The sequence below is a fragment of the Lemur catta genome, chromosome 3 (assembly GCF_020740605.2).
Source record: "Lemur catta isolate mLemCat1 chromosome 3, mLemCat1.pri, whole genome shotgun sequence".
In the NCBI taxonomy this organism is placed as follows: Eukaryota; Metazoa; Chordata; class Mammalia; order Primates; family Lemuridae; genus Lemur; species Lemur catta.
Window position 1 is genome coordinate 52,602,490 of NC_059130.1, and position 144,179 is coordinate 52,746,668.

General features: G+C 37.1%; 1 protein-coding gene across 3 annotated transcripts; it reads right to left on the minus strand.

Moving 5' to 3' along the window:
- Positions 1-345: 345 nt before the first annotated feature.
- On the minus strand, positions 346-102,528 carry FNBP1L (formin binding protein 1 like). 3 transcript variants are annotated; one of them, XM_045547512.1, is made up of 16 exons: positions 102,297-102,528; positions 50,533-50,648; positions 33,148-33,201; positions 31,746-31,893; positions 30,829-30,891; positions 25,729-25,833; positions 24,692-24,820; positions 22,436-22,582; positions 20,479-20,682; positions 18,875-19,033; positions 14,237-14,251; positions 11,542-11,651; positions 8,521-8,653; positions 8,045-8,139; positions 5,630-5,778; positions 346-4,058 (listed from the first exon to the last, which is right to left on the minus strand). In XM_045547512.1, exons 1-16 carry the CDS (start codon positions 102,318-102,320, stop codon positions 3,880-3,882), a joined length of 1,830 nt encoding a protein of 609 aa, XP_045403468.1. In that variant the 5' UTR covers positions 102,321-102,528; the 3' UTR covers positions 346-3,879. The 3 variants fall into 3 exon arrangements, with proteins under 3 accessions (XP_045403468.1, XP_045403467.1, XP_045403466.1); XM_045547511.1 differs by lacking the exons at positions 14,237-14,251; positions 18,875-19,033 and having other exon boundaries at positions 346-2,613; positions 3,900-4,058; XM_045547510.1 differs by lacking the exons at positions 14,237-14,251; positions 18,875-19,033.
- Between the last annotated feature and the right edge of the window lie 41,651 nt (positions 102,529-144,179).

Below are 144,179 nucleotides of genomic sequence, written 5' to 3' on the forward strand. Positions count from 1 at the left end.
TCAGGATGTGTGGTACAGGGACGGTTCTTACGGATGCAAAGAATAAGACGGTGTAAAAGGAAAGTCAATGTAACACAGCTACTGTAGACAAAGATAAATCCAAATTATTACATGCAATTTAAATTCACTCTAAAGAAATTGTTAACATTTTTTTCCTTTAGCAAAGCTTGACAGAAACCAAACTAGAATAAAATTTCCAAAAGCTGCTTTGCAAAAAAGGTTGCCTCATTTACGGAACTTGTCATCTACTTTGTATTATCTGAAATTTAGCATATTCAAGAAAAAAAATCATTACATCTCTTTGGGTCACATAGCAGTAAGAGATAACACACTATACACCTTAACTGGCCATGAAAAGATTGTTTTATTCCATGAAAATATTCTCAACAGAGAACACTATCTTAAACAAAGCATTTACCATTAGGAAATCAACATGTGCACAAAGAGTAAAAATTACTGAAAAATTAAACATTTCTTTTGGACAATTCACATGTTCAAAATTTAAGGATGATTTAAGGATGATCTAAACTGTGCAAGTACAAATGTCTTTCCTAGTTTAATAACCCATATACAGGTTGCACTATTCCACGTGAAGGAACTTGCCTCCTACGGAAGCAAATCCTGCTTTTAGAAAAACAAACAGTAGCTTGAAAAGAACAGTTAGTCCTTACAAGAATGCCTTAAACTTTGCCCTCTGTGACTGTTAGCCAAAAAAACATAAGCACTTCAGGCTTTGTACAGAAGACAAACACAACCAGATCACATTTCCTCCTCATTGCTAACCTTTAAAATAAAAATAGCACTAGATTTTAAAACTACTTCATGTAGTCTGTCAGTACTGAATAATGTCACATTATATAAATAACCCTGTAATGAGATTCAATATCTAAACTTTATAGTTTACTAGCATCAAAGGTAATATGCTATATTTCAGCTGTGTAACAGTGGTGTACTTGATCTTATGAAGGCATTAACTTTTGCACAATTGTCATTCAGCTTTAGTATAACTGGTAGTATGATTCAAACAACACTGGGAAACATTATTAAAGCAGTCACACAGCTTCTAAAATATTGCTTAAAATCCAACAGTACACAAACCATTTCACGTTCTCTTTCTCCCCTCAAAACAGTAAAGAACCAAATTAATGAAGCTTCAGTGGTACAAATAGCCCCCCACCCCCACCCATCTCCCTATTACAACATCACTAAGAAATTAGTTAAGATTATAAGTCATTAAACAGAATCACAAATGCAAAGCAGGACAACATGAGCAACGGGGCACTGACAACAATTATATTTACAAGTATAAACATACAGAAATTTCCATTTTACAAGTAAAAGTGCACATAGATCATTACAAAGTTACACTAAATTTTATTGGATTCAAACAAAAGCATCACTTGAAACAGACTATCATTGTAATAATCAAATGAGATCGTCATAACCCCAAATAAAAACATAATGGGTAGAGGTCTACAAAACTTCTCATAAAAACACTGAGTACAGTAAAATGGACTGGGACATGTCTTTAGTTTGACGCATAAATTTGAAGATGCACCATCGTACATGGTGGCGCTCTAATAGCCACCTACCTACCGAGGCTGCATCGGCAGCTGCAGCGGTGCAGCAGAGTTAAAGGAGTCGCACTGAGCTGACACATAAAGCCCTTTGTGGGATACTGTAGTGGTAGTGTTGGCAATCAACAGATTTAGGCACTCTAGTTTAAGGCAGCATTTGAATGGAAGCAGCTGACTTTTGACAATAGTCCTTTGTCTTGAGGTGGTGAGTATCTTCTGTGTTTATTATGCCAAGATTTCAGTGCTGACTATAGATTCTTCCCAGACTGAGGTGCTGAAGATGTATCACATTTCAAAGAGTTCTTTCAATTGGGCTGTAGGCTAGAGCAGAGATGTTTTCTTTTTCTCATCATAAATACTTCAGGTTTACAGACTACTTCATAATGCGAAAAGTGGAATGTTTGCAGTGGGGAAGTTATAGCAGCATACACAAATACTAGGATGGCAACATTAGTGCTGGAGATGTTTGACAAAGAGATTTACACTACAAATGTAAAACACAACAAAGGCTTTGACAAGAACAAGGGATTATAAAGACATGCCTGAAAAATCTAGCCCGATCACTCTAGACATGCAACAGGATGTTAAGCAAGCACGGAGGTGGCACAGGCAGACACTGACAAATGGCAAGGAACTAACAGACAATGGGTCTAAAAAACAATTAAAACAGAGCTGGGATAGAGACAGTCCTACTGGGACAGTCAAATGTATGACAAATTTTATGATAGCTCTGCATTCTTTACTGATTGGACATCAGTAAAATAAATGGGAAAAAAGTCAGCCATTGTTGGCTGTTTTCTTGTGTGAATAATCGTGAACTAGGAATTTAAGAATTGGCATTACAATGATTTTTTAAAACAATGTATGAAAATGCTAATGAAGTTAGTAAAAAATAATCATGTCTGCATGCATTCATGCAACTTGCTTTTCTCACTCTCTTTTGAGCCTGACAACTCTAATACCCTCCCCCCAAAAGCAGCTGCATGTAACCTCCTTCAACATCTTGCCCATTTCCTCAGAAACCCTCTTCAGGAACCTGCAGTCCAGGAGGAAAAAGAAAAGAACAATTACTGAAGACCTTTGGTAAGACCAAAAGGGGTGTTCAGTTTAAAGTGTCTATCCAAAATGTCTCTAAAATCTTTTATAGTTACTGAAAACTCTAGAAAATTTTGAAATATGAGCAAAATGTTACTGCTTTCTCACTTTACTTCCCCACACAAGTAACTCAGAGTGTGATCACACAACTAGGACTGCACAATCCTTGATTGTACAGTGTGTCCAACAAATGCTTGTTGAAATTAACTGGAAAAAATGATCTATCCTAGTAACTGGTGATCCAACTAAAATAATGAAATGCTCTAAAATGGTGGTACAGATATCTTCCTCCAACCTAGTCAAAAAAGTTGTTTCTCTTTTAAAAAAGTAAAATTTCCCTTCCATTCAAGATTTCCTCTATCTTCAAATGTGTATTTTTCCCATATATAACCAGTTATTTTCCTATGTATAACTGCTAAATGCTAAATAATCTTTAAAGTGATATTTCCCAAAAGACATTTTCAAGATGAAAAATAGAAACATAAATTAATTTGGAAGGAAGCTTGTACATTATTGAAAATTACCAGCAAATCTCAAAATATTTCCACATCTCAAAAGAAAACTTTTATTCACCTAAAAGCTAGACCAGGTGATTTATTTTGCTAATCTCTTGAGTAGCCTACTACTTAAATAGATTATATGTTAGGTGCTTATTTTCTTCCTTTAGGAAATCAAAGTTAAAATAGGGAAGAAAATGAAAATGATATTATTATTTTACCCAATTACCCAACTATTACTTTCTTCCTAGAAACTGTAGCTATGAATTTAAATTCCTAGAACAAAGCACTCTTTGGGGAGTCAACTTTCCATAGCATTCAGAGCAGTTTTACTTATTTGAATTCACTACAGTCACTGTGTTTTCTGAAGGAAAGGAGGCAAAGAAGCATACTATTTATGGATTCCTGCCCAAGAAATCAAATTATATTACTTGTAAGGCAGAAAAACACAAATCCTTCACAAGGACTTAAGCAGGACATAAAGCAAAAGGCATCAATTAAGCTTCACAACAACATTAAACAGTAAAGTGCCACAAAAACAGTTCTTGTGGTAATAGTTACATCTCTTAGATTAAGCCTACACAGCTCACATAGTGAACAATAAATCTTAGATGCCCTTTAAGTTTTCTTATTTTTTCCAATCAGCTGAATGTGTTTTCATTTATGTTATCATTCCTGTGCCATACATGGCACAAAGCCGCCTGGTTAGTTTAGATATAAGTTACTGCACCTTTACTGTTTTTCTCTAGAGTTACATCTATGTACGATGTGGGAACGTAGCCTTCTTCACCATTCTGTCTCCGAGCTCTTGTCCATCCATCACCTTTGTCCTCCTCAATAATGTATAGAACTTCACCTTCTTTCATTGCCAGAGTACCTTCATTATGTCCTAGATAAGAGTTTTCATAGCACAAACATAAATTAAGCACAGCAATAATTTGTAATAAAATTTACAAATACAACACACAAAATAGTAATAACATATAACCTTACTAGATTTCAACATACCTGGAAACATGAGCCCACTGACTCATTAGCAACAACATCTCTAGTATGCTTTGTAGTATGCCCAACACTTTCATATTCATCTCTCATTTAAGCTGCACAATAACCATGTAAAACTGGATTAATATCATCCCCAAGTATTATAACAGATGAAGTAACCGAGCCACAGTGACATTCTGTGATTTGACAGTGTATTCTAACTCCATTTCACTATTCCAACTCCTTTCCCAAATTTGAGTAGTGTAGCTATCTGAAGATTTCATGAGGTACGGATCAGGAAAATAGTAAAAAGACAGTGAGAGGCTGGGAAGAGGATGGGAAGAATACAGTTGAAGAGACAGCAGAGAAAAATATAGGTTTGACTCTGGAGATGTTAGATGCATAATGGCTGCAAAGCATAACCACCTTCGTTCAATCCCTCACCAGCCTCAGGACTCCCTTTCTTCCCATCCCCAACCACACTCCCAACCTGCTTAGCAGTAACAATTTTCCCAATTCAGTGTTCATTTAACATATACTAAATTTCCTCCCTAGTTTCTAGATTACATTATAGCAAGATCTCAATTTTTCACTTTTTTTTAGAGATAAGGTCTCACTGTGTTCAGACTGGTCTAGAACCTGAGCTCAAGCAATCCTCCCACCTCAGTTTCCTGAGTAGCTGGGTCTACAGGAGTGAACCACTGCACTCAGCTATAAGATCTTAAATTTAATGTTTTCTCACAATGAGGATTAATTAAAGACTTTACTCAATTTTAAAACCAAAAAAACAGGGGAGAAAGACCTTATATCATATACCATTTTACAATAATTTTTTACAAGCAGTTTACTCTGCTCTTCTTTAGCTGAGGAAAGAGATTGTTTAGAGTCCAAGAGAAGAAGGGTCTACCTAAAAATCTGCAGGACAGGGCCTCAGTGCCATACTCCCCTCACAAAGTTTGTTCTCCAACTTTCATAGGGGAAAACCTGGCATAGTCAGAAGCTACCCCATTCTCTCCCATTCTCATCTAAAAAGGTGGTCTACAGAATCAGGATATGATGATGGCATTCAGCTATGCCTTTTACCTGTCTCTCAATGTTAGTAAGCTGCAAGGAAGAACACAAAGTGACATCTTCCAGCCATGCATTTCCTGGGTTGGGCTATATGCTCAAGCTGCTTCAACTTTGTTGAGTACATGTAAGCATTAGTAAGAACTCTGGGGGAAATTCTGTATTGATCGAAGTTGATAATTAAATAATAATCTATATTAAGATGCCAATAACATGGGTAATTTTAATTTCACATATGGAAGAAAAATATCTATATTTGTAATTCAGTTAAAACAAAAGTATGCACACTAAATGTACTATTCTAATTTTCTAACAATGTATTATTAAGCTAAGAACACTAAAGTGAATGACAATGTATTTAGACTTTCAGGAATCAATTTTATCAAATACATATTAAGAAAGTCATACCATCAAAAGGGTAGATGGCTTTGCAGTGTCCAATAGCAGGCAAGGGGTCATCATCCTCAAATTCATCATCAAACTCATTGTGGTGACCATGCTGTTGGGGTGGCCCACGGACTTCTTGGTTTGCATCATCAGTGTAACTTCCCTCAGGACTATAAAATATAAAATTATCTCTGATCAAGTATCATAAACATGAGAAATCTATATATTACCTATAGGGTTGATCTCTTCAGGATCAATTTGGAAAATAAATATCAAAGACATGGTTCCAAATTAAGCCCTATTTTCTTAAATGTTGAGTATACAAATTACTTCTAATATAAAATGCTTCCTTGCTGAATTTCCTGAAACAAAAAAATTAAAAAATTAAAAGATTACAATGTTCTATGCACATAGCAGTATTCAGTAAATACGTTTCACTATCACTGGGTCTAGAGACAAAATGGAAAAATGTAGTAAACAATTGTCTTTCATCACCACATATTTATCACCCCCTATTTTGTCAAGAGAACCCTAAAATTCCTTAGGGGACCCACCCAGACCCATGTTCAGTTCACAGGCTTCAGGTGGAGTTGTTTCTATTCTGGATCTGGAGGGGCCATCAGAGCACGGCATTTGTATGGCTGGAGTGAATACTTCACAAGTAGTCCTGTAACCTAATCAGATATAAGAGATGCAAAGAGATTTTTGCTTGGGACTACTGCAAGAGAAGCTCACTCCCTTTTCCACTGGACTTGAACCTGAAAGAATACTCGCCTAGAGCTTTGGAAGATCACCATATAGAGCCTTCAAATGAAGCCAACACAGAAGGCAGAGATGTGAGGTGGAAAGAAACTGAGTCCTGAGGATATCATCTGAGCTCCTAGATCAAGCTTTCACTAAAGTAAGCCAATGAAGTCCATTTTTAGTTTAAGCCAGTATAGGTAAAGTATTCATTCTGTCACTGAAAACCAAAAGACTCCTAACTAAAATAAGAAATAAAGTTAATTTCCAATTTAATCATGGTAACAAGACAGTAACTTAGAAAATCCAAAAAAGGCATTTCATTTTTCTTAAAAATTTTTTAAATCAAAGAGAAAAAATGTTTGCTGAAGAATCAAATGACTACAATTTTAATAATGGAAAAATTTGTAAGATTAGATTTAATAGCACTTTCAGTAAGTCTGGAAGCCATGTTCTTAACACATGCCAGAGAAATTAGATCCTTTTAATCTGGGTTTTACCTAATAACAAAAAACAGTTATTTGTGGATATCTCTTGATATATTGAAGATATGTACTCTTTCAAGAAGCAATAAGGGGCCAGGCGTGGTGGTTCACACCTGTAATCCTAACACTCTAGGAGGCCGAGGCGGGTGGATTGTTTGAGCTCAGGAGTTCAAGACCAGCCTGAGCAAGAGTGAGACCCCGTCTCTACTAAAAATAGAAAGAAATTATATGGACACCTAAAAATATATATAGAAAAATTAGCCGGGCATGGTGGCACATGCCTGTAGTCCCAGCTACTCGGGACGCTGAGGCAGGAAGATTGCTTGAGCCTAGGAGTTTGAGGTTGCTGTGAGCTAGGCTGATGCCACGGCACTCTAGAACAGGGAACGGAGTGAGACTCTGTCTCAAACAAAAAAAAAAAAAAAAAAAAAGTAATAAGGGAGACAAAGAGGAGAGAAGAGGGAGAAACTAACATTTGTGAAGCACACATACTATTTACCAGATATTTTACTGCTTGGTGCTTTATGTGCGTTATTTCCTTTTTTACTAACCGCCCCGAAGGATGGGTATTTTAACCTCCATTTTATATTTCAGCAAACTGAGACTCAGGGAACATTAAAATAGAACTTGCACAAAGTTTTTACTTTGAGTAATATACTGTACTTAAGTAGAAAACCAAGATTTGATACTAGACCTCTCAAATTCTTCTCTAGGGTGAATCCTAATTTGTGGACTTTTACTATTGGGGGAAGGTGGGGGGAGATACATTACAACAAGGGAAAAATGTCACAAGTGGTATGGAAACTTAGCAAAATGCCTTTTGGAAGCTCTGGTCCAAACTAACCATCTCTTTTTACTTTACAAAACTTTGAGCAATTTGACAACAAAATTTTTCTTTGGCATAAGCTACCTCAAACTCCATCTAAACCCTAAAGGAACCTTCCCCGTGCCTGAGTAGCTTATGTCCCCAGACTGCCGCTCCAAGAATTTTCTATGTTCCTAGCTCTGTTTCTGGATGCACAACAAACTAGAATTGCATAGCAAAATAAAAATTCCTACTTCACCTGCAAACATTGCTAAGGGAACAGAGTTCAAAAGACTGAAGTTATTAAATTTGGGAGGAAAAAAAAGAATTGTATAAAGTTTAGGACAAAAGGGTGAGAAAAGTTTGAGGGAAAAGAAGGAATACAAAAAAAATGCAAAAAATGACCTTTCTCGTCCCTGTGTTACAAGATGATTTATGTCACTGCTATGTCTTCTGTCTCCTCTCCCACCTGTTTTGCCTTCAACTTCAGAGAGCCAAGCCTTAGGGAAAAAATAAGCAAACAACTGAGCTCAATAAATATGTTTAAAAGCTCATAAGATATTCTACATTTAAAATGTGCTTGGAGTTTTATAATTATGTAATTCTTAGAGATGGGAAACTTTTATTCCAATTTGGTCAATGATCAACTTTACAGCTGACTTAAAAAACTTAAATGTTTAATTTTATATAAAGGTTTAAATAAAAAACTTTAGTGAGGGATTAATTTAAAGATTATATACCATAATGATAGTTTACTTTTAGATCATAAACCCTAAAATTAAATATAGATATTTGAAGATAATTACAGTAAAAACCACTCTATCAATATGAAGTTTATAAAAATAATTTATCTCAGACAACTGCTGAATAACAAAATCTACCTCATTCTTGTGGATTTCCATTCGTAGGCGGTCAATGTTATTCATGGTCTCTGCTAATTTAGGCTGCAAACTCCCTGGATCTCCCATTTGTGGATTTTTCTCATACACATCTTTCATTTTGTTGAGTGCATCTCTGAAAGAGAAGAAAACCGCAGAATTAAATATTCACTTCATGTGCTTCCAGATAAGAGTTTTGACTTTGGGGACTTGCTTAATCTTACAGAGTCGTATCTCTTTAAATTTAGTCTAACATTACCTGATTAAAGACAATTTGCATAAAGCTGATAACATGTACAGAGTTAGCAATTTATTGAGATAATCTGTGAAAACACTTAGAATACCAAAAAAGTAACAGATTTCATTTCTCACTTTCTAAACAAGGAGATTTATTTACATATATATGTATGTATGTATGTACGTATGTGTGTGTGTATGTTTAATCAAAGGCTGGAAGAATATTCCTCAATATTCTTAAACTTATCATTATCCCAAATTGAACTCATTATATTCCCACCCAGCCACACTATTCCACCAGTGTTCCTTATCAAAGCTCACACAGCATCATCATCCTCCCACTCATCTGTGCTAGAAATAGGAATGGCAGCTTTAACTTGCCCTCTCCCTCTAAATTCAGTCATTTGCCAATGTCTTTTAGCCTATCACCTCTTCTCTAATCATATTACAATAGGTTTGCCTCAATCAGCTCCTCTTGACTCTAACATCTGACACTATTGACCAACACTCTTTAATACTCTTTTCCTTCTTGACCTCATGAAGATTACATTTTCTTTTTCCTCCTTACCTCTGCTTTCTCACAATCTCTCTCACTTGCTCCTTTCTCCTTCTTTGTTTAACCTTTACATGCACGTTACATAAAATGATAAGAAATGTTTCTTCTCATCTAATCCTACACTCCCCTTTTTGAGGATAACCTCCTCCTGTTTTATTAATAATATCACCTATCTTCAGATGATTCTCAAATGTGTATCTCTAGCCCTCTTTCTCTCCCAAGTTCTAGATTCATATTTCTAAACCCAACTGGACACTTCCAATATGAATTTTTCACATATTTCAAAAATCAACACAAACAAAACCATTATCTTTGCCCAAAATTTACTTTTTCTTAGTGTTTAAATTAATTCAATAGCTACTCTCCTGAGCTACAAGTCTTTTTCTTTTAAACCTCCTTCATGTTTCTCTTCTCAGGCATCTAATCAAGTGAAAAGTCCAACCTACTCTGGCTTTGAAATGACTGTTATCTATTCCTCCTTTCTAGTCTCATGGCTGTGCCTTTATTTAGGCTCTCAGCATCTCTCACCTGGATTGTTAAAAAGTCCCCTAACTAGTCTCCCTGCATTCAATCTCCTTCCTATACCATCTAATCTTCATATAGCTTTCAATTACCTTTCTTAAGAATATAGAGTTGATAATGTCACCCCCCTTCTCTCTCAACAACTTTTGGCAATTCTAATACCTACAGAACTCCACAGAAATGCATTTAATCAAGGACTGGAAAGCATTCAAGACTTTTCATAATTTATTCTATACCTTTCCATCCTCAACTTTTGTTATTATACTCCACATAATTTTTAATCAAGTCTTTCTGGATTAGAGCTAATAGCAGGCCATGGCAAAAACATTCCCTTTTCTGTGCCTCTATTCTTGTTTTGGACATGGACACAGAAAAATTTGAGTCACCAGACACACATTCAGAGTTCCCAGCTGAGGTCAAACAAGGTGATACCCTGGGCTTCATGTTTGTGCTCTCATATTCTAAACAATGTGTCCTTTTTGTAATCTATTTATTTAGTGCCATGTTTTTTGCATTTTTGTGCATTTTGTTGATGATGTTGGTGTCCCTAAACACACTGCTGAAGTGCTTTCTAGTGTTCCTAAGCATAAGAAGGCTGTAATGTTACTTATGGAGAAAACATGTTTTAGATAAGCTTTGTTCAAACATGAGTTACAGTGCTGTTGGCAGAGTTCAAAGTTAACAAATCAGCAATATAAATTAAATAAGGTGTATTTACACAAAAACATACATAAAACAAGATTATATATTAATCAGTTGATGAAAACATTGTGACCAGTGGCTACTTGGATCCTAACTTGGATTCCCCTATGAGCTATGTTTCAGTATTCAATAATTCAGTGTTCACAGTCAATTTACAGAACATAGCTACCGTTAGTAGTTAGAATCAACTGTGTTGCAGTATTTCATTTATGATTAAACACCACATCGTACCTCATACACAATTCTTAACATCAAAACTTCAATCTCACATGCTACAATTTTAAGCCCCAATGTTATCTTCAGTATAGATTAAGTCACCAATCCATTATAATAACTCTTTATTCATCATAAATAACTCTTCTGTGTCTATTTTATGAAAATTGATCTAAAGGAAACTTTTCATAACAATTTTTAAAAAATTAAAGCTAAGCACAAACAAATATGAAGCTGTAAGTAATAAAGCATTGTTTGCCAACATGTTTTACTGCAAACAAATAATTACAGCCTCGGGTTTCTATTGAACTCAATTTATATGTAAATGCAAAATGAAAATGTGCTTGGAGGTGGTTAATGTTGGTGAAACTACTCTTTTTTTAATCTTAATTTTTAGTAATCAGGGTCCCCATGTGTTGTCCAGGCTGGTCTCAAACTCCTGGCCTCGAGCAATACTCCTACCTCAGCCTCCCAGAGTGCTGGGATTACAGGCATGAGCCACCACACCCAGCCAGAAACTACACTTGATAATGAATCATCGAGTAATTTTTTAAATTTATGGCAGGCATAAACATATTCTAAAACTCTATAACCAAAGAAATTCTAATATTTTATTTTTATTTATGACATAGCAACCATAAAATTTTTCAGTTTAAGAGTGTATTTTTCTCTCAAAAGATATTTCAATTAGGATACATGATTTTTAAACTTTCTGTACATCACATTTAAATGTACCATAGAAAGTAAATGCTCAAAGAAGTAATAATGATACAGAAGACTTAAAAGAAAAATACTTTTGGTCTGATTCCTTTTGTAGTTCTCTGTTAAGTTCATCAATGCGCTGCTGTAGTTTTTTACGTCTCTGTTCTGGTGGCAGATGACTGAAATCTTCTAGTGCTGGGCCCTGAAAAGAGAATCTAAATCATTATAAAAGACCTTTCCAGGAAATTTTATTTTTAAAATGTACCTGCCATAAAATAAGAATATATACCAAAGTTTAATTTCAAATCTGCTTCAAGCAACCCCTTAAAAAAAAAAAGAAATCTATATAGATGTGTCTGAGTATTTATGTGTATATATTAATCAAAACAACTGTTTTGAAAGAGCTCAAATTTCAGTCATTGTATAAAACCATGAAACAGAACAGGTAAACATATCACCAGATATAGATAATTGGTAATGACCAGTACCACATTATTCTCAATTCTTGGCAGAGTAAAAATGAATACATATAAACCTTCTTACAGCAACAACAACAAAATGGAAACATATAACATTTCTTGTCTATACAGGTTATTATTTTATTTATAACATACTACCACATTCCCAAATGAAACCGATTGCCATGATATTCACAGAATGTTACAAATGCTCAAACTAAAAATATGAACATAATTGAGTTAAATAGGCAACTTACCTTATATAATCTAATTAATGAAATACACTTTAAATGTGTTCTATATATATAGTCTTTGAATGATTACATTTATTAAACCATTCCTCAGAATCAAAACATACCTGATCATTAAAAAAACAAAAGATAGAATATTCCCACAAGTATATTTTCAATTGAAATTTTACCTGTTTTGTAAATCACAAGTATAATTTCAATTTCTTTTCTAAAACCAAATGACATACCTCTGTTATTCCTGAAAGATGTAATCTTTCTTTAAAACAGATGCTTGATGTTTGAAAAATTTTTAATGCTTTGATAATCAAGAAACTATGTAATTTAAGAAAAAGTGCTAGTATTTAGATACAAATTTCTGATGGAAATGACATCTTTTTCCTCTTAAATGTCAACCACTGTTTCTTTATAGCCATGTTATTAGAGATTACAACAGAACCAGTATTAGCAGCTATTGAATCCATTTAACATAAACCTACATTTACTTGTCTTTCTTTACTCTAAAAATTGAAGATGACTATAATTATTTATTTTTCTTTTCAAAATGGTTATTTTAAGAACCTGAATATGACTCAATTTTTTAAAGTGATGCTAAAATGAGCACCCCAAACAAATGCATTTTTGCTCTTTAGGCCAGTTATGCCTATAACATATGCTAAATAGCTTTATTTCACTATCTATAAGAATGCTTCACTTACTTAAAAAAGAGAAAACTCACTTTTAGGATGAGCCATGATCAAATGTAATATTTAATTAATAACAGAATGCCCAGAATCTTTCCCCAGTGGCCTACACATTATGGACATTCAACAAGCCCACCTACAAAACGTAGGGCATCCTAAATGGCTTTTGTTTTTTCATCTACGAGTCACCAGATAAGAAGGCCAATTGACCAAATCCGACCTAAATAAATCAATGGCAAAATTTTCTATATGAAGTTCCTTTAATTTTACTGGTTAATTCTCAACATAAATTGTCATATTTAATCTAATCTGGAGTACAGGTTTTGAAAACTATTATATATATGACAAAGGTAAATTTTTTATTTATATTTTTTAAAATGTTTCTAAAAATCTTGAAAAATTATTTCATGAACTGAAGAAATATATTTCAATGTAGTATGGGTTTTTTGTTAAAATTATAACTCACAATTGCCCAAAAGTGAATGTGCCAGAGTTCCACTTACCCCTGATCAAAACTTGGTCTCAAATTTATTAACAATAAACACCTAGGCACTTGCAATTCTAATATCCCATTTGACAGTAGAACCTATTCTTAGAATAAGAGAACTAAACTCACTCTATTTCCTATAGATTAAGAAGTCCTCTGAGGCATTTAACAACCTCTTTTACTGAGAAGGAATTTATAAAAGGCTGAGTGCAACAATCTAAAAAAGTGGTCTATTTTCCAAAAGCTATTTTGTATAGCTTCTTATATAATAATTTCTGCATAGTTCTTCATAATGTAGCTCCATTAATTTGTTTCAAATAAATGAACAAAGGAACACCCCAAACACACACACACACACACACACACACACACACGCACACATGCACACACACTATTTAGATCATTTGTGCTTCTATTCCCCTTCAATAGTACAGAAGAACAGAGCAGTGATTCCATAATGATACTAACAGGAAATTTTTCTTTCTTTCTTCTTGGAAAAATTTAATGATTCTTGCGATAATCTACAAATCAAATTTACATAATCTTTTAAAGGGTGTTAAAAATAATTTTTGCTAAATTTTCTTCTGCATGAAACATGAACTTTTGCTCTACCATGTAACTTTAAAAATAATGTTTAACCATAATTTCATATTCCTCTATAACAGGACAAGGACTCCATCCAAGAACACTTAAGAACTTAATGGGTTGATGACAGTTAACCACATTACTTCTAATCTTATAACACAGAGAAGTACTAGTATATGCTGGACTATGTATTAAATTATAAAAGAAAAAACACACACAAGGTGAAAATGTGAGATGTACTTTACCACTTGTTTTGAATTAAACAAAACAATGTTTTGAAATTACTTAATGTTGGCACAGTATATAGATCAGCACATAAGGCTTACCATCTTCACCGACCACTGAATAGTTCAATGGAAAACAGAAAGAAATGGTAAATTATTCACATGAAACCATAATACAGAAGATGCAATAACCTATACGATTTTACAATATTAAAAGAAATCATCTACATTTCACAACCCAAACAATTATGCCAGAAAAACAATTTTAAGCACATTTTAGGAAAGTAAACTACTTGCCAAAAAAGCATACACTGATGATAATGGGCAGATATTTTCCAAAATTAACTAAAGCTCAAAAGTAAATAGTAATCATTCTATCAGTAATCATGCATTTTCCTTTAAAGAGAATATTTACATAAGTAGATTTTACTTATATAGCTCTTCATTCTCAAATTACTAATATTTGAAAAGCTGAATACAAAAGATCTAATATTAGCCATTTAAAAAGAAATCTTATATGAAATATTAAAAAATAGAATGCTCCTCCCAATGCATTAAAGAAAACACAATTATCTGGATTTTTATAGTTCAAAATACTGTTTTGAATTTAAATTTGTCAAGTTAGGTGAGGGTAACATTTTTATTATAGTTTTTATTTATGTACAGATACATTAAAAACCCATTATCAAAATAACGAGTTACCCAGATTCAAGTGTCCCACACGTATTTCCTACATAAATACCATATATACATGCATGCATACACACACGCATAGACACACACACACACACACACACACACACACACACACACATCTATCCTACATTCTGTGGGTTAGTAGGATTCTGCAACTGGCATGGCATCCATCTAGCATCCCAACTAAACACAGACACATACATACACACACACACACACACACACACACAGACCCAGCATATGTAACAGAGCTTTACAAAATTAATCTTCACATTGATTCCAATTAGTTAGCTGTCTCTAAAATTTTTATTTTTCCCTGTTTTCTAAATCATGAGGTTTTGAGAAAAGGTGGTGGGGAGATAACAGGTAGAATTTCACATAAAAATATGAATAAATTTTAACAAATATCTGACAAAAATATCTACCCCTTATCTCTTTATGAGTTGGTCATATATATTAATGGTTATGACAAGAAAAGATGACATTTGCTATCCATTATCTTTCTAAATTAAGCTTAACATTCTTTAGACTATCAGTAGTTTCGAAAAACAAAAGGTGTAACTTATTCTTGGTGAGGAAATAAGAAGGTTTAAGTGAAAGAAAGATATTCTGGTCTTTTTAAAATGTTATTAAACAAAATTATATACACGACAAGGAACAAAATATTTATTTAAAGTATTTGAATTTGACTTATCTTTTAAAATAATTTTCACCAGCTAAATTTCTAAGTGATACAACTTATTTTCTAATTTCTATATTAGCATCTTTTAGAGAAAAATTAAGCTAATTATAACTAAAATATCAAACATTTCAGTTTTTAGTCAATCTAGTTTTACTAAACTATAAGTTAGAAAATAAATTTACAGTTCATTACCTTAGATTTCAGGACATATAAAACTTAAGTTCTTTGTAAAAATATTAGAAATATATTGTGTACTTTTGAAAGTATTACATGTTTACAATAAAAATATCTTACTCTCACATATAATTATCATATACCTATAAACTAGAAAACTTCACATACCCACTATACTTAATAAATATAAAAGAGAGCTAAAAAGAAAATCAGTTAGGCAATTAAAATTACTAGGTGTATTTCATTTTAAGATAGGCCAAAATCCTGTGAGAACTGTACTCTGGAGAGATGAATGCTTAGAACAATGACTCTGGAAGTCTATAAAGTCATGAATAATTTAGACAGAAAATACAGACTTAATGCTAGATAAATCTATTAGTTAAAAAAGGAATATCCAAAAAAGCTCAAATGAAGTAGTTATAGAGTAAAAATTATTAGTTTGTATATTAAATAGTTTAGTTTGGTTGTATCCCCAAATATCCATTAACAATTTGAACTTGATGCCACACAAGGAAATTATAGACCCTTGTCCCTCAGAAAAGGTCCACTGGTACCACTGTCAAACTCAAAAACATTGGTCTAATACAACATTTCTCCTATCCTTACCAATACTGGGATCTGTATAAACCAGTTCTTATTAAGAAAAAAAAAAAAGGGATGGTAATTTTTTAGAAAAGGTATTTAGGAAAAGCAATGTCCAACAAGTGTAGCTCAAAAGAAGAGTTTCTGAATTGAGTGGTACTACTCATCAGCTTTATTTTGTAAGCTTAATGGACTGAAAAACCCATGTAAACCCACGTAAAAACATATAAACTGGTTTATTAAAGTTCACCTTCTTTTTGAATTTTTCTATATTGAAAAAATTCTTAAGTGAAAGGAAAACATCTAAGTAGGTTAATTTTGAAATATTATCTAGTAAACTATCAAATGCCAATCAAAACAGAAAGAAATTTCTCAACCCCAAGGTTGAAATACACTTTCCTCCTATTCCATCCTCCAAACCCGTTGGTTTGTCTGTCATATTTTCTATCTTGCGCATTGCCTTATTCTTTGAAGTGGTAACTAATACTAAACTGAGAGGGGATTTCTGCCTTCTAAAATTAGGCCCATGTAAAAATAACATATGAGTATTTAAAATTAAACCAATTTGTGAAAAACAAGTAACGGGCAAATAAAGTTTTACAGTTGTAAAATTCTAACCATAAATTTATTCAATAGGAATAAAGATGTCAAATATTTTAAGCTTCTCTCTCTCCAGGGCTCACAGTTCTAACTGCCTAAATTATTTTTATACTTTTTTCATATCTCTATGACTATACTGTGTAGAGTACTTCAACTGAGCCTGGTAGATTCAATATGTCGAATACACAAAAATTGCAAAAACATGGCTACTAACCAGTAATTTCTCATGATTTACAGGAAAAGATACTAATATTTAGCGTAATCTAAATCACCATAGGGAAGGAATTAATTCCACCCTCATAATTCAGGCAATAGAAATCCCAAATATGATTTCTTAAAGTCTTTCAAATAAGTGTTAAGAGCTTTAAAAAGTGATTATAGACATGCATGTAGGTATAATAGACTCATCCACAGGGACTTTTCAAAATGTCATTAATTACCCGTATCATCTGCAAACAGAATTAGGTAAGACAGATGCAAAGTTCATATCATTGGAGAAAAAAAGACCAAAAAAAGTCACAACATACTAGAATATTTCTGCTTAATTACTGACACCAATTAAGTTTCTAATATTATTTTAATAGAAATGTAGATAATAATGTAATCTTGCCCTAAACTAATATCTCTTGTTCTACAGGAAGCCAAAATGAAATTTAAAGACAGAAAAGACTACAAAAAGAAAAACAGAGAGGGAAGGAAAAAGAAGAAATAAAAGAGAAGGAAAGAAAAGGAAAAGAGGAAAAGAATTTTAGCATTATTACTGTTAAACTTCTTAAGACACTGATAGACTGATTTCTCAACTATGAGTTAGCACACATATATTTCTCAAATGTTCAAACAAATCTTATAAATGAATCTAATAGCCTATGAATATTAAAAGTACATCCTCAGCCAGTTGCAGTGGCTCACACCTGTAATCTGAAAACTTTGTGAGGCTGAGGCAGGAGGATTAACTGAGGCCAGGAGTTCAAGACCAGCCTGAGCAACACAGCAAGACCCTGTCTCTAAAAAAAAATTTTTTTTTAAATTAGCCAGGCATGGTGGTGCACACCCATAGTTCCAGCTACTTGGGAAGCTGAGGCAGGAGGATCACTTGAGCCCAGGAGTTGAAGGCTGCAGTGAACTATGATTGCATCACTGCACTACAGCCTGGGCAACAGAACAAGACTCTGTTTCCTCTTTAAAAACAAAAAATCCTTAAAATCAAACATAGCCTTACATAATAGAGTAATACTAATTTATTTATCAGTAGTATAACAGTTGTTGCTAAGAAAGTTTAATATTTCCTTTTTATTATTCTATAAATTTTCATTTGCAGAGTATTCTTTGGAATAAGTAAATGCCAAAGGCTAGCCAATTTAAAAAAAAAAAAGAAATGGAAAATTCTGGTAAAATAAAACTTTTCTTTAGTTCAAAAAAACAAATTCCATGTAAATATTACTCAGTAATACCTAATATTTTTATATGCTTTACAACTTACAAAATACCTTCTATTATCTTAATTTGATCTACAATCTTGATATTTAACATGACTGTCTTTAATTTTTTTAACTATTAGAAATTGTGCTTTACCCTTCTAAAAGTTAAATAGGGCAATTAAAATTGAACTTGACATTTTATTGTCAATAAAATACTTTATAAAATTGGCAAGTGAAGTCAGCATTAGTGACAAATTATTACAAGAGTAACTCCAGTGACAAATTACTGAAAGTCTTAAAAATGTAAATACAAGACAATGGTGAACATATGGTTTCACATAAACAAAAAAATTGCTAAAATATGATTGTACCCAGCACCCTCTTTATAATACCATTCTTTTATGGTTGAGCATTTCAAATGTTATAAAGAGGAGTTGTTTTTAACTTGAGGGCAGCTATACTTAATTCTGTGATGTTTTTAAACTATGTATTTATAGGAGAGAGCCTTATAATGAGGGTGGAGAGTATTAAAAGCCACACTACACACACAATAGGCCATCATGCATTTTAACCCATTATTAAACTTACCCCTCTTTTGAGGCTTCTGAAAGAAGGAATTCTGGGCTTCCCTGTTTTTATTTCATTCATACAATAATGCACGGGCTCAATGGAGAATGTGAGAAACTGGGACCCATTAGGAGTACTGGATGTGAATAAACTAGTAGGGGTTAAGGGTGGGGACTGTGGCTAATATGGAAATAAAGAAAGGAATCAATAAGCCAAATGTGCATAGTCTTTTCCTAAATGAAAATTCTATTTTTGGCAACATACTTTTCACAAACTATATCTCAAATAAAGTTTTCTATAAAAATAAGAAATTAAACATAGTTTTGCCAAAAATTATCATTATTTAAATCAAATTCACTTTTTAAAATGTACCATTTCACTTGATCACTTTTTACAAGCTGACAGATTAAAAATATAGAGTACACAAACTATAGAGGAAGCAATATGATATAGATAAAAAAATTCTCTTCTGATTTCTAGAATGTTAGCATCACCATGGATTCCTAGTTATACTTAACATGTACTCATCAAGAGATAAAGGCAGTAGCTACAGCTAAAGTTATCTAAATATAGGTAATGTCACATATAAAATATTAAAATTATAACTGATTATCAGAGATAGGCAAAAAATTTTCAGTACATTCATGGCTTTCCTCTCAGACTGTTTCTATTCCATCCTATTTCACCTCTTTTTTAAAAAAATTTCAGTATTCCTTGTATTCCTAAGCTCTTCTAACTACTCTGATATGACTAAAAAAGGTCTGACCTCTCAACTTCTTTACTGGACAATATTATTAAAAACATGAATAAAGTGTGAGTTAATTATAATTGTGCTTTTAAAGACACTTATATAGGTAAACTATAATTTCAGTTGAATTTTAATTTTATCCACAGTCATATGCCAAGATCAAAAAAAAGTAAAATAATCAAGTATACTTTAATAAATATAGCACAGATTAAGAGTATCTATTTTCCTTACTGATATGACACTATTACAATCACTTAATTGATAAGAAAGACAAAGCACTCATCTATTCCATCTGCTCACCTGCTAAGCTAGATTTATCTAAAATAAACAGCACATCAAAAGGTGAGTTCTAACAAGAGTTGAGATTATCTTAGCAAACTAGACATTTTTAAAATTTCAATTAACCAAAAACATTGAGCCATTCCCATTAAAAACTCATATGAATGATAAAAATAATTTCAGTAGTATGATCTATAAGACCTAATTTGACATTTATTATTACTGTGTCAATCATTCATTCCAATTGACAATTGCAATTTTACTGGTCTTTTAGTTAGATCATGTCCCTTTAGAAATTCTGATGGAAACTATACACAAAATAGATTTTCAAAAGCAAATATTTAACTAGATAGTAACAACTGAGTTAATATTCCTAGTCATTATTAAGCAGTGGTCAAATGTTAAATCCAGAAATAATTTTTACCATTAAAGTATAAAACTCTATGTTTCCTACTAAGTGAAAGGTTACTGGAATCATTAAAATTAAAAATATTTATCCTCCATTAATAGTAAATCATTATCCATTCAATACCTACATTGATTTAATTCACACACTAAAAAAAAACTGATTAGCATACAGGAATTTTAAGACTTTTACCTTTGGCTTCTTTCCAAAGAGCCACAATTTGCCCTTGGCCTTTCCTACTGTGGTTTTGGCATCCACTTTCCCACTCTCCTGTTTGGATGCACTGATAGTCCCATCAGAAATGGTTCTATATATGTGCTGACTATAATCTTCAAATGGAAAGTCTCCTGGAGGTTCAAAACCAGACTTGAAGGAGTCTACCACCATTTGAGAGTCCTATACACAAGAAACATTAAGTTTTTAAAACCATATCATTTGTTCATAATGCATTAGCTTTCAAAACTTTAATCAGTACAAGAAAACAACAAATAAAAGTTTAAAGAAATAATTCTACAGTAATCATTAAAGGTTTAAAATGAATAATTTCTTCCTGTGAATGTGTAATAAACCCTAAATATTTTAATCCCAATTGAAAAATACAGTAACTTAAAAATTACCACTTAATTTATAATATTCATGAAATGTTTTTGCAAAGTGATTCAACCCCCTGAAATTCATATGAAGACTAGTTATAGCTGGTAAGAAAAATCTAACTGACAAAATGAATACAGAAAGAGGTTATTATCAAGTAGAAATTCTGAGAAGTTTCAAAGGTAAAAGGTTTTTTGCTTTAAGGAATGTCTACAAAGAAGTTGATCTGCTGACCGAGGAAAGAGCTTCTGATCATGAAAGAGTAAGAGATGGAGTAGAAGGGCTTTCATTCATCCAACAGGGGAAAATATAAAAAAATATAGTGAATACATGCTATAGAATGTTAACAGAGCAACAGGGAAAGATCTCATAAACAGCACTAAACTTGCAAAAAGCAAGTTTAAAAATGTAAAGTTTAACATGATTTACCTATAACTAAAAAAACTCACATAAATATTATATATTGCTTTTAGACATACATACCTCTATCTAAATGTTTTACTGATGTCTTAACCTCATCATTTTAAAACAGAATACTTTATTCCCACAAACTCTTCCCCACCCCTACCTACCTCTCCTCTTGTTCCGCATTTCTGTTAATAGTATATGTTTTGCCCATCATTTTAGTCAAAAGTCATCCTTAAGTCATGCTTACTTTTATCACTAATGCTACCCTCAGCAATCATTTGCTAAAAGATAAGAAGAATAAGAAAAGAGGAAGAACCCAACTATATTGTATACACTTGGATACAGCCGTACTAAAATATTATATGCACTTTGGAAGTCCCAATTAAAGAAGCCAAAAATCTTTTCTTTTCTAAATTTAAGTGAGGATTCTCCTAGTTACTGGAAGGATCCTCACTAATATATCTATTTAATGGGCTTCTTGTGAAGACTAAAATATGTGGTACATATTTGACACTCCCCAAATGCCCTTTTCTCTTGCTCTTCAATCATATCCTCAGTTTCTGCCAAGCATACTTTTTGATCACTCAATCAACATTTACTGAGAAATGACCAGATACATGACTCTGCTACATCTTAATCAAGGTACAATGTGATTAGATATATTAATATTTCTTCAAGGGCAGGAGGACTATGCTGTTTCCTCTACCATAATGCCCTCCTTCTTCCTCATTATCATTCTATACAGTACTCATGTTTCTTGATCCAACTCAAGTGCCGACTCTTGTGTTAAAGGGAACTCTGACAATTCTAGATCTGCCTGTTCTTCTCTAACTTTCTAAGACTAATAGTATATAACACAATTTGTAACATCTAATTCACAGGTTCTTTATACTCTTGGGTTGAAACTGAAAAATTAGTGGGAGAAAGAGAAAGTTAGAAAAAAAATTTTTTTTAAAGAATCAGGATTTTAGCATTTAGAATGGTTGCTTAGATCCCAAAGGAGTCTAACAATATTGCAAAACTTTCTTCTACAGAATTTAGAACCAACTACACATCAGATTACTTTACCCCTTTCCCAGCTCATTTCACTAACTTAAACTGCACAGCTAAACCACATAAACTTATTCAAAGATAATTATGTAGCACTTACTCGTCTTTCATCAACTGATTTTGCTGCAAGAATCATTCCTTCCAAACACTTTGAAATGATAGGAATAACTTTTCGTTCTGAGTCTGCAAAGCCTCTGTAACACTCACTGAGTTTAATAGTCCTTCGTTCATCCATTTCTTGCAGTTGCTAATAATCAGGAATTTAAAAAAGAAAAGGAAAATTGAATTTTCCAATTATTTTAAAGGAATTAGTGATCCCCCCAAATTAAAGATTTCTACTCTAATAGTTACAGTGTTGTTAATACCTTTTAACAAGTGCTATTGATTCACAATACTTAGAAACCGAGGCATGCCAAACAGCAAAAGGAAAAAAAAAAATCAAGCCCTTTAGTACCATCCTAAAACCAGATGACACTGGTGTTCTGGCCTTCTAAAAGGACCCTTGGCCAGGAGCAATGGTTCACACCTGTAATCCCAACACTTTGGGAGGCCAAGGTGGGAGGACTGCTTGAGGCCAGGAGTTCGAGATCATCCCGGGCAATAATGTGAGACCCAACCCTCACCCCCACAACTCTACAAAAAGATAAAAAATGAGCCAGGCATGGTGGTGCATGCCTGTAGTCCCAGTAACTCAAGAGGCTGAAGCAAGCCCAGGAGTTCAAGGTTACAGTGAGCTATGATCATGCCAGTAAACTCCAACCTGAGTGACAGAGCATGACCCTGTCTCAAAAAAAATAAATAAATAAAAATAAAAAATAAAAAAATAAAATGACCCCTTACTGGTTACCAGCTCCTTGTCCCATACTACCTTTTACTCTTCAACTTGAGTGGTTCTTGTTTATGTTTCCAGGAAAAGTTTCATTTTAAGACAAAATCCTGGCACTAATTTTTTTTTTAAGCAATTGGCCTCTAACGTATGCAAATCTGAGATTTCTAACCCCTTAAGTTAGTTCAAAATACTTTAGTAAGACCTGACTGAAGCAAGAGTCCACAGTTGATTGCATACCAAAAGGTATCTAGACCTACTAGTCTACAGCTGAGAGTTGGGGACACAAAAGGAAAAACAAGAAACCACAAGGTCAAAGCAGCACATATACAGAATCTCCACAATTGAAAATTCACTGGCACACGCCACCAGGAAATATGCTGGAACACATGAAGTCCAATAACTTAAAGGCATTTTTGACACTTCCTATTTGCCAACACTGACCTTTCTCTTTCCTAGAAAGCAGCCACATAGCTCAAGTCCCCAAATTCCCACAGCTTTATACCACTTTTCCTCTTTAATTACTTCCCAAAGCAGGGGAGTTTAAGACCTCAATTTTCACAGAAGAACTGCTCCCAGCATCACAAAATGGCAATACTACTCCATAGAAAGGTCCAACCACAGGATCAGGCCCCAAAACACAAAAGGCAGCTGATCTCCAAATTGAGGGCTCCCCAGAATATGAAGACTTAGCTAGTGAGCCTAGAAAAACACCACAGAATAAGGACTGGCAGGTTTGACTCTCTGGATTAAATGACCAGAATCTGATACCAACTCTAGTCCACCAGCTCTCAATACAATTCCTTTGTACCTCTGACATGCTTTACAAAGAAAAAAAAAGTATACTTGGACTGACATTCTCTCCACATAAACTCTGTTCTCTGAGATACTATTTCATTCAACACTGTTTTACTAAATCCCTTTTCTCTAATTTCCCTTCTTTCTAAAAAAAGGCAGTAACATAATTTAATCTTCATGTAAATTCTGCAGTCTTTACCTGAGGCTATTTGACAACTGTTATCATCAAGTGATGATGGACAGGATTTATAAGCAAGCTCAAAGCCTGAATTACATTTATGATCTAACAGAGTCAGCAAGATAAACAGGCAAAAACCAGGCTAACAAACATTTTATAAGATTTATTTCTGCCACCTGGGCTAATGCCAAGGATTCTGGTTTGGTTTCAAAAAGCTACATCCCATTCTAGGTGAGCAGATTACATTATACAATTTTAATGAATTCCCCTTATCATATCAAAATACTTAAGGATACAGTACTTAAATTTATCTAAAAAATTTCGTTTTGTTAGTGGACTGTTTATAACACTAATAATAAATGTGTAGGAAAATTTGTGATTTAAAAGTTAGGAAAAATATACTTTTCAAATTTACAATGAGAAAGAAATCTCTTATCACCAATCTTGATGACTAGAATCTAGAAAGATTCTGATGTCTAAGATTTAAGTTAAGTTCTACATTTAAGGACTAGGTCTTCCAATTCTAAAACCAACTTCATATATCTAAAACTTACCTTGTAAATCTGAGGAATCACTACATAGAAATGTTTGTGTTGTTCTCCATTAAAGTTTTGTAATTGTGCAGCATATTCATTTTTATTCTCATCAGCCATATGTGTACGCAGATTCAACTGCTGTTTGGCCTATGGGCAAATTGGTCCAAATCATTACCAAGAACAATAACAAAATCATAGCAAATCACTGTTCTAAAAATTATACTAAAACTAGATCTTATCAATGGAGACGTCAACACCTGACATCAAGAGAATGATGAAGTGGTTTGCCTTTTCCAAACTATTGATATCATTTAAAATTTAAGGAGACACTTGCAGACCTAACGGTCAGAGTGGTCTCCTTATTATAATATTCCCCTTCCCCCATTACCACAGTACTCCCCCATACAACTAATCTGTTCAAATAAATTATCTCTTTATCAAATCCAGGTTAAAAATAAATAAATGACAGCATTATAGCTTGAAACAGTGTGCTTTTAATTGAAAGAGAAAAGCACATACGTTCAGGTACATTTCAGATTGTTAAAAAAGTTAGTAGTAAAACATTTATCCTCTCATATCCAACTGAAATAAGAAACTAAAATCACAGTGAAACTAAATAATGATAAAAATGTGATTTTTGAATAATGTAATATTCAACAATTTTCCATCTCTTTATATAACCAAAAGTACTTTAAGCGAGGCTTTAGTTAGAATATCGTTCTCTTCCTCTTGATCTCTTTTAGAAAGTCAAATTAGTTATTATCTAACTAATTAGTTATTACCCCATCAACACACATAGGACAGGAAATCAATCTCAATAGCAACCATGTCTTTACTCTGAATTTGAATGCAGCTAACATACTGTAACAAATGAACACATATTAATTACTTTCTTAGACCAGTATGTGTAATTTAAAGTAGGCAGATATTTGTGTATTTTAGACTTAAAAATAATGTATCTCTTGAGGAAATTCTAATACTGATACAAATGTGACTCCTTTCCATATCTAAGTAATAATATTTTGTTATCAATGTTGGTTTGGAGTATTTCTTACCTTTTCAACATCTGCCTTGGTTGCATTAGTATCGTTATCCAATCTTTCATAACTTTGTTGTGCCTTTTCTGCCTCTCTACATTCTCTTTCAAATTTCTTTTTACTCTGTTTAAAAAATCAAAATACCACACTGAGAAAATAAAATTAGGTTATCTAAGAAATAACTTTAAAATGTTGGCACTTTGTATTATGTAGAAATGAACTGCACATGAAAAGTAAAATTTATCCTTTCTAAATCAGAAAATAAATTTTACTATTATAATGAATCCATGTGCTTTATAAATATCAAGCATTAATCATGGACTACAAAAAACAACATAGATATGTCTGAGTTAATGTTTAATATTTATTATACATCTCATCTCTCAATTAAAAATGTGTACTTTGTAATTTTTTATTATAAGTTCATCTTCAGCAGGACTTTTTTGGTTTGGTGTTTTTGTTTAATTTTTGGTGACTGTAAGAGGTGTACATAGTTCCAGGGTACGTATAATTTAACACATTCATATAATTTGTAAATGTCAAATTTGTGTACTTGGGATATCCATCACCTTAAATATCTGTCTCTTCTTTAGGCTAGAAACATCTGAATTATTCCCTTCTAGCTATTCTGATATATACAATAGATTATCATAAACTATAATCACCCTACTGATCTAACAAACACTATGTCTTATTTCTTCTATGAAACTATATTATTTGTACACTCAGGATGATATGTCTTGATGTGGATCCACTGTTCTGGGCACCTGGGGGAAATCCTTTCCATCTGAAACTCAGGTCTTTTGGTTCTGGGAAAATCTTCTTGACTTATTTTTGTCCATTTTCTGTGCTTTCTTTTTTCTAGGATTATTATTTTGAAAATGAACCTACTACATGAGTCCCCTAATTTTCTCATATTTTCAATTTCTGTCATTTTGCTCTACTTTTTGAGAGATTTCTTCTACTTTATCTCTCATTCTTTCTAGTGCATTTTTTCATTTCTGCTATCAAAAAGTTCTTTTTTGTTCTTTATATGTATCTTTTTTAATAGTAACTTAGTTCGTGGACATATTTTCTCTATTCCCTTTGAGAATATTAATAACAGTTTTGAGTGCTTTGTATTTGCTCTTTAATTCTCATTTCCTTTCATAGTCACTGCTTCTTCTACATTGCTTTTTCTCCTATGTACTAGTTTTGATCTCTGATGTGCATAATAGATGTTTTCTTTAAATATCCAGGGATCCTTGGCTATCTGCTCTTATTTAAAAAGCCAATTGAAAGCTCCACAGGTGGTGTTTGTGTATTATGATATTTCCCTCTAGGGCCAGGTAGCTAGTTTCCTTGGAAAAACCTCAAGTGTCAGTAAGATTTTTCTCTAACTGATTAGATTCCCCAGGGAAGCCTCTTACAATTTCTCACCTGGAAAATACATGCCTTGTGACCTGTATTTTGAGAACTGCTCACAAGAAGAAAGCAGGGGAACTCAGCATTTCATATTTATCCAGTCTCCTTTTTAGAACCAGTTATAATATCAATTTCTTATCTTAGGGATTACCAAACCATAAAAATAGCGCGAATTTGGATCCCAAACCTTATGACTATAAGATCTAAGGGTTTAAATTTCTCATAGAATACCTCTCTTCCTTTGACCTTCAGACAAAGTTTCTTTGATGCCTCTCTTGGCCAATGGGCAGAATTATTATAATCCAACTTTCCCTAAAGATTCAGTCCTCCAGAGTTTCAAATTTTATACAAGGGTTGCAGTTCCAACTCCCCTAAAGCATACGGAGCTAAAACCTAACCTCTGTTCCTGTGTGAGTATTAAAACCCAAGCCCTTAGAGCAAGTACCAGGTCCAGTAAATCACCATACCCCAACAACTCTTGCCCTCATTTTTCCAAATACCACTGTATCAGCTCATACACCTATTGCTCTGGCTTTATTTACCCTTACATTCCTAGCAGTTAGAGATTTCCCTTTCTTTTGGGTAACTAAGAGTTTAAAACGTGATTTTAAAAAATGCAATAGCTATTATATCTAAAGTATTTGTAACCAAAAGGTTTCTAAGTCAGTTCAGTTTGTCATACAGTTAGAACCAGATATACCTATAACTTATATGAAATAAATGTGCTTCAAAATTTTTTACAAATTTCTTTAAATGTAGGCCTTATACTTAGTACAGGTATTTTGATTAGTATGAGACACCAAATGAGATACTAACAATTTATTCAAAGCACATAAAATATCTGAATACATTCCTTGGGATCACATGTTAAAAAAAAAACCTGAAGATATATACATAGATATATAGATATAGATATGTAATGTCACTTTCCTATGAAAATTAAGGTTAAATTTTCACTTAAATGTGAACTCAGCTCTGAGCTGAGTTTTCAAATTGAGTAGCTATAGGCTAATAATTTTGGTGCAAATTGAGGCTGTTTATATATACAAAAATATTTTTATATTAGGTGTCTTATTTATAGAAAAACACCTATAATAACTTCCTTGCAACAGTAAAAGTACCAGTACAATATTAAAAATACACATTCTCTGAATAATATATTACACAATATAGAAATATACCCAGAAAAGATTCTTTTCTTCTTCACCCTGTGTATGCCAGACTAATAACAGCCACTTCTACTCACCCACCCTTGCTAAGCAGAGGCTGCCTCCCAGTATAGAGGCTGAAAATAGCTGATACTTGCTTTCCCAGACTCCCCACAGCTGGGGCAAGTAATCTAATCCTGTCAAAGGCATTAGGATTAGACAGGAAGTCTGCTGGGGGCTTCCTGGGAAAATTTTCCTTCCCTGATAAAAAGGGACAGTTAGAAGAGAAATACCCCCTTTTTACTGCCTTTGGAGGCAGCTGAATGAGGATATGGTATTTGGCTGCTTAAGCCAACAACTGACCATAAGGAGACAAGGCTGACAAAAAAAGCCAACATGGTCAAATGGTAAAGTGGACAAATGGAAAGGAGATAGAGCCTTGGTAACATCACTGAGCTTCTGAACTGCTCCCATTTCTGAGCTCTGTTCTTAGAAGCTTGTATGCCCTGTTACTTGGAGCCTCCTAACTGATGGACCTGGCGTCTCTGATGCTTCCATCTTCTACTCTCTGACCATTCCTTCAAGATCTCCTTTACAAGTTCTTCTGTCCTCTCCTAAATGCCAGTGCTGCCTATTTTATTTATTCTGGGGTTAATAACTGTCTTTTAATTTTTTTCTCAATTTTTAATACTCTGTCACTAATTCAACCTGATTCCACCAGAGTTCTTTATATCTCTTCTCAGTTATTTCAAACATGTTAGGAATTCTACAATTTCATTTTTTTTACTAAACAGGAAGACATGGAACTAGGAAATGGGATCCTACACTTGCTTCTACATATTAAATAGAAATTATATGTCAGTCTCCCCCACTGGACTGCAAGCTCTATAAAAACAAGAACCACGTCAATATTCATTTTTGTATTTCCAGGGTACAAAAGGATACTTTAGATAAACAGGAGTGGAACTCACCTTTTTCTCATAGTATTGTTAATGCCTAAAGGAAATCTCTCCTACATTTTTTATGCTTCTTATGACCTCTATAACTTTTGCTTAATAACTGTTAATTATTCTAAAAACAAGTCAGCACATATTAACAAGAATGATTTGTGCCAACACCAATTTTCAAAGGAACCAATAACTCATGAATGTAGGAGTCTGTTATTTTGTGCAAATGAAAACACACATATTGCACACATCATTAGGAGGCAGATACTAAAGATTCTAGTTAAGGCAATGTAAAATTTAACCAACATAAATACTCCCTAAAAATCTGGCTAAAACCAATTAGAAAGAAAATCAAAACAAAAATAAAAACAGACTATTAATATACCTAAGAATTCTCAATGGTGATCAGAAACTTACATCAATGACAGTTAAACAGAACTTTAATCTAAGCTTTGAATATGTACTTTTAAAGGGGAAAGAAAGGCTGAAAACAGTGGAAGCATATGCATGAGATTTTTTTAAATCTCAAAGTCCTTTTTCTAAGGACTAAATTGATTAATTTAACATGAAAAACTCCCTTCAGTATAACTTTCAAGGAATTCAGTGTCCACCAGAGAAATATGCTGGTAAAGAACAAATTGTTTGATAACCTAAGGGTTCAAAAAGAATATCTTATACTACAGAACATCATCTAATAGAACATTTTAAATAAAGGTAACTACAATGTAGACATCTTATTTTTCAAATTACTATACACCAGAACATTTAAAAAAAAAAAACATTAGCAAGTTATCTTGGAAAATTTTTTAAATAAATAATTATTACATTTTTATAATTTTGCCCTATAAAATATTTAATTTCCTAAAATGGGATGGTCTCTGATTAGAAGGCCAATATTAGGAGCATTTACAGAATTATAGAATCCCAGCCTGCTCAAGAGTGAGACCCCGTCTCTACAAAACATAGAAAAATTAGCCAGGTGTGGTGGTGTGCGCCTGTAGTCCCAGCCACTCAGGAGGCCGAGGCAGGAGGATCCCTTGAGCCCAGGAATTTAAGGTTGCAGTGAGCTATGATGACACCATTGCACTCTAGCCCAGGCTACAGAGCAAGACCCTGTCTTAAAAAAAAAAAAAAAAAACTATAGAATCACTGAACTGGGAGAACCATTTCATATAATCTAGTACACTCTCTTCATTTTTCACATGCTAAAAATGAAGTCAAGAAAAATTAAGTGCTAAGGAAAAGGTAGAAGTAGAATCTTGGTTCTCTCATTTTCAGTCAGGGGTCTTCTAAGATTTATCACTGTTGCCCTATTATTTCTCTCCTCTATTTATACTTCATAGTAACTTTCATAAAGTCAAAAAGAATCTCTCTAAATGTTCACAATGATATAAAGATTACAGAGTTCATTTAAGTACATACTTTTATACAGAGAAAAATGACAAAATGGTCTCACATCCTCCATTTATACTTTATTGACTACTATGCAACAAAACCCATGTCAAATTATAAATAATACACCAAGAAACATTAAACTCAAACAGATGTGAAGCATAACAGAATTGAGGGGTAACCTAGTCAACAAAATTTATGTCAGCCATGAAAACATCATAACTCACATTATCCATCTGTTTCCAGCACATGTCAAGGTATTGTTGAGCTTTTCGTCCTTCTTGGAGATGCTAAAGATTATAATCACCAAAAAAAACAAAATAAGACAAAGCAAACAAAAGTAACTACATTTAAATATGAAACAAAGGCTAAAGTCCCAAAAAGGCTATTTATTTTTTCAAGACACTAATTATATAACTTTACCAAGCTCTAACAAGACCTAGCAAGAAAATGCAGAACTAGAACTCTCTAAAATGCATTTTATAGGATATTATTTTAATACTTTAAGTACAGCCTTTAAAAATAGATATAACGTCTGGAAAAATTACTGTTTTGAACAAGGGTTATTTTCTATAAGAGGTCAGATGATAAATATTTTAGGTTTTGCAAGCCACACTGCCTCTGTCATAAACACTCAACTCTGCTGATATGTGTGTGTGTGTGTGTGTGTGTGTGTGTGTGTGTGTGTGTATATATATATGTATGTGTGTATATATATATATAAATAATGCAAAAGCAGACACAGGCAATATGTAAGTCAGCGAATATGGGTCTGTTCCATTAAATTTTAATTACGGACACTGAAATTTGAATTTCACATAATTTTCACATGCCATGAAATGTTATTCTTTTGATTTTTTTTCAACCATCTAAAAATATAAAAGCCATTTGTAGTTTGTGGAAACTAGGAAACAAAAACAGGCAGTAGTCTGGATATGGCCCATGGGCTATAGTTTGCCAAACCCTGATCTTAAATCCAAAAGGATTATAAATTAGCAAGTGCATCTTGTGATAATTTTTAGCCAGAAGAAACTTAGTGAAATAGAAAACCAGTTTATGCTAAACACACTTTTTAAAAAAACAAATTATTTCTGTGACAATATTTCATATACCATTGTAACTGGATAAAAATTATAAGAATTACCATTTTTCTTTCAGTTTTCAGATCATGAGCATATCTCATTAATTCACCATATACTCTGTGCGCCATTTCTTCTGCTACTACTTCTCGCTGTCCTGCATAGTCATTTAACTCATTAAGGATGTTAAAAAAGGCTATACACGAGGTAAACCTGGCAAAAACATATTTTAAAATGGTGAGATTTATTTTTATCTTCATTACAAATGTTTTTGGTAAGGTATGGATTGAACCTAACACTTGATGAATTTTAACATACTCAACCTAAATCTTAGCTACTAGTTCTATAACTTCATATGGAAAGAATCCTGCATTAAGTTCAAGCTGTACATATCTGTATATCTTCAAGTAGTCTTTAATTTATTAGTAAAGGGATATTTGGGGTCAAAAAATAATAAGAATACTACCTGCAGGCTCTTTTGGCATACTGGAATCTCTTAAGTTGACAACTGACTGGCCTGAGCTTGGGAATGAACTTGGTTGCATTCCTACGCTTGGCAGCTGAACCTGTTGCAGAGATGATGCGCTTGCTCTCGAGGACAGAACCTGCCAATCATACCACTCAAATGCATCTCGATGGCTGATCTATAGAACAACTTTGCTATCAGCTCTGGACACAGCTGCCTGTATGCCTGCCCACATCCTGAATGGAAGTGAGTGAAGTGCCATTATGGTTGGCACCAAAGGGGGAAAGAAGGGTCAAAAATAAGGGTAAAAATGTGTGTGGAGGGAAGGAAAGAAACAAAGAGAATCACTGTATTAAAATGTATATATCTACTTTGAACACACTGTGGAACACTCTCTTACAGCTAAAGACTGACAGCTCAGATAGGACTCCATTAACACTAACCCAAAGAATCCTAACAACTGACAATTATATGCAAAGTTGTTTGCTTGTTTAAGTCCAGTCTCTCTCTGTTTCTGCATTTTATAGTCATCCACATATTCCTGTTTAAGACTGCCAAAAAGTTCATAGGCAATTCCTAACCTTTTCTTCAGGGTTCAAAAATTACCATAAAAATCTCAGTCCTTTTCATTATCCCTTTAATCCAATCAGCCAAATTGTTTTACTACCTATAAAAGTAAAAACAAGACTCTAACAAGCTGACAACTACAAAATAAAGTATGAAAAAAATACCCTTTTCTTCTGGAGACAAATAACTCAAGTGGAGTCCTAATCTACATTTTACTCAAAAATCCACACTCCACTATTCTAGAAAACTGTTGAGCAAGGCCAATAAAATATTTCTCCTCATAAAAGACAAACAGTAATTCGCACTTTCATAAACAGTAATTTTTTTAAATTAAAAATCTTAATAAAAAAGCTAACAGCATATTTTACTAAATAATAAAAATATAAGTATTTTAAATTATTTAATATGTAATAATAAACAGGCATATAATTTACCGTGGCTCTTCATCTTTGGATGAACGTTTGGGACAGTACTTCTTAACCAGATTTCTATAGGAAGAAGATTTTTAAAAATTTGTAAAATTTTGTTGTTGCAATTGAAATATTCTTATAGTTTCCAACTTCATTAAATGAAGAATTTCATGATGGAAAACAATTAAGACACCAATATGATCATCTATTCTATTAACATTGTAATATGATCATTACTTACATTTCGTTCTTAAAATACTGATGCCTGTAGAAAGAAAGGTCATTTCTGTATTTATATGAGAATAATCATAACAATTTAGTTGATTATACTTGATTATGCTATGAAATAAGAAAAGAAATAAGAGGAAGAACAGGAGAAACGAAGTACAGTTGGCCTTCCGTTATCCCAGAGTTCCACATCCACAGATTCAACCAACCACAGGTCAAAAATTTTCAAATAAACAAAAATACAACAACAAAAACAATACAAATTAAAAAAAAGTATAGCAACTATTTATATAATTTACATTGCATTAGGTATTATAAGTAATCTAGAGATGATTTAAAGTATACAGGAGGATGTGTGTAGGTTATATGCAAATACGATGCCATTTTATATCAAGGGCTTGGGCGGCCATGGATTTTGGTATCCACAGAGGTCCTGGAACCAATCCCCCTTGGATACAGAAAGATAAATGTGAAACTCAGCATGTGAAACTGAGTCATGGCAAAAAGACACATTTCAAAGAAATACCAAAACTCTTGTTTTTGCAAATCAGGGATTTTAATGCTAACTAAGGTAAAATGTAAGCAGATGCTGACTCACTAAGGAGATAAAAGAACATTTGGTCACCATCCTCTGTAACTCCACTTTTATATGGAAATCATTACATGGTCCCTTATCTTCTCTTTTCTAGTCAAATGAATTACATTCTGACTTATATTAATAACTGCCTTTGTCTACATCCCTAACATCTTAACATCCTTAAAATAGAATGTTACCTTATTTCACCTTGGCAAAATCAAAAGTAGACTAGCACATGGACTTTGGAGCCAGACTATCCTACCTAAGTTTGAATCCTGGCTGTTTTGTATAGTACCTATGCGACCTTGGACAATTTATTTCTCTGTGCCCCAGTTTCCTATAAATGGTGCCAGCAACACCTACCACATACAGTGCTTTACACCATGCTTCTCAAAGCACTGGCACATGGACCAGCAAAGGTCCATAGACTCTTTGTTACAAATCCACAACATGTTAAGTACAGAAATTGAGAGTAATTTTATGTTTGTTGACTCTAATAATAAAAAAAATTACGGCCTGTATTTCATATGTCTCTTTTTATGTCATTTGTCTAGTATTTAATTTTTATTGTATTTTACAAAAGCATCAGTATACAATAGATTAGAAACTAAAAACAAACTAGTGCATCACAAGTAATTTGAGAGTACTGCTTTAAACTATAAACATTTTTAAAATAAATGGCCCTACTATGCTTTAAATAAATTCTATAAAAGAATGACTGTCTTATTCGCAGACTAAGAACAATTCATGCCACTTAATTCACTTGATACATTTTACAAACAATTGTCTACTATATGCTAGGCACTACTAGGTGCTGTGCAAGCTACTGGAAGCATCAAAGAGTACCCATGCTCAAGAGATTCACACTCTATTGAAAGGATACAAGTATATACCAATAATTACAACATATAGTATGGTAAGTGCTATGATAAAGATATACAAAGACAGCAAAGACCTAAAGCCCAATAAGCGGTGGATTAAGAACAGGCAAGACACTGAAAAAAGTTCAGATCAACATTGGTTGCGTTCCTGCCATCAAGAAATTCATAGTTTGCTGGGCACGGTGGCTCAAGCTAGTGTAATCCTAGCACTCCAGGAGGCCAAGCCAAGAGGATCGCTTGAGGTCAGGAGTTCAAGACTAGCCTGAGGAAGAACAAGACCTCCTTTCTACAAAAAATAGAAAAAATTAGCCAAGCATGGTGGCGCACACCTGTAGTCCCACCTACTCAGGAGGCTGAGGCAGGAGGATCGCTTCAGCCCAGGAGTGTGCGGCTATAGTGAGCTATAATGATGATGACGCCATTGCACTCTACCCAGTGGGACAGAGTGAGACCCTGTCTCAGTTAAAAAAAAAAAAAAAAAAAGAAACTCATAGTTATCACTGGTTGTAAAATAAGGTGCAGGATGAAAGCATTATGCCTGACATTTATATATTTTTTATCAAAAGCTTTATTAATATTTCATACACCACTATACTATTACATGCACATAATTTATAAATAACTGGGCAGGTATATGTGAAAACATTTTTTTTACAGATGATCAATAAAAAGTTCAAAGATCCCTTGACTAGAGAAATCAAATACATAGATACTTTTATGAAACATAACATGGTAAGAATAGGCGGCTCTATAGAGGGGTTTCCCCAGGGCAAGTGGGTATGGTGACATTTCTGATTCCCTGACTGAGCCTAAAGAAGTAAACAAGAATTAAGCAATTTACCAGGTGCAGTGACTCACGCCTGTAATCCTAGCACTTTGAGAGGCCAAGGAGGGAGGATTGCTCGAGCTCAGGAGTTCCAGGCCAGCCTGAGCAAAAGCAAGGCCCCATCTCTACTAAAAATAGAAAAATTAGACAGGCATGGTGGCAAGCACCTGCAGACTCAGTTACTCATGAGGCTGAGGCAAAAGGATCGCTTTAAGTCCAGGAGTTTGAGGTTGTAGTGAGCTATGAAGCCACTGAAAAAAACACAGGGTGACAGAGTGAGACTCTGTCTCAGAAAAACAAAAGAAAAGAAAAAAGAATTAAGCAACTGGAAAACCCTGGGAGCGGGGTTCCAAATAGAGAAGATCTAATGAGCAAACGCAAAGAAGGGAAAAAAACAGCATTTATGAAGAACTAGGAATGGGTTCGATGTTGCTGGAACATCAAATGTGAGCCAGAGAAGTCAGGTTAAGGAATTCTAAAATACTCTTAACCAGTGGTTCTTAATCATGGTTACCTGAAACACTACCCAAACTCAATGCTATGAACGAATTAATTTATTAATTCACCCAAATATCGCAAAGCTACTATGGGCTACACATTAATTCAGGTAGTAGACTGACAGAAAGAAAGGGATGAGTCATAGCTAGCGAAGTAGTAATTGTGCATGACCTTACAGTTCTTTCTAAAAGAGAACTCTAAAAGGAAGATGGGAAAAAGATGATGAATAGAAGAGTTAATTAGAATAGGCAAATTCACAGACACAAAAAATAGATTAGTGGTTGCCAGTGCACGGGGAAGGAGGAAATGACTACAAATGGGTACAGGGTTTCTTTTGGGGCTGATGAAAATGTTCTAAAATTGATAGTGTTGATGGTTGTGCAAGTCTATAAATATACTAAAAATCACCGTTTTTAAAGAGAATTTTATGGTTTGTGAATTATACCTCAATAAAGCTGCTATAAGAGAAGGAATGGCTTTTGGGTAGGCAGTCCATCTGCCAAAAGCACCTCAAATTCAACAAGTCCAAATTGGAATTTATCTTCTACAAGCTTTATTTTTTTCTTCACATTAATGGTGCCACTATCCATTGAGAGTCTAGACACTTAAAGCAAAAATTTGCCAATCACCCTACACTTTTTCAAGTTTGTCCCACCTTAACATGTGCAAGTCCTATAAATTCTATTTCCTAATTAGCTTTTTCTTAAATGATAACTTCTATAATAAAAAGGAAAACATCACACAAACGTAAGACCCTTCTTCTTGCCACTTTTTTACTGCTTTGGATACAGATCTGTGAGGTCAGGATGCCCAAAGCCACTGCAATATCTTGCGAGCATGAGGGAGAAGACCAAGAGATTCATGAAAATACCACTAAGCTCTAGAATTCCATGCTTCCAAACTTCTTGGTATGTAAGAAAACTGTTACTTGCAGCTGAATTCTTCATAACTGACACTATAAAACAGCTAAATAAAAATGTCCAATAGAGACATGTGGTAAAAACTGGAACTCAAAAGAAACTTCTGGGATCAAGACACAGATGTGAGAGTCAACATGTGTGAAGATGATTAACAAAAACAGGAGCTACTGTTTGTCACCATGTATTATTTGCCAATCTTTATGCTAGACTCTTTACATATAATCATATGCTTACAACAATTGCAAGCAAGTACTATTAGCCTTAATTTACAGAACTCGGAAATATTCATTAAGTAACCCGCTATGGTCACAGAGCGAATAACAAGCAAAGCCAAAACCCACTTCAAATCTGATTCCAACACTTCGGATAGTTAAAATAATGAATGTGAATGAGGCTACTCAAGAAATTTAAAATGAAAACGTGGCTAAAAATAATGTATGTATTGTCTACGGCTGCTTTTGCACTACAACAGAGTTGAAAGACAGCAGAGTTGAGAAATTGTGACATATGGCCCACAAAGCCTAAACTATTTATTATGTGGCATTTTATTTTAAAAAGTTTGCCAACCACTGATATAGATAACTCAGAAAACCCAAGAGGGTCTTTCACCCAAGAAATAATAAAACAGGTACCTAAAATATCCATGGGATTTAGCTATTAGCAGATAACTGGTTAACCTAACACTGTGGTTATGGTAACCATAGTCTCCAACCTGTAAGGGGGTTATATTCTAGAAATTACTTTTAAAGTCAGCAATTTTCCAACACAAACTCATGAATTACTTTAAGCAAAAACAAGTCAAACTCAGGCAAAAAACATTTCAGGCAAAAAACTCTGGTTGCATTTTTGTATATTAACATTTTAAACAGTTTAGAGTCCCAGGATGTAGCAGACATTTGCTTTATCTACCTGCATCACTATTCTTCTTTATAACAGCTTGTGGCAGACACATTTGTGCTCATTAAAAACCATGTTATTTCACACACTTCCCAGGCCCCTAGCAGTATGGCAAGATCACATAGTCAATTCTATATAATGGGCTGTGAGCTCTGTGTAACTAGCAGGCTAAAGCATTTAGAGCCTGTGTACAACCCTCTGCTGAAGCAACTGTGAAAGCGTCTTAATGAGATGAAGATGGGAACAGAACAGATTGTTGAGTTACCACATGGGCTGCCCTACAGAGTCAGTCACCTGAGACTTTGCATTAGTGAGAAATAAACTTTTAGTCATATAAAGTTTACCTGGAATTTATTATTCTAGTATAGCCTAGTATATCCTAAAATACAGCTTCTCCATTGTCATGTCTATATACCTGTGGTGGGGCTGGCCACAAATTAAAGTCCAGGAGTATATATTTGATCCAGGCTCATTCATCCAGGCCAATGAAAGTCAATCCTAAAATTTCTATTATAATTCTTGGGAAGATGTTCTCTTTCTGCTGATGTTGTTAAATTGACAGGACATAATCCTAGAGCCATGGGGGAAGAGTCTATTTGGGAATTAAACTGACAGAGAGAAAAGCAAAACTAAGAGAACAAAGATCCTTAACACTTCTCTTGAATATGTAGGTCCCTGAACTTTTCAGTCATATAAACCAATAAATTCCTTTCTTTGCTTAAATCAATCTGAGTTGAGATTCTGACACTTAAAAGAATTCTGATTATTACAAAGGTTAACCACAAAAGTCATAACATACCTTAAACATAGCCTAACACTAATTTGAACTGTAGCTTCTGAAAGGAAGAACACATATAAACACAAGAAGGAAGAAGAAGAGAAAAAAGTAACCTTACCTTTACCTTTTTAAGCATGCAGGGTTAGTCCTAAGCAATTTTTTAAATAAATCCCTCTTGCCTCCCTGTATGTAAACTAACCCATCTATAGGCAACTCTTCCCAAACTCTAAATTTCCAGAGCCCTCAGATCCCACACACAAGTCGCTAAAGACTCCATTCAAGTCAACCCTGCAACTTGAAAATCTGCAGCATGGTCTACAATTGTTCTAGATTTCCACCACATCAAAACTTGTAGGAAAATATATGTTCTGAAAGAAGACATTCCAAATTATATTAATAATAGTACTCACTTCTAGGCAAAGGAATTGGGAAGGGATTCGAATTAAATGTGCCACAATGATCCTATACTGTTTTCATATGTTTTTAAAAAAACTAATAAAAACTCACAAGAAGAATTTATTCCCCCAAAACAGCTGATCTCAGTTGGGCCTTCTAAGAAAACAGTCTAAAGTCACCAAAAAGTTATACCAAAGAGTGAATGGTTAACTAAGTCCCACAAATCCCTGCTTTACAGTTTTAACATAACATGTTTATTAGCTAAAATATCTCAAAGTAGTTTATCTTAAATATGTATGTGTAGAGCATTCAGGTTGTTCCTAAACTAAAAATATTTTATGCAATTCATGTCTTTCAGGAAATTTTCCCTTAATGTCACTTCCCCTAGGCTATTATTTTTTCAAAATTTTCTCTTCTCTTCTAAATCCACAGATTCTCTAAGTGACCAATTACGAAAGCAGTTTATATGTAAGACATGTTTTTAGTAGAGTATTATAAATCAGCAATTGAAACAAAGTTTTATATGCACACAGTACATATTACAGAAGTTATAATAGGTTTCATAGATATGCTGCTACTTGGTGGGGGGGGGCAGTGAAGGCTCGTCCATGTTTTGTAAGTACCCTGGGATCATGTACTCTAGATACAAAGAAATTAACACTGCTCCTTCAGTAGTCTGAGAAGGCTTTTAAATTTAATAGGTATCTCCAAAGATTATATAATAGCAGTCTATACATTTTAATTATATATGTGATATTAAATATATCACCCTACTTTATATATTTAAATTATTGATTCTAATCTTTTTATCCATTCTAGTTGTATCATGTTTATATTCACTTTTGGGTTTTACTAAAAATTAGAAAATATTCCAAATAATTTCTTAAAACTTTAATTCACTTTTACTAAAAATACATTTGCAGTTAAATGCTGGAACATAAAATATCTACAAGATCTTAAAAGCCTGAGAATCACCTCTACACATTTTCATCCTCTCAACATTTGAGAGGGTGAGTTCTAATTATTGTTTAACAGGTGATCAATAACCTATTTATCTATAAAATGGGATATAAATCATACTGTTTCTTCTGGCAAAGGGTAATATTAGAGACCTAAGACTAACTGACTAGCATCCAAGCCTTATATTAACCTATTTAAGAGCTGCCAGATTAACACAAATGGCCCTATTTGTGTGCTCAGTTAAGTGACCCAAAGGTAGAAAACTAAATCTAGCTGGACCAATGAGTTCCCTTTCTGGAATTTTTATGACTTTGGAGCTGACAAAGCTTTGAGGCCAGTATAGGAGCTCAATTTCCGACATAAAACTGGCACTATTAGTGTCTGTATTTCCTGTCATGTGGAAAGAGCCAGACTGCACCAAAAGAATTAAAAAAAAAAAAAGACAAAGAGCTCTGGCTGCATTTCAGATACTGTCTTTATTTTTTCTGGGACCTAAGCTGTATGCCAAGCCTACTAGCAGCTTGACTATTCAACTTCTTCAATAAGAAATTAAAATCAATAAAAAGCAATCAATAAATTTCCCATTATGCTTAAATTAGCACAAGCTGGAGTTTCCATCACTTACAAAATCTTCTCATACAGTGGAAAATGTTTTAACATAAAAGATATCCATATGCAAAAGAATAAAGGTGGACCCTTACCTTAAACCACATACAAAAATTACCTCAAAATACATCAAAGATCTAAAACTATGATATTCTTAGAAGAACATGACAAAAGCTTCATGACATTGGATTTGTCAATGATTTCTTGGATCTGACACCAAAACACAGGCAAAATAAAAATAAATTAGACTACATCAAAATTTAAAACTTTAGTGCATCAAAGGACATAATCAACATAGTGAAAAGGCAAACACTACAGAATGGGAGAAAGAATTTGCAAGTCATATATCTGACTAAGGGTTAATATCCAGAATATGTAAAGAACTTCTAAAAGTCAACAACCACCCAAAAAAAACCAATTTAAAAATGAGTAAAGGACTTGAATAGACATTTCTCCAAAGATATACAAATGGCCAATAAATATACAGAATATGCTTAACATCATTAGTCATTAGGGAAATGCAAATCAGAACCACAATGAAGTATCACCTCATACCCATTAGGATGGTTACTAGCAAAACAACCAAAAATAGGCTGGGCACGGTAGCTCACGCCTGTAATCCTAGCACTCTGGGAGGCCGAGGCGGGTGGATCGTTTGAGCTCAGGAGTTCGAGACCAGCCTGAGCAAGAGCGAGACCCCCGTCTCTACTAAACATAGAAAGAAAATTATACAGACAGCTAAAAATATATATAGAAAAATTAGCTGGGCATGGTGGCACATGCCTGTAGTCCCAGCTACTCGGGAGGCTGAGGCAGGAGGATTGCCTGAGCCCAGGAGTCTGACGTTGCTGTGAGCAAGGCTGACGCCACGGCACTACAGCCCGGGCAACAGAGTAAGACTCTGTCTCAAAAAAAATAAAAAATAAAAAATAACAAATATTGGCAAGGACGTGGAGAAATTGGAATCTTCATGCATTGCTGATGGAAATGTAAAATCTTTCACCCACTGTCAAAAACAGTAAGGCACTTCCTTCAAAAAAGTCAAACATTGAATTACTATATGATCCAGCAATACATACAATGGAATATCATTCAGCCTTAAAAAGGGAGTTCTGATACATACTACAACATGAACAAACTTTAAGGACATTATAAAATAAACTAGTCACAAAAATACTGTATGATTCCACTTATATGAGGTACCTAGACGAATAAATTCTGGAGATTAGTTGCACAACAATGTGAAAATACTTAACACTACTGAACTATATACTTAAAAATAGTTATGGTAAATTTCATGTTACGTGTAGTTTACCACAATTTTTAGAACATTAAACTAAGTCATGACCCCATAAATTATTATATGACATTGGAACAAATTCTGAATATATTTGTTTTTTAAAAGGACATGCTTCATTCTCAATTTTTATACCTCTACCAGTGGCAGATGCTAAATAGACAGATGACATGAAAAAATAAGAGGGCTTAAGTACGTATGCCTAAGAAACCTAAAGAAAGAAAACCAAACAAGCTTCTATCTTTATGAAAAAATATATAATTAGACCTAAATTTATGAGGTACATAATTTAATTCATATTTTATGTTTTAATCAAATTTCTGTAATTATTACATTAAAAACAGATGCATTCACTGGAAAATATACGTTATGCAGGTTTTAGATAATTTGTTTTTGTCTACAGTAAAATTCTTTACAGACCCAAAGATGTACTAGGTATTGGTGATAAAAAAAAATTCTCAATAAATTACTCATTCTCCCCATGCTGAGAAGCAGTATAATACAATAGCAGCATAATGCAAAACTCTGCAGCCAGATTTGAATCCAGCTACCTCTTTCTCAACCTCTCTGTACCTGTTTCCTAATCTGTGAAATAGTACTGATATCTCATTAGGTTTTTAGGAAAATGAAATGTGTCGATATATGTAAAGCACTCAGAATAGTGCTGATACATTAAGTGTTAAGTAAATACCAATAAAGTCCTTGCTTTGTGCCAGGCACTGTTCTAGGAACTAGAATAAGCAGTGAATGGAATAAACAAAATTTCCCTCCCTTGGTGGAGTTTATATTTTTTTTTGTTTCAGAATATTATGGTAACATTTTGGTTACATAAATTGCTTTTGTACCATTTGAGTCAAAGTTATATGTGCCCATCCCCCAGATAGTGTGCACTGTACCCAATAGGTGTGAATTTACCCATCCCCTCCTCCCCCTCCCACCTGGCTTGATGTCCAATGAATGTTATTTCCATATGTGCACGTAAGTGTTGATTGATAAGTACCACTTTAATGGTGAGTACATGTAGTGTTTGTTTTTCCATTCTTGTGATACTTCACTTAAAACCATGGTTTCCGGTTTCATCCAGGTTAATACATTAGGTATTGGTTCACCTCTTTTTTTCGTGGCTAAGTGGTACTTCATGGTATACATTTACCACATTTTATTTAATCCATTCATGTACTGATGGGCACTTGGGTTGTTTCCACATCTTTGCAATTGTGAATTGTGCTGTTATAAACATTCAACTGCAGGTGTCTTTTTTATAGAATGTCTTTTTTTCCCTTTGGGTAAATACCCAATAGTGAGATTGCCAGATGGATCAAATGGTAGTTCTACTTTTAGTTCTTTGAGGTATGTCCATACTACTTTCCATAAAGGTTGTACTATTAATAGTTTTCAGTCCCACCAGGAGTGTATGAGTGTTCCTATCTCTCTGCATCCACATCAGCATTTGTTGTTTTGAGACTTTTTGATAAAAGCCACTCTCACTGGAGTTAAGTGACATCTCACTGTGGTTTTGATTTGCATTTCCCTGATGATGGAGTTTACGTTTTAGTGACAAGATTATATTCTAAAATTAAGAGACAAAAATTATTTAGGGAATAAATCATCTGATACAGGTACAGACATGTACTCAAGCAGACTGAGTAACTACTGAGAACTTACAAGAATAAAAGAGTTCCCACAGGTTCCAATTCTACAAAGAAAGGTAACCTAAACTTCAAAATATGAGGAAGAGTTCCTTCTGCCTGTATCATGGTGCCACTTTTAGGGTTTACTACAGTAAGCAGTTGATCAAAAACTCAGGGGAGGCCAAAGCAGTCAAGAGTTAAATAGCACACCAAAGAATGAAAGTAATCTCTATGTTCAGAAAGTCAGTACAAAGATGGGCTCCCTGGGTTCTTCTGAGACTAAATAAAGTTACATAGAAAGCAAATTCTGATAAAGAGGCACAAGAAAGTAAAAAGTAAGAATAAAATAGAGACCAGTTATATTTGGATTATTCTATATCTAAGCCTACCCTAAATATTTGGAACAGTTCTTGGTAGACTAACAACTTTATCACAAGGATGTACCTGACACCAAACTCCAGTATTAATAGAATGCACGGTCAAAGTTTCAGCATATGGTCAGAGATCCTAATTTCTAAACTAAACCAAAATACAGATCATTCAATCATTTATTCATTCAACTTATATTCATTCACTCAGCTCTAGAGTTACCAGCTATGTTGTCAGGTTTGGCATGGGTACAGAAATACACATAGTCTATGATCAAAAGGAATTCAGAGAGATTTCTGCTCTGGCTGAGATAAGGTTTCCTGTCTTCCAGTCTATTTCTCTTTCACTATACCACACTGCCACATTTGAAAAAAAATGTGTGCTCTGGAGTGGAAGTTTGGGAATATAATTTCATACAGCAATACCTCTGTGACAGAACTTAATAGTATAATTATTTTTACTAGAAAAAAACAAAATGATACATACCTATATAGGGCTTCTTTTTCTACTTAGAAATTTTAGTTACTCTCTGCCATACAACAGTGTAAGTTTATCAAAAGAATAACTGATTTCAATTGTTTATACCTGTGCAACCAAAACCATTCTACCAAGTGATCTGAAGTCACATTTAGCAGGAATCAAAATGGACATGCTTCAATTATCTATGTATCCAAACATGATTAGATGCTTTACTTTCTATTTATTCCCATCCTCAAACCAATAACAAACATCAATCAAAACCAAAAACCAAAATAAAGGTAAGCCAAAGCCATCAAAACATAAGAACAGAAGAATAAAGGAAGAAAAGAAGAAAACAATCTGGGGGTACCAAAGATTAACAGAAAAATTTCAATCTTATATTTAAAATGTAAATGTCTAACATCCTTTTTTTTTTTTATTTTTGAGGCAGAGTCCCGCTCTTTCACCCTGCCTAGAGTGCTGTGGCATCAGCCTAGCTCACAGCAACCTCAAACTCCTGGACTCAAGCGATCCTTCTGCCTCAGCCTCCCAAGTAGCTGGGACTACAGGTATGTACCACCATGCCTGGCTAATTTTTTCTATATATTTTTAGTTGTCCAGATAATTTCTTTCTATTTTTTAGTAAAGACGGGGTCTCGCTCTTGCTCAGGCTGGTTTCAAACTCCTGAGCTCAAACAATCTGCCCGTCTCGGCCTCCCAGAGTGCTAGGATTACAAGCATGAGCCACCGCACCTGGCCTTAACATCCTGAATATAATTATTATTTGGGAGGAAAACAGTGTTGCCTCACTATGAAAGAAATTATCCTCTGCAGTAGCAAAAATAGGGGGAGTGAACCAAAAGAATTTTTCCCATTAAAGAAGAGAAAATAAGGTAAACCTTTTCCCTTTGGACAAAACACATACTATAAACAGCAGCTGATAATTAATGCATTTACTAAGTATTTATCCAAAGCAGCAAATCTCAATGTAGGGCGAGGGGAGGAGTAGATAGTTTCAAATTAAACATGCCTCCTCCCAACTCTTCCTTATTCCTCATAGCTCTGTCCAATAATCCTGCCCTTGTTGAGAATCACTGCTGTCAAGAGCCATTGTAAGAATGGAAATGTGCCAAATTCCTTAAGTGTGCTGCATTCCTTAAAAGATGCAAATCATTGATCTAGAGCATCTGTGCATAATAAAACCCACTTTCTCACTACAAAATTCTATTTTTCATATCATGTAATTGTGGGTTCTAGCCACCCTTGCTTCAGTGAAGTGGTATTCAAATTCCTGTTTTGCAAGTACATGAAAATGGTATGATAAATGTTAATGATAATACCCAATGGTTATTATCAGTCTTGGAACAGACAGAAAGGCAAACAAGTCTGCCATTTGATTAGGTGAGTCTTGTTACTCTAGCAAAACATTAGCCACTCAGAAACATTTCAAGTCTGGGTTATCCTGGATAGTTTAATATTCTAGACTTCTGAAGTTTTATCTTATAAATTGTCGATGTTATAATTTATGATAGGATTCTCTTTTGAAGTATACCATATTCACTTAAGAACAAATATTTTAAGTTACAAAAGTAATACACAACCACTGAAAACATATCAACAATCCAAAAGCATATGAAATAAAACATTCCTTCCTTTTCATCTTCCCACTCCCATTCCACAGGGGTAACCACAGTAAAACAATTTAGGATGTATCCTTCTAGACCAGTGGTCCCCAAACTTTTTGGCACCAGGGACCAATTTCATGGAAGATAATTTTTCCACAGACCAGTAGAGGATGGTTTCAGGATGATTCGAGTGCATTACATTTATTGTGTACTTTATTTCTATTATTATTATATTGTAATATATAATGAAATAACTATACAATTCACCATAATGCCGTAAAACAGGAAAAAGAGCAGGAGTGACTCCATGACAGGCTGGACCTCCTGGAATAGGCCTAAGTTTCGGTTTCCCCAACGCGGGTCCTCCCCTTCCCCGAAATGACGCTGATAACAACTAAAAGGTCCCAAGACTTGGAACCAACCAATCAGTAGCCAACACGATCAGCCACTCTTGAAGGAGCAAATGAACTAAGGGAGGGAGGGGGATGGTGTGCCCAGCGTATGTAACCTACTGAAAAGTATAAAAGCTTAATTTTTACCCCAGGGCGGGGTCCTGGTTCGTAGAGAGGCCACTGCGTTGGTGCTCTGGGACTTGGACCCTAGCTCGAGCTAGCCAATAAACTCCTTTGCCATTTGCAGCCTCGGTGACTCTGCCTCTCTGTTCCTGGGGCCGAGGGAAACCAGTTCTAACAATGCAAAATCAGTAGGAGCCCTGAGCTTGTCTTCCTATAACTAGATGGTCCCATCCAGGGTTGATGGGAAACAGTGACTGATCTGACAGGAGGCAGAGCTCAGGCAGTGATGCAAGTGGTGGAGAGCAGCTGTAAAGGCAGATGAAGCTTCACTTGCTCCCCCATCGCCCACCACTCACAGCACACTAGTCCACAGGCCTGGCCTCAGGGGCTGGGGACCACAGTTCTAGACCTCTTCAGAATGCACACAAATTTTATACATAACTGTATGCACAAACTCAAATAAGCAATAAGATTCTACTGTACATTCAAGTTCTGCAAATTGATTTTTATATTGAAGGGCTGAATAGCCTTTTAAGTTTAAATATGCTGGTATTCATATATCTGATTTGTTTTTAAACTGCATATACCACAGTATTTTTTCATCATTCTTTTACAGACAGGCACTTTTAGGCTGGAATCTTTTTTTCCTGCAATAAACAACTTTGTACATATATCTTTTGCACACTTGTGTTTTTCTGTAGGAAAGTTTAGAAACAAAAATGTTGGATTAAAGGATGGACACTTTTTTTATTTTAAGATATACTGTTAAATTCCCTGCCTTCTTTAAAATAATCTGATTAATTCTTTTGTTGAGGACCAGGCTCATTCTTACCAACATTCATTTTGTTACTCTGCTATAATACAGTGAAACCCTTGGGGCTACAAAAGTAGATGGCTCTATTCACTCCTTGCTATGGTTCTCCACCAAAACTCAGGTTGAAATTTGATCCCTAATGTGGTAATGTTGAGAGGTGGGGCCTAATTAATGGGAGGTGTTCGGGTTATAAGGGCTCTGCCCTAGAGGGTGGTGGCTTGGTGCCCTTCTTATGGTAGTAAGTAAATTCTCACTCTGGTGAGACTGGATTAGTCTTTAAGGGAATGGATTAGTTTCCAAGAGAGTGGGTTGTTACAAAGCCAGGACACCCTCAGGTTTTCTCTCTTCACACGTGCCCGCTTTCCCTTTGATCTTCTCCTCCATGTTATCATGCAGCATGAAAGTCCTCATCAGAAGCCAAGGCCATGCCCCTGAACTTCCCAGCCTGTAGAACCATGAGCTAAATAAAACTCTTTTCTTTATAAATTATCCAGTCTTGAGTATTCATATTATAGCAAAACAAAATGAAGAGACACCTATATTAAATTTCATCTCTTCTTGTAATTTTTTTTTTTTTTTTGAGACAGAGTCTCACTTTGTTGCCCGGGCTAAAGTGAGTGCCGTGGCATCAGCCTAGCTCACAGCAACCTCAAACTCCTGGACTTAAGCGATTCTACTGCCTCGGCCTCCCGAGCAGCTGGGACTACAGGCATGTGCCACCATGCCTGGCTAATTTTTTCTATATATATTGTTAGTTGTCCAGATAATTTTTATTTCTATTTTTAGTAGAGATGGGGTCTCGCTCAGGCTGGTCTCGAACTCCTGACCTCGAGCAATCCACCTACCTCGGCCTCCCAGAGGGCTAGGATTACAGGCGTGAGCCACCGCACCCGGCCTCTTCTTGTAATTTTTTAACCTTTTCCTTTATTGTTTGTCACATCACAATGCCATCACTATATTGCCTATTGCATTTCATCCTCACTTTTATTGGAAAACTTGGAAACTAGAGAACTTAACATGCTAAAACTGAGATCAAATTTTTTTTAATATCTGAAAATGTTTGCAACCAGCACACACTTAATAATTTAATTGGAAGAAAACATAAGCTGGAAGAATCAATTGCTTCTAGAACCCTGTGGGTCCTGGGTCCCAAGGCAAAGAGCTGGGCTCTGACGCACACAATTTTCCTACTTTGTTTCCTACTTTGTAATTATTGTAACGCATCTTATTTTCTTTCTAGAAGTGATTTTAGAACAAAGACCTAGAGTGCTCACCATCGGAATGAATCTGACAAACAGCGTTCTACTCTCTTGACAACTGCAATACACAACAAATACACATCGAGTGAGTGAGTAGTGGTGAAATCACTGCCAAAGCCAGAAATCTATAAAAGACCGCATGGGCCAAGATGCTGAAGGGCCGGGACTTGTACCACTGGCGGTGACCAGTGGCAGGAGACAAGAGGAGCACGCACCTTGGGTGAAGGGCCTGGCAGGGCAAGACTGCGGCAGTATGGATACAGTCCAGATTCAGCTTCCAGAGAAGGGGGAACCTGACGCCCCAGGGCTAGCACCTCAGGCCCACCTCAGCCCCTGCCCCTGGCAGCCCATCCCTAGCAAGGTTCGAGAACAAATTAAAAATGAAATTTTTAACTATCCACACATGAGTAGATATGGTAAATGCTATTTTAACCTCTCAGAGGCCCTTTCATGCTTTCAGATTCTAGAGGAGTAAGGTTCCCAGATCGTAAGTTTTAGACAGGTGAAATGTCATTGCTATTATTGTTAATATACTCATATTTTCATATGGAAAGTATCTAGTTTAAAAAAACAAAAGGCAAATGGATTAGAATAGCATGGATATCATTATAAAATTATATGTAATCTATTTGTTATACTAGTCTATTCCATCCCTACACACAGATAGTTGGTTCCATAGACTACTGCAGAGGACATATGTGGCTTATCATTCAATACCTCCCCTTTCATTCTGGAACCACTATCTTGAGTAACCATCCTTTCCCCTTCATTATCTATGAATCAATATTACCATCTCAGTAAATTGTTCAGGATAAGCATATAACCCAACTAGAGTCAGCACAACAAAAGGAGACCTTTGCTAGGATTTCTGAAGAAAATAATCTTGGTACAGGCTTGTATTCTCCGCCTTCCTTCTACCCTCCTTTCCCTTCTTCCACTTCCTTCTCTGTCTCTTCCTTTCTCCTTCCCCAAAGGTACATTAGAGAAGGCCATCATTCTTCTCCAGGATGTTGGGGTATGATGATATAGAATCTAGAGCTAAGGGAGTAGAGATGATGTTATAGAACGAAACCTGAGAGCAAAGGCAAAAAGAGGCTGCAGAGCGAAAAGATGGGACCTGGTGATATTTGACCCCTGAATCAAAATACAACTGGACTTTTAAGTCATGTGTGCTTGTTTAACCTGGATTTTTGTCACTTGCAATATAAAGAGTCCTAAGCCCTACAGCTAGAACCTTATACTGGTATCTAGTCTTCAGACTTCAAGTACCATCTTTATTGAAAAAGTTCCCACAAAACTACTTGTCAAGTTTTGATCTAACAATAATGATTTTCCTGTTTGAGCAAAATCTAACATTAATTCTATCAGTTTTAAGGCTAAAATTTTTCCTTTAAAACTTTTATCTTCTAACATATATTCTAAAAATCACTTGCATCAGTAATATATATCTGAATATTGACAGAAACTCAGCTCAGCACACAGTTTCCAAGTCTTACAAACTCTGAAGAGAAATGCTGAAGAAATGTTCAATAAGATTGCTAAAATAAAAAGTTATAGAAGAATAAAAGAGTAAAACACGGAATAACACCTAGGTATTTCTTTTTCCTGTCATTTTGCTCCCTGACTTTAGGATTTTTAAGTGTCTTTCTGGAATGAAAGCTACTCAAGATCTAGCTAGCCAATGTTCCTTGTGGTGTTACATTTGGCAATGATTTCATTAAATCAATCATTAAAACAGACCGGTTACCTAATTCCATCTAATTCTGATGAACAACATACAATTTAACTTCTGGAATACCACATTTATCTACTATTCATTCAACTGTTTAAACATGTAATTTCATTTCTAAGAACTGAAAAAAATTTAACTTACCTCAATTGTTTCGCATAATTCTGTTCGATTTCTATCCTCTCTTTAACAAATTTGGCATATCTTTCCAAGAAGTCAATTCCCCACTGTGTATGCTTGTCTAAGCTGTCGAACTGATCCTAGAAAAAGAAGATTAAAACATATTTTTAAAGCCTCAAATTTTATCCACACATATTTTAATCAGCTTCTGATTTTTATACAGAGAAGTAATGGGGTATAAAGAAAAAAAACCTAGGCTAATATGCTGGTCCCCATTCACCTCACCCTTTAAGACCCAGAAACAGGCTTCTAAGCATAAATCATACTACTTTATGCCTAAATGCCTTTACCCACATGGTTCCCCCTGGTTGCAACATCCTCCCTTGGTCACCTTTCTGCAATCAATTCTAATTCCCCCTTTGAGAGATCACTGATTCCTAACCACTGGACCACCAGGGATCTTATTCCCCCTCTGAGATTCAGTTCAGGCATTATCTCTTCCAGAAAATGCTCCTAAACCCTCAGAGTAGGATAAATGGCCTTTCTCTAAGTACCCAAGTTTCCCTAAAATTACTATCTTACTCACTTACCATACTATACTGAGGGCAAAAATAATGTATTATTTATTCAACTCTGAAATGCCAAGGCCTAATAACAATGCTTGGCACCACAGTAGGCACTGAATGAAGAACTGTTTAGCTGAACAAAATTGAATATACCCGAGTTCAAATTCTGGGATCTGCCATTAACTGGATGTCTGACCACTGAGCAAGTTATAAGGCTCTTTGAACTTTTTTCCATCTTAAAATGGGAGCCCCATCACCCAACTCATAGGACTGTGGTGATGTTATTTAAAATGTTCTGTAATGCAGTAAACATGGCACTAACATATAATAGTATTATTGGCGTGCAAGGCTCTCTCAATCCTTAAAGATACTCTCTTCTACCTGCTGCTAGAGAAATGATTAATATCATTTCCCTTTAAGAATAATCTCCAAATAGACTAATAACTAATAACTGTTCTCTCCCTCTCACATATCAAAAGTCTACAGTACTAAAAAATATTCAAATATCATCCCTTTCTATACTTCCAGTTTTTTTTTAAATCACCCATGGTTTAATCACATTTGTTATTTTCAAATGAAATCCCTCCCTTAACCTTTAATCTCTGTTCCACCTTAAAACATTTTATTATAAAATTTTATCCTGAAGGCAAATTCTCTCTAAACAGAGACAGAATTCATCAGGTCAGTTTGCTATTATTACTCTAATTCTATTCCTCTAAGCAACTTTCTGATTATCATTTGAATGCACCAAGAAAATGCACTGCTCAGTAAACTTAACCTGCGTAATATGTCCTATTACAAATTGAAATTCTCTTTCAAATTGAAAAACTCTCAACCAAAAACAATTCCAAAAAGGACAGTCTGAAGCTGAAACAATCTTCATTCATTTTCCCAAATTGCTTCAAAGGCTTGTCTTCCCACAAGAAGTCTTCTTCATCAAATAAATATTACACTTCTTTATCCTCTAGATGAAGTCTCTGAACTTTTTTTTTTTTTTTTTTTTTGGCTGGCCTGAATTTTATCATCACAAACCCCATCACTAAAAAATCTGAACAAATACCTCTACTATAACTGTTACTTATTTATATATTAAATATTACACTACTAAATTGTATAGTTATTAAATCTATAACAATAGAAAGTTTAAAACTATAGAAATGAAATAAACTTCACTGATTTTTTTTTTTTTTTTACTAATTTAACAAAAGCCTTTGGGCCATGACTTTTAAAATATTACCAATAATTTTAGTGAGAGCAATGAATCAAATATGCTTCATTATTTTTAAAATCCAGGTTTAACACTTAATGGGAAAATAATCTGAAGGTCTTGATCCTAAACTGTAGTATCTAGTTTTTAGTGGTTGTCATAGGTAGGAAAACAAAAGACACCTCATAAAGATACAAAGATCTCAATGCAAAAAAAAATCACTGTTGACTATACTTTCTAATTCATTTTTCAACCCCATCCACCAATATGCGAAGGTTTATGTTAAAATTTTGCTAAGTTTCCTTGATGTCAGTTTGTTATTTTTACAAACTGATCAGAAAATACTTCATCTTTATGTTTTTTAACAAATAGGTTCAAATCCCACTGAAACTGACTATGATGGTTAATTTTATGTGTCATCTTGACTGAGCTACAGTGCCCAAATATTTACTTGACCAAACATTATTCTGGATTTTTTTTCTGTAAAGGTATTTTTTAGATGAAATTAACATTTAAATAGGGGAATTATGAGTGAAGCAGATTATCCTCCAAAATATGGGCAAGCGTCATCCAATCAGTTGAAGGCTTTTATAGAACAAACACTGACCTTCCCCCAGCATGAGGCATTCTGCCAGTAGACTGCTTTTGCTTTTGGTTCCTACAACTGTTCCCTGGGCCTTAGTAGATTTTGGACTTTCAAGACTCCACAATCACATAAGACAATTCCTTATAAGAAATGTCCCAATATATGTATATACATTCTATTGATAATGTTTCTCTGGAGAACCCTGACTGATGCAATGACTTCAAAACAAGAAATTTCTGTTTCCAAGAGTTTTAAGTGTGCAGATATAATAATATTAGTAGATGACACAGATCATTTTCAGCTACAAAATTATATAATAGATACATTTCCAAACCTTCATCAAAATGCTTTCTCTATAGTTCAAATTTCTTCAGAAATTCACTCACCATTAAAACTTCCCTTTAATCTTAAAAAGAAAGATTAAATTTTCTCAAAAATACCTAGTAGGTAAACACATTACTAACAGCCACTTATTTTTATTTTTTATGAATAAATGACTTTAATTTTTTAAAATCAAGTTGCATGATTTAAATGCACCTTGCTATTTCTCATTTTTTGTTAGATTCGTTACATTTCTTTTTTTTTTTTCTCCCATTCTATGGGTTGTCTTTTCTCTTTTCTTTTTTTTTTTTTTTTAATTTCAGCTTATTATGGGGGTACAAAAGCTCAGGTTATATATATTGCCCATGTCCCGCCCATCCCCCTGAGTCAGAGCCTCAAGCGAGTCCATTCCCCAGACAGTACGCCTGGTACTCACCATGTAGTCATACCTCCATCCCCTCCCCCCACCCCCCACCTCCCCGAGTCAGCACCTTCAAACATGGCCATTCCCCAGACAGTGCGCAAGGCACTTATCATGTAGGCATACACCCATCCCCTCCCCCCACCCCCTGCCTCAGTCTGACATCCAGTTGGTATCCATTCCCCAATGTGCATTTAGGTGATGATCAGGGAAACCAATTTTCTGGTGAGTACATGTGATGCTTGTTTTTCCATTCTTGGGATACTTCACTTAATATAATGGGTTCCAACTCTCTCCAGGAGAACCAAAGAGATGTCGTATCACCATTATTTCTTATAGCTGAGTAAATACTCCATGGTGTACATATACCACAATTTACCAATCCATTCGTGAATTGATGGGCATTTGGGTTGTTTCCACATCTTTGCAATTGTGAATTGTGCTGCTATGAACATCGGGTGCAGGTGTCTTTTTTATAGAATGACTTTTGTTCATCTGGGTAGATGCCCAATAATGGGATTGCTGGATCGAATGGTACGTCTACTTGAATCTGTTTAAGGTATCTCCATATTGTTTTCCATAGGGGTTGCACTAGTTTACAGTCCCACCAGCAGTGTATGAGTGTTCCTGTCTCTCCGCATCCACGCCAACATGTATTGTTTAGGGACTTTTTGATAAAGGCCACTCACTGGGGTTAAGTAGTATCTCATTGTGGTTTTGATTTGCATTTCCCTGATGATTAGAGATGTTGAACATTTTTTTGTATGTTTGTTAGCCATTTTTATATCTTCTTTTGAAAAATTTCTATTCATGTCCTTTGCCCACTTTTTGATAGGGCTGTTCGATTTTTTCTTACTGATTTTCCTGAGTTCTAAATAGATTCTTGTTATCAGTCCTTTGTCTAATGTGTAGTATGTGAAAATTTTTTCCCATTCTGTAGGTTGTCTGTTTACTCTCATGACTCTATAACAGTCACTTATTAAAGAAAGGTCAACAAATTTCAGCCAGCCAGGAGATAAACAGCAAACTTGTGTGAAACAGATTCTTTTTTTATTTTTTAATTTTTAATTATTATAGATGCATAATAATTGCAGGTCTTTATAGGGTACATGTCATGTTTTGATACAGGCATACAATGTGAATTAATCAAATCAGGACAATTGGGCTATCCATCAGGCATTTAACATTTGTGTTAGGAATATTCCAGTTCCACTCTTTTAGTTATTTTAAAGCATACCCTGACTTGTTGATTATACTCACTTTGTTGTTGTGCTATCAAATGTTGTTCATTCTAACTAACTATATTTTTACACCCACTTTATGCTCCCCTCCCTACTACCCCTTCCCAGCCTCTGGTAACTGTCATTCTACTCCGTCTCCATGAGATTGTTTTTAATATTTGGCTCCCACATATGAATGAGAACATATGAGATTTGTCTATCTTTCTGTGCCTATTTCACTTAACATAGTGTTCTCCAGTTCCATCCATATTGTTTCAAATGGCGGGATTTCATTCTTTTTGTGGCTACATAATATTCCATTGTGTAGATTTACCACAATTTCTTTATCCATTCATCCATTGATGAACACTTGGGTTGATTCCACATCTTGGCTATTGTGAATAGTACTACAATAAACATGGGAATGTAGATATCTTTTTGATATACTGAATTCCCATCCTTTGGATACATACACAGCAGTGTGATTGCTGGATCCTATGGTAGCTCTATTTTTAGTTTTTGAGGAACCTCCATACTGTTCTCCATAGTAGTTGCACAAATTTACATTCCCACCAACAGTGTAGAGGGTTCCCCATTCTCCACATACTCACCACCATTCCTTATTCCTTTTTGATAAAAGCCATTTTAACTGGGGTGAGATATCTCATTGTAGTTTTCACTTGCATTTCCCTGATGACTAATGATGTTGAGCATTTTTTCACATACCTGTTGGCCATTTGTGTGTCTTCTTTTGAGAAATGTCTATTACTTTGCCCATTTTTAAATTGGATTATATGGATTTTTTTCCTATCAAATTATTGGGGCTTCTTATATATTCTAGATATTAATCCCTTGTCAGACAGGTAGTTTGCAAATATTTTCTCCCACTCTGTGGGCTGTCTCTTCACTTTGTTGTTTCCTTTGCTGTGCAGAAACTTTTTAGCTTGATGTGATCCCACTTGTCTAATTTTGCTTTGGTTGCCTGCGCTTTGCAGGTGTTACTCAAGAAATTCTTGCCCAGACCAATGTCCTGAAGCACTTCCCCAATGTTTTCTTTTAGTGTTTCATAGTTTCAGGTCTTAGATTTAAGTCTTTAATCTACTGTGACTGGATGTTTGTATATGGCAGGGTCTAGTTTCATTCTACTGGATATGGATACCCAGTTTTCACAGCACCATTTATTGAAGAGACTGTCCTTTCCCCACTGTATGTTCTTGGCATCTCTGTCAAAGATAAGTTCACTATAGATGTATGGATTTATTTCTGGGTTTTCCATTCTGTTCCATTGATCTATGTGTCTGTTTTTATGCCAGTGCCATGCTGTTTTGGTTACTACAGCTCTGTAGTATAATCTGAAGTCAGCTTATGTTATTCCTCCAGTTTTATTCCTTTTGCTCAGGATGGCTTTGGCTATTCCGGGTTTTTTGTGGTTCTGTATAAATTTTAGGATTATTTTTTCTATTTCTGTGAAGAGCATCATTGGTATTTTAATGAGCATTACATTCGATCTGTAGATTGCTTTGGGTGGTATAGACATTTTAACAATATTCATTCTTCTAATCCATGAGCATAGATTATCTTTCCATTTTTTTGTGTTGTCTTCAAATTCCTTCATAAAGTTTTATGGTTTTCATTATAGAGATCTTTCATTCCTTTGGTTAAGTTTATTCCTAGGTATTTTGTTTTATTTGTAGTTATTGTGAATGGGTTCACTTTCTCGGATTCTTTTTCAGATTGTTTACTGTTGGCACATAGAAATGCTACTGATTTTTGTATGTTGATTTTGTATCCTGTAACTTTACTAAATTTGTTTATCAGTTCTAACAGTTTTTGGGTAGAGTCCTTATGTTTCTCTAGATACAATATTATATAGTCTGCAAACAAGGCTAATTTGACTTCTTCCTTTCCAATTTGGATGCCCTTCATTTCTTTCCCTTGTCTGAGTGCTCTAGCTAGAACTTCCAGTACTATGTTGAATAACAGTGGTGAAACTGGGCATTCTTGTCTTGTTCCAGATGTTAGAGGAAAGGCTTTCAGTTCTTCCCCATTCAGCCTGATACTAGCTGTGGGTATGTTACATATGGCTTTTACCACGTTGAGGTAAGTTCCTTCTATAAAGTTTTTTGAGAGTTTTTATCATGAAGGCATGTTGAATTTTATCAAATGCTTTTTCAGCATCAGTTGAAATGATCATATGGTTTTTGTTTGTGGGTCTATTAATGTGATGTATCATGTTTACTGATTTGCATATGTTGAATCATCATTGCTTCCCTGGGATGAATCCCACTTGATCATGGTGAATTATCTTTTTAATGTGTTGAATTCAGTTTGCTAGTATTTTGTTGAAGATTTTTGACAGAGTCTCTCTCTTTTGCCTAGGCTAGAGCGCAGTGGCGTCATCATAGCTCACCACAACCTTAAACCCCTGGGCTGACGCAATCCTCCTGCCTCACCCTCCCAAGTACCTGGGACTACAGGTGCACGCCACTACACCCAGATAGTTTTTTTTATTTTTTTGTAGAGATGGAATCTCGATACTGCCCACACTGGTCTCGAACTCCTGGCCTCAAGTGTTCCTCCTGCCTCAGCCTTCCAAAGTGCTAGGATTACAAGCATGATCCATCACCCTCACCCTGAAACAAGGATTTTCAATTGTCCTTCCCCATTCCATTTGGAAACACTGTAAATCGTCTATATCCTGTATTTTAAAAGCATTATTTTTATAAAATTAATCATAATAAAGTTATTCCTGAATACTCTGTGTACTTCCTGCTTTAATTTCCTTTGCTTACCTATAAATGATAAAGTGAATAAACTGCAACCTTATTCCAATTTCCTTTTGAAAATTCCAGTCAATGCATTACTTTATCAGTGGTTGTTATGTGCTTTTCTCATAAAACACTGTTTTTGCTAAGTCATTTTCTGTTGAGAATAAACCTTCAACACATCTTCCCTTCAGTAGTTCACAACAAAGCAGTTCTACCTGTACTTCATTATTGAAACAAAATCTAGCAAACATTACAAGCTGAGAAGTGTTAGAAAACACCTGTACTTTAATTAAACTGTATGACAAACTTTCAGTGTTTAATTTTTCCTAAAAACTATTTCTGTAGGTGTGTTTTCTATATGCCTCATAACGCATTTGCTGAAATAATTTAGTCTGTCACCATGGTATTTTACACATACTATATCACCATTTTACCACAAAAGGAAGAGTAAGTGTGGCATAAAAAGAAATACATATTTGAGGCTGGGTGCAGTGGTTCACACTGCCTGGAGGCCAAGGCAGCAGGATCCCTTGAAGTCAGAAGTTTGAGACCAGCCTAAGCAACAGCAAGACCCCCATCTCTACCAAAAGATAGAAGAGAATTAGCCAGGCATGGTAGCGAACGTCTGTAGTCCCAGCTATTTGAGAGGCAGGCAGGAGGATCACTTGAGCCCAGGAGTTTGAGGCTGCAGTGAGTTATGCTGATGTCACTGCACTCTAGCCAGGGTGACAGTAAGACTGTCTCAATAATAATAATTATTATTATTTTATATATATATATATATATATATATATATATATATATATATATATATACATGCACACACACATTTGGTCTCTGCTCTTGGATCCTGGCATAGAGCTTCTAAAACCCTTGGAATTCCCTCAGTGATAGGGGTGAGAGAAGCATCTTTTGTTATTTATAATAAGACCCCTTTCAACTATATCTAAATTTATGCTAATGAGGCAACTTTGAAGGATATGGGTTGGCAGCCATGTGATTAGAGGGTTGGAACTTTCAGCCCCCACCTCCAACCTCCTGAGAGAGAAGAATGGGTGGAGATGGAATTCAATCACCAATAACCAATGATTTAATGAATCGTGCCTACCTGATGAAACCTCCACAAAAATCCTAAACAAGTTTGGAGAGATTCCAAGTTGGTTCACATATCCACAGGCTGAAAGGGTGGGGCACCTCAACTCCACAGGACAGAAGAGCCTGTGCTCTAGACCTTTCTAAACCTTACCCTACCCACCTCTTCATCTGGCTGTTTATCTGTATCCTTTATAATATCCTGTATAATAAATTGGTAGCAGTAAATAGTGTTCCCCTGAGTTCTATGAGGCATTATGGAACCTGAGAAGGTGGTCTTACGAACTCTTGATTTGTAGCCAAGTCAGTCAGAAGTACCAGAGGCCCAGGACTTGCAATTGATACCTGAACTGGGAACAGTCTTGTGTGGTCTGCATGAACTCCAGGTAGATAGTGACAGAATTGAAATGAATTGTAAAACACCAAATTGGTGTCCAGAGAGTTGGAGAATCAGCTGTTATAGTGGAAAAGACCCAACCCATTTGGTGTCAGAAGGAATAGTTTTCCCTCTGAGCAAGTATATCTATAATTGTGTGCCATCGTTCAGCATTGCACATTAGTGTTTTCTTTCAGATTGAAGAATTTCCTTTAGCATTTCTTATAAGACAGGGCTGGTGGTGGTGAATTCTCTAACGTTTTCTTTGTCTGGGAAAGACTATATCACTCCTTAATAGTCAATGGATAATTTTGCTGGATATAACAGTCTGCAATGGCAGAATTTTTTTCTTTGAGCACTTTGAAAATGTTATTCCACTCCCTCCTGGCCTGTATGGTTTTTTCCATTGAGAAGTCTGTTGCCAGACAAATCAGAGCTCCTTTATATGTTATCTGCTTCATTTCTCCTGCTACTTTTAGAATCCTCTCTTGTTCCTGACCTTTGAAAGTTTGATTAACATATGCCTTGGGGTAGTCTTATTTGGCTTGAATCTATTTTTGGTGTTCTCAGACCTTCCTGTACTTGGATATTTACACCTTTCTCAAGTTTTGGAAAGCTTTCTATTACTATTTCTTTGAATAGTACCCCTTGCCCTTGTTCAGCTAACTCTTGAACACCAATAATTCTTAGATTTGATATTTTGAGGTAATTTTTTATATCTTGTAGGTGGTTTTTTGGTCTTTTCATTCTTTTCTTTTTTATCCTCTGACAGTGTATTTTCAAACTGTGTTTTCAAATAGTTCCTCACTTTAGCAAATGTATTTCTCAGTTCCAAGATTTGTTTTTTCAATTATTTCAATTTCTTTATTAAATTTTTCTGGTAAATTTTTTAATTGCTTTTCTGTTATCTTAGAGATCACTAAATTTCCTTAAAATTGCTATTTTGGTTTGTTTTTATTTTTTAGACATGATGTCTTGCTCTATTGCCCAGGCTGGAGTACAATGACGTGATCACAGCTCATTGCAGCCTCCAACTCCTAGGCTCAAGTTATCCTCCTGCCTCAGCTTCCTGAGGAGCTGTGACTACAAGCGTGCACCACCAATGTGGCTAATTTTTTAAATTTTTGTAGAAACGGGGTCTCACTATTTTGCCTAGGCTTGTCTCAAACTCCTTGCCGCAAGTGATCCTCCTGCCTTGGCCTCCCAAAGTGCTGGGATTATAGGCATGAGCCACCATGCCCTGCCAAAATTGCTATTTTGAATTCTTTGTCAGAAAGCTCACAAATTGCCATCTCAGGGTCAGTCACTGGATTCTTGCTTTGGCCTTTTGGGGAGGTCGTGGTTCCCTGTTTGCTCTTCTTTCTTGTGGGTATACATCTATGTCTTTGCACTGAAGGATGAGTTATTTATTCCAGTCTTCTCTGGCTTGTTTTGTTTTTTATTGGATATAATTGCTTAGCAAATCTTTAGTGTTAGGTCACCACCTGCTTTTCAGCTCTAGTGGTGTCTTAATCCCAGGTTCACCACAGCTCTAGTAAATGATCAGAGCACTGCCTATCCCAAATGGGGGAGGGTCCCAAAGGGATTATGCCGGCAGTGTAGCAAGGCTTGCTAGGGGGTTGTGCCTGTGGAACGGACCTCCTACAGTGTGGTGTTGCTGAACAGCACTCTGATTTGGCATCTCCTTTCTTTGATCAAGTTACAAAGCAGAGTTTCGAGGGCTAGAGATGTTAGTCCACCCTTCCCTCTTTGTCTCTGCTTGTCCTCAGTGGTATTTCTTCCTTCAGGCAGGCACGATGCTTCCTATGGGTTAAAGATAGGTCTCTTACCAGGGAACTCAAGATAGTGGGGAAGCTGGCTGAACACCTAAATGTCACTCTTTGCAGCGTAGAAAATGTGAGTTAGGGGAGATTTTCCAGATGCTTGGTGCCAAACAAAATGGAGGCAAGGGGCTTTGCAGATGTGGAAGTCCTATTTTCTTACCCTCTGCTCAGAGTTTTTTTACTTCCCTGTGGCCACAGGAACTGTTTCATCCTCATATTTTGGTTCTGGGTGGTTGTTGGTGAAAATGTCAGCACAATACATTTGTTTTTGGCTTTCTGTAGGGGGCAGTGAAGCCAGCTTGCTTCTACACCACCACTTTGGAACTGGCAGTCTGTCTTTCATTATAAAGTTAGAAATTTCAAAAGAAACTCCCAGTAACCCATGTTCATAGCATTATTCACAACAGTCATAAGGTGAAAGCAACCCACTTATCCATCAACAGGTAAATGGAAAGACAAAATGTTATATGTACATACAATGATTATTCAGCCTTAAAAAGGAAATTCTGACAAGTGCTATAAAACATGGATGAACCTTAAGGACATTACACTAAGTGAAATAAGACAGTCACAAAAGGACAGATACTTTATGATTCCACTTATAAGAGATACCTGGAGTAGTCAAAATTAGAGAGAAGGAAGTACAGTGGTGGTTGGGGGAGTTACAGTTTAATGGGTAGAAAGTTTCAGTTTTACAAGGAAAAGAGTTCTGGAGAAAGATGATGGTGATGGTTGTATAACAATATGAATGTACTTAATGCCAGAAAACTATAATTTAAATATGGTTAAGATGGTAAGTTTTACGTTATGTGTATTTTACCACAATAAAAAAATTACTCCCCTCCCCTAGAAAAATCCCTTGTGATTCACCTATTCATTGCCCTTCTCCTCAAAACAAATTGATCTTTTGACTGTGACTTTTCATCACCCCAGAAAAAATGTCAGTACCTATTAGAAGTTACTCCCAATTTCCCCCTCTCCGCCAACCATTTTAGGAAACTGTTCATCTTTCTGTCTCTACAGATTTATCTATTTTGGACATTTCATATAAATGGAATCTTATAATACGTGGTATTAGTGACTGGCATGTTTAAATTAGCATAATGAAAGTAGTAGAATGGTGGTTACCAGGAGTTGGAGGGAGGAGGGAATGGGGAATTATTGCTTAATGGGTAGAGTTTCAGTTTGGGATCATGAAAAAGTTCTAGAGATGGATGATACTGATGGTTGCACAACCATGTGAATGTATTATATTTAATGCCAGTGAACTGAACACTTAAAATGGTTTAAACAGTAAATGTTATCTATATTTTAGCTTACCAAATTTTTTAAACAGAAGCTTCTAAATATTATCAATAAATTTAGTGAAATTTGGTATGGTCTTGACTGGTCACATGACTTTTAACATCACTAAAAAACTGCAGAGGTCACGGACTAGATTCTTATTTTTTTTAATCTTTTGGTAATTATGATGGCCTCACATGATTATCTAATTAAAAAGTCACAAAATACACTCAGGGTAAGCTTCATTACTAACAGTAACAGATCAACGGGCATATTTCAAATAATCCTCAATAATTTCCTGGCAAGAGGGAGCAAAGAGGGCGAAGTGAGAGGCAACCTCTAATCCATATGATTACATAGCCATTGCATTTCTTTTTTGTTGTTGTTGTTAATAAATATTGCTTCTGGTTTTTTTCTCAGATATTAATATATTAAGATGAGAAGCATCAGCCAGGCCATTTCTTATTCCTTTGCTCACATTAAAGTATTCTGTGTAATCCATGGTTTCTTTACAGGAAACTAGCTTTTTGGGTTTTTTGTTTGCTTGGTTGGTTTTTTTTAAGAGAGGGGGTTTCGCTTCTGTTGCCCAGGCTGGATGGGATTCAGTGGTATGAAAATAGCACACTGCAGCCTCAAACTCCTGGGCCCAAGCAATCCTCCCACCTAAGTAAGTATCCCAAGTAGCTGGGATTACAGATGCAAACCACCACATCCACTTTATAGGAATCTTTTTAAGTCCAAGAAAAGACACCACGGTCAACTCATATTTTAAATACTGGTAAAGCATCGTATTTCTTATTGATTATATAACAAAAATAAGTAGAAGTTCTAAGCCCTTTTCTACTTATCTCAGTAGATGATCTTGTGTGCTCTTCTTTGATGACACATGCTTTAAACAATGCATTATCCTTTATCTAATCTATATCCAGTAATTTCTACCCTACTGATACGGTCTTATTGGGTTTTTTTTCCTTGTTGTTGTTATCTCTCCCAACTATGGCACCCATACACAATTCCTGTTTTCCATTCTTATCACTCCCCAAATAAAATTAAGACCACATTGCTCCAAACTTACATATTCCCCTATGTCTATTTAAAGTTCTTTCAGGATTGCCAAAGAAAAGTTATAACATCTACAAGACCTGTATAAGACTGTTTTAAAAAATTAAAATGTCAACCAGGCATGGTGGCTCATGCCTGTAATCCTAGCACTCTGGGAGGCCCAGGTGGGTGAATCATTTGAGCTCAGGAGTTCGAGACCTGAGCAAAAGCGAGACCCCATCTCTACTAAAAAAAATAGAAAGAAATTATATGGACAACTAAAAATACATATAGAAAAATTAGCCAGGCATGGTGGTGCATGCCTGTAATCCAGCTACCTGGGAAGCTGAGGCAGGAGGATTGCTTGAGCCCAGGAGTTTGAGGTTGCTGTGAGCTAGGCTGATGCCACGGCACTCTAGCCCAGGCAACAGAGCGAGACTCTGTCTCAAAAAAAAAAAAAAAAAAAAAAAATTTTTTTTTTTTTTTCCAGTAAACCATACTGTAGTCATCCAGGCTTTTTTGCTTCATGGATAGAGCAGATGCAGAGTAGGTCTAGGATAATTCTTAAGGGCCACAGGGGCCAGGCACAGTGGGTGGCTCACGGCTATAATATCAGCACTTTGGGAGGCCAAGGTGGGAAGATCACTTAAGGCCAGGAATTCAAGACCAGTTGGGCAACACAGCAAGACTCTTGCCTCTACAAAAATTTTTTAAAATTAGCTGGGTATGGTGCCACACACCTGTAGTCCCAGCTACTCGGGAGGCTTAGGCAGGAGGATCTCCTGAGCCCAAGAGCTCAAGGCTTCAGTGAGCTATGATCACAGCACAACACTCCAGCCTGGGCAACAGAGTGAGATGCTGTCTCTAAAAACCAAAAAAAAAAATTTTAAAAGGGAAGCCATGGGATTTTCAGAATGATAAATTAGCACTGGTTTCAACTTACAGTCATCATCAGCATTAGCCCCTAATAAAAGAGTCAGCCTAGCCTTTGAAACTTTAAAGCCAGGCATTGACTTCTCCTAGATGACATCTTCTTCCAACAGAAGGCTATTTCGTCTATATCGAAAATCTGTTGTTTAGAGTAGCCACCTTCATCAATTATCTTAGCTAGATCTTCTAGATAACCTGCTGCAGATTCAACATCAGCACTGCTGCTTCACCTTGCATTTTTATGTTATAGAGATGAATTCTTTGCTTAAACCTCATGAACCAACCTCTGCCAGCTTCAATTTTTTTCTTCTTGCAGCTTGCTCACCTCTCTCAGCCTTTATAGAATTAAAGAGTCACAGTCATGCTATGGACTAGGTTTTTTCACTTAAGGGAATGTTGTAGCTGGTTTGATCTATACAGACCACTCAAATTTTCTTTGTATGAGCAATAAGGCTGTTTTTGCTTTCTTATTCGTATGTTCACTGGAGTAGCACTTTTAATTTCCTTCAAGAACTTTTCCTTTGCACTTACAATGTGGCTAACCGCTTGGGTACAAGAGGCCTAGCCTTTGGCTTATGTCAACTTTTGGCATGACTTCCTCACTAAGCTAAATCATTTCAAGTTTTCTATTTAATATGAGACTTGTGACTCTTCCTTTCACTTGAACACTTAGAAGAGGCAACTGTAAGGTTTTGTTTTGTTGTTATTGTTGTTGTTTTGTGAGACAGAGTCTTGCTCTGTCACCCAGGCTAGAGTTCAGTGGCATTATCATAGCTCACTGCAACATCAAATTCCTGAGCTCAGCTGGGCACAGTGGCTCACGCCTATAATCCTACCACTCTGGGAGGCCAAGGAGAGAGGATCGCTCGAGGTCAGGAGTTTGAGATCAGCCTGAGCAAGAGCAAGACCCCATCTCTACTAAAAATAGAAATAATCTGGAAAGCTAAAAATATATAGAAAAAATTAGCCAGGGATGGTGGCGTGTGCCTGTAGTCCCAGCTACTTGGGAGGCTGAGGCAGAAGGATTGCTTGAGCTCAGGAGTTTGAGGTTGCTGTGAGCTAGGCTGACGCCATGGCACTCTAGCTCAGGCAACAGAGCCAGACTCTGTCAAAAAAAAAAAAAAATTCCTGGACTCAAGTGATCCTCCTGCCTCAGCCTCCTGAGTACAGGCCCATGACACCACAACAGCTAATTTTTCTATTTTTTATAGAGACAAGGGTTTCACTGTTGCTCAGAATGGTCACAAACTCCTGGCTTCAAGCAATCTTCCCACCTCAGCCCCAAAGTGCTAAGATTACAGACGTGAGCCACCACACCAGCCTATTAAGATTATTAATTGACCTAATTTCAATATTGTTGCGTCTAAGGGAATAGAGAAGCGCAAGGGAAGAGAGAGAGAAAGGAAGGGTAAACAGCCAGTCAGTGGAGCAGTCAGAACATACACAACATTTATTAAGTTCACCCTCTTATATGCATATAATTTGTGGGGCACAAAACAATTACAATAGTAACATCAAAGATCACTGATTACAGATCACCATCCGTCTCTTTAAAAAATATACAGATAGCTAGATAGATGGATAGATTTAATGTTATTTAAAATACAAAAGAAGCATTTTTAAAGTAAATGTTATTTATTCCATTAAATAATACATCTGGATTTTCAACTAGATATATTAACTGCAATATAGTAAGAAACAGTATAAATATCACAAACTCTAAACATTAAAGGCTAAATGACTCAAATTTTGAAAGGAAGAGAGCAGAGAAAATAATTATCAACACTGATATAAATAAAAAAGCAAAGTAAATAGAAAGAGATCGAAACAAGATTCATGCTTAGTTAAAATATTCAGTGAACAAATGTTTATTTTAAATTGTTATTTTACTACATATTTTACTTGAGTCACCTATAAGTAGAACTCAACATAAATGGATCAACTTTGAAGAGCAAAATACCACCAATTATAAAATTGGTCTCACTACTCTGGATCCAGAGACATTAGATCCCAAAGCACAAGTTTACTGTTCATTGTTACATACCAGTTTCCAAATAACCAACAAAATAGCTTCATTTGTTCATAATGATTTAAGTATATTTATGGGATTTAAAGACAATAAATGTTAAAACCAGAAAGGAGATAACAAAACTCCATCTGATAGTCCAGCACATAAAAGCCACTTAATTACTGAACGCATAGTCATTCTATTTGTATAGTACTTTGGGACTAACAAAGTGTTTTCACATATATTAACCAGATATCATCTACAAAACTTTATTGACAGAGAGGACATTTTACTAATGTAGAAACCAAGCTTCTGAAATTAAGAAATTCCCCCATTTTCACTCTAATTCTCATTTTCTTTCTACTACAACACACCATTATTTGGTAAACAAGTTTAGTGATCATGTTACCCAGAATATTTAAGTGATTTGCCCAGATCTGGCTAGTAACCAAAATCAGATGGGGCTAGATTACCTCTTTAAGTCATTGCCAGTTTTATACTCCAAGTATCCAAATGATTAACTGCTGTGAATAATTATTTATAATGATGCACTTCTTTTATTAAGAGAGAAATATAAGGCAGAAAAAAATCTGAGAGTCACCAGAGAGCTTTAATGAAAGGAAGAAATTAAAAATCTCGAAGTTAGAAATTGCCTAAATACATACTCAATGCTTAAACTCTGTTTACAACATTCCTGATAAGTCATTCAACTTTTCTTTAGTGGTCATACCATTAGTCATCAAAACAATTCCATAAGCATGACAGAAGATGGCTGAAAAAAGAAGAATGATTTTAATCACCACAATATAAAGTAAAAAGTTCTCAAAATTTAAGAATTAAAGGCACAAAGTCTTAGAATACCCTCTAGACTCTTTAGTTTCAAAGCCTGAGATCATACATCTTCCTACTCCTGCCAGCAAACACTTTGGGCTATGGAAAAGGTCAGGGAAAGGATCAAGACAAATAAAGAAAAGAAAAGAAGCAATATTCTGAAACTACCTATGAATTAGAAATAAAGGATATTAAGTCACAAAACAGGCAATTTATCATCACTTTCCTATTCTACTTTTAGCACTGCTCTTATTCCTATGGATTTACTCCAGATTACTAGCTCAGTCCAACTTCTTCATTTCCTCATCTTTATATTATGCTCTCATTTCCTTTTCTTACACATTCACTCTTACCACAGCTTCTGTGAAATGAATCTCTAGATCAGCAGTGTGCCCTAAACTTAAATCTTATCATCTTATATTTAAACTCAAGGAAACTCTTATTTTCTGTTTCCTTCAGACATTCCTTTTTAACTTTGTAAACAGTTTAAAGTTATTTTACCTTGTTTACAATGGAACACAACTTTAAATTAAAGCTGGCATTAGCACCTACAAAAATGTCCACACTAGAGTTATGTCTATACATAACTCAAATGAATTCTATGTTACTTGAAGGTTCTACTGTACAGTAATTTGTGGTAATAAATATTACATTTACTCAATCTTCTTACTTTTAGAAAACTATATGATATCTTTAATGTAATTTAATTTAAAATAACTTATGTATCACAAAATGTTATAATTGTTTTAGAAGTCACTACTTAATAGTCAATCCTTATTTTTCTAATTACTTTGATACAGACTTGCATCCAAACGAAGTCCCAATAAAGTACTTTTGGTAAAGCACCAAGGGTCGCTACTATTTAAAAAAGATTTTCTTGACTAAGCAGAATAATGCCTTTGCTGTCCTACTCTGGGCTTACTCTATGCCTCTGATTTTTCTGCCAATATTTCTTCAGCACTTCTGAATACCAAACTACTACCAGAAAACATTGTAAAGATCTAAACACAATTGACTTTTCTCCCTCTTTAACTCACATGAACCAAAAAAACTTTTTGTTTCTTTCTTAGCTTCTCATGGAGCTAAGAAACCAACTTACAATTCAGGATCAACAATTTATCTCCAAAGTAAACGTAGAATACTGTAAAGTTTTTAAAAAAATTATTTTTGTTTTCTCATGGTGTTGTTTTATTTGTTTTTTAAAAGACTGATGAAAACGTGTATCATTTAGGAAACTCTTTTAATATCTTTTCACTTGAATTTTTAATAAAATTTTAAATTAAGCTCTTAGTGACTTCAAAATCTATCCCAATGATCCTACTGCATTTTTTGACTTCTCTATGACTTTCATCTCCACTGTACCTCAGCAACTCACTCCCATGGTCATCTCCATTGTCATTAGCAACAACTGCAGTATGTCTCTCCTACCCTAGTCCAGTGCAATTAATTTCAAGAATCTCATTCTTTTTTTTTTTTTTTTGAGACAGAGTCTCTCTGTCACCCCAGGTGGAGTACAGTAGTGTCATGATAGCTCACTACAATCTCAAATTCCTGGGCTCAAGTGACCCTCTTGCCTCAGCCTCCCAAGTAGCTGAGACTACAGGCTCGCAGACCACACCTAGCTAATTTTTCTATTTTCAGTAGAGGTGGGGTCTCACTCTTGCTCAGGCTGGTCTCAAACTCCTGAGGTCAAGCAATCCTGCTGCCTTGGCCTCCCAGAGTGCTAGGACTACAGGCATGAGTCACCACACCAGCCAAGAATCTCATTCTCAAATGGCTAGCCCTGTCAACTCACTCCCTCCAATTCCCCAAGTCCAATAATTTTGGACCCCACACAGACTGCAATCCACTTATCCTGACACGTATTACCATCCCTCATCCCTTGCCTGTCTTCATTTCCATCTTTACACAGCCTGGATTCCATGAGCCATCATTATAATCATTCTTTGCAAATACACTCACTGTCTTTGCCCTCTCTTGTTTTACCAAATTTCAACCCTGATTTTATATTCAAATTTTCACTAACCCTTCCTCCTCACGCTGCTGAAGAAAGTTGAAGAATAAAGAACCTTGCTGACTGGTCATACTTTGGAATTCACATCTATTAACCTAAAGAGACGTTAATGCTACTTAGCCCAAACCCATTTAATATCCCATTATCCTAGCTATCTCATATCTTCTTCTTTTCCTTTAAATTTATACCAGCTCCTATGCATCTCACTCTCAGTTAATAACCTTGCTTCCTAATTCACTAAAAAAGAAGTAATCAGAAGAAAATTCCTCATTCTCCAACTCTATTTTTACCTCAAAAAACTACATGCTTTTATTCAGCCTTTTTGCCTATTATTTGGATAAACTATCCACACTCCTAAGCACTTTTACTTACCTTGAGAACTAGTATAGTTACAAGTTCAGTGGTTAAAACTTTTAAGATCCTGGGCCTGCATATGCTTGACATATTCCAGGAAGAGCAAGAAGCAGCTGAATAAGCAAGCTACAGCTTAATGAGGAGGAGGGAAGAGCAGAAGTTGAAATGGAGGTGTGTGGGGGCCAGAATGCCAATCATATATGCCTTATCTCCCACCAAAAAGACCTTGGCTTTAACACAGAGTGAGATGGAAATACATCAGAGGTTTTTAAGCATAAACCTGAGGTAACCTGACATAGCTTTTCAAATAAATCACTCTGGCTTTTATGTTGATACAAAATTGACTCGGGGCAAGGAAGACCTTTTCAGGAGGCTACTGCAATACTCCAGACAAAAGATGAGTCTGGCTTGGTCCAGAGTAGAAGCAGCAAAATGGTAACAAGTGGTAAGATTTTGGATATATTCTGAAGGCAATGTCCACAAAATTGTCTGATGTTTTGAGCATGGATTGTAAAAGAAAGACATCAGTTTTGAACCCCATGAACTAGAAGGATGAAATTGCTTTTAACTAAAAAGGGGGCTCAAGTTTGGGCAGGGGGAAGAAAAAAATTTGCTTGTAGACAGTTAAGTTTCAGATGTCCTTAAGACGTCCAGGTGGATATGCTGAGTAGATAGCTAAATACATGTCTGGAATTAACAGGAGTGGTCCTGCTGAAGATATATGGTATAGTTATGACCATCGGCCAGGCACAGTGGCTCATGCCTGTAATCATAGCACTCTGGGAGGCCGAGGAGGGAAGATTGCTTGAGCTTAGGAGTTCAAGAACAGCCTGAGCAAGAGCAAGACCCATCTCTACTCAAAATAGAAAAAATTAGCTGGGCATAGTGGTACATGCTTGTAGTCCCAGCTACCCAGGAAGGTGAGACAGGAGGATCACTTGAGCCCAGGAGTTTTAGACTGCAGTGCGCTATGATGATACCACTGCACTCTAGCCAGGGTGACAGAGTGAGACTCTGTCTCAAAAAAAAAAGATACGAACCTGAATGTGATCTCAATTAAGCCTTGTTGCACACCAATATTAAGAGGTCAAGGAATTGAGGCGGAAGTAGCAAAGGACATTAAGCAGAAGTGACCAGTGAGGTACAAGTAAAACCAGAAAAGTGTGGTGTAATTTATAAGAAGCCAAATGAATAATAACATATTATTTCAAAGAGGAGGAAATGATCTACTTTGTCAAGTGCTACTGAAAGTAATGTGAAGACTGAAAACTGACCACTGGATTTAGCAACATGCAAATCACTGACAGACTTAACAAGAGCAGTTTTGTTGAAATAAAGAGGGCAAAAGCCTGACTGAAGTGGGTTCAAAAAAGATTAGGAAGAGAGAAGTTGAAGACTGAGTATAGGCATCACTTTCAAGGAATCTTACTTGAAAAGAGGTAAGAGACATAGATGATAGCTAACAAGAGTAGGGTCCAGTGAGGATGGTTTTTAGGATGGGAGAAATAATATGATTTCATGCTAATAGAAATGATCCAAAAGAAAGGGAAACACTGATAATGTAGAAGAAAGGGTAGAACTGCTAGAACAATGATCACTGAGCCTTTGCTAAGGCAAAATAATTGGGCACAGTTCTAGATAACTTGGTAGGTGTGGTGGTGGGAGCAGGTAGAAATTCTCTTGTGACTGTTTATTTTCAGTAAAATAGGAGGCAAGGTCTACAGTAGAGATTAAGTTAAGATTTACTTATTCAGAAAGTCTTTGAATTAAATTAAGAATTATTCTGCTACAGAGCTACACTTTACCAATTATTATCTCCTTTCTCTTGAAAATTATGGAATTTTGTAAGAGTGATCTTTCTATCTGAAATTCTAATAACTAGCTGGACACATCTCAAGATGCAAATGATCCACATTTTCTTAAATTCCAAAATAACTGTATTATACCAACAAAAATAGTGGTACATCAGTGCATTAAAATAGCACATGGTATATTAGACCAAACATAAATACTGTAATAAGTATATGTGAATATTAACAATTTCCATGTTTATTTGAAGCATATATTCAGCTTTTAGTAGACTATAAACTCTAAGTACAGAATCTATTTTTAATTCTTCTTTGTATTTCCCTCCTAACCTAGGATCATTTACTATCTCTTGATCTCTGAGCCTCACATTCCACATCTGTAAAGCTGGAGTAATTATACAACTCTAAACTGAGAAGATTAAATGAAATATAAATAAAGCACTCAACACAGTAGTTGGTAGTGGTAGCTATTATTATTCATTCATTTCATTCAACAAATGAATGAGTGCTAAGCTTGACACTAGGGATGTGAGTAAAAATACACTTAGTGGGAAAGAGTTATTAATCAAATAATCACAACTCCTCTTTCATTTCATTGGCTAGTACCTCCAGAATAACGTTAAATATATTAGTAACAGTTAAGAATTTTTAGTGGTCAGATTTGTATATTTGAAGCTCATACAATACACAGGTTTTACATCTTGTAGCAAACTCAATATGTAAATGTTATATTTATAAAAAATTAAATTACAGAATAATTATTCTTTATAAGAGTCCTTTAAAATAGCATGTATTCTGAGCACAATTAAAATGATTTGATTAATTTAAAATAAATTTACAAACTATCAGAATACATCCATGAAGGTCTATACCTGTGTATCATATATCTTATTTAGTTCTATAATTTAAAAAAATTAACCCATTGCCAGCAGAAAAACATAATTCTATAACTTCTTTTTTTTTTTTTTTTTTTTTGAGACAGAGTCTCACTTTGTTGCCCGGGCTAGAGTGAGTGCCGTGGCGTCAGCCTAGCTCACAGCAACCTCCAACTAACTCCTGGGCTTAAGCGATCCTACTGCTTCAGCCTCCCGAGTACCTGGGACTACAGGCATGCGCCACCATGCCCGGCTAATTTTTTCTACATATATTTTTAGTTGTCCAGATAATTTTTATTTGTATTTTTAGTAGAGACGGGGTCTCGCTCAGGCTGGTCTCGAACTGCTGACCTCTAGCGATCCACCCGCCTCGGCCTCCTAGAGGGCTAGGATTACAGGCGTGAGCCACCGCGCCCGGCCTATAACTTCTGACAATACCACAGCATCCACGTAAATGGTCCATCTTCCCACCTGGTCCTCTCATTCCACAATTCTTTGTAATTTGGGGATCCTACCGCCTTTCATTTCTGTTTCATATTAAACTCTCTATTGTTCACACTGCTCTACTTCTCAAGATCTCAAACTTTAGGGGAGGGTCATTCAATAGTTAGGGATAAAGTGGCCACTAGAGGTTAGGAGTAACTACTTTAAACCTATTTTTCTTTATGTTATACTATACTCTTTAACCCTTGTCTCAGATTCTCTGGTCATTTGCTTTCAATTGTTCTTATTACCTACCATCCTGGACCACTTCCTGCCACAAGTTCCCCAGCCCTTACACCAATTAGCAACATAGTATCATCCTCCTGTGCTGACACTTTATCCTGAAACCAGAGAACATACTTAGCAAAAAAAAAAAAAAAAACGAGAGTCAAGAGCAGAGCTAGTCTTTATGTATATGCATTCATATTTTTAACATGAAAAATCTCGAGAACAGTGGTAAGTATCCCTTTGCAGACCCTTGCTTTGATTTCTTGGCTTGCTTCTCCACTGGGCTCATTTTCCTTTTTACTCTTGTTTGCCTTTCCCTTTCCCCTTTTTGAGACTCTTAGTCTACCTGATGAGTGTTGTATCAGCCTTTAGGGCTACAAGGGACTTCAAAAATCAGTTTCTCTATTTACAAATGAGGAAACTGAAGCCTGGCGGTTAAACTATTTGCCCAAGGTAACAGAGCTGAGTAACACAGCTGAATCAAGGATCCAGACAGTAGTCTTAATTAGTTTTTCCTGTTTTGCTACTTCAAATCAGTTCACTTAGTTAAGTAAATGCTCTTAGACTGTATTTATTATTTAGAAAGCAAATAGGCTTCCTGGTTCTAATCTAATCTAAAGGGATACTTAGGTGTTGGTATATTCATGAGAATAACTCCAAGAAGTGACTTCATACTATTTTCTTAGCATATGATTATGGTTAAATGTTGGGATAATCTAGTTTTATCTGTCAATCTTATGTTTGTTTTGATAATTTTTCCTTAAAAACTAACTACATAAATTACTGCCTCCACTTACCATCATTTTATAAAAGAAATAATTTAACACAAAGTACCCCCTCCCCATGGAAAAGGGAGCTTTAAAAATAATGAATCCTGTTACTCATCCCAGACCTACTGAATGAATCTCTGGAGTTAGGTGCCCAGTAATTTTTATATACTGTTGGGTTTAAGGATCTTGGTCCACAGCGTAATATCAGCTTAGGTAGTGATTTAAGCAGTTTTTGGTAACAGTAATGTCCAATCTGGTCCATCTGGGCAACAAAAGTTCCGATTAGAAGCCCTTTTGGGAATCAAGTGGAATGGCACTTGAAATTCAGATATCTGCTTACCTGGCAAGGACTCCAACCAAAGGGTGAGGTTAAGAACAGTAGTATGCCAGGAGCTAGAAGGTTGGCAGGAATTAGGCAAGGGTACTGGGGGCATAGTTCTCCAGGGAGATTAAAATACTAGACACAAGCAAGATAATCAGGAAGAAACTAAGGCAACAACCTCGGTTTTTAACTGGGACCACCATGACATTCAGAAAATGCCATTAACTTAGAGTTACCAACTACCATAGCAAGTATGGTATAAAGTATATTATTTATTTTAAGCCCTAGAATTTTAAAGCTCTGTAAGGATTAGCTAAGAAAATGCCTTGCACAGTATTGATGTGTAATAAATGTTCAATAAATATGTGTTGAATAAATAGTCTGTTTCTGCCTTAAAACATTTTTTAAAACTATTTTTTTTCTTCCATGCTTGGATAAGGTTTTGGGATTCTGGGAAAAATACATAATTAAAAATAGGATAGAGTAATAGGTTTAATGTATCACATACATTATTTCAGCACAGGAACCTTTTCTTTGTTCAAGGAAACATTCAGAAGAAAACTAAGTAATATGGCTAGGCATGGTGGCTCACATCTGTAATCCCAGCACTTTGGGAGGCTGAGGCGGGAGGATTGCTTGATGCCAGGAGTTTGAGGCCAGCCTGAGCAAGAGTGAAACCCCATCTCTACAAAAAAATAGAAAAATGAGCCAGGCGTGGGGGCATGCACCTACAGTTCCACCTACTTGGGAAGCTAAGGCAGGAGGATCTTTTGAGCCCAGGAGTTTGAGGGTTTCAGTGAGCTATGATTATGCCACTCTAGCCCAGGCAACAAAGCAAGACTCTGTCTCAAAAAACAAAAAAAGTAAATAGTCTTTCTCAATCATCAAGAGTTATAAAAGAGAAGAATATTGTTTATGATTTTTTTTTTTTTTTTGGACAGAGTCTGGCTCTGTTGCCTGGGCTAGAGTGCCATGGCGTCAGCCTAGCTCACAGCAACCTCAAACTCCTGGACTCAAGCGATCCTTCTGCCTCAGCCTCCCGAGTAGCTGGGACTACAGGCATGTGCCACCATGCCCGGCTCATTTTTCTATATATTTTTAGTTGTCCAGATAATTTCTTTCAATTTTTTTTAGTAGAGACGGGGTCTCGCTCTTGCTCAGGCTGGTCTCGAACTCCTGAGCTCAAACAATCCACCCACCTCGGCCTCCCAGAGTGCTGGGATTACAGGCGTGAGCCACGGCGCCCGACCTGTTTATGATTTTTTTAAGTCCCTAATACTTGACTGTGGAACACAGTTAACATTAAGTTTTTGCAGCAGATTTATTTTCCAAATGTTTTCCTTCAGCTGTTATCTATATTAGTGGGCATTTTTCCAGTTTACACTTGTTCATTTTGGGAGATCTGACTGGGGCAGATGAAGGTTAGACCCTGACTGAACATTTGTTACCAACAATCTCCATAGTGCACAGCACAGCAGAGGAATAGAGTTCAGGTACAGAGCCAGACTCTCTGGGTTTGAATCCTAACCACACCTCTTCCCAGCTCTTAGACCTTCCTCAAACTACTCAGTCTCTATGTCTCATTTTCTTCATCTGTAAAAAAGGGAAAAATAATACCTACTTCATAAGGTTTCTATAAAAAGCAAATGAATATGTGTAAAAGATACATGATAAGTGTTCAATATGTTACTTTATGAAGTACTGACAATAGTTTCACAGAACCTTCTGACTTTTTTTATTGTATATTTTCCAATTCCCATGAAGAGATCACATATATTATGGTTAAAGCATGGAATGTCCAATCTCCTTAAGTACTAACTTTGACAGTTGATATCTCTGACATTTCACTTTGACACTTTTGGTTTGTTTTTTTTTTATTGTGAAGGTACATCCTCATTCTTTCAAACACACATTTTGGCTTGTGATTACCTTTCAAAAAATTTTTTTACAGTAATTTTTGTGAAACCATGGGTAAGTCAAAAATCCATGTTATTTTTGAATATGAGTTCCATTATGGAACCAACGCAGCACAGACAATGCGAAATATCAATGAAGTGTTTGGGAAGGATGTGGCTAATGAACACACAGTACGTTGATGGTTTGAGAAGTTCCATTCTGATGATTTTAATCTTGAAAATGAGCCATGTGGGTGACCTGAGACCAAGGTGGATAATGATGAGCTGAAAGCTATAGTGGAAGTGAATCCATCCAACCTACACATGAATTAGCAGCAAGGTTTGACATTACTATTCCAACAATATTGGACAATTTGAAACAAATCGGCAAAGTAAAGAAGCTGGACAGATGCATACCACATGAATAAAACAAGCATCAGAAGAGAAATTGTCTGGAAGGTTGCCTTTCTTTGCTATTACAACATAAAGGTGAACCATTTCTACACCATATTATGTGTGATGAAAAATGGATTCTTTCTGACAATCCAAGCATTCAGCACAATGGCTGGATAAAGTCTGAAACACAGTTCAAAACCAAATATTCACCCAAAAAAGCTAATGGTGTCTGGTGATCCAACGCTGGAATTATCCACTATATCTTCATGAAACCTGGTCAATCGATTATAGAGGATGTCTACTACAACCACTTGGACGAAATGATGAGGATACTTGGAATTAAGCAGCCGAGACTGATCAACAGAGACGGGCCAATCCTCTTGCAAGACCACATGTCCAAAAAAACAACGCTACTCAACCTACACAAGCTGGACTTGGAAACTCTCTGTCATCCACTGTATTCACCAGACCTTGCACCAACTGACTACCACTTCCTTCCAGTCTTTAGACCACTTCTTGCAAGGAAAAATATTCAATTCTCAACAAGCTGTGGAAAACGCCTCTCACAATTTCACCACCACTCGCTCTCCAAGCTTCTTTGCTGCTGGCATAAGCAAGCTACCATTAAGATGGCAAAACTATGTCAATAGTTTTGGTACATACTTTGATTAATTGTACTGCTTTGTGTCTGAGATATAAACTAAACTTTTGATTCAAAGTCAGACATTTCATATTTAATGACCTAATGTGATGACATAATATGCAAGTTGTATCAAACACTCAATATATCAAAAAACCTCCTGATCTTGTTTTAAACAAATCATTTTTTTTTTTTTTAATCTCACTCTGTTGTCCTGGACAGAGCGCAGTGGCATCAGCCTAGCTCACAGCAACCTCAAACTCCTGGGTTCATGCGATCCTCCTGCCTTGGCCTCCCAAGTAGCTGGAACTACAGATATTCGCTACCATGCCCGCCTAATTCTCTTCTATCTTTTGGTAGAGATGGGGTTCTCACTCTTGCTCAGGCTGGTCTTAACTCCAGAGCTCAACCGATCCTCCCGCCTCGGCCTCCCAAGAGTGCTAGGATTAGAGGCGTAAGTCACTGCAGCACTGGGACATTAAAAAAATTTAATATTTTTTTTTAAAGGCAACATGTGCCTCCATTCTTTTTGATGTTAATGTAAACAAGCTACCAGAAGAAATTAATAATGAGAAAAGTAAGTTGCCACAGTCCTGAGCATCTACATGTGTTCTTCCTAGATATGACAAAAGCACAGGGCCCTGACTGCTCTTTACCAAAGAACCTAATGACTTTTAACTTTTTAAAAGGGATTTGTGTTGTCATCCATGATATAAATTTCTGAGGAGGAATGACTGTCCTCTGATATTACAGATACACAAATTATAGATTTGTGATTTTAAGGTTTTTGTGGCTACATAAATATAAATGTATCTGAAAACAAAGTATTTTATACTCGCAGATAAGTACTTGAATTCATATAGTCAAATTTTTTAATTATGGAAAAATTGAGTTATAGTTTCCTGCTCCTATTTTTGTTCTTGCTAATGTCAATGCACAGCAAAAAAAACTATAAAAATTAAGTATAGACACAACAGAAAAACTTTATCTCCTAATAGCAGATATCAGTTAATATTGGATGTTCACCAATCTTGTGACTTCATACTGAACATATTAATAGAAAAGATGCATACATGGTAATTAAGAGATTACTGCTCATTGACTGTATAGGTGTGTGTGTATAAAAAACATGCATTTTCCTTGAAGAAACTTTAAAGAATTACAAAAACTAAATGGACAAGTTACCTGCTTTAAGGAGGAATGCACTAAGTAGAATAAACTGTCTTCATTTATTTCAACTCAGTATCAAGGGCCTGCTATCATGTTAGAGGCATGTTAATCCAGCTCACTTAAAATCATTTATTAATAGAATTTGTAAATATTAAGTTTATATCCAACTGTTCAAGAAGATTTAAAGAGAAAGCCTGTTTATATACAGGTAGATATGTGCCGGACTTGGAGATAAATACACAACTTTTTTTTTTATCTTTTTCTTCTTTAAAAATTTTTTGTAGAGACAAGGTCTCATTATGTTGCCCAGGCTGGTCTTGAACTCCTGGCTTCCAGCTAGCCTCCTGCCTCAGCCCCTCAAAGTACTGGGATTATAAGTGTGAGTCATTATGCCCAGCCTAATAATTTTTGGTTTTTCATTTGTTTGTTTTGCTTTAGAGATGGAGTCTTGCTTTGTTACCCGGGCTGGAATGCAGTGGTATGATCATAGCTCACTGCAGCTTCAAATTCCTGGGCTCAAGTGATCCTCCTACTTCAGCCTCTGGAGTAGCTAGGACTAAAGGCGTGCACCACCATGCCCAGCTATCAGTTATTTATTTTTTTAAGAGACAGGGTCTGGCTATGTTGTCCAGGCTGGTCTCAAACTCCTGGCCTCAAGCAATCCTCCCGCCTAAGGACTCCCAAAGTGCCAGGATTACAGGCATGAGACACCATGCCTGGCCAATACACAACCTTTACTAGTTAAAAAACAGTAAGTCTACAACAATCAAGGACAACTCTGGCCCTTCCCCACCAAGAAACATTTGGCAATGTCTAGAGATATTTTGGGGTGTCACTACAGTGGAGAAAGAAAGCGACTGCCATTGGTTTATACTGAGTGGAGACTAGGGATGCTGCTACACATCTTAGAATGCACAGGACATCTCTTCTCCCTCAGCAAAGTATTACCCAGCTCAAATTTAAACAGCTCCAAGGTTGAGAAACCCTGGTCTATACTTCTTCTGGAAGATACATAGGTAACCCCCGGGATTGGACGCACAGAAACTATTTGAAAATTACTAAGAACAGAATGCTCTGAAGAACTGACCTGACTGGGAAGAAAAGGTGGGAAAAGCAGGGTGTGCCCTCTTTAAGGTGTGCCCTCACAGGTTTAAAGGACACATCAAGACAAGGCTAAGAGAGTTTTAAGTTAGATTTCAAAGGATGAAAAATAGGATAATGAGATTCTGGGTAAGATACTGAAGAGGAGATGACAGAAGCCAAAATTTAGAATTGGAAATGAGAACTAAACATTGAGAACCATGGTGAGGCAGACACTTGACTTCCATGATGAACATTTTTGGTACAACGAACCTGTAAGAATTTAATACTTTCAAAACTGTAATATATCCAGAGATACTACTTAATGTTTCTGCCTCAGAATAAAGGCTATGTGGAGATAGAACTCCTTGGATTCCCATGCATTATTTAGTATATTGAATTAAAGTAATCTTAATATAGTTAGCACTTTGTGGGAAGTCTGAATAGTTGCTGCTGGGGAGAGTCAAACTAGTTACTCTCTTTTCTTGAGAGACTTAGAAGTAAACAAGACATTAAGAAGTGCCCATTTCTATACAACACTAAGGGACAGAGGGGAAGTGTGTAATCGCTCCCTTGCAAGCCATTCTCAACTCCTTTGCTTCCCTTCTGACAAAATCTCAACCCTGGTTAGAACCAGCTGTCTACTTCCTCTGTGTCCACATCCAATCCGCTGAATTTAGCTAGAGAAAAATACTCATCTATACAGATATGTCTCACTTTTAAATTTTTTGACCACAAACCTCATGAGGGCCTTCAGGGTTGCCCTTAGATCCTCTTATATTGTCCTAGTCTATTCATTCTCCTATGCTTCACAATGACTATTTGCCACTTCCTCTTTCTCATGAAACCCCCAGAATCATCTCTCATTTCCTCAATTTTCCACTGGTAATTTAGATTCTATTTTCACTGGGAAAACTGAACCAATGTGTAGATAATTACCTCATCTTGACATCATTATACTATCAACCTATACTCTGCATTCTTTTTCAATGACATTGGTCCCTGCTCCTAAAATCAGTCCCTTCATTTGTACACTGGATCTCATGCCCTTCTTTCTTACTCAAGCACAATGCTTCTGAAATTGTACCCTTTCCTGCATTATCATTTTCTCTTTCCTCTAGATCTTTCTCATTCATAAACACAGATCCTATAACATCTTTAGTGTTTTTAAAAAAAGACAAAAACCAAGAAACTCCCTTACCCCATACCCCAATCTAGCCCCATTTCTCTGCTTCCTTTCTTAGCAAATTCCTCCATAGTCATGTTTCTGTACTTGCTGTTTCCATTTCTCACACCTAGCATTTCCTTTTGTTCTCAATCCCAAATGCTTTATTGTGTATATTCTACAAACAAGAACATTCTCCTACATAACTTATAGTCACCAAAATCAGAAAATTAATGTTGCCACAATACTATCACCTAATTCATAGACCCATTCAGGTTTTGTCAATTGGCCCAATAATGGCCTTAACAGCAAAAGGACCAGGTCTAGTCTAGAATGACGTTACGATTATTGCCATGTCTCTTTAGTCTCCTTCAATCTGAAACAGTTTCTCTTGTCTTTCATGACCTTCACACTTTGGAAGGTCACAAGCCAGTTATTTTGCAGAATGACCATCAATTTGAGTTTGATATTTCCATATGATTCAGATTATGCTTCTTGGGCAGGAAATGATGCAGTGTCCTTACTGCATCCAATCTGGTGGCATATGATTTCAATTTGTCCCATTGTTGGTGATACTAATTGATCACTTGATTGAGGTGATAACTGCCAGGACTCTCCAGTATAAACTTACTTTTTCCCTCTGTGATTATCTTTGACACTATGAAATATCTTTCTCCTCGTCAAACTATTAATTTATTTATGTATTTATATCCATATGGACTCATGGGTTCCTATTTTATTCCATGGGTTATCATTTATAACCATCATTATTTGTTTCGCCTGCTCAAATTGTCCCACATTTGGCCAGCGAGAGCCACTTTGAGCTGATGGCTGTTTTTGACACATCCCCATCATTCTTTGAGCACTTCCTCACTTTCTGGCACAAGATATTTTAGATTCATCTTGTACTTTCCCTGCCCCAGCCCTGAAATCAGCTATTTCTCCAAAGAGCTCTGGTTCCCTTCAGTAGGTAAAGGCATTCAGAAGCCAAGATTTGGATGCTAGGAACGCTCATTGCTATTTGGGGTATCACTACTCCAAGGCCCTCTCAGATCTAGAGGACACACACATATATACATTTACCTCTTTATTTCTATACCCATCTATGTATATTAAAACCAATATTGCCAATTCCAATCTAACACCAACACCCTTTTTTGTAATTCCTTTCTCCAACAGTGAAAAAAATCCTGGCTCCCTTTATCCTTAAGATACTGACTCATTTGAACAATCCCCAGTATGCAATCAGACTCCCGCTGCTATTGCTGTTACTCCCCACACAGGCACCCTCTTCACTGTACTCGGGCTTCCCACACTGTTAGACTGCCACTGCTGCCCCTAACTCTGACACTGTCCATCAGGCTGACACCACTGGACTCCCCATCCACATGGATTGCTCCCTCTCTCCACCAGGGCTCCACTACCCTAATGCTGGCTGCCCTTCTGCGCGGATGCCCTCACCATTCCATTTGGGCTCCAAGACACTGCAATGGTTTATAGCTGCCATTCTCCCCACTCCCTCACATGGTCACCCTCTTTATCCCATTCATGCTTTGACACCCCACACTGAGCCTGCCTTCCTCTAATGTGGAGGCTTGTCCTCTCTCCACTTAGGCTCTGACTTACCATTCCAGGCCACCCTCCTGTCCTCCTCAAAACTCAGGTTCTGGAAGCCTGCTCCAGACTATCACAACTTCCAACCTTACAAGGACACAAACCTTGCTCAGCCTCACCTAAACTACTCAGAAGGTGAAAGAAAGAAGGAAAAGTTCCTGCCATTTAGATTCTGATTTATATTCCCCACTTATCGCTAACTGGAAGGATTCTTAATTCACAGTTTGCTAGAACCAAAGTGAATTAGTTTGTGTTCCAGACATTTTTAAAAAATAAAGTTTATTCCCAACAATTAAAGAATTGGGTGGTATGTGTCTATCAAGAGTACTTAGAATTACAGAAAATATTAGCATTGATTAAAGAAACAGAAAAGGTAGAATATTAAAAATAAGATTATTAATATCTTATTACATCTTTTAGCTTTCTGGAATAAAAATGTTTTAACCACAAAATGCATTACTGCAAGATACAGTCATAGTAGGATGTCTGAAATAAAAATGTGGATTTTTCAAATTAGACCCAAGTATTTCCTCTCCACCATCTGCCTTTATAGCTCAAGGCAGCAATATGATTCTCAATTTTAGAGTGAGTGGTCTCTTCCTTTTAACTAACTTACTTACATTTACAGCATTCTACCTTTATTCTGTTCTCATGTCTGGGAAGCAGTAATAACTTTGTATTGTAATTTGTTTTTGTATTAAAGAGTATTTAAAGGTCTAATGAGAACTAGAAGAGCTTTACAACAACTGCAACAAAAAGCTTGCCCAATGAATATATGCAAGCTATTATTTCATAGTTTAACATCTTTGCGCAGTAGCATGAAAGAAAAAAAAAAAACACCTTTTTCTACCATGTATTTCTACCATGTATTTCAGATAAAAACCTTGGCTGGTAGTAACATAAATAAATATAAATAGGTTTATATTTACCTCATGGCTTTTAGTCCAACAGATAATTCAGCAGCTATTGCTTATAAATATTGGACATTAAGACAACACACTATCATATTTATACATGTGTTTCAGACTCATTCATTCATTTATTTTGCATTTATTCACCCAGGATACACTCACCTTATATAATAATAAGGCGTCTACTTCTCTACATCTCTCCTGCTATAATTCTAATCCATGCTACGTACAATTACCTTTTCTGGCACACTGCAAGAAGCCTCTTAACAGGTCTCTCAATGCCCTTTCTAGTCATTCTTTAATCCATTTTCCACACTGTAATTAGAGTGCTCTTTTCAAAATGCAAAAGTGAACATGTCAGGCAATGCAGTACAATTAAGGGTACTCATTCTGTATCCATGTTGCCTGGTTTCAAACATAGACTTTGTCATTTATTAGCTGCATCACCTTGAACAAGCCACTTAACTACTCCGCCTCAGTTTCCTCACCTGTAAAATGGAGATGTCAACATATGTATCTGAAATGGTTGTAAGGACTAAATGAACTAACATAGTGCTTTGTGAATGGTGGTCTACCTCATCACCCTCAATAACATTTTTATCTGTATTTATTTCACTCCAACTACACTGATGGGTTGTTTTGTTTTTTTCATTTGACAAAGGGCTGAACGTCCTACTGTTTGAGAGTATTTGCACATGTTATGTCCTCTATCTGAACTCCCCCTCTGCCCTGTCCAAACACCTATTACTTCCTAATCATTTCTCAGACCTCTGTTAACATCTTTTCCACAAGGATACTCTCCCTGAACTTAGTGGTGGGTTAGGATTTTATGTGGATATCATCTTAGAGAATTTTGTTCCTTTCCTTTGTAGTACTTATTCCTATGCATGATTATTTAATAAGCCTCTTTCCACCATTTTCGGCTCACATAATATCCTTAGTGCTTAGCTTAACACTTAATCATTTGTTGAATTAAATGAATGAACAATAACTGCCACCAGTGCCAGGCATTGTGTTGAGTGCTTTATGTAACATCTAATTTAATATCTCCTTGAGGGTAGGTATACTTACTATTTTACAAATGTGAAAAGTAAGGCTCAGGGTCTATGAGCTAGTGAATAACACTGGGCTAAGTGGAAGATACAAAGAAGAATTAAAAGTAGATCCTACAGTTACTTTGAGCTCATAGTCTACTAAGAGCTGAATAAATGCTTCAAGTGAACATAGAATCAGTTACATATTATTTATGCATTACTATTGCAATGTTAGTATTTAGTCCAAAATGTTACATGATATTTTAATGCAATATACCAATAAAATTAAGAAAAAGAAACTGGAGATAAAAACATTATAAAAGGAAGAGATAAGAATATGACCTCCTGCTGATCTTATACCTGCAATACCTGGAAAACTCAAGAAAAATGAATGAAAAACTATTACAACAGAATTCAGCCAGGCGTGGTAGCTCATGCCTGTAATCCCAGCACTTTGGGAGGGCCACGCAAGAAGATCACTTGAGGCCAGGAGTTCGAGATCAGCCTGGGCAACATAGGAAGGCCCCATCTCTACAAAAAAAATTTTTTAATTAGCTGGACGTGGTGGCACACACCTGTAGTCCTAGCTACTTGGGGGTCTGAGGTGGGAGGATTATTTGAGCCCAGGAATTCAAGGTTCATGGAGCTATAATTGCACCACTGCACTTCTCCAAGACTGCCTCTAAAAACAAAAAATACCCAATTCAGTAGAGTAGTAAAACACAGAATATAAAGAAATCAACCATTTTCATATACGTGTATATATATATATATATATATATATATATATATATATATATACACAACCACCAGTAAGAATTTCTGATTTAGCAATTATACTTCACAACTCTGTAAACTAAAGTTAATAACAGGCAACCTTACCTTACATTTCCTTTTAATAAACAGAATAACTCAGCCAGGCACAGTGGCTCACGCCTATAATCCTAGCACTCTGGGAAGCTGAGGTGGGAGGATCGCTCGAGGTCAGGAGTTTGAGACCAGCCTGAGCAAGAGCGAGACCCCATCTCTACTAAAAACAGAAAGAAATTAGCTGGACAGCTAAAAATATCTATAGAAAAAAATTAGCCTGGCGTAGTGATGCATGCCTGTCGTGCCAGCTACTCAGGAGGCTGAGGCAGTATTGCTTAAGCCCAGGAGTCTGAGGTTGCTGTAAGCTAGGCTGATGCCACAGCACTCTAGCCCAGGCAACAGAGCAAGACTCTGCCTCAAAGAAAAAAAAAACCAGAGAAATGACACTGAATTGACTTTTATGCCTATTGCTCATTTATCTAACATTTGTACTTACATAAAATATTTTGTCAAATGTGACAAATGGCTCCGAGTATCTCTATTACATGTATGTGATTTGTACTTGAGTGGTGAAGATAGGGTTATTATAAGCACTGTATTTTAAATAATGAAATTTTTCATTTTATTTTTTTCAGAATATGGAAACCTTGAATAAATTTAGGGTGTCTAGAAGTTATGAGTATGTTTTACTTCTTTCATTTCAAACTGTAGCTCCATATATTTTGCACATCTTATAGTTTTTGGTTTCATGTGTACCATAATTCTAGATATCAAGAAAAACTCAGAAGTCACTTCAGATTCTATCAGTTGAGAAAGTACAAAATGACCTTGGCTCCAGTTCTCTACTGGAAATTAGAGTACAGTAACTATCACACAGTGCTACTGTTATCTCTTCCTTTAAGTCTTATTTTTCCAGCCTCCTACTGAAGAACTGAAGGTTCAGAGCAAGGCATCAAAGAAAAGAAGCCAGATGTGAGAATGGGAACTGCTGTGGAGAGAGGCAGAAGGTAGGATATAGTTATTTAGCAAGGTACCTTGAAAAAAAAATCCCCAATATCTACTTTATGAGGTCCAAAAATCTTTAAGAATGGCCTACAATGTTCTGCCCATCATCCCTCTAGCCTCATCCAAATCACTCTAAGCCCCAGGCATAATGGCCTCTCAGTAACTCTAAAAAAAAAAATGATTTACAGAATTGCCTGGGTAGGATTTTTAAAATATATATTCCCCAGACCTAGTAAATCAGAATCTCTGAAGGAGGGGACCTAGAATCTGTTTTGTTGCCAAAGAACCGGGATATATGAAGAATGTTCTACAGAGAAGCCTTCTCCGACTCCTCAGACTAGATACATCTATTATAAGTCTCCATAGCACTCATCACACTTGTTATAATTTCATCACTACTTAACCTCCCTGCTGTATGGTAAATTCTTTCAGAGTAAGGACAGTGTCTGTGCTCTTTACAGTTTCCCCCTCCAGAATCACTCTCTACCTTTCACCAAGGCCCCAGCAGACTGCATCAATGGATTCTCTTATCTTCTCTTTTCCTTGGGTTCAGTCAATGGAAGGCACAAGTAGGATGAACCAAGGTTTTTATTCCTCTGGCTCTCAGACCACAAACTTCCTATGTTCCTCTTCGGAAGGCCACAGATCCTATCAGGCAGCCCACTCTTAAAGCTGCTGCTTAGGGGTCTGATACCTATTTCCTCTTCTTGCCCTTCAGGCATAAGTATTATAATTAACAACTCCCAACTATTAGTAGACCCAGTAATACACCATCCACCACTGTTAGCTGTACTGACCTGGACCACATCTTTATAAAAAGTCTACTAAACTCTCCTCAATTAACCCTTGAGTGTGCTATTTCGTACCAGGTTTATGACTAGTTGAAATACAAGTCAACTCAAGTTAAGACATCCTACATAGTATGGCAATTTCTACAAGGCAGTTAGGAGTGTATACCCAGTGCTAGGTACAGTGCTTCCTACAAAATAAGTATTCTATTATACAAATGTTTGTTGAATATACAAATGACCCCCTATGGAGGGTTAAGAAATCCCTGGGTAGGGCTGGGCATGGTGGCTCACGCCCATAATCCCAGCACTTTGAGAGGCCCAGGCAGGAGAATCACTTGAGGCCAGGAGTATGAGATCAGCCTGGGCAACATAGTGAAACCTCATCTCTACAAAAAATTTTAAAAATTAGCCAGATGTGGTAGTACACACCTATAGTCCCAACTCCTTAGAAGGCTGAGGCAGGAAGATCACCTGAGCCCAGGAGTTGGAGGCTGTGGCGATTGTGCCATGGCACTCCAGCCTGGGCAGCAGAGCGATACCCTCTCTCTTAAACAAACAAACAAAAAATATGAATAAGAAAGAAAAGAGGGACAGAGAAAGAAAAGAAAGACAAGAAAGAAAAGGAAAAGAAAGAAAGAGGAAGGAAGGGAGGGAAGGAAGGAGAGGAAGGAAGAAAAGGAAGAGAGGGAGGGATCAATGGGTAAATTAAATACATTAGAGGCACTAAAAAGTTTTAGAGTCATACAAATCCAGGTTTGAATTTAACTTCGCATACAAAAGTTAACCTTTCTTAGTTTCATCTTTTATAAAATTGGAATACCATTACTACCTCACAGAGTTGGCATGAAAGTAAAATACAAAAGAATGTCTTAGAAGAGAGTCTGGCACACAGATAACATTCCAAAGTGTAAGCTCCTCTCTTGGCCAAATTCAACTCTTTCAAAAAGATTTCTGGCCAGAATTATATAAAACGGCTCAAAATCACTTGTTAATTACTTAACACTTTCCTTTAAAATGACTTATAAAGATAACACAGTGACATAAAATAATTTTAAAAGAGATAAGAAAAATGAAAATTAAAGAAGAGGCCAGGCATGGGCGCTCATGCCTGTATTCCCGGTACTTTGGGAGGCTGATGCATGAGGATTGCTTGAGGCCAGGAATTCAAGACCAGCTTGGGCAACATAGTGAACCCCGTCTCTACAACAAATAAAAAAACTAGCAGAGCATGGTGGCTCACTTGTAGTCCCAGCTACTTGGGAGGCTGAGGCAGGAGGATTAGTTGAGCCCAGGCATTCAAGGTTGCGGTGAACTGTGATCATGACACTGCACTACAGCCTCGGCAACAGAGCAAGACCGCACCTCTTAAAAAAAAAAAAAAAAGTTGACAAGCTCAGGGAGAAATATCAAATACAAATACATACAAAGACATTATCTTCTTAACATCACAATTATATTTTTTCTTTTCTTAAACAGGACCACTACCATCAATATTAGCTTTTATTTACATTTTACTAGTACATACTACCACAGGTATTTAATGTTAACATTCATATTTAAAAGTTAACTGAGGTAAATAGACATTTTTCCAAAAAGATACATAAAAAGACAATAAGCACACAAAAAGATGCTCAACATCATTTGTCATCGGGTAAATGCAAATCAAAACCACAATGAGATATCACTTTATATCAACTATGGATGGCTATAGACCAAAAATTCAGATGATATCAAGTATTGACAACAATGTATAGAAATTAGGATCTTCATACATTGCTGATGAGAATATAATATGTAAAACAGTCTGAAAGTTCCTAAAACAGTTAAACAGTTTATCACTCAATAATTCTACTCTTAAGTATATACTCAAGAGAAATAAAAACATATCCACATAAAAATTTGCCCATGAATGTTTATAGCAGCACTATTCATAATAACCAAAAATGTAAACAACCGAAATGTCCAACAACTGATGAATGGATTAATAAAATGTGGTATTTGCATACAATGGATTATTCAGTAATAAAAAAGAATGAAGTACTGATATGTTACAACATAGATGAACCTTGAAAACATTATGCTAATTGAAACATGCCCGTCACTAATGACCACATACTGTATGATTTCATTTATATAAAATGTCTAGACTAGGTAAATCTATAGTGACAGGAAGATTGTTAGTTTCCAAAGACTGGATTTGGCGGGCAAGGGGAAACAGGAGTGACTCCTAATGGGTGCTGGCTTTCCTTCTGGGGTTATAAAGTCACAGAAAAAAGATCAGTGGTTGAGGGAAATTGGTGGGGTGGGGGGTGGTTTACTGTGGTAAAATACACATAACATAAAATTTACCATCTTAACCTACTTTTTTTTTTAGAGATGGGGTTTTGCTATGTTGCCCAGGCTAGAGTGTAGTAGCTATTCACAGGCACAATTATTGTGCACTACAGCCTCAAACTCCTGGCCTCAAGTGATTCTCCTGCCTTAGCCTCCCGAGTAGCCGGGACCACAGGCCTGCCACTGCACCCAGCTCTGCCATTTTTAAGTGTACAGTTCCATGATATTAAGTATTTTCACACTGTCATACAACCATCACCATTATCCATCTCTAGAATTCTTTTCATTTTGCAAAACTGAAACTCTACAGCCACTAAATAATAATTCCCTGTTCCTCCCTCCACCAGCTCCTGGCAACCACCATTCTACTTTCTTCTCTTTGATTTTGACTATTCAAAGTACCTCATGTAAATGGAATCACACAGTATTGTCTTTTTGTGGCTGGCTAATTTCACTTAGCGTAATGTCCTCACGGTTCATCTATGTTTTGCAGCTTAAGTCTGAATTTCCTTCTTTTTTAAGGCTGAATAATATTTTGTGTATGTATATGCCACATTTTGCTTATCCATTTATCTGTTGGTGGACATACGGTTTGCTTCTACCTTCTGGCTATTGTAAATAATGCTACCATGAATGTGGGTACACAAATATCTCTTCAAGACCCTGCATTCAATTCTTTTGGGTCTATACTCAGAAGTGAAATTGTTAGATTATATGTTTAATTTTTTGAGGAACCACCATGTTTCTGTTTTGAGGAACCACACTGTTTTCCACCGTGCTGTATCATTCTACATTCCTACCAAAAGTGCACAGGGGTTCCAATTTCTTCACATTCTCACCAACACTAGTTATTTTCTGTTGTTTTCATAGTAGCCATCCTACTGGGTATGAGGTGGGTCACAGAGGATTTTTAAAGTAGTGATAATATTCTATAAGATGTTGGATACATGACATTATACATTTGTCAAAACCTACAGAATTTAATAGCACAAAGAATGAATCTTACTGTATGCAATTTTTTCAAAAATCCTTAGGAGGTCAGAGGATCCCAGGAAAGACTGTGGTAAGAGAATCTGTTTTACAAAAGTATGAAACAAACTCACTGAAAGCAATGGGAGGAAAGGTAAGTTCCTAAGTAACTTTGTAAATGAGTCTAAAACCAAATGAAAAAGGAACTGCACGTAATCACTGTACTCTAGCTGATAAAGCTCGTTCCTACAGGAATGTGAGTTAACAACTCTTATACTACTATACGTGTATACTGAAAATGAACAACTAAGCAAATGGATGGTGGCTAGAGAATATTGTTGGAGTAGGAGTTTACAGATAAACAAGAAGGAAGGCTAGAAGGATATATGTGGTAATAGATTAGACATGGAGACATCAGTAAGAACTCAGGTTTAATTTAATATATAGACGTTTACATATAGAAATATTTATAAATATGTATACAGATGGTCCCCAGCTTACAATGGTTTGACTCACAATTTTTCAGCTTAACTTCATAGTAAGTCAAGGAGCATCTTATAAACAGGTTAGTATACAAACATATAGTTTTTTATTAAGCTAAGAGAGCCTAAAAGAAATAACACTACAGTAGCAACAAAGACACCTAGCACCCAGATCTTGGTTTCCAATACCATTATCCGATAAAATAAACAAGGGCTCTTCAGAGAAATGGCTTATTCTAGGACTGGGGTAAGAAATACACCAAATGAGCCTGGAGCATCTCATAGTACCAGAAAGCAAAGAAATGCTTTAAAAAAAAAACCTCATTGATGGCAGTGTGTTAAAAGTGCACAAGGGCCAACTGAAAGAGCTCAAATGGCCAAAGCTGAAACAATCTGAGCAATGAAACTAATGAAGTAGTATTGGATTATAACCCAAAGTACAAAATAAGTATCCGTGAGTTCATATTGATATAAACAAATGAATGAATAAATCAATAAATGAGGGAGAAGAGACAAGTCTCCTGTGCAGAAGAATTCCAAATAAATTATGTGGATAACTCCATCTTAAAGGAGCTACTCTCCTTCAGTGTGGAATGCATACAGTGACTTCCTTCCAAAGAGTACAGCTGAATAAAGAATACAGCTGAAAAATCTGACAAACACTACTTTACAGCAAGGTGACCAAGATCAATATAGTGGATAAATCCTGTTGATAATATATACCCTTGAAATGATGTGATGAAAATGCCCATGGTCTTCCTCCCCGAAACCCATAACCCCAGTCTGATAAATGAGAAAAACATTGTACACATTCAAGGAGGGGCATCATACAATATACCTGACCAGTACTTCTCAAAATTCTCAAGGTCATCAAAAACAAGGAAAGTTTGAGAAAATGTCACTGCCAAGAGCCTAAGGAGGCAGGACACCTAAATGGAGGCCTGGCGCAGTGGCTCACGCCTGTAATCCTAGGACTCTGGGAGGCCAAGGCAAGGGGATCGCTTGAGCTCAGGAGTTTGAGACAAACCTGAGCAAGACTGAGACCTCGTCTTTACCAAAAACAGAAAAAATTAACCAGGTGTGGTAGCACGCACCTGTAGTCCCAGCTACTCAGGAGGCTGAGGCAGGATCATTTGAGCCCAGGAGTTTGAAGTTGCAGTGAGCTACAATGATGCGATGATGCCACTGTACTCTACCCAGGGCAACAGAATGAGACTCTGTCTCAAAAAAAAAAAAAGGTAATATGGAACAGAAAAGGGGCATTAGGTAATAACTAAGGAAACTTAAATAAACTTTGGCCTTCAGTTAATAATAATATATCAATATTGGGTCATTAATTATAACAAATGTACCATAATAATGTAAAATATTAATAATAGGAGAAGGCCGGGCCCAGTGGCTCACGCCTGTAATCCTAGCACTCTGGGAGGCCGAGGCGGGTGGATGGCTCCAGGTCAGGAGTTCAAGACCAGCCTGAGCAAGAGCAAGACCCCGTCTCTACTAAAAATAGAAACAAATTATCTGGCCAACTAAAAATATATATGGAAAAAATTAGCCGGGCATGGTGGCGCATGCCTGTAGTCCCAGCTACTCGGGAGGCTGAGGCAGTAGGATCGCTTAATCCCAGGAGTTTGAGGTTGCTGTGAGCTAGGCTGACGCCACGGCACTCACTCTAGCCGGGGCAACAGAGGGAGACTCTGTCTCAAAAAAAATAAATAAATAAAAAAATAATAGGAGAAAACTGGAGCAGGGGTAACATGGGAACTCTATTAGCTCCGTACTATCTGCTTAATTCCTATGTAAATCTAAAACTATTCTAAAAAATAAAGTGTATCAGTTTAAAAAAAAAAAGCCAAGTACCAGTAACCCCAGGCTAATAAATAGCCTCTTACCCTCTGTAGACAGATTTATAGTTTGGTACTTTATCTAGGTGACTAAGGGACCCAGGTTAAATACAGGAGATCTTTCTTATTTCCAACACTCAGGGAAACTTTCTATTCACAAAATAAACTTCTGGACTTTTGTTTCAGGGTTCTTTCCTCAGTCCCTGAAGTGCCTTCTCATCTATCTCAGGTCAGGTCAAGTTCACCATATGTTGCCCATCAATTCTGGATACAGGCTCAAAACACCCATTCATTCTGGCAGGTAATGGCATAGTCTGGCAACCAAGAAGTGGCCCATAGATTCCAGCTAAGACATACAAGCCCTTTACCAACAGGCCTCTTAAAATGATGGTGGGCTATGTGAGGACCCTGAAGACCTCATCTCCTCTTAAAATGCCTGCTCTGTCACCTATATTAGTCTTTTCTTAACTCCCACATTATTATCCAACTATCCACATATATGTTTTCTCTCTACAAAGCCATCACTAACTCCTTGGAGACTGAGACCATATATTCTATGCTTTGAAGTACCTTATACATATTCCCCTTCTCTCTTTCTAATAGAATCCTAAGTTTGTTCAGCCAGCAGTGCACCTAGCTCTAGACAGTGAGACCGAAGAGAAAGTTTGTCGTGGGGTTTCTAGGAAAGCAAAACTCATGATAAAGATTTTGTTATTGTTCTCCCTCCCCCTTCCTATATTTCTCTTGTTTTACCTTAAATATGGACATGATGGTAACAGCTGCAATCACCACCTTGTAAAACTGAGGGAAAGTCTGAAACAACTGCACAAATGCTGACTCTGACAGTGTTGAGCTCATGAATCAATGCCAGTGATAGCCTATTTCCAAATTTCTTGTTATATAAGACAAATTACCAATATTTGTATTAGCACGTATTACGAGAAAAAAAAGAAAGAAAGAAAAAGAAAAATCAAGCTGTGGCTCCCAACCCCACGAAGAGCAATGGTACATGTGACCTCAATATCTTAACTTGTTTTTTACTTCAGAAAGACTGTGCATAACTTCTGGGCTTTCACAATAGGATTGGAAAAAAAAGAAGGGAATCTGAATACTCTCAGGGTGAACTAACAAGCAAAATCCCTAAGAGGGATCAAAAATATCAAACAGCCTGAACTCTAAACATACTGGTATGGCATATCAGAGCTCAGTATGCCCTAATTTTGATAGACATCTTTTCAGGGTCCTGAGATCACAAAATATTTAAGGAAAGCCTCTAACATGAAAGACAGAAACCAAAACCAACAAACAAAAAAAGCAAAAGCAACTTGGAGGTTATAGATATTATCCAAGGGTAAAAAAACTTAAAAACTTTTTTTATCTATGACAAGTAAAAACTGTATATACTTATGTTGTACATCTACTCTTAGCAATTTTCAAACATACAATATATTAACTGTTATCCCCATAATGTACAATAGATCTTGAACTTATTCTTCCCACATAACTGAAATTTTGTGTCCTTTGACAAACATCTCCCCACTCCCTCCATGCCCTAGCCTCTGGGAACCACCATTTTACACTCTGTTCCTATAAATTCAACTTTTCTTCACTCCATATTATATTACGTGAGATCATGTGATATCTGTCTTTCTGTGCCTGGCTAATTTCACTTAACATGGTGTCACAAAGACAGAATTTTTCTTTTTAAATGCTGAAAAATATTCTATTGTGTGTATACACCATACGGTGTGTATACACCGTATTTTTCCATTGATGGACATTTGGCTTAATTCCTGTCTTAGTCCATTTGTGCTGCTGTAACAAAATACCTGAGACTGGGTAATTTGTAAATAACAGAAATTTATTTGCCTCAGTTATGGAGACTAGAAAGTCCAAAATCAAGTTGCCAGGAGAACTGATGTCTAGTGAGGGCTGCTCTCTGCTTCCAAGATGGTACCTTGCTGTTGTGTCCTCACATGGCAAAAGAGCAAAAAGGGACAGAGGGGGCAAACTCTCTCTCTTAAGCCCTTTTATAAGGGCTCTAATCCCATCCATGATGGCAGAGCCCTCATAGCCTAATGACCTCCTAAAGACCCCACCTCTTAATACAGATTGAGCATTCCAAATCTAAAAATCTGAAATGCTCCAAAATCCAAAAATTTTAGAGCATCAACATGATGCTCAAAGGAGGATTTCAGATTTTCAGATTTGGGATGCTCAACCCAAAAGTATAATGCAAATATTCCAAATCCAGAAAAATCTGAAATCTGAAACATTTCCAGTCCAAAACATTTCAGATAAGGGATACTCAACTTGTACTGTTATATTGGGGATTAAATTTCAACATGACTTTTGGAGGGAACACAAATATTCAAGCAATAGCAGTTCCAAATCTTAGCTATTGGAAGTAATGCTGTAAGGAAAGTGGGAGTGTAGTTATCTCTTCAATATAATGATTTAATATCCTTTGGATATATACTCAGTGAGAGTGCTAAATCATATGACAGCTCTATTTTTAATTTTTTGAGGAAACTACATGCTGTTTTCCATAATGTCTGTACTATATTAATTTACATTCTCACCAACAATGTACGAGTTCCCTTTTCTTCACATTCTCACCAACATTTATCTTTCATCTTTTTTATAACAGCCGTTCTAACAAGTAAGAGGTGATACATCATTATGGTTTTAATTTCCATTTCCCTAATTATTAGTGATGTTGACCATTTTTTCATATACTTGTTGGCTATTTGTTTTTTTGGGTTTTGGGGGTTTTTTTGAGACAGAGTCTCACTCTGTTGCCTGAGCTAGAGTGCCGTGGCATCAGCCTAGCTTACAGCAACCTCAAACTCAAGCAATCTTTCTGCCTCAGCCTCCCGAGTAGCTGGGACTACAGGCATGCGCCACCATGCCCACCTAATTTTTTCTATATATATTTTTAGTTGTCCAGATAATTTCTTTCTATTTTTAGTAAGACAGGGTCTCGCTCTTGCTCAGGCTGGTCTCGAACTCCTGACGTCAAGTGATCCTCCCGCCTTGACCTCCTAGAGTGCTAGGATTACAGGCATGAGCCACCACGCCCGGCCCTTGTTGGCTATTTGTATGTGTTGTTTTGAGAAATGTACAGTCGAGTAGTCGGGTCCTTTGCCCATTTTCTAATCAGGTTGTTTTCTTCCTATTGAGTTGTATGAACTCTTCATATATTTCGGGTATTAACCCCTTATCAGATATATAGTTTGCAAATACAGTAGTCCCCCCTAATCTGTGGGGATACATTCCAAGACCCCCAGTGCATACCTAAAATCTCGGATTGTACCGAACCCTATACAGGTATATACTATGTTTTTTCCTATACATTTTCATACAAAGTTTAATTTCTAAATTAGGCACAGTAAGAGATTAAAAATAATAATAAAATAGAATTATAACAATAATGAACAGTAATAAAAGTTATGTGAATGTCTATTTCTGGAATTTTCCATTTAATATTTCTGGATTGTAGTTGACCACAGAAAGTAAAACCAAAAATAAGGGGGGACTACTTTATAGTCTCCCATTCCATAAGTTGTCTCTTCAGTCTTGTTGATTGTTGATTGTTTCCTTTGCTATACAAAAGCTTTTTCATTTGATATAATCCCATCTGTCTATTTCTGTTTTTGTTGCTTTGGCGGTCATATCTTTGTCCAGACCAAAGTCATGGAACTTTTCCCTTATGTTTGTAACATAGTTTGGATGTCTGCCCTCCCCCCAATCTCATGTAATACAGTTTAGATGTCTGTTCCCTCCAAATCTCATGTTGAAACTTGATCCCCAATGTTGGAGGTGGGAGGTGTTTGGGTCATGGGGGCAAATTCCTCATGAATAACTATTCTTGGTAGCCTCCCCCTGCCCCACCCCAGGTAGGAGTGAGTTCTCACTCTACTAGTTCACATGAAAGCTAGTTGTTTAAGAGTCTGGCTCCTCTCCTCTCTCTTGCTCCTTCTCTTGCCATGTGACATACCTTCTTCCCTTTCACCTTCCACCTTGACTGGAAGCTCTCTAAAGCCCTCACAAGAAGCAGATGCTGGCACCATGCTTCTTGTATAGCCTGCAGAACTGTGAGCCAAATAAACCTCTTTTCTTTATAAACTACCCAGCCTCAGGTATTCCTTTATAGCAACATAAAACAGACTAACACAGTTTTCTTCTAGTATGTTTACAGTTTCAGGTCTTATGTTTAAGTCTTTAATCCATTTTAAATTGATTTTTGTCTGTGGTGTGTTGTTTAATATTTTCAATCCATGGTTGGTTGAATCCATAGATGCTGAACTTGCCAATAGAGAGGGCCTACTATATTAAGTCACAGATAAGGGAGGAGAAGAACAGTATAAGTGAATTGCAGTAATAACATATATTTAAAAATAGAACTGAATTTAGAATCAATAACATATCCTTTAAGGAACCAACATCCTTCAAATATTCTTGCAGGGTTGATAAAATTGATACAACTTTCATCTTTTAAAACCCAGAGGTATTCCTTTCCTGCCACCAAAGAATTCAGACACAAGAATCCTTCTACTAACACAAACTAAGATTTCCTTTTGTGGATTTTTAAAACAGTCTCAAAATTGAGTTAATTATATACTAATGCATAACTACATACATACACACACCAGAATGAATCAAGAATTCAGCCAGACCAACCTCTTTGCCTGGTCCCAATCTACCCTTCCCTTGATCACTACTTTGAGGCATCCTACACTCAAATACAAGTCAAACCTAACCACCATATTCATGTCAGTTCAGCAAACATTTATTAAAGACCCTACCAGTGTCAGACTCTATGCCAGGCAGTGTGGTGATAACTGAGGATACAGCAATGAATCAGACAATGAGTAAGCAATGAGTAACACATGATCTCTGCCCTTTAGGAACTTCTCAGGAAACCCCACATGCATAACCCTCCTTATTCCAAAACCTAGGTCAAATAACACAGCCTTCCTAAAGCTTTCCCTACAATGTCTAGAGTAAAACATAATCTTTCACAGCTCTAACGTCCATGTATTACTTTCTACTTGTTTTAGGGTTACTTCTGAAGTATTATTTCCCTCCATGAGTTACTTGAGGCTCATGCTGATATCTAATTGATTCTTTTGGTATGCCCCACCGTGCCTAGGCCATAATAGGCATAAAATAAACATCTGTGAAATGAACAAGCATCAGTCTTTCTTTTTATATCTTTTTGGTATATCAGATATATGTGGTCTGAACTGAAATACAGAACAGCTTTTTCGTTCTATAAAATAAAACCTTTATATAATTTTTTCTACCAGTTTTTAATATGCTGTATGATTATGTTCACCCAAACAATTTTTTTTAGCTATTAAGCTGAAAATTTTAAAGATTGAAGATTATTAAATAACACTTGCTGATGTACACAAAAGGTACTCAGTAATTATAAACCATTACTCTTCTCTTGCCGTATTTTCTGTCTACAAACAGGGGCTGATAAATAGGAAAAACAGAGTAGGTTTTTTTTTTTTTAAGTTTCCAGCCAAACTCATATTTTATAGATTGGGAAAAAGGAGAGAGAGTATTTTAAGAAAAAGGCAGGGAAGGGGGGTGGAAATGAATGGAGTAGGAGTAGCAATGCAAAGATCTTGACTAGAGGCAGCTCTCCAGCCTCCACCTTAACAAGTCAGTATGGAATGGTGACATAAACAGGTGCCTTAATAACTCTCACGCTCCTTAACAATTAGCAATAACATCTGTAATACAATGTTGAACATGACAGTTTCTCCCAACAAAAGGGAATGTAAGATATAGTATTCATACCATGACAGTCTTCCTAAGATTTGAATGTACAAGAAATAACTATAATATAAGGTGGTAGTCCCATAAGAAAGATAATAGCCAGAATGTGTAGTCTGGAGGGAGGAGGTTGACAGGAACTGGTCAACAAAGGGCATTCTGAACACTGGTAACAATGTAGGGAAGCATTTGAGTTGGAAAAGTATTATTACCTCAAAGTGATTCTGCATTTTGTTAGCACAGGGCCAATATTATCAACCTTCATAAATCTCACCAAATAAAACACAGTGCTTCCTGTATAATAAACATGCCATAATTATTGTATTTTGTTAAACAAAACTGAATTCCTATATCAGTTTTGTGGCCTTTGGAAAGTAACACGGTTCACATTAAAGTTTTCTTTGTCAACCTCCTCTAAACAAGTACCCTTTAAAAAAATGTGAAGTAAAACCAAAGTCACTATCACAGATATGGTCAGTAGACTACAATGGGACCCAATGCCTTTGTTCCAGATAAGTCTATTAATGTGGCCTAAGATTTCACCAATTATTTTGGCAGTCACATCACTAGGCTATCAGTCAATTAAATTCACAAGAACTACCTTTAAGGTCATTTCTTCCTCAACCTGTAAAAATGTTTAAAACCCAAGTACTAAAATTTTTAACTTTATCATTTTGGTTTCAGCTTGTTTAGACTTTCTTGAACTGTTATCTAGATTACCTAATCTGTCATCACCTACAAAGGCCTCCAGAAACCTGAAGACTTCCTCCAGGATAGGCATACTAAATCAGTAATAAATACTCTGGGTAATGCCATTAATTCAACTGGGCAAAACATGCACGATCACCTACAGGCATTGTTTTGGTTAGTGGAAACAAAACCAAGATTAACCTAGTCCCTACACTCAAGGACAGTCCAGTACATTTACAACATAAGTGTAAGGGCTATAAAAAATGTTAAGAGAACAAACATAACAAAGCATTAAAGGGTTAACACTGAAGGTGTTGCAGAAAGAATCCACCTAATCTACCACTCAACCCACATTTTTCAATTTCCTCCAAAAAGACATCATAAGCTTTGTCAAATGTCTTTGCCTAATAATATGATGAAAATAACAAACAGCTTTTAAATTATCCACTCTAAAAACTAAGAGCCAAAGATTACACAGACCAGGAAACTAAGGCATAAAAAAAGGTTTATATGTCCCTATGAATTAAGTCAGATACTTAAATCCATCTTCTAACTCCCAGAATAGCGTCACATTTTCCTTGGGTAGCAAATTTTTCAGTAAATCATATGTGATGTGCTCAGCCATATTTTTTTTTATATCTATACACATACAACCCATACACAGGTTTGTTTTTCCTGAACTGGGTCCCCAAACAGCTAAAAAGCTATCTCTTAATAAGTAAAACTTACTGACTAATCACAGGATTTCTTCAATCTCTAATTTTCTTATTTGTAAAAAGAACTAATAATTACAAAATCTGTCCTTTCAGAAATCATTAATTCATATTTGGCTCTCTTTCTGATCCAACCGTCTTACTATGTAATAAAGAATATCTAGCCTGAGCACTAGGGAGACCCCGCCTCTACAAAAAAAATAGAAAAATTGTCAGGGCATGGTGGCATGCGCCTATAGTCCCAGCTACTTGGGAGGCTGAGGCAGGAGGATCACTTGAGGCCATGAGTTTGAGGTTGTAGTGAGCTAGGATGACACCAAGGTATTCTAGTCCCAGCAATAGAGTGAGACCATGTCTCAAAAACAAAACAGAAAAGAAATCAATACAATAAGCAATGCCTAAGATCCTACCATATAATTATGGTAGGTCTTGCATCCTGAAGAAATGAAGACAATGTCATCTCTCTTTGGTATTACCCAAAACACAGAATGCAGAACTGTGACTCTAGTATATATTCATCTTAAATATTGGGAACACTAGAAATCCCTTTAAGCACAGCTCAAATTCATTATCAATTGATTCATATCCCCTCACAACTGCACAACAAAACTCTGACACAACCCACTTAGCCTACCAATGTCATATTAGAGTAGTTCTACTGAATTCTTTTATTCTCCAATTTAACATAAGACTTGAAAAGCATTAAAATAGCAATAAACACTCCAACAACTGTTACAAGAAACAGATATAAGTCTGAATGCTTAACAACGTATCATTTTTTTTGTAATAACATATTCTCAATAATTACACCTTTGGGACAGTAATGTGATCCTAAACATGAAATATGAGAACTGATTTCTAAAATAAAAATTTCAACAGAATTTTCCCAATCTCAAATCCCTCAATGGCAAGAGCACAGTATAGGTGTTGGTATTATATTACAATCCACTAGAGGTACAATATCCTTATTCAAAACTGAAAATAGTAAAAACAGGCAGTCTAATCAAATTTTTCCAAGGTTTCTTCCAGTCCCAACAATAGTCCTCTTCACCAAATTCTACTTATCTAAGGTTTAGACATCAAGCTGTTATTAGTTGATTCTACACTATTTGGTTTGTAACAAGTGGTTCCCCCAAACCCTCAAACCACTAACAATCTTAAAATATGGAGATATATTAAATGTTAAGAGAAAAATTAAAAATCTTTTCAGAATTTCCAAAGGATATAAAACAATTTTTAATTAGAATAGAAATTCCCATCTCTTCTACAGTTTACCTTTTTAAATTGCTGAGAAACTATTTAAATGCTGAAAATGAATAACCAAATTACAAGAGACAGAGGAAGACAAATAGTTTCTGAATGTAATACTATATTCTTAAATTTAAAAAAAACAAAACTTTAAAAATCACATTTTAATCATCACTAAAATATTTCATTTTTAAAATATTTTCTATAGTGTGACATAAAGCGAATTTTTTTTAGATCTAAATTAAGAGTGAAATCTAAACAATATTCCTCCACTGTTTTCCTATGTATACTTTTTAAAAGTATTCTGCTTAGATTTTAGCTTCATCCAAAACATGGGTCATTTAAGTAGGTAAAAAATATTCCGTAATTATAAAAATGGAAAATAAAACTATACCAATTTCCTTTCAGTGATAACACACTATAATCAATTACAGAGTGTACAAAGCCAATAATGCCTGAGAACCTAACCAATGTAAAAGGGTTAAATTTTACGTAATTCATTTCCTATATAATCCTCCTCAATACAAGAACAATTAATGCTATCTAAGAAACGGAATGGAGAGGCTCCTAAGGTATTTTCTCTTGGGTGGTGTGTTTACAGACGGGTAAGCACTTGTCCAGAATGTCGCAAGAGAGATTCCCGGGCTGGCTAAGGAGGTGTACCACTAGATGAACGCTAAAGTCTTTCAGTTCTAAGATTCCCAATCTGTGAGTAAGGTACAAAAAATAAGAACATTATGTCCTTCAATTAACCGATATGTTTTCACTCCCACTCGAATCATTCACATACATCCTCAAAAGTTATTTCTCCCTTTTCTCTGCAGTGATTTCACGAGATTCTCACAAACAAAGGCACGGAAAATATGCACAGGTGGAATAAAAAGGGGAGTGGCTGAGGCCCGACTGCTCTCGGGACAGCGCCCCCACGCCCCCTGTTACCACCGCCGCACCTGAGAAATCACTGCCCTCCACACCTCCCCCCTTTCGTAGCGGCATCAGGAGCTAATTCTCCGACCTATGACACTCCACCTGCACCTTGGCCAGACACTGGGCATTGTCTGGAGCCTCCGGCGCCAAAGAAAGGCAAGGAAGCAAGAAAAGGAAAGAGAACGAGTGAGAATAAAGAACCGAAGGGGAAGTAAAGCAATCGGAAAATCGTACGCTCCTTTGGCAAAATTATAGCTTTCTCATCGATCACTCAATTTAATTCAGGTCCCAAAAGCCAACCCACCAGCCCAAAGGCTGCAGCTGGGGGTGGCCAAGCCGGAGCCCTCCGAAGCTCTGCCCGTCCCGAGCACAGGCAGGGAGAGGGAAATGGGCGTGTGGGCTGGGCCTGGCTGGCCCGAGGCCGGGCTCCGAACAAAGCCGCCCGGCTCCCCCTACCTGGGGCCAAGGCGGCGGGTGGCGCCTCCCGGCTCCCAGCGCCGCCCGGGCCCGGCGACGCCCTAGCCCAACCGACCCTCGCCCGGACGCGGGGGGTCGCAGCCGGCCCCTCCTAGCCCGCAAACAGCGCCCCTTCGGGACAATGGGCCCCCTCCCCCGCCTCGGGGCGGGGAGATACAAAGGGAGAGAAGCGCGGCCCGGCGCGAAGCCAGGCGTCCGGAAAGTGAAGGCGGAGGAGGGAGAAGGAACGCGAAAGGATTGTGACGGACGCGGGCGCCTGCAGGGCGCTCCCCCGGCTGCCCACGGCGCCACCCGAGCCCCACCGCGGCCCCTCGCCGAGGAGGGAAGAGGTTCTCCACACAAAGAGGAGGGGACACCCGCCCTCGGCCAGCGCTGGGGCGAGAGCGGCCCGACGCGCTCTAGCCACCGATAGTCAGCTGCGCCCGCCCAGCCCGCGCCTCTCAGGGGCCGGGGTCCGCGCGGGCGCCCCACTTACCCACAGCTCCGTGCCCCAGCTCATGGCGGAACTTGAGGCGACTCCGGCCGTCTGGCTGCCCTGCTGTCCGTCCGTCCGTCGGCACCGCCGTCAGTCTGTCCGACCTCGCACTGGCTGGCCGGCGGGCTCGCGGCTCAGCGGCTCTGCCTCGAAAGGTGCCGCCACCACCAGGCTCCCCAGTGAGCGAGAAAGACGCGACTGAAGAAGGCGCCGCCGCGTCCCCGCCTCCCGGAGCCGGGCGGGAGGGGGCCGGGGCCGAGGGGAGGCGGGACGGGGAGAGGGGAGGGGGCGGGGCGCGGTGCACCCTGGGATCGGGGCGGACCCGCACTCGCCTGGCCGCGGCCGACAGGGTACCCTAGCGAGTGGGTATCCCACACCCGCTGGCCCCCTCTCATGGGCCGGGTCTCCTCTCGTCTGTCCCTCTGGGCTTTGAAGGCCCCACTGCCGCCGCCACTCGGATCCCTATCTCCAAGAGGCAGAAGACGCCCACTGCCCCTATTAATATATCTCACCCTTTCTGTGTCCCGAGCCCTCTTACATGAGGCAACTCCAGTTACCCGCCTTTTCTTCCTCCTTCCTCCTGCACTCGGGAGAAACTCTGACAAGGAAACCTCATCCAAATCCTTAGGTTTAAATTGAGGAGAGCTGTGTTTTATTTATTTTTAAAAATCTGGTTGCTTAAGGTGAGCTCTCATTTCGAGCCTGACACTTCCACATTGCAATTCCTGGGAATCACTAAAATGGGTACAGGTTGAACGTCAAATGTGAACGCAACGTGCCCCCGATTCTACAGGTTCTGTCAGGGAATCATAAAAAAAAAAAAAAGCAGATCTTCCAATAATCATTTGCGGATGTTGCCATGGCACATGATGGAAGATGTGGACAAATGTGAGCTGTCACCTGCAGGTGACAAGAACTAAGCTTGCCCCCTTTCTGGAATGGGCACCTCGTGGGGAGGAGTTGGATGGGAGCCAGATCCCTCCCTGGTAGTGCAAACAGCCTATTCAGAACGTCAGGTATCTTTCACTTCAGAGTACCCTGGAGGCAGGTTCATCACTTCCTTTTTCCTCTATGGAGTTTCTTCCCGGCCTATCTCCACAGTTAGGCTGTCGGCAATTTTGGCTAATGTTACTACGCATCAAGCATGCTTACAACTCCTTAACATACGCTTTAGTATTAATTGCTTGTCTCCTAAAACACACACACATTTCAAGCCAGTCAACTAGTAGAGTGTTTCTCAGTGTGTCATGGATGCCTCAAGTTCTCCCAACAGGTTCTGTGTCAGCACTTGAAACTCCTCCCCCACACGGCCTGCACAGGTGCCCCAACTTCTTCCGCTTCAATCCTTGTCCTTGCCCGGCTGCGCTCTCTTTGGGGGTTGAGGCAAATAGCATGGGCTTTCCTGACAGTCCCGCCACCACTCTTGCTGCCTTTCTCTGCATCCAGTTTGAAATATAAACACCCTCTCCCAAGTGGAATATAGCCAATTTTTAAATGCTTACGTGTACCATGCAGTGAAAGGGCTATGAAGCATTGGCTGAACAACACTTTCTCTTTTTAGTATTTTTCAGTACTGCCCCTATTTGAAATAGAATTCCTTCAAGGTTATTTATGTCAACTAACATTACTAACCACCTCTCCTCTCCCTATTACTCCCTGAATGTGAGAAATTTAGCAATTACAAGTAGCATTAATTAGTAATATTAATAGAAAATATATTTATTAAATAAATGTTTCATTATTTAGAACCATTCCAATACTAAGATTTATTGTATCTATGTATTATCATACAAGTTAAGACCCATGGAGCATAATTTAAAACTAAATTACATACTTTCTCTTTTGAAAGTAAAATAATCTACTGTTCGCATTAAAGATTATCCACAACCATACTGTTTACATAATTCCCCAATAGAACATGAACTCTTATCTCCTAGATGAGCATTTTTCTTCTTCTCAGGTTTCTGAACAGAACTCCACATTTAAAACAATTAATTTCTCTTCAAAAAGCTAGATTTGGGGGCATGAAGTTTAATATTCAAATTTAGATAAATTATCCTCCATTACTATAAAATTTTAAATGTAATTCATGTGACCAACTTAAATTGATAATCTCTTTTAAAGAATTATTTATAATTTATAAAATTCTTTCATGATATTAAAATTCACTATGTACTTCAAAGTCTTTAAGCAAAAGTGATTAAAAAGTGAAAACTATGATAAAGATAAATCAGATTTCAAAGTATCCCTTTTTATAACAAATCTTCTCTAAAATAGCATATAGACATTTTAGCCAACAAACATCCAGAGATGTTTTACACACACATGTATAGTCATATACACATATGACCATTATCATCATGGTAATTTATAAGGCTGTTTATGATTTTTCCCATAATCAGAATCATTTGGGTATTAAATTATTTTTGTATATGATTTATTCTCTATGGACCCATGACAAGGCATTTTGTAAGCAATTCAAACACACTATTTTTTTTTTTTTTTTTTTTTTTTTTTGAGACAGAGTCTCACTCTGTTGCCCCAGCTAGAGTGAGTGCCGTGGCGTCAGCCTAGCTCACAGCAACCTCAAACTCCTGGGATTAAGCGATCCTCCCGAGTAGCTGGGACTACAGACATGCGCCACCATGCCTGGCTAATTTTTTCTATATATATTTTTAGTTGGCCAGATAATTTATTTCTATTTTTAGTAGAGACGGGGGTGGGGGGGGTTGGGGGGGGGTCTCACTCTTGCTCAGGCTGGTCTCGAACTCCTGACCTCGAGCGATCCACCCGCCTCGGCCTCCCAGAGTGCAAGGATTATAGGCGTGAGCCACCGCGCCCGGCCACAAACACACTATTTTTATCTCTAAAAAAGATAACCTTCAGAATCTTGAAAGAAATATTTCTTTAGTTTAACAGGTATCTATTACTAATTTATTCAAACACTACCCCCCATCATAATTTGAATCATTAAATAATGATTCAATAATAAATCTGTCAAACCAGTTGTCTTATACTTTTTTGGTGTTTGACCTATTTTGGCAATCAATTACTGTGTAGTTTCTATTTCATATTACATATTTTACAAGGTAATCAACAATAAGAAAGAATCAAAGAAATAATATTATTTTACTTTCTCCACATACAATGGCACTTCCCTAGTGAGTAAACTTGAAAGGGTTTAAATTACACATAGGCTCTTTAGCAATTTAAACAATTATTATACTGTATCTTTTTATTAATTATAGAAAATAACTCTTTTTGAATACATTTTCTCTTCGGGCATATGGTTAAACTCTAGTATATGATAAGCCATTGAAGTGTTACATTTTTTTTTGTTTGAGACAAGGTCTCACTTTGTCACCCAGGCTAGTGTGCAATGGTGCCATCATCGCTCAGTGGAACCTTGAACTCCTGGGCTGAAGAGATCCTCCCGCCTCAGCCTTCCAACTAGCTGGGACTACAGGGGCACACCACCACACCCGGCTAATTTTTTAATTTTCTGTAAAGATGAGGTCTTCCTATGTTGACCAGCCTCAAGCAATCCTACTACCTTGTCCTTCCAAATGTCAGCATTTGGAAGGGCATTACAGGTGTGAGCCACTGCACCTGGCCAAAGTGTTATATTCTCTTTTGCATTATTATTGAATTACTCCTATTATCATGTAGTAATTCAAATGCAAATCCATTTTATAGTTTAAGTTATAAACATTTAGCTAATGCCTTTTACAGTTTCAAATTTTCCCTGCATGAATTCCTTTATTAATTCAGAATGTGAAACTCAGGGATATATAGTAATTTACTAGTCCAGATATAACTTCCAACCATAAATCAATGCCTTGTCTTATAATTAAATTTTTGTAAAAAAATTAAATTACTGCAAAATTTTATTCCATATATAAAATTAGTAATGTCTTAAGCACTTTTTGGAAAGTTGTTCCAAGGAAAAAATAAAGCTTTAGATCAACTTAATATCTGGGATGTTGGAAGCTTTCCTTAGCAGGTATGTGTCAATGTCCTATCCATCAATGTTTACCAATCATATAGAATTTTCACCACCAAAAAGAAACAGTCCCCAGCATAAACAGTAGCAATTCCTTTCTTGTCATTTAAAAATCTTAAGACTACATCTTAAAATTAAAACTTTACATGTTCAGGAAGAAAAATTATTATCTAACTTGGTAGGCCAGAACAATCAAGCTAAACCTACATTAGGAAGAGTATCAAAGGCCATGTACTTGGCACCTTTATTTAATGCTTCAAATGAAGCACCACACCAGAAATAGGATCACACTAGCATGCTGATTCTATGTCAGCCAAATGAAGAATGGGACTGGCTAGTTAGTAGTCATCACTACTTTCCATACTGCCAGTTTTCCTAACCAAGAATTGGAAGAAGTCCAAAACTTCAAGGGCATAGTTAAGATGGCTCACTGAAGAAAAAGAGAGAAAGAGAAAGGAAGAAGAAAGGAAGAGGTAGGAAAGACCACTTACTATTTTATGTCTTTTGGGATTCTACTCGCCATTATTGAATCCAATTAAAGCATTTCATGTAATTGCTCTAATGAAATTTGCAAAAAAGAAAAAGAAAATTCTATATAAATCAAATGAAATAGATGTGTTTAAAGAGGTAACATTTTCACTTTTCTATGATGGTTGGTTCTTTCCCACTGTGTTATGATAGAACTGTGAAACTTTAAAAACGTTTAAGTATTTATTTAGATTACATTCTCTTCAGAGCAGGAGACTTGGTAGGAAAAAAGTTAGAGATTTCTTCAAGTGTTTATTGTACCTCCCCAAACCCATTCAAAATTGCACTAATTAAATTCTTAAGGTATTCCTATCTTTTTTTCTTGTTGGATTTTTGTTTATTTGTTTGTTTGGGAGTTTTGGCCTGGGTTGACAAATTTCAAGATATGAACATCGATTAACAAAGAGAACACATAGTTCTTTATTTTCTTTTTACAAAATCCAGTCAGGTGCACCATGTAAACATAGAGAAATAAAATCAGTTTGTACAGGTTCACAAGAGCCAATTGTGGCCACGCGTGATGGCTCATGCCTATAATCCTAGCACTCTGGGAAGCCGAGGCGGGAGGATGGCTTGAGCCCAGGAGTTTGAGGTTGCTGTGAGCTAGGCTGATGCCAAAGCACACTAGCCCAGACAACAGAGAGAGAAGGAAAAAAAAAGAGCCAATTGTTAAATTTTCAGGATTTTCCAAACAGATTTTTAAAAATATTAGCTTGATATCAGTCATGGTGAGAATATTTACACATAGAAATTGGCAAATGCTACAAATCAGGGCTTTTATTCCTCTGGAGAGCTGATTGTTAAACATCAGCATACCATTATATAATCCTATGAAGATCAAAAGTGAAGGAAATGAAAATGTACCTTAGCTAGTGAGGAAGAAAAATTCCAAAATGGAATGAAAAATTTTAATTTTATTGAGTCCATTCAGATGTATCTGGGATAGTCAGGGTCAAACAGGATTGTAACCTTTTTTCATCTCCTCTAACAGAATCATACCTATTATGGTAATCCTTGCTTCCACTTTCTTCATATTAGAATTCTAACATTTATAACTCTGTCATTTGATGTTTATTATAACATGTTATTGATTTACTTATAATATCATAAATTATAATTTTACATCTTCCGTGTCAGAATTTTATACCACTTAAGTAAATGCTTAAAAAATTTTTTTGATAAGATGATTTAAATAATCAATAATGAAAACTTACCTCTAGGCTGGTTCTCTTTATCCTTGTCCAAATCCAGTTAGCTAAGGTTTTAGTGTTCATTCTAAAGACCAAAATGGCTCAGACTTTAGATATTTTAAGTTCTTTGAAAGTAAAATAATCTACTATGTGTACATTTAAGGTATTTTTTATTTCAGTGACCACTGTAACAATATAGCTATATCCCATGAGACAGAACATAGCAAGTTAAAGCCACTTTTTTTTTTTTTTTTTTTTTTTTTTGAGATGGGATCTTGCTCTGTCTCCCAGTCTGGAGTGCAATGCCACGATCTCCTGGACTCAAGCAATCCTCCTACCTCAGCCTCCAAGACTATAGGTGTGCGCCACCACGCCTGGCTAGTTTTTTTTCTTTCTTCTTTTAAAAGACAGGAGTCTCGTTATGTTGCCCAGGCTGATCTCGAACTCCTGGCTTCAAACAATCCAAGGTGCTGGGATTGCAGGTGTGAGCTATTGCACCCAGCTCCAAAGCCACTTAATTTTGAAATAAGCCAACAGATATATAATTTCTGGCTAAACTCAGAGTATCTGGCTTTAACTTAAAGAGCCTGATCCTATAATTATAACCTAGGTCATCTCTAATAGAGGGCATTCTACGGAGCATCAGGTGGATGGAATAACTTCCAAAGAGTCAAAATTTTCAGTAGGCTTGCCAGATTTAGCAAATAAAAATATAGGACTCCCAGTTAAGTCTGAATTCCAGATATTGCAAATACTGCATGGGATATATTTATCCTAAAAAATTATTTATTGTCTATCTGCCATTCAAATTTAACTGGACATCCTGTATTTTATCTGGCAACACTAAATCTTCTTACATTAAACACTGTAGGTTAGAGAGTCTTAACCAGATAAATTAATATCATGGATTTGAGGGAGCTGCTGAATACATGAAATTAGATGTAAAAGATTTTTAATTGATGTGTCTGTAGCTTTTCGGGTGGGCAGGGTGTGGGCAGGGAACAGAGGCACAGCTTTTATCAGCACCTCTTAAGAGCTTGTGTCAAAATCTCTTGGAGAGCTTTTAAAAATTTTGTGCCTGACAAGGTTCAGAACAGTGGTAAAAGATGCTATCACTTCTGTTTAAAAGAGGGGGAAAGTTTTAACTATCTGTTTATATGCACAGAACACCTCTAGAATGACACACAAGAATCTGGAGGTAGTAGTTACCTCTGGACAGGGAAACTAGGAGACTAGAGTGAGATAAAGTCCTACTTTTCACTACTTTTATTTTGTACCATTTGATTTTATTATAATATCCATATTTTATCTATTTAAAAAGAGTTTAAGATTATTAAAAAAAAAAAAAACAGTGCCCAGGCCTCACCTAGGCCTATTAATTTAAATTTCTAAATTTGCAGTGGTGGGGCTATAATGTTTGTATTTTTTTTTAACTCCACAGTGTGTTTTGATTATACATCAAAATCATGCACATTGCTCTGTGGCATTTGTCAAAAAACAACAAACACAAATACACATATCCCACACTCCCCTATATCTCCCAGGAAAGACCCAGAAAAGGAATGACTCACTTCAAGCTAGGCTGGAGAAGTTCTGTTTAGAACTCGTGAGGTGTGAGTCAAACAACTCCCCATTCAGGGGTGGTGAGATAGGAAACTGCTCAGTGTTTAAGTTGAAGGCTTAGGAAAGTGGACTCCTAATTAATGTTTATGGCCACCAGATTACACCAAAGGGTAATGGAGCATTTGCTTATCCCATTGAGTAATCTGCCTTTTCTGCACTTCTAGTGGGTGGGCCCAGAAGTTACAGGACCTGCCACTCCCGAAACTCTTTCTAGTGTTCTGCGTCATAGGAATTTGCCCAGCCTGCTTCAAGGAGATACCTCACCTGTTCACAATTTACTTCATCTTAACTATTACTCAGCAAATGTCATTCCATGTTCAAGGAGTGGCTACAATACTTCAGGATTAAATCTGCAAAGAGAAAACATGCCTCCAGCTGAGTATGCTGGAGCCCTACCTAGAACATTCTCCTGGAGTCAACCTGAAACAGTAGTGGCTCTTCTTTACCCATACTTCTTTCCATTTCACCAAATTGGCAGGAAAGAATTTCTTCACCGGCAAATGTACAGTCTGAGGAAAAAATAAATTGTTATTACCTTTTCTTTCTGTTCTATTTCTGGTCCCTTGTGTCCAGATGAAAGGTATGCCCCAAATTACATGACTATACCACAATTTGTGCAATGCATTTGATTTCATTCACAAAACCAATCCTGGACACTGCTATGAATGTGTGCCCTAAAAAATAGTGTCTAGTGTTCTTCCATTGAAAGTAGTCCTGGGGATCCTTGGAGACCCTTCCTTAGCCTCCAAATTAGGTAATTTCTGAAGTCATTATAGGCATTTCACTTATTCTTTGTCATATGGTGGTGCAAAATCTCCCTTGATAATCCTAAATCTTTTGTTAGTTAAAAGGATCCAGGGTGGTCACCCTAAAATCCTTAAGATGGCATTTTGTAATAAAAAGACACATTACAAAATTGTGACTTTTGTATTTTCTCTAGCATGTCAACCTTCATGCTATGGCCTCTACCTACCTCTCTGCCTATTTCCTAGGACTCCCTCCTATTGTTCCTAAACTGCAGACATACTCACTACACATAGTTTTGTGACTGCCTGGGTACTCTCTCATGCCGCTGTGCATATGTTCCTCTCCATCTGTTTCACTCTTACAGTTCTCAAAGACTCATCCCACATATGATGACTCAAAGAAGTATTCCATGATGCTAAAACTACAAATCTTGTTTTTAAATATCTTGGAACAGGATTCATGGCTGGTTTATTCATCCTTTACCAAGCCCACTATGAAACACAAGAATGAAGACCAGGCACAGTGGCTCATGCCTGTAATCCCAGCACTTTGGAAGTCCAAGGCAGGAGAATCACTTGAGGCCAGGAGTGTAAGACCAGCCTGAGCAATAGCAAGACCTACCCACCCACCTACCCCCATTTCTATAAAACATTTAAAATTCCAGAAGGTTAATAATGTGTTGATGTTCCCCAGCTAGATCGTAATATCATCAAAGGTTTGGATCAGGTCAGTCACAAAGCAGATTAATACAATCTTTGAGGTTGATTAGTTGATTCTAAAGTGTCTGCAGGATCATTTCTAAGCCTATATAATCTACTTCACTTCAAGCAAATTGTTTATCTTTGATTTAAATTTCCCCAAGAAAGGAGAGTTTTAACCTCCCCAGAAAATACAATACATTTGGACAATGATGAAATGATACTCTATTCTAACCAAATGTGTTCAGGTTCTGCCAAAACCATGCAACTGTCTAAACATCAAAGGATCTTAATGGGGTTATTTGATGGCATTTTTTTTTTCCAGAAAACCTCTACCAATGATGAACTTTTGCTAACCATGAAGATGCTCTGCTCTATGCAAAGTAGATATAGCTTTCAAAAATCTGAACATAAGTACCCATTTTAGCACCCAGAGTATGAAAGCTGTAGTCTCTAACAAATAGTGCTGGATTGGCTAGCTATCCTTATAGGAAAAAATGAATCATTACCCCTATTTCATATAATACACAGAATTAAATTCCAGGCAGATTTTAGATCAAACTATGAAAATACAGTTTCATAGTTAGCACAGTGAAGCTTTTAGAACATACTATACAAGAATATCTTCATTATTGGTGTAGGCAGAGATTTTTTTAAACAAGGTACAAAAACAGCTAACTAACCATAAAGAAAAAAATTGATAAAATAAATTAAAATTTGTCAAAAATTGCTTATAAGAGAATGAAAAGACAAGCTCAGAATGGGAGAATATATTAGCAATCTATATACCCAACAAAGGACTAATATCTAGACTATATTAAAAATCCTACAAAACAATAAGATAGACCACATGGTAGAAATTTGGCAAAATACATAAATCATCACTTACATAAAAATATTCAAGTAATCAACAAATATATTAAAAAGTATTTAATCTTACTAAATATCAGAAAAATACACATTAAAACCCCACTGAAGTATTGCTACACGTCTATCAGAATGGCTAAAACTTAAAAGATTGACAATACCAAGTGTCAGTGAAGATGTGGAACAATGGAAATTCTTACACACGGCTGGTGGAAGTGTGAAATAATACAACTTTGAAGAACTATTTGGCAATATTACATACTATATGACCCAAAAATTCTACTTCTAGGTTTATACTCAAAAGCAATATATTCTTACATGCACCAAAGGCACATAAAAGGATGTTTAGAGCAACAATTATTCATGATAGCTAAATACCGAAAACAACCCGAATTTCCTTCAATAGCAGAATGGAAGCCTGGGCTTGGTGGCTCACGCCTGTAATCGTAGCACTCTGGAAGGCCAAGGCAGGAGAGTAGCTTGAGGCCAGGAGTTCAAGACCACCCTAAGTAAGAATGAGATTTCCCCTCCCCTTCTCTACAAAAATATAGAAAAATTAGCTGGGTGTTTTTTACAGTCCCACCTATTTGGGAAGCTGAGGCAGGAGGATCATTTGAGCCCAGGAGTTTGAGGCTGTGTTTTGATGCCACTGCACTCTAGCCTAGGCAACAGAGTGACACTCTGTCTCAAATATATATAAAGAAAAAAAAAAGAAAAATAGAATGGATAGTGATATATTCATAAAATATGTTAACTACAAAGAAAAAAGAATGAAATATAATTATAAGCAAAAAACCTCCAAAAATGTTGACTGAAAGAAGCTGGACATGGAGAATATGCAATACATAATTATATTTATAAAATTTTTCAAAACAGGAAAACCTAAATTATAACGTTAGAAGTTAGGATAACGGTTATCTCAGAAGAAAAGGGAAAGGGTAATGATTAGGAGGGAGCATAAGGGGGGTCTTCTGAGATGCAAGCAGTAATACATTTTATCTGAGTGACACTTATACAGGTGTTTTCATTTTGTGATGATACTTCAAACTGGTAGTGCCTTGTGCATTTCACTGTATATATGTTATACTTGAATTTTTCAGAAAATGTATATTTTTTTAAAAACCTGATCTCTTTGGGGTACTTCTTTCCCTTTTAAAATGACTCTAGTTTCCAAAAGGGATTTTAGATCACTTACAATGTCTTTAGATTTTCACAGAACTTTTTATAAATATGTCGCCGAATAACATATGTTACACCCTTGCAAATCTTTATTAAACGTGAAGTAGAGGAGTTTAATCCTTGGGTTAGTTTTGGCTGCCATCTAATGGCAAGAATGCTGTACTATACGGAAGTAAACAACCTGTCCCTGAAGCAAGCCAAAGGACATTGACTTTGCTGTAATTTACAGGACTGCTTTTCGGTAGAATTTATCATCTGCACACAGTTTAAATACTAGCACACGACATAAATATTATGACATTCAATTAGGATTGTTAAATCTTAAATAAAGCAGAATTTTTATTTCTTTGAGTAAAAAGTTCATGACTCTATTGTAATTTGTATTCTTTCTCTTGACCATACTTTATAGTCCTTTCAGATTACAGCCCACTTAGTACAGCAAATATCAGGCAGCAGCACAATACATAGTTCTGTTACCATGAAAGTGCAAAAAGGAGTAATAGACTTAATAGGTGTAATTCAATTCCTTGAATATATGCAATGCTCAGTCAAAGCACTGGATTAATGTGCTGCTTAAAGCATTTTACCTAGACCTTAGTTTTTCAGTGGGATTTTAAAAGCAGAGACCTGTGTGGCATGTTGCTAGTCTGACCTAGAAGTTACATGCGTTGTGATAAAATCTACAACTAAAAAAGAACAGTGGAACATTCTTAGGTGAGAATAAATACTTTTCAGCCTCAATCTTTAACTAGATATGTTTTAAAGTAAAGAGGAATTTTTCTAGGCAGAGCTCTCTAAAAAAATATTTAAGACAACTAGCAACTTTTTGGTGTCTTTTAGCAACATCTATAGAAAACAGAAAAATGAAGAGAAAATAGGAAAAGAGGAAGCTTTGGTTATATTTCTTTTAGCACCCTGCCCCCACCAAATCCAGTTTGCTTACCAAGTAGCCAAGATGAAATATAGTTTCATCCTCCAGCAAAATACTCCAACCTCTTATATTTAATCCAAAGAGAACCAATTAATTGTTTTTCTTTGTATTAATAGCTTTATTGAGGTATAATTGACATATAATAAACTACACATATTAAAAGATATATGTATATACTCATGAAACCATCACAAAAATAAAGATAATGAGCATATCCATCACCCCCCAAAATGCCCTCATAACTCTTTGTAATCCAAACCTACCTCTCCCCCTCCACTCTGTCCCCATGCAGCTGCTGATTTGATTTTGATCTGTAGATAAGTTTGCCTCTTCTAGAATTTTTATATAAATAGACTCATAATGTATGTACTTTTTATTGTCTGGCTCCTTTCACCCAGTGTGATTTTAATTCCTCTATGTTGTTGCTGTGTAAACAGTTAATTCCTTTTTATTCTGAGTAGTAATCTACCACAATTTGTTTATCCATTCACTTGCTCATGAACATTCAGGTTATGTTTTGTTTTACAAATAAACTGTAAATATTACAAACAAAGTTGCTATGATCTTTTGTGTAAAAGATTTTGTTTAAACATATGCTTTCTTTTTTTTTTTTTTAATGAATACCTAGAAGTATTTGACAGACTGGATAAATGACCTGCCAAAGATTCCATGTCCTAATTCCCAGGAACTGTGAATATATTACCTTATATGGCAAAGGGTACTTTGCAGATGTGATTACAATGTTAGGTCTTGAGATGGGAAATTAAGCTGATTATCCAAGGGCTCCAATGTCATCACAAGGGCCCTTGTAAGAGGGAGGTAATAGAGTTAGAGTCAGACAGAAGGTGAAGTGACAATGGAGCAGAGAGATAGATTGGAAGATGCTATGCTGCTGGCTTTAAACACAAGGATGGGACCATGAACCGAGGAATTCAGTCATTAGAAAGCAAGGAAACTGATTCTCCCCTGGAGCCTCCAGAAGGAACTAAACCTGCCAATGTCTTTCTTGACTCTCACCCAGTGAGATTGATTTTGGACTTCTTTCCTCTAGAACTGTAAGATAATAAACTTGTGTTGTTTTAAAACCACAGAGTTTGTGGTAATTTGCTATAGCAGCAACAGAATAATGTAATAGAATATAATGGCTAGGTTGTATAATAGGTTTATGTTTAACTTTTTAGGAAACTTCCAAACTGTTTTCCAAAGAAATTGTACCATTTTAAAATCCTATTAACAGTGTATGAGTGTTCCAGTTGCTTTGCATACTCACCAATACTTAGCATTGTTAGTCTATTTAACATTCTAGTGGGTATATGATGGTATCTCATTGTGGTTTTAATTTGCATTTTCATAATAAATATTTATGTCAAGTATCTTATCATGTACTTATTTGCCATCCACATATCTTCTTTGATGAAGTATCCGTTTAAATCTTAAATATTTTCCTCTTTTTTTTTTTTTTTTTTTGAGACTAGGTCTTGCTATGTTACCCAGGCTGAAATGCAGTGATTATTCACAAGAGTGGTCATAGCACACTACAGCCTCAAACTCCTGAGCTCAAGTGATCCTCCTGCTTTAGTCTCCTGAGTACTGGAACTCTAAGCCCACTGCCACGCCTGCTTTTTGGCATTTTAAAAATTGGATTGTCTTTTTGTTATTCAACTCTATGGGTTCTTTATATATTATGGATACCATTTTTTTCTGGATATATACTTTGTGAATATTTTTTCCCAGTCCATAACAATGTCTTTTGAACAGCAAAAGTTTTAAATTTCTATAAAAGTTCAGTCATTTGTGGTTGGAAGCTTCTGAAATGGCTTGCAATGATCCTCACTTCTGATATTTGTGACCTGTGTAATCCTCCCCCCTTGAGTGTGAACTGGACTTAGTGGTTTATTTCTAATGAATAGCTTGTGGCAAAAGTGATGGAATGTCATTTCCAAGATTACAATACAAAAGACTCTGAGCTACTTCTTGCTTGTACCCTCTTTCTGGTTCTTTCATCCTTCCTTTGATGAAGCAAGCTGCCATTGTGAGCTTCCCTACTGAGAGGCTCATGTGGCAAAACTGAGCGTGACCTCTGGCCAAAAACTAGTGAAGAAGTAAGCCCCTCTCAACAATGCTTGAGAAACTAAATTTTGCCAACAACCACATGAGTGTGCTTGAAAGTGTATCCTTAGCCAGCTGAGCCTTCAAATGAGATCACAGCCCCAGTTACAACTTGATTGTAGCCTTGTGAGAGTCCCTGAAGCAGAGGACTCAGCTGAGTCATGCTGGCATTCCCAACCCACAAACGTAATAATGTGTATTGTTTTAAGGCACTAAAATTTGAGGTAATTTGTTGCAATTAACAGTAGATAATTAATACAGCGGGGTTTTTCCTTTCATGCTTTTTGTGTCCTGCTTAATAACCCTTTGGCAAACCCAAGGTCACGAATATTTTCTCCTTTCTTTTTTCCTTCCTTCCTTCCTTCCTTCCTTCCTTCCTTCCTTCCTTCCTTCCTTCCTTTCATTTTCTGAGAGTGGTTCTCATTCTGTTGCCCAGGCTAGAGTGCAGTGGGGTCATTGTATCTCACTGTAACCTCAAACTCCAAGGCTTAAGCAATCCTCCTGCCTCAGCTTCCCAAGTAGCTGGGACTATGGGTGTGTGTCACCATGCCTGGCTAATTTTTTTCATTTTTTATAGAGACAGGGTCTATCTCGCTTATTGCCCAGGCTACTCTCAAACTACTGGCCTCATGCAATCCTCCCACCTTGGCCTCACAAAGTGCTAGGATTACAGGTGTGTACCACTGTGCCTGGCCTCTCCTATGTTTCTTCTAGAAATTTCAAAGTATTAGCTCTTACAATTAAGTCTATAATCCATTTTAAGTTAATTGTTATATATAGTGTGTACACAGTGTGAGGTAAGTGTACACAGGCTAGGTATAGAGTGAGATTCATTTTGTCACATGTGACAATCCAATTGCTTCAGCATTATTTGTTGAAAAGGTTGCTCTTTCCCCATTGAATTTCCTCAAATGATGCTGAAGCCTCCCAAGTAGCTGGAACTATAGGTGCCACCACACCCAGCTTCTTCTTCTTTTTTTTGTAGAAACTTGGTATTGCTGTGTTACCCAGGCTGGTCTTGAACTCCTGGACTCAACCAATACTTCTACCTTGACCTCCTAAAGTGCTGGGATTATAGGCATGAGCCACCATGACTCACCTGGAAGATTTTTAATTGTGGCCTTAGGATTTTTATCAGTTTTAAAAAGCTCATGGCCACAATCTGTTTTTACATTGCTTCTGCATCTCTCTCCTCTGCTTTTGTCTCCTCTCTTCTCCTCTTTTCTCCTCTCTTCTATTCCCTTGTCCTCCTAGGACTTCAATCACATGCTTGTTAGACTTGTGTTCCACATGTAGGAGAGGTTTCTGATAAACAGTATGATGTCTCCTTGACACTCCTGATTTCAGCACAGCCACAGTGGACAGTTCCATGTATCCTCACAGTGTGCCATGTCAAGCTTACATGCCCGTCTCTTTGCTCTGATTTTTCCAAAGCTGTGAAAGGCCACTCAGCCATGAGTAAGTGCAACCTAGAAGTGTGGAGGAGTTAACCCTTAGCCAGATGGAAAGCAGGCATTAGTGAATGAATGCCCCAGCCTTCCATTCGCCAGCAGAACAATTCTGAGATATGTTTTACATGGCTCCTCAGAGGGTCTCACAAGATGAGGGTCTGTCTTTGTGCATTCCTGCTACTATAACAAAATACTACAGACCAAGTAACTTCTACATGATAGAAATTTATTTCTCACAGTTCTGGAGGCTGGGAAGTCTGAGGTCAAGACACCAGAAGATTCAGTGTCTGGTAAGGTTTTGCTCTCTGCTTCCAAGACAGCATCTTCTTGCTGCATCCTCACATGACAGAAGGGGTAACAAAGGACTGAATTCACTGCCTGAATTCCTTTTATTAGGACACTAATCTCATCTATGAGGATAGAGCCTTCATGACCTAATCACCTCCTAAAGACCCCACTACTTAATACTATTGAATGAAGGATTTTCTTTCTTTATTTTTTTTCTTTTTTTCTTTTTTTTTTTTTTTTTTTTTTTTTTGAGATAGGCTCTAACTCTGTTGCCTGGGCTATAGGGCAGTGGCATCATCATAGCTCACAGCAACCTCAAACTCCTGGGCTCAAGTGACCCTCCTGCCTCAACCTCCCAAGTAGCTGGGACTACAGCTGCATGCCACCACACCTGGCTAATTTTTAAGCTTTTCTGTAGAGACAAGATCTCACTATGTGGCTCAGGCTGGTCTCAAACTCCTGGCCTCAAGTGATCTTCCTGCCTCAGCCTCCCAAAATGCTAGGATTACAGGCATGAGCCACCATGCCCGGCCTGCATTAAGGATTAAGTTTCAACATGAGTTTTGGAGGGATACAAACATTCAAACCATAGCAGAGTCCCACATGACTGCAATGGTAACCAGTTTCTTAACACACCATTTATTGGCTTTCCTTTTTTCCCTCTTTTTAGGCAGTTAGAGTAAGGACAGGTCACCTTAATAAAAGGAGAGATTGAGCTGATTTGATCCAAGGTGTCAGTTTTTATAATGGCTGGTATATTTACAACCCTAAGGTGTAGATCTCTGGGGAATTCCAATTGGAAAACTGAAGTATTTACTAGGATCTCTGCTTCTTGTTAGGCCCTGAACTCCAGTTTTTTTTCACCCATTCTATATGACTGCCAGCAGCTCTGCACACTTGCTCAATCTCTTAGCCAATACTTAAGAATTAGCAAACATCTTACCTCTGTCTGTGTTTTCTTTCCTTCTAGGATCTTGGCCTCTAAAGTCTTTGTTGCCTTAGTAACTCTTTAATACCTTCAGTCATGTATTTGGTAAGCTGGGAAGTACTATGCAAGTGTCAGCTATGATTAACTATAAGTCATTATATTGCTCCAAGTTTCCATGAAACCCAACTTTCTTTTTAGGATAAATAGTTTCAGATTTCTAACATTTCATAGAAGTGAAAAAACTTTCCTGAGTTTTAAGGAAGTGTATACTCTTGTGCTTAGGACTTTAAAGAAACCATTGAGACCATTTTATCTAATCCTCTCCCTTTACAATAAGGAGACTGGGATCCAGAAAAGTGACTTCTCCAAGGTCACATTGCGAAACAGGGACAGGTCCAGAATTAGAAAACCCTGTTGTCCTTATCCCAGTTTGGCATTCTTTCCATCCTGTTTGTTCCAGCAAACATAGACTGGGCATTTACTACTATATAGTCCAGCCATGTGTTGTCTAGATATTTTAATATGTGTAGCAAAACTACCTACCACTCAAATGGCATGTAGTGGCTGAAATCAGTGACACCAATCTATAATTATCATGCTGTTTAACCTTCAGAAAACAATTATATAGATCTATATTGCTTTCAATTTGAAAGTTGAACCTTATTTATCACTTTTTTATCATTAACATTTTATTAGGAAAAATTTCACAACACAGAAAACACACAAATGCCATATACTCTTCATGAGTATATTGTGTATGTATATTTAAGTTGCAGATATCATGGCACTTTAGCCCCTAAATAGTTCAGCAAGCATGTTCTAAGAGTAAGGATGTTCTTACATATAGCCCCAAAGTCATTATCATGCTAAAGAAAATTAATAATCATTTTATGATATCATCTAATATCCAATTCATATTTACATTTTCTCAAGAAATATCTTCAATGTTTATTCCTTTCAAATGATGGCTCCCACCAAAGAACAACCAAAATAACTGTTTGAGAAAGCAAAGCAGAGTTTTTTGCTTACTTTGGCAAGGAAGATGACAACTTTGACCAAGTTTTAATAGTACCTTGGAGGAGAGAGGGCAAAGGCAGGATACGTATGAGGTTTGGGGAAGGTGTGGTTTAACATGGGTCTTTTGATGCTGGACTGGGGCCTTGACTCAGATTGGCCAAGTTCATGACATACTAAGATAGAACTGGTAGACGGAGTGAAAAACAAATCTTAAAGGGTAAACAGTTATTTGATGCTATTTATTTTTCTGGGGAAGGGATATTTACTCTGATTAAAGGAAGTTGAGTAGTTTAGTATTCAAATAAATGGACTTCTGGTCAAGTTCCTATAATGAAAAATAGAAATTTTTTTTCAATTTTATCTTCTTGGGAAAGTATTTCCTAGAATAATAAAATTATGTCAATGAGGACAGAATAGTAAAGTCATATTATTTAATATGGCCAATAAGATGTGTGGATGTACATTGGTTTCTTATTTTCTAACTAGGTATCCCAAGAATATCTTTGTGAAAATTAGTAATTCATAATCTAAGTTGTTGGAACTTGCTGTAACCTGGGAAGCTATAACCTTTGTTTCCCTAGTTATAGATTAGCCTTCTTTGGTGACTATGTTGTTTTGTAAAATGTTGTAAATGACTAAAGGGTGCCAAGGAAGAACTCTTCCCTCTTCACTGTTTTGTTTTGTTTTTAAACAGAATCTTGCTCTGTCGCCCAGGCTAGAGTGCCATGGCATCACCCTGGCTCACAGCAACCTCAAACTCCTGGGCTCAAGCGATCCTCCTGCCTCAGCCTCCCAAATAGCTGGGACTACAGGCACACACCACCACACTCTACTATTTTTTTCTATTTTCAGTTGCCTAGCTAATTTTTTTTTCTATTTTTAGTAGAGATGGGGTCTCACTCTTGCTCAGGCTGGTCTCGAACTCCTGACCTCGAGCGATCCTCCCACCTCGGCCTCCCAGAGTGCTAGGATTACAGCTGTGAGCCACCTCTCCTGGCCCCTCTTCACTGTTAATCATCCTATAGATTAGCTTCCCTCTTACCTTTCTCACACAAAGACTTCATGACTATTACATTGCCTAAGATGGAATGTTAAATACATTCTTTTAAATTGGAAAGGAAAAGAAAAAAAACTGTAGCTATATTTCATAAACTAGTTTAGTATAGAAAATGTTATAATCCTACTAAATTTCTTTGTTTTCTGCCTATATAAGCAAAACCTTAACTTTTAACTTTAGAGCACTCATCCCATTTCTCTGGAGGGCCAATCCCAGGAAGGCCTACTCTGGGACTTCTCTGGAGTACATGTTTCTTGGTTGGCTATTCCTAGATGTTTTTTTTTCACCCAACTGTTGACACAAGATATCCCTAGATTTGGGCCTGAATAAACTCTATACTTAATTGTATTTTCTAAATCTAATTATTTAAGATTGACATCTTTTACGCTTGTGTTTTTCAACCTAGGCCTCAGTTAAGATTCAAACATTTACTTGTTATGTCTCTTTAGTCTCTTTTAATCTTGAGCAGTCCCACCACCTTTTTTTTAATAACTGACTTTTTAAAAAGTCCAGGACAGTTGTCCTATAGATTATCCCACCTTCAGAGTCACTACATTTTACTTTTAATTTTATTATTTTTTAATTTTAATTTCTATTTTTATAATGAGTTCTCATTCTGTTACCCAGGCTGAAGTGCAGGGCCTGTCACAGCTCAGTGCAGCCTCAGACTCCTGGGCTGAAATGCTCCTCCCAATTCAGCCTCCCATAGTGCTGGGATTGCAGGTGTAAGCCACAAGTAGGTTTTTAAAGGAAAACAGGAGGCAGTTCATACGTTGTTTACCCAGAATTTGTATTAAAATATATAAGTTATTGATTGGCTATACATTGTTCTTTGTATGACAAATTCCAGGAATATGACAATAATGGGTAAGGCAGCTAGTCAGGAGCCAAGTGCCTTTAAACAATTGCCCCATGGCATGTGGGAGGTCATGTGACTGAAGTCACATACTCATGTCTTTCTGAACCTGATAAATTTTGCATACCTTGCATAGTTCAGACTGCTCTGAGCTATTTTTCTTTTCTCATCTTAAAATACTTTACTCGCTTACTGACTAAAATAATTTTGTAAATCTATTTAACTCTTTGCTCATTTTTAAAATAAATGTTTTATTTTAGAATTATTTTAGGTTTACAGACATCTTTTCTTCTGAGGGCAGCTTCAAGAGATAACCCAGGGGATTTTATCTGCACAATAAGACAAGCTTTGTCCTGTGCCGCTGCATCCCTTACCTTGTAATGTCTGCCTCCTTCCTCCTGGGTCCATATATCTCTCCCCTATGAACAGAGTATTTAAGCATCAGTCATCTGGCCTCTCTTTGAACTCATACTTTGTATGACTCCCCTGTACATACGTGTGCATTAATAAATTTTGTAAGTCTTTCCTTCTATTAATCTGCCTTTTGTTAGTTGATTTTCAGTGAACCTTCAGAGGGTAAAGAGGAAGTTTTCCCTTTGCCCCTACAGTTTTGGTGCTGTGACTTAGTATAATAAGGCCTTTCTGCTCTCTGGTAGCCACAGTCAAGGGAGCTCAGAGCGTGACAAGCCAGCAAAAGGGGAAGCATTTCCTACCAGTCAGACTCCCAGTCTTTGTGGAATCCAGCTGACCAGATGGCAAAGATCTCTACTTGTCTCTTTTTACTCTCCAAAATTTAACTAATAGGAGAAAAGCATTTGTATGACTAATCTTAGGTATAGCAACTCCAGTGTGTTGTTAGTATGAATATTCACATTGTCTGATCCTTTCCCCCTAGAAATAGTCTTTATTTTCTTTGTCTGTCTTTCTGCATCATTTGTCATAAAGAATCCTTCTCATTTTATGTCCTTGAGAGCTTAACTTGTGGCCAAGTGGGAGCACCCTCTCTTCGTCTCTGTCATCTGGGGTGGGAGGGTGTGATTTTCAGGTCATGACCAGTGGCCAGTCTGAAAGGACGGATAGCCCTGAGACATGCAAGCACACTCTTTGTTCCAAATGTGCCAAGCTCTCAAATGAGTTTGTCTTAATAAGACGTCTCACCCATAAGAGCTTTTGTTGTCTAAACTTTTGTTGCCTGGTTAGTACTTGGAAAGTCCAATCCCAAGAGGGCCTACCTAGTGTCACTAAAACAGAGAAAATGGCCTGAAAAAAGGGTCAAAATGTTTTCTGTCTCTTCAAAACCTCATTACCCTTTTTTTGAGAACTAAAACCTACATCCCTGGCTTAGGTCAGTGGTCAGGAGGGACAGGGGAGTGTCCTTTGTTCTTTGTGCCACAGAACATGGCTCAAGGGAATTGTCTGGCAGAGGTCACAAGATTGTCTTAGCCAAAGATGGGGTTGATCAGAACCTTTAAAAGCTCTGCACTTCTGCTCAGAATCAGGATGTCGGTACTAGGAGATGGGAGTTTGCCAACCTCCTCATTTGCTGGAAAATTAATAAACTCCTCTTTCTTTCTCCTCAAACCACTTGTCCTCATTCTTCTAATGTGGCCTTGGAGACAAGTGCCGAGCTTTCGGTAGCATCAATGATTAATGTGATTAATGGGGTTGTGACTGTCCCTCCACAAATTGTGGGATGCCAAGAACTCCATACACATAAACATCATCCCTAACTGTGGCAACAAGAGTCTTTTGGAATCTTAGCCCATTTCTGGGAGTGAATTTTTGGGGATTATGGGAATCGCCTCTTCTATACCTTCTCCAGGAACATCTTTTGCTTCTATAAAAAAAACTTATTCTAAACCTGGAAAATTACCTCCTGGTCTTTCCATGAAGAGGTTTATTGTATTGAGTTGCTATTGAAATAAATACACAGTTGGAAATTCTAATTGACAGTGGCCAAAAGACAAATCCTTTGAATTAGAAAGATTCCTATATTTGAAAAAGATTTTAGAGATCTCACATTCTAAGCAATTGCCTTATTTGTATTTATGGAAGGGTCAAATTGAAAGAAAGACACATATTGTTGTCATTGCTAGCCTTAGAAATTCTCTTGGAAAAAAAAAAAGAAAGCAGAAATAAGATTTAAAACAATGTTAAGATCCTTTGTACACTCAAACTGCCTGCTTGGGATCCCCTGAAGGATTTACAAAGACAACATTCCAGCTTATTGCCTCGTGGTTGGGATTCCATGTTTTCACTGCCATGGCCCAAGTTCAAGTCCTGGGTAGGGAACCAGTCCTTTGGAGATGTAAGTCCTTTACATCAGGAAGAAAAAAAAGAGAGAAACATATTTTTAAAAATTCGTATGATATTTGTGTGACTCTTAACTTTTTTGAGGTACCCATTCGTTATTGATCCTTTTCCTTTCTACGGACAGCTTTTGATTTCCTGTATTACTGACCATTTGTCTCTTTCAGTCTTTCATCTATGGAGTACACAGTTGTTAGGACTTTGTATGTCATTGGTCAGTTGAGAATCTGAGACCCCAGAGAATATGGCTGGGCAGAAATGTGGATTATACCCCATTTGCATCTAGTGAAACTTTCCTTACTTTGAGCTGTCCTTGGGGTGGTTCTGGATCTTTTCAGGACTACTTTGCACTTATACATCCTTGGTTAGGTCACAAAAAGCTTATTGGCTTTGGTTCTGAGTCACATGTAAGATACCCTTGGTGTAAAGAAGTTCAAAAGCCAGAAATATCAGCTATCTGTCTGTCATGGCTAAAATCTGAGGGAGATTTTTTTAAAAAGAGCTTTATGGTCAGAAGCCAGCTTAATTAAAAGCTGATATAAAAACCTTTGTGTTTTTTCTCTGTTGGATCCTGTTTCTCCCCTGAGAATTTTTTTCAGTTGACTGAAACCTTTTTACTTTTTTATAATTTTTAAAATTTTGTGGAGATGGGGACTCTCTATGTTGCCATCTTGTCTCAAACTCCTGGTCTCAAGCGATCCTCCCACCTCAACCTACCAATGTGTTGGGATTACAGGTGTGAGCCACCTTGACTGGCCTGGAAGCCCTTTTAAGAAAATTACATGTTCTGTCCTTCTGTTCACTTCCTTTCTTGTTGGTATCATTTTTGCTGAGAAAAATGTAAAACTTCATTGGCCTTTTTGGGAAGTTTAAAATCTCCTCAAGTTGGCTCCTCTAAGACTTGTTCTCCCGTTTACTTTTACTCTTCCTTCGTTTTTGCCACCTTTGATATCACATGAAGACATCTAGAAGGGACCTCTAGCAACCCTGAAACTCTTTGAGAAACATAAAAAAGGCACCACTAACCTCCTCTTTTGGGACCTTCTGTCTTCCTCATGAAGCCCCAAGAGCAGTGGGCAGGTTGTTGTCAGGTCTTAAAGCTCTGCTCTCTTTTGCTTTGAGTTCCCTGATATCTTTGGCTTTGGGGGTTACCAGGGGTTAATTTATACTATGAGAGTGCACTTGATCTTTGGGTGTACAATTGTTGGTAAGTCACTGGCAAGGGTTGCAACTTTGGAGATGGCTGACAGCAGTTGCTTTGAATGGATATTACCATACGGGCTACTCATTTCTTTGTGTGTTTAGATAAGAAACATAATTTGGACAGTTGTAGGCTTATCCCTAAAGGATAAGACTCCTGTGGGGTATGGGCTGATCACAGAGTAAGTTGATTGACATTGAGCCACCCACCAGGAATGTCTTTGCCCTGAGGTACACTATGGAAGCATTGCATGGCCCAGCCCCATGACATTTTCCTCTTGGGCTTTTGCTTCAGCTCTGGGGGACCTAGACTTCAGTGTAAAAATGGGATTCTTGGCCGGGTGCAGTGGCTCATGCCTGTAATCCTAGCACTCTGAGAGGCCGAGGCGGGTGGATCGTTGAGCTCAGGGGTTTGAGACCAGCCTGAGCAAGAGTGAGACCCCGACTCTACTAAAAAAATAGAAAGAAATTTCTAGACAACTAAAAATATATGGTGGTGCATGCCTGTAGTCCCAGCTACTTGGGAGGCTGAGGCAGGAGAATTGCTTGAGCCCAGAAGTTTGAGGTTGCTGTGAGCTAGGCTGACGCCATGGCACTCTAGCCTGGGCAACAGAGTGAGACTGTCTCAAAAAAAAAATGGGATCCTTGATTTCTGGAGTCTAGGTGCCCTGCCTTCCATCTGTGTCTGCTTCTCACAAATATAAGTATTAGGTCCTGGAAACTGCAAATGCTTTGTTTGCCCTATTCATTGATGGTCTCTACTCTGAGCTCAATAGTCCAGTTGGAAAATGAAGACTAAATTGGAAACTACCTAACTAAATTGGTCCCTTTATAAAATCCTGTGGTGAATTCCTATAACTTTGTGTTACTTTGGCATCCATTTTTAATCTTCCTGTAACTAATACTCCCAGACTCCTTCTTGAAAAAGTTTGAATTCTCTTTGTGCTTTGAGATGTAAATGTGCTACATCATTTTCTATAAAAAACAAAACTTGATAAGTAAGGGCTTCAACCATGTGGGACAGATAAACTTAATTTGTTCCATTTACAATGGCACAGTTTGAATCCAACCGTTCTTCTAAATTGGCGAGTTTTACCAGTCTCATTGTTGAAATTTTAAAATCAAAGCTATAAAATCTTTATATTTGTCTGTATTTTTATGTGTATATGTCTGTGTTAATGTATTGTCTACAGGGTACCAAATTGACTTATAAATAAATGAGTGCTCATAAATTAAATAACTAGCCCAAATACTTTTCAAGTTCAAGTGACTTTAGTATTTAATAATATTTGGTAAAAAAAAAATTAGTTTTTTTTTTTTTTTTTTTTTTTTTTTAGGCCGGGCGCGGTGGCTCAAGCCTGTAATCCTAGCACTTGGGAGGCCGAGGCGGGCGGATTGTGTGAGCTCAGGAGTTCGAGACCAGCCTGAGCAAGAACGAGACCCCATCTCTACTAAAAAATAGAAAGAAACTATATGGACAGCTAAAAATATATATATAGAAAAAAAATTAGCCGGGCATGGTGGCACATGCCTGTAGTCCCAGCAACTCGGGAGGCTGAGGCAGTAGGATCGCTTAAGCCCAGGAGTTTGAGGTTGCTGTGAGCTAGGCTGACGCCACGGCACTCACTCTAGCCCGGGCAACAGAGTGACACTCTGTCTCAAAAAAAAAAAAAAAAAAAAAAAAAAAAAAAAAAAATTAGTTTTTAAGTTCTTGGTAAAATAAAATAGAAATGTCTTCAGAATATTAGATATTTTTGCCTTGGTCTACTGATCAGACAAATTTATAGTGTTTCTGATAGATATTTTAAGGTCTTTTTTTCTTACTTCTGTAATTTTTTTTTTTTTTTTTTTTTTTTTGAGACAGAGTCTCACTCTTTTGCCCGGGCTAGAGCGCCGAGGTGTCAGCCTAGCTCACAGCAACCTCAAACTCCTGGGCTCAAGCAATCCTCCTGCTTCAGCCTCCCAAGTAGCTGGGACTACAGGCATGTGCCACCATGCCTGGCTAATCTTTTTCTATATATTTTTAGTTGTCCAGCTAATTTCTTTCTATTTTTAGTAGAGACAAGGTCTCACTCTTGCTTAGGCTGGTCTCGAACTCCTGAGCTCAAACGATCTGCCCACCTCAGCCCTATAATATTTTTGACACTTGTTTGATTTCTCTGTGAGCTAAGTATCTTTGGCTTTGAGCATTTAAATTCTGGATTCTGCACAAGTGGCCATGGTGAAGCCTGGGGACATCTGTGTGTCTATAGCACTTGGGCCACCAGTGTCAGGGCAGAACCAAGCACAATATGGCACCATTCTCCCTGACCCCGCTCTGCCTCCTGGCCATGCTGGGGGGGGGTCACACCCTCTAGGCATCATCTATACAGCTCTGTCCTCTGCCTTCGGCTCTGCACCTATATATAACAATTAAAATTACATACTTCCTAGGTTTTTCACTAGAAATTAGGGTTATAAGCATTAAAACTATAAATAATATATGTAATTAAAACTACTAGATATAAGAGAAACAACTCTGTATACAGAGTATATAAAAAAGGTGGGAAGTATTTTTGGTAAGGAAAGTTATAAAGGCATGAGGATGTATGTTTGTTGAAAAATAATTTTTGCCTAGTTTAGAGGTTATTTAAAGGTTGTTTCAAAATGAAAGAGAAAAGATATAGATAAAACTAAATGGACATAGAAAATTGGGGAAAAAAGAGAATTTCAAAATCTTGTATGGCTGAACTAACTGAAATTAAATGAATTTATTATAAGGATTTTAAAATGGAGCTTTAATATAAAAATTACACTAATTCAAAAATAAAACTTGGTTTTCTTTTTTAAATATGATTTTTGTATAGTATTAATATAATAGTAAAAATTTTTTTTGTTCATCTTTAAAAGAGGGGGAAGATTCTGTTTGCATCATGCTGTCTTTACTAGGTCTTTTGATTATTTGCAAAACTGAGTCTCCTCGCTATATAAAACTTTTTGCTTTTTGATATATTTTATTTATCACTTTGGCTAAATGAATGACTATTATTTCACAGTGACCTGTAATCCTGTTTTTGATTAAGTTTTTTAAGCCTTTGACATATTTGACAGCCTTCCCAAAATCAAATTTCAAATTCTGAATTAAATCTTTTCAACCTCAAGCTAACTTTTAGACATTCCAGAAGAGCCCCTGGTAGTCCAAGAGAGATGTATGAGGCTTACTTGGTATGTTAAAATCATACAGGAAGCATTGTAAAATAAGAAATGATGTGTAGCTTTTTTTTTTGAGTCACATTTGTATAATTTTTTTAGTATATGTTCTGAAATTGTATGAGATTTCTAAAACTGTGATATGTCCTGGTATATGTTATCAGTCATAATTATGGGTATTAAGTAAAATTGTTGTAGGCCATGTTGGGGCTTAGAAACTAATACCCCAAAATATGGCATTTTGACATGCTGGACTGACTAAAGAAGCCTCAAGCTCTCTCTGATCCCACTCACATATCCCCATCCCCATCCCCATGGGTTCTCCCAAAAAAGTCAAAGCGTCTTTATCTGCCTAAGATCCAGACCTACCAAAGAGCACAATTGTTCTCTTCTTCCCTTCCCTGTAAGACCAGGAATGTGACCACAGCTGAAAAGATTCTTTAAAAAGATAGTCTCCCAGACTTATCCAAATTCCAAAAAGAACTATTTACCAGTTAATCTTTGTTACCCCATCCATTCATCCTCTCTAGTAATCCTTTATTGCCCCTCAAAAGAATTCCTCTCTTCCCCCTTCCCATAACTCATTTTACCAGAAAGGCATATAAGCTTCTAAACCCCATTGGGGAATTGGGTCTTCATTCTGAAGGCTCCCCTATATACATGTTAAATAAACTTGTATGTCTTTTCTCCTATTAATCAATCTGTCTCATGTCAGTGATTTTTCAGCAAACCTTTAGGGGACCAGGGCTTCGCTGGGCAGCCACAAACAATGACCAGATTTCCTTGTCAATTGCATCTTTAATCATAGCCATTTTCAATCTTGCTATCCAAAGTTAATTGCTTTATGCTGATCTTTTTGTTTTCTGAAAACTTTTTTCAAAACCTGAAGTGTTGTGTCTTCAAAGAGGTTCATGGAAAAGACTGCAACAAGTACTCTTGAATACAGGTTTCTGATGACTTAGACTTGGTAAGAAAATTCCAGAACTCTAATAGAAAAAAAGTGAACTTATAAAATTGCTAACCTAACATCAAGAAAATCTACATGGGACTGAATTGATGAGGAATTGAAATTATTATTATTTTTATTTTATTTATTTATTTATTTTGAGACAGAGCCTCACTCTATTGCTGAGTAGAGTACTGTGGCATTAGCCTAGCTCAGAGCAACCTCAAAGTCCTGGGCTTAAGCGATTCTCCTCCCTCAGCCTCCCGAGTATCTGGGACTACAGGCGTGCAACACGATGTCCAGCTAATTTTTCTATTTTTAGAAGAGATGGGGTCTCGCTCTTGCTCAGAGCTGGTCTCAAACTCCTGAGCTCTAGTGATCCTCCCACCTTGGCCTCCCAGAGTGCTAGGATTACAGGTGTGAGTCATCGTGCCCAGCCAGAGGGACTGAAATTAATTTTTTATAAATATTTTTTCTTTGAAATATTGCTGATTCTTTTGGTTTTCCAGAGTTAAGAAAACTTTTTCTTCTTTTAAGCTATTTATTTATAGCTGAGAACAATTGGGTAAAGTGTACTTTTATGAGTAAAATTGAAATAATTACCTTTATCTTTATCTGATCCCTCCAAAATTCAGAAACTATTCATGCATATTCTTATTTTATGGCAATAGTTATCTGCATAGATTCAATAAAAATCAATTTTCTTTTGTAACAGGACACAATCAGAAACACTGGTTATTTTACCAAGGCTTTGACTGGAATGTCATTATTTTCAGATATGACCAGACTGCTTTGAGGGAGTGAGGTTTGTTAGGGTGGGAACTCATAGCATGAGATGAGAAAGAATTCTTGACGTATAGATTAGAATAGTTTTAAAGAAAGAAAGTTTATTTTACTTCCCAAGGGGAGAAAGAGCACGGCACAAGAGAAAGAAAGGAGAAGTGCCAGCAGAGAGGATAAGGGGTTTGGGGTTTTTGTGGGGATAAAGAGAAAGAAAAAAAAGTTACTGCTGCAAGCTGATAGCAGAAGACAGCTCTGAAGTGGCTGTGGCCATTTTTCCTTTTTTGTTTTTCTCTTCTTTGCGAGGCTGGCTTATCAGGGTCCTCGGAACATGGTCTGGTGAGAGGAGGAGCTGGGGAGAGCATAACACTCCTTCTATCTGCTCAGTTCTTTTCATGTGCTGTGAAAACTCTCAAATAAAACAATTTAAGCCAGAGGTTGTTAATCAAACAAAGGGGCAGTTGTGCTGTGATCTTGTCCCTTCAAAGGGACAATTATGTGCTGTGAGTTTTGTCCTTTTTTCCCCTCTGTTAGGGAGTTTATTTTTCTCTGTTGGATAATTTATTAGCCAGGCTATCCTTTCATTCCCTTTTCTCCATTAGATAGTTTAACAGTGCCATCCTTTCAAGGATGACTTTACAAAGCCAATAGACTTGGAAGGAGACTGGCCTGGTACCTTGTCTACTCAGTTCCCTTACAAGGTTACTGACATTATAGTAAGTAAAGAAAATCACTTTTGGACAGGGCCAGGAATCTCAAAGTATTTGGGGGACCTTGAGAAGAGAGGCATTCACCTAATTTATACAGGTATTACAGACAGTCTTTGGCTTGGCTCCTAATTCTTGAGAGGCTTGTAAAAAGTCTAATCTGAAATTCCTTATGAAAAAGTTCCTTTAAACCAAAACAATCTATCAGATTGCCACTCCCTACCTGCTCCAACTGAAGAGGCTTCAAACCCAAATATAGGAATCTTCTTAGTTGACTGCCCTCACGAAAGACACATTTTCCTTTGCGTTTTAAATACTGACATTTAAAAATACACCTGTGACTTTGCTCTTTTAATTGTACAAAAAAAGAATCTAAATATTTTAACAATTTTATGTCCTCCATTGCTCACAGACTGACAAACTGTTTACCAAACCTACTTCCTCTTCTTCATGGCACAAGCATCCCTTGAAGTTAGGTGTGGCCACGTAGAATGAATTCTGGACAACAGAATGTGAATGGAAGTGATTTATGCTACTTCCTGGTCTTGTCTGTAAGAACAACCAATGCAGGATCTGCATGCTGCTCTCTCTCTCTTCCCCCTTCTAATAGCTGGATGTTGATTGACTACATTGAGCAAAGACCTTCGTCCTCCAACAATTGCCCTCTTTGCAATTGTAAATTATGCAGCTATAAACATTTGAGTGCAGATGTCTTTATTATAGAATGACTATTTTTCTTTGAGTAGATACCCAGTAGTGGGATTTCTAGATCAAGTGGTAGTTCTATTTTTAGTTCTTTGACGTATCTCCATATTACTTTCCATAGAGGTTGTATTAATTTGCAATACCACTAGCAGTGTGTAAGTGTTCCTATCTTTCTGCATCCACACCAACATTTGTTGTTTTGGGACTTTTTGATAAAAGCCATTCTCACTGGAATTAAGTGGTATCTCTTTGTGGTTTTGATTTGCATTTCCCTGATGATTAAAGATGTTGAGCAATTTTTTATATGTTTGTCGACCATTATTCTGTCTTCTTTTGAAAAGTTTCTGTTCATGTCCTTTGCCCACTTTTTAATGGGGTTGTTTGATTTTTTTCTTGTTGATTTTCCTAATTTCTATATAGATTCATTGTTTCACTGCTAATTTTCTGCTTGGAGGATCTGTCTAATTCTGTCAGTGGGGTGTTGAATTACCTGGCTATTATGGCATTGCTATTTTCTATGTTGTTTAGATCAAGCAGGATTTGCTTTATGTATCTGGGTGCTCCTGTGTTGGGTGCATAAATATTTAGGATCGTTAAGTCTTTTTGTTGGATTTTTCCTTCCACCACTATATAGTGACCATCTTTGTCTTTCTTTACTTTTATTCCTTTAAAGTTTATGTTATCTGATATAAGAATGGCTACGCCAGCTTTCTTTTCATTTCCATTTGCCTGGAAATTTATTTTCCATCCCTTCACCTTGAGTCTGAATGAGTCCTCATGGGTAAGATGCATTTCATGGAGACAGCAGATACTTGGCTTATATTTCTTTTATCCATTCAGCCAGCCTATGTCTCTTCAGTGGGCAATTCAAGCCATTCACATTTATTGAGAGAATTGATATTTGGGATGGATTTCTGTTCATATTGTTGGGTAGACTCTCATTATTTTGTTTTACCTCTTGAGCCATTGTGGAATCAGGGTTCTGGACTTTAACTTTTGGGTGATTTTATACTGGTGGGTGTCTATTGTACTTGTCAGTGTATAATACAGGTCTGAGTACTTCCTGCAGGGCAGGTCTGGTCTTCACAAATTCCATCAGTGATTGCTTGTCTGGAAAAGTCTTTATTTCTCCCTCATATAAGAAGCTTAGTTTTGCAGGATAAAGAGTTCTAGGTTGGCCATTATTCTGTTTTAGAAGACTGAGGATGGGTCTGGCTTGTAAGGTTTCAGTTGAGAAATCTGCAGTTAGCCTGATAAGTTTTCCTTTGTAGGTTACCTGCTGTTTTGGCCTTACTGCTCGAAGGAGTGTCTCTTCTGTTTACTTTGCACAGCCTAATAACTATGTCATGTGGTGATTGCCTTTTCACATTGAGTCTCCCAGGAGTCCTGTGTGCTTCTTGCACCTGGATATCTAGATTTCTGGCTAGGCCAGGGAAACTTTCCTCAATTATTCCTTCAAATACATTTTCCAGCCCTTGTGTATTTTCCTCTTTGCACTCAGGGATGCCAATGATTCTTACATTTGGTCTCTTTTCATAATCCCACATTTTTTATATGCTTTGTTCATGCCTCTTGCTTCTGTGTTCTTTCTCTTCATCTGATTTGTTAAGCACATAGATGTTATCTTCAAGCTATGAGATTCTTTCCTCTGCATGATCCAGTCTATTCTTAAGGCTTTCCACTGTGTTCTGTAGTTCCTTGAATGCCTCTTTCATTTCCAGTGTCTCTGTTTGGTTTTTTTCGTAATACTTCAATTTCTTTAGAGAAATTTTCATTCATTTCCTGCATTGTTCCTGTGGCTTCTACTGGGTTCCTATTTTCTCTTGAATTTCATTGAGCTTTCTTATAATCCATATTTGAAATTCTTCATCTGTCATTTTAACCATTTCGTTTAAGCTGGTACCTGTTGCTGAGAAGCTAATGATTCCTTTTGGGGGTCACTTTGCTCTGATTTTTCATGTTTCCTGAGTTCTTTCACTGATTCTTTCTCATCTGGCCTCTTGGTTGAGAGCTAGGGGTGCTAGGGCTGGTTTATGGCCCTGTCTCCTGGTACCTAAGGGTCGTTCCTTCACAGTGCCTGGGAGAGGACCGCTGGTCCTGTATTGCCTTAGGAATGTTTTAGCAAGTTTGAAGAACCTCTTGGGTTACCTCTGACCTGTTGTCTTCACCTCTTCCCAGTGGAGTGGAGTGAGTTTGGTCCTCCAGCTTAAGCTCCAAGCTGGTGAACTGTACTTATGGGTACCAATCCACTGCTTCCTAATAGCTTGAGATGGAAGGCAATATGTTCAGCTGTGGGGTTGTTCCCACTGCCATTGATTGTAGTTTACGTGGAGGAGCTAGTTACCGAGGTAATCTGTTGTGCCTGTGGTAGGCTCTGTTCCCCCAGGTGGGGTATATGAATGCACCAAGCTTTGAGAGGAGCCCTGTAGCTCCTGGACCCTGCTCCCCCTGAGGTTGGGGGAGGAGCAAGATAGATGGCAGCTGGATGGGAAAGCCTGGGTGTGAGAGCTTCTATGGTTGCTCATCTGGCCACTAGGGGGAGCTGCTAATATTGAGTTCAGGGCTATCTCTCCAAGCTTGCAGGGCTGCCCCTGATGTGGGGACCAACTGGTGTGATTGCTGAGGTCTCCAGCCAGATTTTTTCCTCCCTGTCCACAAACCTGAACACTTTCCCCTCCGATTGGTCCACTTGTGTTTCCTCTTCACCTAAGATGGGCTCTCAAGCTTCCCCACAGTTCATGTGTCTGGCCTGGAGTGCATCTCTGCATGTCAGTAGCAGACAGGGGGACCTCCAATTGTTCCCCATTTTTCTGCCACTAGACCCCAAGGTGAGGTGGGTGGGCCTCTCCTTCCCCAGAAGTCTCTGCCAGGGGGATGCTCCCACCAGGGGACGGGGGGTGGGGCTCACCCACAGAACCCTGCTCTCTTGTGCTCCTCCACACCCTCCCAATGGGCACAGGCTCTCACTTGCCCCCTGACCCTGGAACTGGCATCTCTTTCCCACACTGTCCCACCCTGTGCTGTCAGCAGGTGAACAAGCCAAATGCCTACGGGAAGGAGGATCACTTACAGGTTGCCCTGCCAGCTGGGGATGGAGACGCGTCCCTGGTGTTGAAAGCCAGTAGCACAGAGAACTTTACTGGCTGCTGTGGTTTGGGGGAGGGGCTGCGGACTTCCTGCACTGCTCTCAAGTTAGGAGGGCACTCGTCTAGGGGGGCACTTGTCTGCCTTCCTCTCCAAGCCCCAGTCGGGCAGTGCGACCACCCTCCCCTCCTCCCGCTGTGGCGACTATGCTGAGGCAGGCTCGGCTGGGAGTGCACTCTCCTTGCGAGGAGCCAAGTCACTCAGTGCAGGGCACTTTGGTACTTGCTGTGGGGTGGGTGTGGCCAAGTGGCTACAAGGGGCTTGAGCCAAAATTACTTCCTGGGATGCCAGGAGCAGAGGAGGTGCAGAAGAGGGGGCTTTCAGATGCAGGGATGCCAACTCTGTGGTCACTGGTGGCACTCCCTACTGGGATGAGAGCCTTGTGTCCTGTTGCTGGTCTGAGGCACCCAGGTGAGGCGGGGGAGAAAAAAACCCTTACACTTTCCTTGGGCTGTGGAACTCCCTGGAGTTAGCTCATGCTGGTTACTCCCTTCTAGCCTCCTCTTTCTGTTGCTCAGTTTCGCCGGGTGATGTTCCCAGACTCCACTGGGGTCTGTCCCTGTGGTCCACTTCCGAGCAGTAATCACTCTCTGCTCTCCTCAGTCCAGTCCTCAACTCTTCTGATGGGCTGGTCTGACAAGCTTTATTTTTATTTGGCCATCTTGGCTTCAAACTCTTAAGTCATGTTTTAAAAATACATTAAAAAAAATTAAATGTAAATGGAACAAAATTTTCTTAACCTTTAGTGTAGTTATTCTGTCTAGAAACCCTGAGTCGACCTTCCAATTGATGCATACAAGAGCTAGCAATTTAGCTTTTTGGGTCTCCCCTGCTCTGACCTTGAATTTTTCATTATTAGGTTTTTGTCTTTTCCCTTCAGAGCTCATTTAGGGGCCACCATTCTGGCTAAAGGCTTTCTAGTTCTCAGCCCTTTTTGTGGTTAAGGGCCCAGCAGACAGAGAGGTGGACATGCATCCCCCTCTCCTGCCAAGGGTTCACACATAATCACACACACACACACACACACACACACACGTGCCCGCACAGGTATGTAAGACCCTTTTACAACAGCAGCAGCCCTCCCACTGCAATCCACCAGCCCAGGGCAGTGTCAGGCAGGTGACTTACCTTTCTGAGCAGATGAGGAGGATTTAGGCAACTCTTTAGAAGGAAAATGAGATAAAAGCCACAATTATCACAAATAAAACCTCAGGAAGACAATGAAAAATATATATTTTGACAAATAATTATTAAACATATAAGTCCAATTTTATTAGAAATGCATTTTTTAATTCATTGGATAGGCCTTTTTATATGGATGAATAAAACTTATGCTAGAACGAGAGTTAATTTAGCATCAATTCTACCCTTAGTGTTGTGTTTTAATAGATCTAAAAACTGGCCAGGTGTGGCGGTTTACGCTTGTAATCCCAGCACTTTAGAAGGCTCATGCAGGAGGATCCCTTGAGACCAGGAGTTCTGATCAGCCTGCGCAACATAGTGAGATCCTGTCTCTAAAAAGAAAAAATATATATATTTTTTTTTAATTAGCCAGGTGTGGTGGCACAAGTCTATAGTCCTAGCAATTTGGGAGGCTGAGGTGGGAAGATTGCCTTAGCCTAGCAGTTCAAGGTTACAGTGAGCTATGATTGAGAGTGAGGAGAGACCCTTCTTAGTGGCCTGGAGGAGAGGGGAGTAGAAAGCATGGAAATAAAGGAAAATCTTGAGTTTCTTCAGGGGAAATAATTCCAGCACCTGGCTAGCCTTGAAAAGTGAATGGGAAACCTAATGAGAACAATGGCCCTCCAAGCAAACCAGAGTCATGAGGTGACTTCATTCCTTATGGAAACTAAAAGATGGCATCTTAACATGTTCTTGAGTTGTTTTCAGAAACTCCCAGCAGATGAAAAATGCAGATAAAGGGGAACTGAGGAAATGAATTTGACTGCCATTCTTTCTCCTAAATTTCCTTTGCCCTGAGAGGCTTGTCACACCCATCTTAACATTCTTTTCTGCTAATCCAAGAACCTCTGAATCCACCTATGCGCCCCTACTTTAGGATATCCTGCCTTTTTGGGCAAGGCTTGCTTGAAATGTACCCTACCTTTAAAAACTCTGGTTTGTAAGCTATTGGGGAATTCGAGTTTTAAGTGTTAGCTGCTCATTCTCTTTGCATGGCACCCTACAATATAAATGCCTCTCTTTCCTGCTGTAACTCTTGGCTCCAGTGTCTGGTTTTACTGCACCAGCTGAGAACATCTCAGTTTAGTCCATAATATGATCATGCCACTGCACTGCAGCCTGGGCAATAGAGCAAGACACTGTCTCAAACTAACAACAACAACAACAAAAGAAGATGTAAAAACTGAGAAATCTTATTTACATAAGTAAGTAGTTGGGAATGGAAGTTTTGTCTCAGCAATGTAACTCAATTCTTTGAACTTCTGAGTTATGTGCAAAAAATATAATGCTCTATCATCAAAAATCATATTAACTGATTTATCTGCTAACAACTCAGTTAGGTTCTCTTTTAAATTTCTTGAAAGTGTAAAAGAATATAAAAATCCTCCTCCTTATGCAAAAGAGACAGTAAAGGCCTGGGGTACCTGTGAAGGACTGGCCCCACAGATCATTAAGGAAATTCCTTGCTGGCCTCCCATATGCAAGGACATGCAAATTATAACTTTAGGTCAGCAGGCTACTCTAGCTCCTAAAACAAAAGTCTGTTCAATTCCACACAATAATGAATTACAAATGTATCTTCACAGGTGCAGGACAAACATTCCTCCACCCACCCAGGGACAGCTACATAATTGGTGCTTCCTTCACTCCCTTTTTCTTCTAACAGTCACCTTATCTTACATAAAATGTGCGTTTTCCTGGGTCTCACAAGAATGTAACCATTTTGTCTCACTACTCCCCTTGATTTTTTTTTCTTTTCTTTTCTCTTTTTTTTTTTTTTGAGACAGAGTCTCACTTTGTTGCCCCAGCTAGAGTGAGTGCCATGGCGTCAGCCTAGCTCACAGCAACCTCAAACTCCTGGGCTTAAGCGATCCTACTGCCTCAGCCTCCCGAGTAGCTGGGACTACAGGCATGTGCCACCATGCCTGGCTAATTTTTTCTATATATACTTTTAGTTGTCCAGATAATTTATTTCTATTTTTAGTAGAGACGGGGTCTCGCTCAGGCTGGTCTTGAACTCCTGACCTCGAGCGATCCACCCGCCTCGGCCTCTCAGAGGGCTAGGATTACAGGCGTGAGCCACCACGCCCAGCCTTTTTTTCTTTTCTGTATGTCCTACTCCCCATTAAATACTGAAACTTCCAAATTCCCCTTCAGAAAAACAGCCACAGATTTGTCTGTGATTTGTGTTTTTCCAAGGCACATCCTCAAATTTAGCTTAATAAACCTCCATTTATTGAGATCTTTGCCTCACTTACTTATTCTGGGATGACAACAGAAAAAGAAATTGAAACCATCTGACTTGCAGAAGGATATGCTACCCATTCACTTTCTCTACCTCAAAAATAACATTCAAATTTTCCCTTTGTATGGCACTGAAGATTTTAACACCTGGGAAAATGCAGCTGGAAGAGTTTGGGATGTGAGGGAAGTTTAATTTTGTAGAATAAGAATATGGAGTAATTGTGAAAGCATGTGAGAAGGGAGAAGCTACACTTCATCATAGGATCATACTCAGGAATATTAATTTTTGAAAAGAGTGTATATGTTCATTGAGGACCCAGAAATTGATTCCTTAAAACTTCTCCATGCTGTGTGTGGTATAATATGAAATATATTTGGTCTTTGTCCCGGGTTCTTGTCACAGAGCACCTAAAACTTGGAATTTCCTGAGTGACAGGAGTGTCTGTTGTTATTCATGATGGCTCCTTTTGGACCACACCAGAGTTTATGCTACTGCAGTGATTTAGGATGGGGCCCCTACATAGCCTCAGGATAGAGCCAGTCACCAGCAAGATCAAGTGACTAAAAAATTAAAGAGTAGTGACTTTTAGTCCCACTCATCAACCTCCAGGAAGGAGGTGGGTGGGCTGGAGATCAAGCTCTATAAAAACTCTCAAACAAACAAGATTTAAAGAGCTTCTGGATTACTAAACACACAGAGGTGCTGAGAGGTCAGTGTGCCCAGAGAGCACACAGAAGCTCCCCTCTCCTGCCCCATACTTTGCCCTATCCTCTTCTTCATCTGGCTGTTCATCTGTATCCTTTGTACTACCCTTTAAAATAAATCAGTAAAAGTAATTAAGTGTTTCCTGAAGTTCTGTGAGCTGTTCTAGCAAATGAATTGAGAGGGTATTGGGAGTCCTGATTTATGGCTGGTCAGTCAGAAGTACAGGTGAGTGACTATCTACTACTTGTGATAGGTGTCTGAAGTGGAGGCAGTCTTGTAGGACTGAGCCCTTAACCTATGGGGTCTGACGCTACCTTCAGGTGAATAATGTCAGAATTGAGTTGAATTGAAGGACACCCAGTTGGTGTCAGCTGGAGAATTGCTTGTTGGGTGCAAAATACCCCTATACATCTGGTCACAGAAGTGTTCTGTGTTGAGTGTATGAGTAGAGAGAAAAGGCAGTTCGTTTTTTCCTCTTAAAATGTGTACCTTGAGAAAGTCTCAAGTATCTCACAGGTAACTAGCTACATGTCTATTCTGGGTAATTTTTCCACATTATGAAGACAAGTAGCATGAATGTCTTAGTCTTTTTGGGCTGCTATACCAAAATACCTGAGACTGGATAATTTATGAATAATAGAAATTTATTACTCACAGTTCTGGAGGCTGGGAAGTCCAAGCTCAAGGTGCCAGCAGATTCTGTGTCCAGTGAAGGCTTACTCTCTACTTCATAGATGGTGTCGCTTAATGTGTCCTCACATGGCAGAAGGGGTGAGCAGCTCCCTTGAACCTCTGTTACAAGGTCACTAATCATACTCATGAAAGCTCCACCCTCATGACTTAATTATTTCCTAAAAGCCCCCACCTCTTAATATTACCACAATGGCAATTACGTTTCAACAATGAATTTTGGGGAGACACATTCAGACCACAGCAATGAGTGATAAATCTTTGTTATTTTGAGCCAGTGAGAATTTAGGGTTGTTACAGCAGCAAAATCTAGGTCATCCTCACTTAAGGTAAAAGTTGCTATCTAAAATGGGGTGCGGCCATAACAAAAGCTTAAAATATTTAAGCAGAAGATGGCAGATAGCAAAGAAACTCTTTTCAGAGGATGAAAAGATAGCAATCCGTGTTATATGGTGGTGAAAACTTTCATAAAACTGTTACCTACAGTAATTTAGAAGACAGGTCCTGTACTTAATAAATTTGTAGTTTAGGGGAAAGACTAGAAAACAGAATGTTGTGTTAATTGCCATTGGCTGCATTTGGCAAGGTATTAAAAGAAAGAGATGAGCTAGTAATTGACCACTTTCTAAGGAAGAAGGAAGGGAATAGAGTCCACCAATCTGAGGACTTGTAGAATGAAAGAGGCAACTACTTCTCAACCTCAAATAATTAAAGATAAATTGAGAAATGTTTGGAATGACAAAGGATAACTAAAATTTAGCCTGGAGGCAATGTATCAAATTAAGAGAATAGCTGTTCCACCAAGTTTTTGAAAACTCTGAATAGATTAATAGGTCCCAGATTAAAGGTCCAACCAAATTAGGCTGTTTGGACATGAGGGGGGTGGGAGAGGTATGGCATGGGGGCTAGAAAACAAAGAATTATACCAAATATGAGGACTATGTCTTGAAAGGAACTGTGGAAGTGGCTATTGGCTTATGGAACTGGCAAAAACAACTAGTTTGGTTTTTTGTTTTTCTTTCCTGACTAGTTTTTGAGAGTTGCACTTCCAAGTTAACTACCAGCCAGCCCTACGATCATAACTGTTCCTCCTTACAACTCCAACCATCTATGGGCAGGGCAGAAAGCCATCTAAGAAAGCTCCTGAGCCCTAGCGAGGGTGCATTCCCTCCAATACCCATTCCAGATGTAGCCAAGGAGAATAATGTAGAAGGAAAAATCAACCACAGAAGGAATCAGGAACCATGGAGAATAATGGAAAAGGGAGTCACTTCCAGGGAGTAGAGTCGGAGCTTAATAAATAATTCCCCATTCCCCATGTGGTAAAGGGCCCTCAAATTATCTGCCCCACACAGGATTTTAGAATTGCCACAGGTGAATGTCTGCCTCTGCTATGTGTATACTTCAGTAAGTGGTTATCCTGTTCATGGGAACAGATGACTTGTCTATTCAAGCATAAGCCTTCAGATCAAAAGGAACCACATTTGTGCCTAATGTAGAGATTACTAAACATCACTCAGAGTTCCTAGGTTTTAAACTGGGTTCCCTGACTGATGAACCTTTTGGTTTGTTTACCTTGGGAAGAGGGTGAGTGTATTTTACATGCAAGAAGGAGAATTAAATGAATATTTGGTGATCAGAAAGGTGGAAATATTGCTGTTCACAAATATTTATGGTTTTGTCCTTACAGGAACATGGTAAGAGTATACTTCCTTGCCCCCTTAAAGCTAGAAGTAGCTGTATGATTTGTTTTGGCCAATGAAACTGAATAGAAGTGATGAGTGTCATTTCTAGGAAGAAGCTTTTAAGAGCCAATACACAATTTGCCCTCCTCCCTTCCCCTGCCGTGGTTCCCAGTGATGTTTCAGGTAGTGAAGGTTCTGTCAACCTACATCCTTTAGCGAGAACAACATGGAGCAGAGCCTCTATCAACCCAAGGACACATAGCATGACTGAGAAATATACTCTTGCTTTAAGTCACTGAGACTTTGGGGGTGTTACGACAGCAAAATCTAGCCTCTCCACAAACAGAAACAAACAAAAAAGATAAACAGAAAACAGTTTGTCTTCAACAGAAAAAAGAAAGAAAAGCAAATACTTAAGAAAACCTAAAAATGACTATGTCTAAAAATTTTTTTTCAAAACTTGGGTAAGTGCCTGGAAACACAATCAATGCCTAGTTGAAAATTAGAAACCTTCTGTTCATTTCAGACCTTAGAGTTTGCAATGAACATTTAGAGAAATCCTAATACAAATAGCCTGGCTAGGGTTATATTCTATTGTAAACACATAAAAAATAACAACAGATTAAATTAAATGACTCCTTCAAGTGGTAGCTAGGGTGATATTAGCATTGAGATTCCCACTGAGAACAGGGACCATGGACTTCATGTATTCTCACCCCAGAACCTAATAGTGCTTGACATGTAATAGACAAATAGTAAACATTTGAAATATTGAATTCAGCTGAATTCAGTTCCTCACTTGAAAATCTAGTCTCCCAGAGCAGCTCATGGAGCTGGGCTGTACCTAATCAGGTGAGGGCAGTGTAGCAGAATTGAGGGAGGTGATCCTCAAGTCACGGTAAAAGGCAAGCTAGGTTGTTAATCCCCAAATCTTTGTGCCAAAAGTGGCAAATAAAAAGTCCTAGGCCTCTCTGTTCATGTCACTAACTAATCACTGTCTTGTGATTTAGTTTCTTGAGATAATAAGTTTTTATTTTTGCCTAAGAGAGTGATGTCAGGATTTGTTACCTATAAACAAAAGTAGTCTACTAGTCTTTTCTCAAGGAATTGACCTAACAGATAGGAACAAACAATTATAAAACAGTACCAAGTGGTATTGTGGAGGTATATAAAAGGGCCCAGACTAAAAATCTAATGGGTATGGTAGATATTTCTGATCTAGGCAAGCAAACATTTTGCTGACCCAGGAAGAAGTGTCTGAATATTCTATTGGGTCATTAAATATGAAATGTCTGATTTCAAATCAAAAGTTTAGTTTATTATATACCAAACAAGAAGCAGTACAATTAATCAAAGTATGTGCCTAAACTATTGACACAGTTTGCCATCTTAAAGGTAGCTTGCTTATGCCAGCAGCAAAGAAGCCTGGAGAGCAAGTGGCGATGAAATTGAGAAAGGCGTCTTCCACAGCTTGTTGAGAATTTGACGCTTCTTGTTTTATTTTTATTGTGAAGGTACATCCTCATTCTTTCAAACATATGTTTTGGCTTGTGATTATCTTTCAAATTTTCAAAAAAACAAAACCAGAAGTGTCAAAGTGAAATGTCAGAGATATCAACTGTCAAACTTAGTACTTAAGGAAATCAGACATTCCACCCTTAATAATCTAGTATCATCAAATCCATGCAAATGCATGACCAGCCTGAGCAATACCCTGTCTCTACCAAAAATAGTAAAAATTAGCGCATCTGTAGTCCCTGGTCCTCAGCAGGCGGATACAGCAGGATCGCTTGAGCCCAGGAATCTGAGGTTGCAGTGAGCTATGATGATGCCACTGCATTCCACCTGGGGTGACAGAGATTATCTCAAAAAGAAAAAATCCAAGCAAATGAGTGTCAGAAGTCTAGGAAGGCAAGAAGAGTCCAAATTCAGCAGTGTCAGTGAAAGCAAGGAGGACCACGGTAGTCAATAAAAATAACACCTGTACCTAAGCAGAGTTCCATGTCGCTGGTGACATTCTTCCGTTTGTACATGAGCAAGCAAGGCCTACTGCGGGTTTGTGTTTGCAAATAAGAGAAGGGAGAGCCCCACAGATGCTGGGAGGCCCAATTACACAGGGTGAGGACTCCTGACACATTAGATTGGCAAGGCCAAAGCAGCCCTCGGCTGCTGGACCATGTGTAAAATATGTTTGGTTTGGTTCACCAATTGATCAACTCTATCCCAAAAGAACATCACAAGGGGAGCTTCCAGATCCCGGGGAGCTTGTACCACTTTGGGCCAGTCCTAACTATGACTAGAAAGAATAGCTTGGGGTTAACTATTTTGAAACTAAAATGATAGAAGACTAAAACAGGACCCACAGCTTTCACCTCTCACAAAAATCAAATCACGGTGGATAACAGACTTAAACCTTAGGTGGGAAACTATTAGAATTCTAGAAGACAATGTCGGAAAGACTCTTACAGACATTGACCTAGGCAAAGAATCTATGAAGAAGACCCCTAAGGCAATCACAGCAACAACAAAAATAAATAAATGGGACCTGATCAAATTAAAAACCTTCTGCACAGCCAAAGAAACAGTCATGAGAGTAAACAGACAACCTACAGAATGGGAAAAAATTTTCGCATACTACACATCAGATAAAGGACTGATAACAAGAATCTATTTAGAACTCAGGAAAATCAGTAAGCAAAAATCGAACAACCCTATCAAAAAGTGGGCAAAGGACATGAATAGAAATTTTTCAAAAGAAGATATAAAAATGGCTAACAAACATATGAAAAAAGTTCAACATCTCTAATCATCAGGGAAATGCAAATCAAAACCACAATGAGATATCACTTAACTCCAGTGAGAATGGCCTTTATCAAAAAGTCCCTAAACAATACATGTTGGCGTGGATGCGGAGAGACAGGAA

Bases quoted from the DNA above. Each gene is read 5' to 3' on its own strand.
- FNBP1L (XM_045547512.1), bottom strand. From the start codon at position 102,320: ATGAGCTGGGGCACGGAGCTGTGG. The intron at 50,649-102,296 runs GTAAGTGGGGCG...TTCTTTTTCTAG, and splicing joins GCTGGGGCACGGAGCTGTGG to GATCAGTTCGACAGCTTAGA. The intron at 25,834-30,828 runs GTGAGTTATGAT...TTTTTTAAACAG, and splicing joins GCTGGAAACAGATGGATAAT to AGTAAAAAGAAATTTGAAAG.